At 42.2% G+C, this 144,179-nt stretch overlaps 1 protein-coding gene across 1 annotated transcript; it reads right to left on the bottom strand.

Annotated features, from left to right (window-relative positions):
- Positions 1-39,202: 39,202 nt before the first annotated feature.
- Positions 39,203-138,108, bottom strand: CPS1 (carbamoyl-phosphate synthase 1). Its single transcript, XM_040439685.1, has 38 exons — positions 137,894-138,108; positions 132,064-132,173; positions 129,404-129,548; positions 127,620-127,709; positions 126,040-126,096; positions 125,015-125,107; positions 114,876-114,965; positions 113,834-113,962; positions 113,637-113,743; positions 113,327-113,468; positions 113,164-113,241; positions 112,917-113,015; positions 112,568-112,663; positions 106,116-106,305; positions 102,776-102,933; positions 99,316-99,444; positions 96,164-96,308; positions 94,978-95,188; positions 94,694-94,892; positions 94,139-94,315; positions 93,920-94,038; positions 87,947-88,088; positions 81,327-81,392; positions 80,221-80,284; positions 76,061-76,242; positions 69,436-69,630; positions 68,963-69,030; positions 68,807-68,882; positions 67,374-67,451; positions 63,913-64,020; positions 58,340-58,429; positions 53,244-53,414; positions 53,094-53,168; positions 49,620-49,718; positions 47,630-47,689; positions 43,372-43,481; positions 42,519-42,648; positions 39,203-40,195 (listed from the first exon to the last, which is right to left on the bottom strand). The coding sequence occupies exons 1-38, from the start codon at positions 138,002-138,004 to the stop codon at positions 40,097-40,099; spliced, it is 4,488 nt and encodes a 1,495-aa protein (XP_040295619.1). The 5' UTR covers positions 138,005-138,108; the 3' UTR covers positions 39,203-40,096.
- Positions 138,109-144,179: the final 6,071 nt, after the last annotated feature.

Here is a 144,179-nt window from a genome sequence, read left to right as displayed (position 1 = left end):
GAGGGAAAGCAAAAAACATCCATCCCTGGGCTAGATGATGATGTGGTATTGAAGGACAGTGTGGGCAAAGAACTGTCCCTGATATTGCCCTACAGGGGGTGCTATTCTGGCCCTGATAGCCTAACCACAGACCACCTGCCCTGATAAGACCTCGTCCGGAACATTACCCTATATAAAAATGGCCCTAGTAAGCCGCTAGCCCCTAGGCCCCTGTATTCCAGGTGATCACTATATAGATCTATGTGTTTTTGACTCATTATAAAAGTATATTATAAGTATGATCCAGAGATAAGAAACAATAGCGGCACTCACCAATTGTAGTAACGTAACTTCTTTATTTTCACTTGAAAGACAGGTTACACGGGCTGGGGCGGACATAAAGCATAGGATACTGAGTGATCAGCTGGCGCCGTTTCGCGCTTCTGGCCTCTGACTTAATCGCGCATGCTATGCGCTCATTTAAATGCGTCCACGTTGCCTAGGCAACCACAGACGCTAAAAAATCCTCATCCAAAAATAGAACAAGGAGGGTAAGAACAATGTATTCCCTGACACCAACAATGCATATATCGTGTGCATGAACCTCTAGCTGTTCCAAAAAGACACTCAGATCGTTGCGATCATTTAGTCCTAAAGGACCCATAGCGGCAGTGCATAATGAAATGAATATGAAATTCACGTTAAACTTTGGGGGTACCAATTTGGATTTACAAGGACGTTCGTGTGACTGTTGAAGGGGACATTCTTACCACCACCGGCTTCCGCAAACCCACTGCCACTAATTCGTTGCTCCACTACGACAGTTATCATCCACCTAGCGTAAAACAGGTGGTCCCTTATGGACAATTCATACGCCTTAAACGTATCAATAGCACAGAAGCAGGATACAGAAAGCAGGCCCAGGAATTAAAAGAGAGACTCGCACATAGAGGTTACCCGGAGTCAGAACTTGATGCAGCTTCAGAGAGAGCAGGCAAATTCAAACAGGGTGAATTATTGAAAAAAAATTATTTTAACAACTCTAGAAGACAGGTCACTAACAGGTTTGCATTTGCCTTCAAATACAGTCCCTTAGCGGATGTTATCAGACAGGTGATATATAAAAACTGGGACATCCTCAAAAATGAAGAGGGTCTCCAAGATCTAACACAAAATAAACCACTTATCACCTTTAAAAGGTTCCACACAATAAAGGATAAGCTAGTGAGAAGTAGGCTCAAGGAAAATAAAACCAGTAATTGGCTTACCGAACGCCTACCTATAGGAAATTACAAATGTGGGGACTGTTCCTTTTGCCAATATATTCACCAGGGCAAATACCTATTCTTTGCAGGCATTAAGCACAGAGTCAAGCAATTTGCTACATGCAGGGCCAAATATGAGGTTTACCTGGTGTTGTGCTCCTGTGGGTCTTTCTACATAGGGAAGACCATTCACCCTATGTTTGAGAGATTCAGGGAGCACATCAACTCAGTGAGGTCAGGAAAAGGTTGCCCCAGGCTTATAGATCACGTCCGTAACAGCCATGATTGTAATACCAAATGCCTAAAATTTGCAGCTCTTGAACATGTTCCTGTCCCGGCTCTAGGTGGTGATAGGCACCGCCTCCTCCTTCAGAGGGAGGTGGAGTCGATCATTCGCACTGCCGCTATGGGTCCTTTAGGACTAAATGATCGCAACTATCTGAGTGTCTTTTTGTAACAGCTAGAGGTTCATGCACGCGATATATGCACCCTCCCTCCCACCCCGGCAGCTCACAGAAGTTGATTTTTACCTTCATTTTTTTAAATCCCCGTCGGCTGCAGAATGAAAGGGGGCATGGCCTAACCAGGTCGGGGGCTTGGTTTAGCGGGACCTGGGGGTGGGGTTTTTAAGTTCGTCTTTTGAAGGTGGCCTGAATAGCCACCCTACCTGCCCCCTGAACTGTGATCTCCACAGTACTCCACTGCCTTAACAATGTCATCCACAGCGCCCTGCCCCTAGAGAGCTGAGACCTGGTCTAAAACCTTCCCGGACACCTGATGTACCTGTGTGCCAAATTTCATTATTGTAAATGTGACAGTGCAGATTTCTTTAGGCCCCTTTCACACGGGCAAGAATTCCACGCATGTGCAATGCGTGAGGTGAACGCATTGCACCCGCACTGAATCCAGACCCATTCACTTCAATGGGGCTGTGCACATGAGCGGTGATTTTCACGCATCATTTGTGCGTTGCATGAAAATGACAGCATCCTCTATATTGTGCCTTTTTGATGCAACGCAGGCCCCATAGAAGTGAATGGGGCTGCGTGAAAATCACAAGCATCCGCAAGCAAGTGCTGATGCGGTGCGATTTTCACGCATGGTTTCTAGGTGACGATTGGGATGGGGACCTGATCATTATTATTTTCCCTTATAACATGGTTATAAGCCGGGCTGCGCGAACAAATGGATGAGGTGAGTTAAATTATTATAATTTTTTTTAACCCCTCCATCCCTAATTTAATTAGCATTCTGTATTCAGAATGCTATTATTTTCCCTTATAACCATGTTATAAGGGAAAATATTAAAATCTGCAGAATACCTAACCCAAACCCGACCTTCTGTGAAGAAGTCCGGGTTCGGGTCTGGGTACCAAACATGCCGATTTTTCTCACGCGCGTGCAAAACGCATTAAACCACTTTGCACTCGTGCTGAAAAATTGTGCATGTTCCCGCAACGCACCCGCATCTTTTCCCGCAGTGCCCGTGTGAAAGAGGCCTTAGCAGACATACATACATACACATACATACACTTAGCTTTATATATTAGATTTCTAGAGATGAGCGAATCTATTCGCAGATTCAGAGCTTCGCTCTGAATCTCCGATTTTTAAGGCACCAAATTGAACTGAAGCTTTTCTGGTTTGATTCAGATGAATCTTGTAAAACGGCGCACAGTGCATAAGCTTTCAAGTGTGTTCTGTCACCACCAGGCAGGAGGTAATTGCAGTAGTTGCGGCCAAGTACTAATCGCAGTTTGCGGTGGCAACCAAAAAGAGGGATACAGTTACATCTGACGTATTAGAACGAGGGGACGGGTGAGAGAAAATGAAAAAAATCCTAAAAAATTTACAAAACGGGATAGGAGCTTTTCATTAAAAAAATTCAGTGTTTTAGAGGACTAGAGGGGGTTATATACCAATTTCAAGGGGAATGGGAGCAAATTTGGTTTGAAACAAATAGATTCAGACCCGAACTGAACTTTTAGAAAAACTTGTTGAATCCAAAATGAAACGAACCTTGAAAATTTCACTCATCTCTAATTATTTCTCTAGATGACAGGAATCCCTAAAATACGACAAAAAGTTCTCTTTATGTTCACCAAAGGTAAGTCAGGGAGACAAGGACAAGACAAGCATGCAGAAGATGTGTCATCATATTCACATTTGTGTACTGCACATAATACTTGTCTGTATCACCTCCACAGGCAATAGCGTACCCACCATAGAGATAGATGATGCAACTACTATGGGGCCTGGGAGGAGAGACTTAACACACTGTAGATTCACTGCATTTTCTATCAGCTGTCACAAGGGGGAGCTCAGTGCACGGAGATTGTACAACTTTCATTGATTTCAAGTGTAACTGTACAAATTCCTATGCACTGAGTTCCCCCTAGTGGTAGATGTAGGCAGCTAGTTTTATAGTACACTAAGTGAAGAGGTGTGTTTATACCAGTTGTCGTAATTATGGTGTTCAGAATGAGCACGATAATTATAAAGCAACTATTTCACTTTTTCCGACATCAGTCAGATAATGTGGGTGAGGCAGGGTGTGACATTTTTTGTCCTTTTAATTAAAATTTTTTAAATTAAACAGAAGGAAATCTAAGTAGTCACACTTTGCATTCCACGTTGCCTGGAAGTTTAACAAATGTGTACTGGGAAAATGGGTGAAGCAGGGGGCTATACTATGTTTTGCACCATGAGATCAGTTTACGCCCTTGTCTAGAGGCATAGCTTAAAGGGACAGGCCCTATAAACATATTTAGATATTCATATGCTGTCATAGGTCTTATAATGTGTATGCCAATCATATAAGTGTACCCCCTGTCCGCATTTCAAACACTGTAAAATCAACTTTATTTTCATATGTGAATCACTTGCCTTTGTGCCCAGGGGGCGGTCTTTCTCCTGCATTTGTGCCCAGCCGCGCCCCAACTGCCGTTTCCTAGCGCCACCCAGCTCATTATTATTCACTGCGCTGGGCGGCTTTTCCAGTCCCTGATGCTGCGAGATCCCGCGCATGCCGAATAGAAACGTATGGGCATTAACCTCACTTGGAGCTTCTGCGCGTGCTCCGGATACCTCACCCGGAACCCTCAGCCGCCAGAATCGTAGTGCGCCTGCGTCCCATAACCTTCAATGCGGCGGCTTCAGCGTCTCCTGCGCAATGCCACGCCGGGGTGGTGATAGGTCAATGATGCTGAAGCAATGTGAGCTCTACTGGATTTACCAGTTACAGACCTTAAAACCCAACGGGTTAAATGTTGAGTTTAGGGTGGTATGATCATGGACGTGTGGGGTCCCTGCCTTATATCTGAATGTGTATGTCAAGATTGGTGCTTTTAATTTACTGTTTTTCCTTTTATTTCAGGATATCTGGATGGAAATTATTGTCTTGAGCATGAGTACATCGCCCGACATGAAGCCTCCATGTGAATATGACCCACAAAAAAGGCCTTTTAACCTTTTTCTCCGTTGCTCTTGTTTCTCTATTAAAAGGGTGCAATTTACCAGAATATTTGGGGATTTGACACTGATATATTATTACCATTGTGTGGTATGGCATGGATACGTGAACTTGGTTGGGGAGTTGTGTATTGGTGTCACCGCCAGTTCTGTGACAAGGTCACGTTCTTCTCTACCTCTTGTATGATGTTCTTTGTTTTGGTTTAACTTTCTCATCTCCTTTCCTTCTGCCAGGTGTCACTTATTTAGACTAGTCATCTTCCTTTATATTCCCTCCTATACTGCCTCACTTTACGTTTATACTACTTCCTGGATGAAGTGTTCACTGCTGGAGGCTGCTTCTGCTGTTTGCTCAGATAAGTCCTTTACTTTATTGTGTTTCCTTGCTGGCTTGATTCTAGGTGACCCTGGCTCCATCCGTATTAAGTGCAGGGAGCCGGTGGTGGTGTCCCCTCACTATTATAGGGTTTTCAGGTGTCACATAGACTTAGGTACGTGGGCATGCAATCGTCTACCATCGAGACCCTTGCATGTGCATAGCAGTCAGGGAGAGCTCTTAGGGTTTTATAGGGCTCACCTATAAGCTCCTTAGTTTGTGATCAAGCCAGTCGCTCGTTTATTCATAAGTTCCAGCTATCTGCAAACTTCACCCGTGACATTATAAACCGCCATAACCGTCTTAAGCATGGATCCGGTTTCAGCCTTGATTGACCGCATGCAAGGTCTTTCGCTGGAGGTAGCAGATCTCCGTAAAACTGTGTCTCCGTTTCAGGTGACCGGTTCTGCTGGCGTTCATGGAGTTTGTTCCGAGCCTAAGAGCTCGCTTCCGGATACGTTCTCGGGGGTAGTGAGAATTTTGTTTGCTTTAGAGAGGCTTGCCAACTCTATTTTCGCCTACTTCCCCATTCCTCTGGTGATGAGGAGCAGAGGGTGGGGATCCTCATCTCGCTGCTGAGGGATAACGCTCAGTCTTGGGCCTTTTCGCTGACGGTGGGGGCACGGCCCCTCCGATCGGTGGATGAATTTTTTGTAGCCCTGGGGCACATATCTGATGACCTGGATCGTATTGCTCTGGCTGAATCTAAACTGCATTTATTATGCCAGGGTAAACACTCCGCAGAGATATATTGTTCTGAATTTCGGAGATGGGCAGCTGATACTGGTTGGAATGATGCTGCACTCCGAAGTCAATTTTGCCATGGTCTTTCGGAAAGATTGAAAGATTCATTCGCTTTTCATGAGAGACCAGCGTCGTTAGAGTCAGCCATGTCTCTAACTGTTCGTATTGACAGGCGTCTGAGAGAGAGAGAGGAGACTACTCTTTCCTGTCATATTCAGCCCAAAGACAGTGGGGCTGTCTCATTCAATGCGCAGGGGTCTCAGTCTGTCTCAATCCCCTCTGAGGAGGAGGCCATGCAGCTGGGTTTGCTTGCCTCTGATAGTAGAGGATTCAGCTCTCAGAGGATGGTTTGTTTCTATTGTGGGGGTATAAATCATTTAGCTAATAAAATTTGAATAGAACCGGCACTCAAACAATTCGGAATACACGTGGGAATCAAATAAAATTATTTATTAAACAATCAACATGTGTCCTGTGTGCACCAGGATAAAATTCATAAAATGACATAAAATATATATAGCTTATGTGTAAGCCAGAGAGATAGGTGTCTCTAATCTATCAAGTTCTGACCGCCAGCCGCAGCAGACTGCATCCGTGTCCCTCCTGTTAGATAGGGCTATTGGATCACAGTCGTCTGAGAAGCAGACAGGAGCCGATAAATATTGTACTTCAAATAAGTTCAATGGCAGTTATCTGATGTATTCACCACTTCATAGTCTCACAGTCCTAAATACATAGTAATTAAGGTCTTATATCATCATCTGAAATACAAGATATTGAAGGGTCTAGGATGAAGGTAATATTTTAGACCGAGATCGATTGTCCGTCATATATAGCGCTATCAGGGTCTCAGTATACTAGATGAACAAAGTCAATTGTCTAGCACGTTGGTTAACTCAGTGCTGATACCGCTTGTAGCGGTTCGGTATATTTCCACTTGTGTTGTTACTCACTGCGTCCTCTGTGGGCTCACTCACTCCGGTCTGCGGAAGGACTTCTGCCGTGGCGTCCCACGCTTCAGCCTTTCTCCGCTACGCTTGTCTCGGGTCCGGTCTTTGCTTGGGTCCCGTCTCAACTCTCGTGAGAAATCTGAATTGCCCACTGCGCTTGCGTGAGTCTTCCAACACTTCGTTTGTCTTGCATGGGTAAGTGGATAACGTCTCCGTCCATAATTTTTCACAGGTAATACGCCCAGACGCGTTTCGAGATACCTTATCTCTTCCTCAGTGGGTATAACCTGTGAATGTTAGTCACGTATCTTATATAGTCTCTTCTCGATTAATTAATTAAGTACACCTGTTTCAAAATTTCTGTGGGAGAATGAACCCTTTGCTTTTCATTAACCTATTCTTTGCCATGTGGTATTTATATTTCAAAAGTCCTCTTTTAAAGAAGGTTATAATACTTCCAGATATCTTACAATGAATATATATACACATATAATAGCCATATATTCAAATATTTAAAATGAATAAATAATTACACAAATTTATTACACAGATTTAAAACATACAAATGATAATGTGTCGGTCCTGACATATACCATTAATATTATAAAATATATTGCCAGACATTTGACATCCTATAATGCAGGGAAATATCTTTCTATCAATCTTTTAAAGTAGAGTAATCTACGTGTTCTAATATATATATACCAGGTCTCTACTTATCCACAGTCATCTCAGTGTTGTGGGTTTGTATCGTTCACTATCCTCTTGAGGGCTGATTGCCTCAATCTAAAACTGCTGTGACAGCCTTATATATTTCTTTTATTTCTTTTGCCGTAACGCTTATTACTTAATTTCTATATAATTTGTGTATGCAACTAATCCGCAATTTATATGCATATTGCGTTTTCGTTGCGGTTTTTTTCTTGCGTTTTTTTTTTATATTTGCGTTTTTTTAGGATGCGTTTTTTTGGGAAAAAAATTTCTTGAAAAACTTTTTAGAAAAATCTCTCAAAAATGATCAAAAATAATTATTCCATTAGTTATCTTGTCTCCTTTCAATTTGTTGAATATTTTTTCTTTTATATTCTATTTTTATATTGTCCAAATTTTTATTTATTTTTCACCTTTTTTCCAAATTATACTGAAGGAGAATTTCGCCCTAACAATTTAAATAAAGCCAAAAATTTCCAGATCTGAATTTAACCCTGCAGGGAGAAGACTGCCAAAGTCGTAAATTCTTCTGGACTCAGCCCGCGACATCCTCATAATGTGATTTCCTCCTCTCCAGTGTACATCTACCTTCTCCAGGGCCACAAAGGAAAAGCCCCTGGGGTCACTATTATGCGACACTTTAAAGTGTTTGGATAGAGAGTGGTTTTCATATCCTTTTCTGATATTATTTAGATGTTCCGTAATTCTCACTCTCAGGGGTCTCTTGGTTCTGCCAATGTACTGTTTTTGGCAGGGGCACTGGAAAAGATAGATGACACTGGAGGAGTCACATGTCAGGCAACCCTTAATATCCAAAGAGAATTCATTTTGGGTAGATTGGACCCTACTTGTCTTTTTTGGGAATGTTGAGTTTTTACACCCCGAACACCTCCCACATCTGTAGAAACCGTCCATATTCAGCCATTTTTGAAGTGTGAGTGCCTCTTTTTTCTTTTGATTTTTTATTGATGGTGCTATTTTTATACTTAAATTGGGTGCCTTAGTAAAAGTGATTAGTGGGGAAGTGTGTAACATAGGTCCAATGACCTTGTCCCTTAATAAAAAGTGCCAGTGTTGATTAATGATGTGACGTATTTGTTTTGATTGTGAATTATAGGGTAGAATTAATCTTAATTCACCCTCCTTATTTGTGTTTTTGTGAGTGTTTGGCTGAAAAAAGGTCTCTCTCTCTGTTTCTCTAATTTTTACTAGAGCATCTGTAAGGACTTTTTCGGGGTACCCTTTACATTCAAATTGTTTTTTCATTTTCAGGGCCTCAATATCAAAATCAGCTTCCTCGGTACAGTTTCGCTTTATGCGGCGAAACTGGCCAGAGGGAATATTCAGCAGCCATTGGGGTAAGTGACAGCTCATAAATGGAATAAAGCTATTCTTTGCTGTTGGTTTGTAATAAGTGCTGCACTTATATTTATCATCACGCTGTGTAATCTGAATGTCCGAAACTGTACCGAGGAAGCTGATTTTGATATTGAGGCCCTGAAAATGAAAAAACAATTTGAATGTAAAGGGTACCCCGAAAAAGTCCTTACAGATGCTCTAGTAAAAATTAGAGAAACAGAGAGAGAGACCTTTTTTCAGCCAAACACTCACAAAAACACAAATAAGGAGGGTGAATTAAGATTAATTCTACCCTATAATTCACAATCAAAACAAATACGTCACATCATTAATCAACACTGGCACTTTTTATTAAGGGACAAGGTCATTGGACCTATGTTACACACTTCCCCACTAATCACTTTTACTAAGGCACCCAATTTAAGTATAAAAATAGCACCATCAATAAAAAATCAAAAGAAAAAAGAGGCACTCACACTTCAAAAATGGCTGAATATGGATGGTTTCTACAGATGTGGGAGGTGTTCGGGGTGTAAAAACTCAACATTCCCAAAAAAGACAAGTAGGGTCCAATCTACCCAAAATGAATTCTCTTTGGATATTAAGGGTTGCCTGACATGTGACTCCTCCAGTGTCATCTATCTTTTCCAGTGCCCCTGCCAAAAACAGTACATTGGCAGAACCAAGAGACCCCTGAGAGTGAGAATTACGGAACATCTAAATAATATCAGAAAAGGATATGAAAACCACTCTCTATCCAAACACTTTAAAGTGTCGCATAATAGTGACCCCAGGGGCTTTTCCTTTGTGGCCCTGGAGAAGGTAGATGTACACTGGAGAGGAGGAAATCACATTATGAGGATGTCGCGGGCTGAGTCCAGAAGAATTTACGACTTTAGCAGTCTTCTCCCTGCAGGGTTAAATTCAGATCTGGAAATTTTTGGCTTTATTTAAATTGTTAGGGCGAAATTCTCCTTCAGTATAATTTGGAAAAAAGGTGAAAAATAAATAAAAATTTGGACAATATAAAAATAGAATATAAAAGAAAAAATATTCAACAAATTGAAAGGAGACAAGATAACTAATGGAATAATTATTTTTGATCATTTTTGAGAGATTTTTCTAAAAAGTTTTTCAAGAAATTTTTTTTCCAAAAAAACGCATCCTAAAAAACCGCAAATATAAAAAAAAACGCAAGAAAAAAACCGCAACGAAAACGCAATATGCATATAAATTGCGGATTAGTTGCATACACAAATTATATAGAAATTAAGTAATAAGCGTTACGGCAAAAGAAATAAAAGAAATATATAAGGCTGTCACAGCAGTTTTAGATTGAGGCAATCAGCCCTCAAGAGGATAGTGAACGATACAAACCCACAACACTGAGATGACTGTGGATAAGTAGAGACCTGGTATATATATATTAGAACACGTAGATTACTCTACTTTAAAAGATTGATAGAAAGATATTTCCCTGCATTATAGGATGTCAAATGTCTGGCAATATATTTTATAATATTAATGGTATATGTCAGGACCGACACATTATCATTTGTATGTTTTAAATCTGTGTAATAAATTTGTGTAATTATTTATTCATTTTAAATATTTGAATATATGGCTATTATATGTGTATATATATTCATTGTAAGATATCTGGAAGTATTATAACCTTCTTTAAAAGAGGACTTTTGAAATATAAATACCACATGGCAAAGAATAGGTTAATGAAAAGCAAAGGGTTCATTCTCCCACAGAAATTTTGAAACAGGTGTACTTAATTAATTAATCGAGAAGAGACTATATAAGATACGTGACTAACATTCACAGGTTATACCCACTGAGGAAGAGATAAGGTATCTCGAAACGCGTCTGGGCGTATTACCTGTGAAAAATTATATCAGCGGTACATGGCCATGTACTAAAGGACGGAGACGTTATCCACTTACCCATGCAAGACAAACGAAGTGTTGGAAGACTCACGCAAGCGCAGTGGGCAATTCGGATTTCTCACGAGAGTTGAGACGGGACCCAAGCAAAGACCGGACCCGAGACAAGCGTAGCGGAGAAAGGCTGAAGCGTGGGACGCCACGGCAGAAGTCCTTCCGCAGACCGGAGTGAGTGAGCCCACAGAGGACGCAGTGAGTAACAACACAAGTGGAAATATACCGAACCGCTACAAGCGGTATCAGCACTGAGTTAACCAACGTGCTAGACAATTGACTTTGTTCATCTAGTATACTGAGACCCTGATAGCGCTATATATGACGGACAATCGATCTCGGTCTAAAATATTACCTTCATCCTAGACCCTTCAATATCTTGTATTTCAGATGATGATATAAGACCTTAATTACTATGTATTTAGGACTGTGAGACTATGAAGTGGTGAATACATCAGATAACTGCCATTGAACTTATTTGAAGTACAATATTTATCGGCTCCTGTCTGCTTCTCAGACGACTGTGATCCAATAGCCCTATCTAACAGGAGGGACACGGATGCAGTCTGCTGCGGCTGGCGGTCAGAACTTGATAGATTAGAGACACCTATCTCTCTGGCTTACACATAAGCTATATATATTTTATGTCATTTTATGAATTTTATCCTGGTGCACACAGGACACATGTTGATTGTTTAATAAATAATTTTATTTGATTCCCACGTGTATTCCGAATTGTTTGAGTGCCGGTTCTATTCAAATTTTATTATATCCATTAGAACCAAGGGGGTGTTTCTTTGAACCTGTGCACCTATCGTGACAAATCAGAGTGAGCCATCTGCTTATCATTTTTTGTATATCATTTAGCTAATGTTTGCCCCTCTAGGAGATTCATAGAGTTTTCTGAGGGTAATAAAAAAAAAAAAAAATCAAAAACCTTTCCATTTGCTACTATTGGCAAGGTTGATGCGGAAATTGAAGGTTTGCCGTTTGCTTGTAGTTCGCGTTTTCTCCTACCTGCCAGGGTGGCGCAAGACAGCAAGAACATTGTTTGTGCAATTTTTGTAGATAGTGGAGCAGCTGTCAATCTCATTGATAATCAATTTGCAACAACGCATGGTTTCCAGGTATGCACTTTGGAAAAGGATATACCTGTTTTTGCTATCGATTCCGCTCCACTTTCTCAAAGATCGTTAAAGGGCATAGTTCACAATATCCGTTTGACTGTGGGTGACGCTCATGTTGAGGATATGTCATGTTTCGTCTTAAGCGGATTACCTACTCCTCTTGTGTTGGGGCTACCCTGGCTCACTAAACATAACCCCACCATTGATTGGCAAGCAAGGCAAATAAATGGTTGGAGTGAGTTTTGCAGAGAGAATTGCTTTACTGCATCTCTTTCAGAGGTTTCTACCAAGACTGTGCCATCTTTTCTCTCTGAATTTTCGGATGTGTTTTCCGAGAGTGGTGTCCAGGAGTTGCCCCCTCACCGGGAGTACGACTGCCCTATTAATCTCATCCCAGATGCCAAGCTGCCAAAATCACGACTATACAATCTCTCCCAACCTGAAAGGGTCGCTATGCGTACTTATATCTCTGAGAGCCTGAGAGAGGGACACATCCGACCCTCGAAGTCACCTGTTGCCGCTGGGTTTTTTTTTGTTAAGAAAAAAGATGCTTCTTTAAGACCTTGTCTGGATTTCAGGGAGCTGAACCGTATCACGATTCGTGACCCATATCCGCTTCCTCTGATCCCGGACCTGTTTAACCAGATTGTTGGGGCTAAAGTTTTTTCTAAGTTGGGATTTAAGAGGGGCATACAACCTAGTCAGGGTCAGGGAAGGGGACGAATGGAAGACGGCCTTCAATACCCCTGAGGGTCATTTCGAGAATTTGGTTATGCCCTTTGGTTTGGTGAATGCTGCGGCCGTCTTCCAACATTTTGTGAACAGCATTTTTTATAATTTAATGGGGAAATTTGTACTGGTGTATCTAGATGACATTTTGATTTTTTCTCCTGATTTCAAGACTCATCGGGACCACCTATGTCAGGTCTTGCTGATTCTGCAGGAGAATAAATTGTACGCTAAACTGGAAAAATGTGTGTTTGCGGTTCTGGAGATTCGATTTCTTGGTTTTCTTCTCTCCGCTTCTGGTTTTCGGATGTACCCTGAGAAGGTCCGCGCTGTGCTTGATTGGGAGCTTCCTGAGAATCAGAAGGCGCTGAGTTTTTGGGTTTTGCCAATTATTACAGAAAGTTCATTTTGAATTGTTCCTCTGTTGTTAAGCCACTCACTGATATGACTAAAAAGGGGGTGGATTTTTCCTCGTGGTCGGTAGATGCGCTTAAAGCCTTTTCTAGTATTAAAGAGAGTTTTGCTTCCGCTCCCATTTTGGTACAACCTGATGTCTCTCTACCTTTTATTGTTGAGGTGGATGCTTCTGAGGTGGGTGTGGGTGCGGTCTTATCTCAGGGTCCCTCTCCTACCAAATGGCGACCGTGTGCCTTTTTCTCAAGGAAACTATCCTCTGCAGAGAGAAATTACTATGTGGGAGATAGGGAGTTGTTGGCCATCAAATTAGCTTTTGAGGAATGGCGCCATTGGTTAGAGGGAGCCAGACACCCTATTACTGTCTTTACCGACCATAAGAATCTGGCCTACTTGGATTCGGCCAAGCGTCTGAACCCAAGACAAGCCAGATGGTCTTTGTTCTTTTCTAGGTTTAATTTTGTTGTTACGTTCCGCCCTGGGGTTAAAAATGTGAAGGCGGATGCACTGTCACGTTGTTTTCCGGGAGGGGGGAACTTTGAAAACCCGGGTCCCATTTTGGCTGAAGGGGTGGTCATCTCTGCTCTTTATCCTGATTTGGAGGCAGAGGTTCAGGCAGCCCAGGCAGAGGCTCCTTATCTTTGTCCTCCTGGGAGGTTGTTTGTGCCTCTCACTTTACGACACAAGGTTTTAAAGGAGCACCACGATACTGTCCTTGCTGGGCATCCGGGGAGTAGCGCCACAGTGGATCTCATTGCTCGGAGATTCTGGTGGCCGGCTCTTCGTAAGACGGTTGAGGGTTTTGTGGCAGCCTGCGAGACCTGCGCTCGTGCCAAGGTCCCTCATTCACGGCCATCGGGTTCTCTCCTCCCGTTACCCATTCCTTCCCGTCCTTGAACGCATCTGTCCATGGACTTCATTACAGACCTGCTTCGTTCCTCGGGGAAGACTGTGATTCTGGTGGTAGTGGACCGTTTTAGCAAAATGGCACATTTCATTCCCTTTCCTGGGTTACCCAATGCTAAGACGCTGGCGCAAGCGTTTGTTGATCATATTGATAAATTGCGCGGCATTCCTTCAGACATCGTTTCTGATAGGGGCACGCAATTTGTTTCCAGATTCTGGAAGGCCTTCTGTTCTCGCTTGGGGGTTCGGTTGTCGTTCTCTTCTGCTTTTCACCCGCAGTCAAATTGTCAGACCGAACGCATCAATCAGAATCTGGAGACATATCTGCGCTGTTTTGTGGCGGAGAATCAGGAGGATTGGTATTCTTTTTTGTCCCTTGCTGAGTTTGCTTTAAATAACCATTGCCAGCAGTCCTCTGATAAGTCACCATTTTTTGGTGCATATGGGTTTCATCCGCAGTTTGGGATATTCTCTGGAGAGGGGTCTTCTGGTTTACCTGATGAGGAGAGATTTTCCTCGTCTTTGTCATTTATTTGGCAAAAGATTCAGGGTAATCCGAAGAGGATGAGTGAGAGATATAAGCGTGTGGCGGATAAGAGACGTGTGCCTGGTCCGGACCTGAATATGGGTGATCTGGTGTGGTTGTCTACAAAGAATATCAAACTGAAGGTTCCCTCCTGGAAGTTGGGTCCTAAGTTTATTGTGCCTTACAAGATCTTGTCCGTCATCAATCCCGTTGCCTTCCGTCTTGATCTTCCTCAGACTTGGAAGATCCATAATGTTTTTCACAAGTCCCTATTAAAACCTTATGTCCAACCCACTGTACCCTCCTCTTTGCCTCCTCCTGAATTTCAGGTCTCTAGGATTGTGGATTCTCGCATTATCCACGGTTCTCTTCAGTACTTCGATCATTGGGAGGGTTATGGTCCTGAGGAGAGGATGTGGGTCCCAGTGGCGGACATTAAGGCCACTAGTGATGAGCAGCAGGGGCAATATTCGAATTCGCGATATTTCGCAAATATTTGGGCAAATATTCGCCATATATTCGAGAATTCGCGAATTCATGATCTCCAGGCATTATTATTCTCTTGATTGCGAAAATTCGCATAAAATTCGCATACATTATTCGCATAAAAATTCGCATTAACTGGTATTTTTAAAAAATCGAATATTCGCAATTACAAATATATTTAGCGATATTCTAAATATTCGCGAATTCTCGAAGTGCCGATATTCGCGATTAAAATTCGCAATTCGAATATTCGTGAGCAACACTAAAGGCCACTCGTCTCATCAGGGCTTTCCATAGGTCTCATCCTGAGAAGGTGGGCTCTGAGTGTTCAGAGTCCACCCGTAGAGGGAGGGGTACTCTCACCGCCAGTTCTGTGAAAAGGTCTGGCAGACGTTCTTCTCTACCTCTTGTATGATGTTCTTTGTTTTAACTTTCTCATCTCCTTTCCTTCTGCCAGGTGTCACTTATTTAGACTAATCGTCTTCCTTTATATTCCCTCCCATACTGCCTCACTTTGCGGTTTATACTACTTCCTGGATGAAGTGTTCACTGCTGGAGGCTGCTCCTGCTGTTTGCTCAGATAAGTCCTTTACTTTATTGTGTTTCCTTGCTGGCTTGATGCTAGGTGACCCTGGCTCCATCCGTATTAAGTGCAGGGAGCCGGTGGTGGTGTCCCCTCACTATTATAGGGTTTTCAGGTGTCACACAGACTTAGGTACGTGGGCATGCAATCATCTACCATCGAGACCCTTGCATGTGCATAGCAGTCAGGGAGAGCTCTTAGGGTTTTATAGGGCTCACCTATAAGCTCCTTAGTTTGGGATCAAGCCAGTCGCTCGTTTATTCATAAGTTCCAGCTATCTGCAAACTTCACCCGTGACAATTGGTTGTTGGATGAGGTAGCGGGGGAGAGGTGACGTTGAAGTGCCCCTCTCCTCTGTTCCGCAAGGGGCTCGCATCCTTGATTGCATTGTGTACACCGATGTGGAGCATTTGCGACCTTGCATCACCCCCTTATTCCGCGCGACATCAGTGATGTAGTGGCTGGGGACGGGGTCAATGATTTGCCTCTGATGCCCGACCACGACGGGATTTGCACTTAAGTTCAAGCTTAGTGCTGACCCCGTAATAGACATCCTTCGGTCCCGTGTATTTTTGCCTTGCCCCACATGATAATGGTCACTTGATGATAACAATGTCAGATCCCTCGGCTGGACATGCGCAGTGGTTGTATACAGCATAAGCTGATATATTCAGTACGGACGGACAAGGTTATATGGGGCGCATGCGCAGGACGTGGGGTTCTCTTGCATTCCTAGGACATATGCCGGCGCATGCGCAGTACTCAATATGGGACGCATGCGCGGGACATGAGGAAATCTTGCAGTCCTAGGACATATGCCGGCGCATGTGCAGTATCCAATATGGGACGCTGAGGTTACGATGCACATGTGAGGATTCATGACGTGGGTTTGTCCTTTTTTATCAATATATGATTAAGCACAGATGCACTTTATATATGAATTATTGGCAATTATGTATTTGACACAAAATTATGGATATGAAAGATTATTTATTGTAATCACGATCACTGTGCAATAATGCTGTACTTTGTATATATGTAGCACATGGAAATTATGTTTTTAATCATGTTTTTTACTGTATATTCACATTTATTTATTGATGACTAATTATGTAATACTAATGAGATCTACCTGTTTAAATATGTTGTGAGCACTATATTCACTAGCTTGACAAAGGCTCCATTGAGAGAGCTGAAATGCTGCATTGCTGTTGGGTGTAATAAAATCCCCCTTTTTCACCACAAGACCGGAGTGCTGCCCTCATTTCACCGATTTTGTTCTACTGTTCCTGGTCCAGGAATTAAAGTGGGATTTGCACCTGGCAACCTAAAGAGTGCTGCTGCTTGTTTTTCATTTTTTACATATATTATTATATATTTAGAATATATAATATATTATAATACACTGCTCAAAAAAATAAAGGGAACACTTAAACAACACAATGTAACTCCAAGTCAATCACACTTCTGTGAAATCAAACTGTCCACTTAGGAAGCAACACTGAGTGACAATCAATTTCACATGCTGTTGTGCAAATGGGATAGACAACAGGTGGAAATTATAGGCAATTAGCAAGACACCCCCAATAAAGGAGTGGTTCTGCAGGTGGTGACCTGACTACTTCTCAGTTCCTATGCTTCCTGGCTGATGTTTTTGTCACTTTTGAATGCTGCCGGTGCTTTCACTCTAGTGGGAGCATGAGACGGAGTCTACAACCCACACAAGTGGCTCAGGTAGTGCAGCTTATCCAGGATGGCACATCAATGCGAGCTGTGGCAAGAAGGTTTGCTGTGTCTGTCAGCCTAGTGTCCAGAGCATGGAGACGCTACCAGGAGACAGGCCAGTACATCAGGAGACAAGGAGGAGGCCGTAGGAGGGCAACAACCCAGCAACAGGACCGCTACCTCCACCTTTGTGCAAGGAGGAACAGGAGGAGCACTGCCAGAGCCCTGCAAAATGACCTCCAGCAGGCCACAAATGTGCATATGTCTGCTCAAACGGTCAGAAACAGACTCCATGAGGGTGATATGAGGGCCCGACGTCCACAGGTGGGGGTTGTGCTTACAGCCCAACACCGTGCAGGACGTTTGGCATTTGCCAGAAAACACCAAGATTGGCAAATTTGCCACTGGCGCCCTGTGCTATTCACAGATGAAAGCAGGTTCACACTGAGCACATGTGATAGACGTGACAGAGTCTGGAGACGCCGTGGAGAACGTTCTGCTGCCTGCAACCTCCTCCAGCATGACCTGTTTGGCATTGGGTCAGTAATGGTGTGGGGTGGCATTTCTTTGGAGGGCCGCACAGCCCTCCATGTGCTCGCCAGAGGTAGCCTGACTGCCATTAGGTACCGAGATGAGATCCTCAGACCCCTTGTGAGACCATATGCTGGTGTGGTTGGCCCTGGGTTCCTCCTAATGCAAGACAATGCTAGACCTCATGTGGCTGGAGTGTGTCAGCAGTTCCTGCAAGATGAAGGCATTGATGCTATGGACTGGCCCGCCCGTTCCCCAGACCTGAATCCAATTGAGCACATCTGGGACATCACGTCTCGCTCTATCCACCAACGTCACGTTGCACCACAGACTGTCCAGGAGTTGGCAGATGCTTTAGTCCAGATCTGGGAGGAGATCCCTACGGAGACCGTCCGCCACCTCATCAGGAGCATGCACAGGCGTTGTAGGGAGGTCACACAGGCACGTGGAGGCCACACACACTACGGAGCCTCATTTTGACTTGTTTTAAGGACATTACATCAAAGTTGGATCAGCCTGTAGTGTGTTTTTCCACTTTAATTTTGAGGGTGACTCCAAATCCAGACCTCCATGGGTTAAAAAATTTGATTTCCATTTTTTTTTTTTGTGTGATTTTGTTGTCAGCACATTCAACTATGTAAAGAACAAAGTATTTCAGAAGAATATTTAATTAATTCAGATCTAGGATGGGTTATTTGTGTGTTCCCTTTATTTTTTTGAGCAGTGTATATTATGGCTAAAACATCAGCAGTAGTTTCCCACATATTATGCATTCATATATATCAGAATTTTGAATATATATATATATATATATATATATATATATACATATATATATATATATATATATATATATATATATGTATATATATATAATGACGAAAAAAGGACAGCACTCCAGGTAAAAAAGTAGTGGTGTTTAATCACCCATGTGGATGGCAACGTTTCAGCTCAAACAAGAGCCTTTTTCAAGCAATGAACACAGTGTATGCTGGGGTATATATAGTCCAACCCCCATTACATCATAATACAATCAATCAACAACAAAGATAAAAAATAAAGTGCAAGAGTGCATATACAATATCAAAATACAGATATACATGTGTAATACCCATAGGCGAAAAAATCGCTACAGTGATATATCAAAAATATAATACATGGTGTACATATTATAACCTACAAAGAGGTAATTAGTGATTAGGGACAGGTGTACACAAAGTGGGAGGAACAAGAAATGATAATGCTGCAAAAAGGAGGGGAAAGCGGTGACATACCCAGGGCCGTTGTCACTACCAGAGCTTTGGGACGTTCTCACAGCTCTGTTTCTCCACCCCTGTGATGATGTCACTACTAGAGCTGGGAGGAGTTCTCACTACTCTGTTTACTTTTGGTTTCTTTCACCACAGCTGTTCTTCATGTGTTTGATTTCCCTCTCTTTATATCACCCCTCCTCCTATGATAGGATGTGGATTATAGTTCTCACTTCAGTTGTAGCTCTTGCTTTAGTTTCTTCACTTGTAGCTATCAGTTCACTGGACCTGTGTTCTGCTGCAGCTAGCACTCCGGATATTGCCAGCCTGTCCTTGGATCCGTCTTCTCTGTGGCTGCAACACCTTCAGCTAAGTCTGCAGACATTGTTGTGTTCCTGTTTGTTTTCTGACTGGATCTGAGGTGGCCACGGTTCCCTCCATATACTGAGTAGGGCACTGGTGGCCGTGCCCCTTCCACTATTGTAGGGGTTACAGTGGTCATTAGTCTTAGGCACGTGGGCATGCCTCGTTCCGCCATTGGGATCCAGGCATGTGCTTTAGCAGAATAGGGAGAGCGTTGAGGGTCGGACAGGGGTCACCCTTTATCCTCCCTAGTTCTGGGTCCAGTCAGTTGCTCTGTACTGTGTATTTCTATTGTTGCTCACATACAGCCGTGACATTATAATCCACCAAAACCGTCCTTTTTTGACATGAATCCGCTTTCTGACCTGGTTGACCGCATGCAGGGTCTTTCTTTGGAAGTAGCGGATCTCCGTCAATCTATGACCCAGCTTCAAGCATTAGGCCCTGCTCCGGCTCATGGAGTCTGTTGCGAGCCAAAGGTCTCACTTCCGGAGACGTTCTCCGGGGGCAGTGAGAATTTTGTTCGTTTCAGAGAGGCATGCAAACTCCATTTTTGCTTGTGTTCTCACTCTTCTGGTAATCAGGAGCAGAGGGTGAGGATTGTCATTTCCCTGCTCAGGGGTAATGCTCAGACTTGGGCTTTTTCGCTGCCATCAGGGGATCCCTCCCTTCGATCTGTGGAGGGATTTTTTGTGGCCCTGGGGCAGATTTATGATGACCCGGATCGTGTTGCTCCGGCCGAATCTAACCTACGTGTTTTATGCCAGAACAAACGGTCTGCGGAGCTTTATTGTTCTGAATTTCGGAGATGGGCAGCTGATTCGGGTTGGAATGATGCTGCACTCCGGAGTCAGTTCTGTCATGGTCTCTCGGAGAGATTAAAAGATGCGTTTGCTTTCCATGAGAGACCAACGTCCTTAGAGTCTGCCATGTCATTGGCGGTACGCCTTGGCAGGCGTCTAAGAGAAAGAAACGAGACCTCTCTGTCCAACCATTGTCAGTCTAGGGGCAGTGGTGCGGACTCATTCAGTGTGCAGGGGCCTCATCCTGTCTCGCTCCCCTCTGAGGAGGAGCCCATGCAGCTAGCTCGACTTGCCCCTGATAAAAGAGGATTTAGTCCTCAGAGTATGGTCTGTTTTTGTTGTGGGGGCATAGGTCATTTGGCAAATGTTTGTCCGTCTAGGAGATTCTTGAACCGTACTAAGAGCGATAATAAGAGAAAAATCTCAAAAGGTAAATCATCAGGTTCTGCTTCATCTGCTACTTTGGGCAAAGTTGATGTAGGATTTGATGCTTTTCCTCTGACCTGCAGTTCCCGTTTTCTCCTGTCTGCCAGGGTGGCGCTAGAGAAAGTCATTTCTTGTGAGATTTTTGTCGATAGTGGAGCGGCCGTCAATCTTATTGACACTCAATTTGTAGCCATGCATGGTTTTCAGGTTTGCACATTAGATAAAGATATACCTGTTTTTGCTATTGACTCTGCTCCACTCTCACAGAGATCTCTGAAGGGCATTGTTCACAATATCCGGCTAGCTGTAGGTGACACTCATGTGGAGGATATATCTTGTTTTGTCCTTAACGGATTGCCGTCTCCTCTAGTTTTGGGGTTACCCTGGCTCACTAGACATAACCCCACTATTGATTGGCAAGGAAGGCAAATAAATGAGTGGAGTGATTTTTGTAGAGAGAATTGTCTCACAGCGACTTTTGCAGAGGTGTCTACTAAAACGGTGCCATCATTTCTCTCTGATTTCTCGGACGTGTTTTCCGAGAGCGGTGTTCAGGAGCTACCTCCTCACCGGGAGTTTGACTGTCCCATTAACCTCATTCCCGGCGCCAAGCTGCCAAAAGCACGCCTCTACAATCTCTCACAACCGGAAAGAATCGCTATGCGAACTTACATCTCCGAGAGTCTCGAAAAGGGGCATATTCGTCCCTCAAAGTCACCTGTGGCCGCGGGGTTTTTTTTTGTTAAAAAGAAAGATGGCTCTCTGAGACCTTGCCTAGATTTTAGGGAGCTGAACCGTATCACGATTCGCGATCCCTATCCCCTTCCTCTGATCCCGGACCTCTTCAATCAAATTGTTGGGGCCAAGGTGTTTTCCAAATTGGATTTGAGAGGCGCGTACAACCTGGTCAGGGTCAGAGAGGGGGATGAATGGAAAACGGCCTTTAATACCCCTGACGGGCATTTCGAGAATCTCGTTATGCCTTTCGGCCTGATGAATGCTCCGGCCGTCTTTCAGCATTTTGTTAATAGTATTTTCTATCATTTAATGGGGAAATTTGTATTGGTGTATCTTGATGATATTTTGATTTTTTTTCCCTGATGTTCAGACCCATCAGGATCATCTTTTTCAGGTTCTGCAGATTCTGCGGGAAAATAAATTGTACGCCAAGCTAGAGAAATGTCTTTTTATGGTATCAGAGATTCAATTTCTGGGTTTTCTCCTCTCTGCTTCTGGTTTTCGCATGGATCCCGAGAAGGTCCGTGCTGTACTTGAGTGGGAGCTTCCTGAGAATCAGAAGGCATTGATGCGCTTTCTGGGTTTTGCGAACTATTGCAGAAAGTTCATTTTGAATTATTCCTCTGTTGTCAAACCCCTCACTGACATGACAAAAAAGGGGGCGGATTTTTCCTCTTGGTCGGAGGAGGCGCTTACAGCCTTTTCTAAGATTAAAGAGAATTTTGCGTCTGCTCCCGTCTTGGTGCATCCCGATGTTTCCTTACCTTTTATTGTTGAGGTGGATGCTTCCGAGGTGGGTGTGGGTGCGGTTTTGTCCCAGGGCCCTTCCCCTGCCAAGTGGCGACCCTGTGCCTTTTTCTCTAAAAAACTCTCCCCGGCAGAGAGAAACTATGATGTGGGAGATAGGGAGTTGTTGGCCATCAAGTTGGCTTTTGAGGAATGGCGCCATTGGTTGGAGGGGGCCAGGCACCCTATCACCGTTTTTACCGACCATAAGAATCTGGCATACTTGGAGTCGGCCAGGCGTATGAATCCGAGACAGGCCAGATGGTCTCTGTTCTTCTCCAGATTCAATTTTGTTGTTACATTCCGACCTGGGATAAAAAATGTGAAGGCTGATGCTCTCTCTCGCTGTTTTCCGGGAGGAGGAAACTCCGAGGACCCGGGTCCCATTTTGGCGGAGGGGGTAGTTGTTTCTGCTCTTTATTCCGATTTGGAGGCCGAGGTCCAGGCTGCCCAGACTGAGACACCTGCCCGTTGTCCTTCTGGGAAGTTGTTCGTGCCTCCTGAGCTACGTCACAAACTCTTTAAGAAGCATCATGATACGGTTCTTGCTGGTCACCCCGGGAGTAGAGCCACGGTAGATCTCATTGCTCGGAGATTTTGGTGGCCGGCTCTTCGTAAGTCGGTGGAGGGTTTTGTGGCTGCTTGTGAGACGTGCGCTCGCGCTAAGGTCCCTCGTTCACGGCCTTCAGGTTCCCTTCTCCCGTTACCCATTCCTTCCCGTCCTTCGACACACCTGTACATGGACTTTATCACGGATCTTCCTCGTTCCTCGGGGAAGTCGGTGATCCTGGTGGTGGTGGACCGTTTTAGCAAGATGGCTCATTTCGTACCTTTCCCTGGTTTACCCAATGCTAAAACGTTGGCGCAAGCTTTTGTCGACCATATTGTTAAATTGCACGGCATTCCCTCTGATATTGTTTCCGATAGAGGCACGCAGTTTGTGTCCAGGTTCTGGAAGGCTTTCTGTTCTCGCCTGGGGGTTCGGCTGTCCTTCTCTTCTGCTTTTCATCCGCAGTCGAATGGTCAGACTGAGCGCCTCAATCAGAATCTGGAGACATATTTGCGCTGTTTTGTGGCAGAGAACCAGGAGCATTGGTGTTCATTTCTCCCTCTTGCTGAGTTTGCTCTGAACAACCGTCGTCAGGAATCTTCTGATAAGTCACCATTCTTTGGTGCATATGGGTTCCATCCGCAGTTTGGGACATTCTCGGGAGGGGCTCTTTCTGGTTTACCTGAGGAGGAGAGATTTTCCTCGTCTTTGTCTACCATTTGGCAAAAGATTCAGAGTAATCTTAAAAAGATGAGTGAGAAGTATAAGCGTGTGGCTGATAAGAGACGTGTGCCTGGTCCGGACCTGAATGTGGGTGATCTGGTGTGGTTGTCTACTAGAAACATTAAGTTGAAGGTTCCCTCCTGGAAATTGGGTCCCAAGTTTATTGGGCCTTATAAAATCTTGTCAGTCATCAATCCTGTTGCCTTCCGTCTTGATCTTCCACGGGTTTGGAAGATACATAATGTATTTCACAGATCTCTCTTAAAACCATATGTCCAGCCCACGGTACCCTCCTCTTTGCCTCCTCCTCCGATTTTGGTTGATGGCAATCTGGAGTTTGAGGTTTCCAGAATTGTGGACTCTCGCATTGTCCGCGGTTCTCTTCAGTACCTCGTTCATTGGAAGGGTTCTGGTCCTGAGGAGAGGATGTGGGTTCCGGTGTCGGACATTAAAGCCACTCGCCTCATCAGGGCATTTCATAGGGCTCATCCTGAGAAGGTGGGTCCTGGGTGTCCGGAGTCCACCCGTAGAGGGGGGGGGTACTGTCACTACCAGAGCTTTGGGACGTTCTCACAGCTCTGTTTCTCCACCCCTGTGATGATGTCACTACTAGAGCTGGGAGGAGTTCTCACTACTCTGTTTACTTTTGGTTTCTTTCACCACAGCTGTTCTTCATGTGTTTGATTTCCCTCTCTTTATATCACCCCTCCTCCTATGATAGGATGTGGATTATAGTTCTCACTTCAGTTGTAGCTCTTGCTTTAGTTTCTTCACTTGTAGCTATCAGTTCACTGGACCTGTGTTCTGCTGCAGCTAGCACTCCGGATATTGCCAGCCTGTCCTTGGATCCGTCTTCTCTGTGGCTGCAACACCTTCAGCTAAGTCTGCAGACATTGTTGTGTTCCTGTTTGTTTTCTGACTGGATCTGAGGTGGCCACGGTTCCCTCCATATACTGAGTAGGGCACTGGTGGCCGTGCCCCTTCCACTATTGTAGGGGTTACAGTGGTCATTAGTCTTAGGCACGTGGGCATGCCTCGTTCCGCCATTGGGATCCGGGCATGTGCTTTAGCAGAATAGGGAGAGCGTTGAGGGTCAGACAGGGGTCACCCTTTATCCTCCCTAGTTCTGGGTCCAGTCAGTTGCTCTGTACTGTGTATTTCTATTGTTGCTCACATACAGCCGTGACAGCCGTTCATCGTGTCAAACATGTCGCATACCGCTAGATCCGGCGTTCGGATACAGGCAATGCGCAGACGCCAGAAAGCGTCCGATCACGGCATGACGTCACCACCAGTTGTTGCGGAGACATGCGCACTACTGCTAAGAGTCTTGGTCGGCCATTTTACAAAAGGTCGACGTGTCCCATCACTGTGTATGCGCGTGTCCATGTAGTAATTGACAGGACAGCGCAACACGGAAGAATAAGCCTTGTTATATGACATGAGTTCATGGGGGACAAGTGAGATACTGTAGCTCATAATAGATACAGATCCCACAATCCATGGGCAAACAGTATAATGGAGACCGCAACAGAGTATGCCGCGATCCTCACATACACAGCCCATAGATCCCCCACAAATCCATCATGAATCTATATCACACAGTGTGTCAGTCCACACTGTGTGATATAGATTCATGATGGATTTGTGGGGGATCTATGGGCTGTGTATGTGAGGATCACGGCATACTCTGTTGCAGTCTCCATTATACTGTTTGCCCATGGATTGTGGGATCTGTATCTATTATGAGCTACAGTATCTCGCTTGTCCCCCATGAACTCATGTCATATAACAAGGCTTATTCTTCCGTGTTGCGCTGTCCTGTCAATTACTACATGGACACGCGCATACACAGTGATGGGACACGTTGACCTTTTGTAAAATGGCCGACCAAGACTCTTAGCAGTAGTGCGCATGTCTCCGCAACAACTGGTGGTGACGTCATGCCGTGATCGGACGCTTTCTGGCGTCTGCGCATTGCCTGTATCCGAACGCCGGATCTAGCGGTATGCGACATGTTTGACACGATGAACGGCCCTGGGTATGTCACCGCTTTCCCCTCCTTTTTGCAGCATTATCATTTCTTGTTCCTCCCACTTTGTGTACACCTGTCCTTAATCACTAATTACCTCTTTGTAGGTTATAATATGTACACCATGTATTATATTTTTGATATATCACTGTAGCGATTTTTTCGCCTATGGGTATTACACATGTATATCTGTATTTTGATATTGTATATGCACTCTTGCACTTTATTTTTTATCTTTGTTGTTTATTGATTGTATTATGATGTAATGGGGGTTGGACTATATATACCCCAGCATACACTGTGTTCATTGCTTGAAAAAGGCTCTTGTTTGAGCTGAAACGTTGCCATCCACATGGGTGATTAAACACCACTACTTTTTTACCTGGAGTGCTGTCCTTTTTTCGTCATTGTTCATCTGGGGTAAGCAGCTACATCCTTGGACTTAGCACCCATATTGTTTGTTTCCAGTGCCGCCATTATTTCCTTTATATATAAATATATATATATATATAATTTTTAATTTTTTTATGTAATTACACATTTTTTACAATTACTAATAAAAAAAATAGAAATTTAATTTAGCCTCTATTTCTGAAATGTTTCCGGCGGGATTTGAACTCACAACCTTCTACATTTCAGCCCAGAATGTTAACCACTACTCTATAGAGCTGTATAGCCAGTTACAAAAAAAATATATATATGAGACTTCTGCTGTATAGGAATACTTACTGCTAGTAAGTATTCCTATATAGCAGAAGTCTCATATTTTTATTTTTTTAAACTAGCTGGAGTTGCAGCTCTATAGTGGAGTGGTTAACATTCTTGGCTGTAATGTAGAAGGTTGTGAGTTTGAATCCTACCAGAAACTTTTTAGAAATAGAGGTAAAATTTGATTTAAGTGCACTGACTCGGGCACATCGCAATATTTGGCCGAACACCGCGATGTGCCGAGCTGAACTCGCCCAACACTAGTGCTGACCCCACCGTCTCCCTGCCCTCACCACACCTCTTTTTTGGTAAGTAGTGAGGGCGGCATACAAACTACAAAATTGTGTTGCAAGTGGTGTTTGAAAAGACGCAAATACGGGGTTTGCAATTTTTTTTTCTCATCAAAAACTTGCGTAGGGAGATGATAAATAATACCTTCTGTAAAAGACATTAAATGTAAATAATCCAGACCAATGCTTCTTGGAATAGAGCTGAGCTTTTCATTTTTTAATAGTTTGTTTTATTAATCATTTGCTGGTAAAAGAGGATTTTTAAGGGGTAAAGCTGACAGTGATACTTTATATTGTTTGCAGCTTAGCAGACTTTAATAAGGACAGAACACCTACTCTTACACAACTTTCAAATTTACTTCCTTATCACAGGGAACAACAGAAGTCTGCATTTTGCTGTTTGCTGTAAAATAAAACCATGAAAACAAATCGATAGGCACTTGCTTTAATTCAGTGGTTCTCGAGCCTATCCAAAGAACATCTAATAGGCAGGAGGCCAAGGCAGCTCTAGATGATCTAGTGTGATAGTTTTGTGCACTAAATAAAGAGTCGTTTAACCCCTCCTATGCAACAGACCCCTCCACCACACTTTCCATTTAATTAATCTGTATATTTAAAACACTTGGTCATAGATTAGTCAGTAAGTTTCTCATGGGTTTTCCAAGTGTTTAAAGGGGTTATCCCACTTTGCGTTTTTATACTTACCTGCTGCCACTGCGCGTTCACTTCCTGGATTCTGGATTCATCTTGATTGAAGTCTTCTCCCGGCCGGGCCGCGCACTGGACTGAACGCGCACGCCGCTGCGCATGCGCCATGTGACTTATTTCTGGCCAGTATAGTACAGAGCCGGCGTGCGCGTTCGCAGCTCTGTACTATTCTGGCAGGGAAGAAGTCACCGTCGCGCATGCGCGGCAGCGTGGGCGTTCAGGACAGCGAGTGGCCCGGCCGGGAGAAAAGGAGGAGTCTTCTGGGCAAGCGCGACCATCGGGATTTTGCAGAAGAGCGGTGGTCGTAACCAGGGGAGACCGAGTCACAACAATAAGGTAAGTGGGGATGAATTTTATCCTAATCGGTGGGAATTTGTTAATAAAGTATATTTACAAAAATGATCACTGTCAAATCATTAACAGATTTAACAGTGATTATTATGATGGGATAACCCCTTTAACCCTTTCATGACCAAGGGCCATTGATACCCCCATGTCCACGTCTAATTTTGCAAATCTGACATATGTGGTAATAACTTTGGAACGCTTTTACTTATCCAGGCCATTCTGAGATTGTTTCTCGTGACACATTGTACTTCATGATAGTCATAAATTTGAGTCAACATATTTCACCATTATTTATGAAAAAATCCCAAATTTACCAAAAATTTTGAAAAATTCACAATTTTAAAAATGTCAATTTCTCTACTTTTAAAACAGAAAGTGATACCTCATAAAACGGCTATTTTGGCACCGTTTTTATTTTTTACATGATTCATCTGTGCTATTTTTATAGAGCAGGTTGTTATGGATGCAATGATATTAAATGTCTACTTTCTTTGTTTGTTTAAGTTTTACATGATAAAGCATTATTTTTTTATTATGTTCTTGTGTCTCCATTTTCTGAACGCCTTATTTTATTTATTTTTTTATGCCGATCGTCTTGTGCAGGGGCTCATTTTTTGCAGAAAGAGTTGACATTTTTATTGGTACCATTTTTGGGGACATATGCTATTTTGATCATTCATTATTACACTTTATGGGCAAGGTGACCAAAAAAAGTTTTTATTTATTTATTTTTACAGCGTTCACCTGAGGGGTTAGGTCATGTGACATTTTTATAGAGCAGATCGTTATGGACGTGGCAATACCTAATATGTATACTTTTTCTTATTTATTTAAGTTTTACACAATAATATCATTTTTGAAAAAAAAATTATGTCTTAGTGTCTCCATAGTCTGAGAGCCATAGCTTTTTTATTTTTTGGCCAATTGTCTTAGTTAGGGTCTCATTTTTTGTGGGATGAGGTGACGGTTAGATTGGTATTATGGGGGACATATGCCTTTTTGATTGCTTGGTGTTGCAATTTTTGTGATATAGTTCTTTTTGGCACAGTTATTTTTTTATTTTCTTACGGTGTTCAGCTGAGGGGTTAGGTCATGTGATATTTTTATAGAGCTCGTTGCTACGGACGCGGCGATACCTAATAATGTCTACTTTTTTACATTTATTTAACTTTAACACAATAATAGCATATTTGAAAAAAAAATTATGTTTTAGTGTCTCCATGTTCTAAGAGCTATATTTTTTTTTATTTTTTAAGCGATTTTCTTATGTAGGGGCTCATTTTTTGCGGGATGAGGTGATGGTTTTATTGGTACCATTTTGTGGAACATACGCCTTTTTGATCGCTTGCTGTTACACTTTTTGTGATGTATGTTTTTTTTTATGTTGTTTATCGGACAGGGTGGATCATGTGATATATATATAGAACCAGTCATTATGGACGCGGCGATAGCTAATATGTGTATTTTATTTTATTTTTTTATGACACAAATGAACTAATATGAGAAAAGACAATTTTTATTTTATTTTTATTTACATTTTCATTTTTTTTTACATTTTTTTATTTATTTATCAAGACCCATCTGAATCTTGAAGATCCAGTGCGCCTGATCACTATACAGTGCATTGCAATAGTCATCTATTGCAATGCACTGTAAAATCAGTGCTACATTTACACTAAGGCTGATCAGACCCTCAGGGTTTGATCAGCATTAGATACATGGCAGCCCGGACACCTTTGTAAGGCGTCCAGTTGCCATGGCAACCATTGCGCTGCTGCCATTGCAGCAGTGGCAGCGCGATGCAGGAGAGAGGGAGCTCCCTCCCTCTCAACCCCATGGATGCCGCAGGCGGCTGCTGATCGCGGCATCTATGGGGTTAAACGGCCGATCGGTGCCAGCACCGATTTCGCCCGTTGCAGCAGAGTTTTAGCTGTAAGTTACACCTGTTTTTTGAGCTTCTGCAAGTCTAAAGAAAATAATAAAGGTAGCATTATATTCATGTATAGGTGTGCTATAGGACAATGTAAGCACTGTATATGGCCATATGGCGGTGACAGACTCCCTTTAAAGGGGTTGCTTACTTTCTGGATACTATTGATCAATGTGTATGTAAGATAACTATATGGCATTTACTAATATAACCTTTGTTGATATTCTGTTCCATTACCTATAGTTCATAAAGTTTTCCCCTTGTTTGCCAAGTCTTTTGTGCTGTCCACACAGAGGTCTTGTTCATAAAATGGCTGCTGATGGAGCGTCACGCGATCAGGCACATCACCTCCATGTGATGTCTCTTTCATTCAAATAACTGCACCTGACGTCTGCACTTGCACAGTTGATTATTTGTGAATTTAGTGTAGGTCCAGTGTGTTTGAATGGAGGGCGGCGATTGATATGTCTGGTCACATGACCCTCAATCACTGGCTATCTCTCACCGGCCATCTCATGCACAGGATCTCTCTGCAGACAGAACAGAAAATTTGCCCAACAATGAGTCGGGGTTTATGAAATATAGCAAATGGCACAGAATATCAACAAAGCTATATTAGTAAGTGCCATATAGTCAACTTACCTACACATTGGTTATTTTGGTTAACAGTAGTCAGAAAGTGGCCAACCCCTTTTAAGTCAAGTTAAAGGCAAAATAGCACACTATGCACACAAAAAATCAGGGGCGGACTGGGAATGTAAAATGGCCCTGGAAAAAAGCTAAGAGTAGTCCCATGTTGTAGGCCCGTTCAAATTGACTGAAAGCAGGCTGTAAAGGATCACCTGGCATCCCGACTGAGTACCTCCGTTGACAGATGCGCCTAGCGTTTCCTGAGGTTTCCAAGCCCTCTGGCAGACACCACAATCACCGAACCGAAGAAGCATATAAATCCTCTTCAAGCATATGAATGCTGTAGACAGTTGAATAGGAATCCATACGAATAGGTTTACACTCCTAGCAGTCAAACTGGGACAGCATGCAATAAATCCTCCCCCAAGAATGAGACGACACTTCACCTTGAGGGTTAAAACAGGAACTGAACTTTATTTAGACACAGCACACCTACTTTAAACCCAACAGCCTCATTTACATACAATAGGGTACCTAGAGGACTCTGGTACAAGGAAGGGTGGGGGCCAGACAATAGCAAGAGCTGATGGGAGATTGAGGTGGGACAGAGCAGCTGGTTTAAACTGGTGTCCCTGCGACAACACATTGCTGGAGAAACAATGGGACAGGAAAAAGGGGGAGGAGAAGAGGCACAGAACAACAATGCCTGTAACATAGCAAACTTTACAGCCAGGGCAAGATATATACAGTCCACAACACACAGCAATACAATTTAACCGAACCCATAATAACATACATAATATAAAAGACGGCTTGAATGCAATCTGCTACACAGTCTTAAAGGGGCATTGTTCCTAAAAGTCATAACATGTCCACGGATGGCCATTAAAGGGCCAGTAGCAGCAATATAAAATACCACATGCCCAAATATTGCATTCAAACGTACCAATTTACCAGGGGCCATAGTCAGCAGGTAGGAGGCGGGCAGCCAGGCCTCTCCAATGCCCAGTGGCGAGGCGGGTTCCGCCACACAGGCCAACACAAGTTTGCAGGAATAACAGAAGTAAGAGGGGCATCAATACCATGGTGCAGCACAAGATACCGCCCCTGCAGAACCAAATACCACAGTGTAGCACATAATACTGCCACCCTTCCTGAGGATGGCAATACAGTTGAATTCCAGAGAGCACCTGCAGCTGCTGGCCAGATGCATAAGTACCTGATGCTCCTAGCATTCATTAGTGATGATAGCATCAGATTAATATGTACCCAGCTGGCTCCCTGGGCATTGGCCCACCAATAAATTTCCCGGTAGGGTCTATGGCCAGTCCAACCCTGCAGAAAATACTCTTTAAAAATTTAAATGGATAGGTAAGCACTCAATTGCCGTGGAGCAGGCACAATATTTAATATAGGGTATAGGTACAATAAAATGGAATAAAATACACTCTAAAATATACTAAAATAGAATAAAACTTGAACACACTGTAAAACTAGCTGGGAATAAGGTGCAAATTCACGTTACAACAGATAATGTCCTTTTCAACTGGTATCAGTGTTGAATGGCCGGCATCTGCATTCTTTGATGTAACGTTATATCCGAAAAATCGCGAAAAAATCGCAAGTTGCAATAGTCCTATATTCAATTGGTATATAACAAGTCAGTTGTTGCTACTGGACCCCCGCCTAACCTGTTGGTAAGGGATCTTCACACTAACTAGTGTGCATTCCAATGTATTTTCGGGTGGGTAGTTGCTTATATTGGCGGCAACCTTTACGTTTGGATATAACGTTGCATCCACCAAAATCGCATTCGAAGGGGGCAAAAATGATTATATTGCCGCACTATGATGGTGTTATGCGGATAATCGATTGCTCACTGAGCACTCACCCCATCTGTTGATGTGTAGTCTTCACACTGGCTGGTGTGCGCTCCGGAGTATATTCTCAGGGTGGATTTGTACCTGTGTTCCGGTGAAATCTTTCTTGCAATTACCTTCACTGCCTCTCTGTCTCACTCTGCATGCAGTTCTCGCGAGAGTTGGAGTACAGGTTCACCGATTCAGGTCTCTCCTTGCCTTTGCTGTTCAGATTATTGAAAGATCGTATCTTTAGATAATCGTAGAGTTAAAGTCGCATGGCCATGCTTCAATTGTTTGTGGAATCTTTCATAGCATCAGTATCCAGCACCAGACGCGTTTCGAAGTCTTGCTGACCTCTTCCTCAGTAGTTATACTCTGTGTGCTTAGATCCCACTCTTTATACTCTACTAGGTGGTCAGTAAATTCTGGAAAACAGATTCCAAGGAGAGCCATTTGGTCTTAGATAAATCCTGGATTAATGGATTTCTAAAAAGAGGCAAAATCGGTTTTAATGCGAATTTTCTAAGATATGCGATTTTTTTGACGGGGGCGTTTTTGTCACCAACATTTCTGAATCCAACTAATAGTTCATTCTCATGTATCAGATGTTCGATTTTGGATGCATTTTTTAGATTTTTCTTGCGATTCTTTCGGTGCGTTTTTTTCTCTGCAGATGCGTTTTTATTACCTATACTGCTGATTTGAACGTCTGATTCATTCTAATGCACCAAAATTGTTAAAAATACTTTCATTCTTACAATTCCCATAATAATTTAAAATATATGCAAATCATATTAAAAAATATATATAAAAAGGACACAATTTTGGGATATGGACTTAATTGATGAACGATCGACATCCGGGATCCGACAGCAGGATACCGGATGTCGATCGTTCATCAATTAAGTGAATTTGCACCTTAATCCAAGCTAGTTTTACAGTGTGTTCAAGTTTTATTCTATTTGAGTATATTTTAGAGTGTATTTTATTCCATTTTATTGTACCTATACCCTATATTAAATATTGTGCCTGCTCCACGGTGGTTGAGTGCTTACCTATCCATTTAAATTTGCTTAGTGTCTATGTATTGAATAGGGTAATTCAATCTTAGGTTTAAGCACCTATCCATAGCTATAGGGGGGTGAGCCACTCTATCGACTTCCTTTCAGAAAATACTCTTTGTATGCATCTTCCCTAAAACTCCATGGTCTCTTGGAAAGGGGACTTGGGGGGGGGGGGTACTCCATCTCTTTCTGTAGAAATTAGTTTTATAGTAATTAAATGTTTGGAATGAGTAGCAATGTTTTTTTTAAGATTTGTAAAAACTGACTCAACCCCCCTGCCAACAGCAATACAGTACCTTCCAGTATGTCCATATAACAATAGCATCGCTATTCTGTTAGGTGGTGGGCCATGAACCCTCAAGACATGGGGGGTGCCTGGCTGGCTGCGATTGCAACCTTTGGAAAACTTATTGCAGCCCCACTGTCATTACTAGAGTACAGTATAACATGCCAATTTATTTTACAGTAAATTTTTGGAATTATTTATTAAACATTTGAAGCCCCCTTCGCATCACAGTTTTAAAAACAGGCTATTTTTCAGGGGTGAACTGGTGCCAGGTGGCCTAAGCCTGTCTTTAGCTGTATTCCATGCCCTGCTAGGTTTGCAGAACAAAGTGTCTTTGTGTAGGAGAGCAGGATACGGGCTGGCGATGCTCACAGGCAAGCGGCATACAGCCGAGAAACAAAGCAGGGAAACACAGAGCAAGTGATCTGAGTCAATGGCATCCCATTAGCAGCAACGTAATGTTGGGTGTAATTAGGAAGCTTTATCTGGCTGATTGTGTTAGAGCCTGGCACCTGCAGCTGTGGGTATCTGGCACAGTCTGCCGAGCGATAGCACTTTGGGGTGTAATTAGAGAACATTAGCTTTATTCAGAGCTTGGATTGTCCTTGGTATAATATCAGCTTCGATTATCAGAGAGGACGACTGCGCAGTTCAAGGGCCGACGGCAGCTGCTTGGAGCTCGGAACAAGGATCTCATCCTCTCTCATTTGGTGTTCAGTAAGAGTCTCATAACATGTTTCGAGGGGCGTATTATTTCAGCAACACTATTTTCTGCCTCTAATATGGTGCCTAGCTGATATTTCTATGAATACCCGCTACACAAATATCTCACTGTATACAATAAGTATGTTGTATTAGGTATAGCATAGAACAAGAGTGACAGTCTGCAAGGTTCAGAGGAAGAACTTACTAAAGATGAAAGAGGAAAAGAAAGTAGTCGTTTGAGATTAAATATTTTGAAGCAAAGAGTCATTAATTCAGTAGGTGTTGGAAAAGTTTGGACAAATTGAATGTTTCTAGAAGAACCATTAATCATAGGTCTTAGGGCTAATGCAACAAGACAACTCAATTGTGCATTGCTTGTAAATGAAACGGATACAATTTGTGTAGGTGTCTGCTTTTAAATAGAACTTCCTGGAACCAGAGGCAGAATCAGGGGTGTAGCTATAGGGGTTGCAGAAGAAACAGTTGCACCTGAGACATGGTGCCTTGGAGGGCTCAAAGATTACTTTGTTTGCACAGGGAGACCTGGGACCAGCAGAACCAGCAGTGCAGTGATGGAGCCAGAACCCAGCCAGGGGCAATCATGTAAGATCGATTACCATCGCTGGTCTGACTAGTGGCCATGCTGGGGGGTTCTGTAAAAAAGGTGCCAAGAGGTGAACAACCCCTTTGAGCCTGTAGGTGACAAATAGTGCTATGGTCCTGAGGTTTAGTTTAGGAACCTGTCACCGCCAGCTCTCTGAGAAGCTCTGGCAGACGTTCTTCTGTACCTCTTGCATGATGTTCTTTGTTTTGGTTTCACTTTGTCATCTCTTTTCCTTCTCCCAGCTGTCATCTATTTACACTGATTGCCTCCCTTTATATTACCTCCCATACTGCCTCACTTTGCGGTTTATACTACTTCCTGGATTGTGTTCACTGCTAATGCTGCAACTGTTGGTTCCTCAGATAAGTCTTTTCCTTTATTTGTGTTTCTGTGCTGGCTTGATTCTAGGTGACCCTGACTCCCTCCGTATTAAGTGCAGGGAGCCGGTGGTCGTGTCCCCTCACTATTATAGGGGTTTCAGGTGTCACACAGTCTAGGTACGAGGGCATGCAATTATCTATCATAAAGATCTTTGCATGGGCAGAGCAGTCAGGGAGAGCTGTAGGGGTTTTATAGGGCTCACCCATATGTTCCTTAGTTTGGGATCAAGTCAGTCGGATGTTTATTTATAACTTCCAGTTTTCTGCAACACCATCCGTGACAGAATCACAGCAACACAGCAACGAAGTGCAGACCACGTAAAGCTAAAGAGCGGCATCACCGAGTGCTGAGACACATAGGGGGAGATTTATCAAAACTCCTGTCTTGATATCCCCTGCACTGCCGGAGGATGCCCTACCGTAATTTATGACTAGGCACGCGCCTCGTCATAAATTAGGTACATTCTTCTGCAGTCCGTGAGCCTAACCAGAAATATACAACAGATCAGAGCTGTCGTAGATTCCTGACTTCATTTATGCCAGAAAAATGGCATACATGAAGATATATTTGTCGCATTGGCAGGCCATGCCCTCTTTCCCAACCTTGCAAAGCCCCTTTCAGAAAAGTGGCAGGTGCAACAATCTTAAAAAAAAGTCACACCTGTGACTTTTTAATGCCACTTATCAGACGCACAGGGATTGATAAATCTCCCCCTAAGGGCATAAAAGTCATCAATGCACTGCTAACTCAATAACTGCAGAATTTCAAACCTCCCCTGGTCTTAACATCAGCACAAAAACTGTGCATCTGGAGCTTCATTGCACAGGTTTTCCTGGCAAAGCAGCAGCATGCAAGGCTTATATCACCAGGCACAATGCCAAGCATGGGATGCAGTGGTGTAAATCACGCAGCCACTGGACTGGAGCAGTGGAAACGTGTATTGTGGAGTGATGAATCATGCTTCTCTATCTGGCAGTCTGATGGACAAGTCTGGGTTTGGCAAATGCCAGGAGAACATTACCTGCCTGACCACACTGTGCCAACTGTAAAGTTTGGTGGAGGAGGGATAATGTTGTGGGGCTAGTTCCAATGAAACAAAAATCGTAATTCTTTAGCATACCAAGACATTTTGAACAATTGTTTGCTTCCAACTTTGTTGGAACAGTTTAGGGAAAGGCAATTTTTTGTTCCAGTATGACTTTGCACTAATGCACAAATCATGTTCCATAAAGGCATGGTTGGGTGGGTTTGGTGTGCAAGAACTTGACTGGCCCACACAGAGCCCAGATCTTAACCCCATTAAACACCTTTGAGTTGAACTAGTAAGCAATTGTAAGCAAGACCTTTGTCTCTAACATCAGTGTCTGACCTCACAAATGCTCTAATGGATGGGCATAAATTGCCACAGATAAACTCCAAAATCTTGTAGAAAGCCTTCCCAGAAGAGTGGAAGCTGTTTTAGCTTCAAAGGGGGGATCAACTCCATATTAATGCCTATTTAGAATGAGATGTCATGAAAACTTCTAAACTTCTGTAGGTGTAATGTCAATGTGTCCCAACATGGTTTTGTTTTTTCCAATAGTATATCTATATATCTATCCATCCAGTATATATAGCCTTATACATTGTAATGAATGTGTGCATTACTGAAAGTGTGTGTGTAAAACAACACTTGGGTCTGCTGTTATCTATTCAGCAATTATATTATCATAGCTTGATGATAAATGGGATGATGCAATACCTTCTGATCAGCTGATATAATTTGCAAATGTCTTTATGCTGAGGTTAGATCTGAATTGGCAGACCCCTGGTACGTCCTTGAGCTTGTATTAAAGGTTCATGGCTGAGATTATAAATGCAAGTGGAATCCATGCTATGTGCCTAGCCAGTGTGTATGAGACAGGACATAGAAGAGTGAGCTGATGGCTGCTGTTGGAGACAGATCCAGCATTATTTCTGTGTGAAACAGAAGAGGTGGTTACTCCTGGAAAGAAGAGCACAACAGCTCAAGAAATTGATAGGGCAATAGAGGCCGAACACCACAGAGGTTTCAAGCTGGAGCTGAGGGGTAAAGGGTGGCCACCTAGTACATGTATTGTGAAAGCAGCCGTGACCTGTAAAAGAGACAAGCCTGTAACACAGACCAACCTGCTGCCTATGAGCAATGTTGTGTGACAGACACTGTACACAGTGGTTTTGACGCAAAATACTGCAATCTGCAACTGTGTCACAAGGTAGAGATGCCGCGGCAGATAAGTGTGTGCGATGGTTTTGAAGTCAGATATTGCAACCAGGGAGTACGTGTTATAAAAAAATTACTCTTTTTGTACTGTACTAATGCCCAGCAAGCAAGAGCTTTCAGCAGGCAACAGGAAACTCCTCTATGCCATCTACGAGAATCTGCATGGTAGCAAAGTTCATCAGATTATCCGGAACTACAGTTTAAAAATAGTTTAAAAGTGTTCTCTGCTGTGGACAATCCCTACTTGTTAGAAGGGTACCTTGACAATAAGATGTCCATAAATCTATGTAGAAATCTGGCAGTAAATGCTCATTTTCTCTCAAACACCACCACAGGAGAGATTAAGCATTACACAGTGAACATTCAAATCAGTGGATTGTCTGTTTAAAGGGGTTATCCAACAGTGAACTTTTTGAACAGTAACTACTAGGGTGGGGTTATCCAAGACTAAACTCTTCAGAGTGCCGGAACCTGAGGTTGGGTTCATGCTTACCTGGTCCCTGCCACTGGATTCCAGCTGAATATCTCCACGGCCTCTTCGGCAGGTCCTTGGTCTCTGGGAATCATCCTGTTGATGGGCATCACTCGACTTTTGCAGCCAATCACTGACCACAGTGGTGGCCTGTCACCTATGAGGTGGGTCACGTTACTCATAGGTGACAGCTCACATTACGCCCGTCAGCAGGATGTTGGTTCCCAGAGACATGCTGAGGCGGCCCTGGACATATTGAACAAGAATCCAGCGGCGAGGACCAGGTAATTATGAATCCAACCTCAGGTCCAGCTACTCTGAAAAGGTCTGTTAAACAAAGTTTAGTCTTGCATAACCCCTTTAATGCAGGTAAGAACAGTTCCTATCAAAAGAGAATCTCTTTCTTAACTGCCCTCCAACCTGGCCAAGAGGACCTCCTCTACCAACTCAGAATTCTCTAAAAGGGTGTATGGAAATGGGTTTTGACGCAAAATACTGCAATCTGCAACTGTGTCACAAGGTAGAGATGCCGCGGTAGATAAGTGTGTGCGATGGTTGTGAAGTCAGATATTGCAACCAGGGAGTACGTGTTATAGACTGTGCAGATTGTGTGATACTGCTCGACATGGAAAGTTATCTATGGTGATAAGTGCAGATAGGGCCATCTACAGTGCCTGCATTCTGAGGAGACAAGGGAAAGAGTGCCAACAACAAGGAACTGAGTGTAAGACAAGCCAGAGGGAGAATGAGTTGCCACTTCTTAAAGAGACAGTACCCATTTATCCTGTTGCCTTGTAATAAGCCTGTTCCCTCATTGACAGACTGAAACAAACATGCCTGTTGCCTGTCAAACAGTGTAAACTTGTCACCCTTTCTGAGTCAAGAGAACACCACCTTGTTTAAGTTACAACTGTGTTACCTCTCTCTTGATGCCTTCTGCCATCCTAGAATGGGAAGCAGCACATACCACCACCATGACATTTGACAATACCGCCCACTTACAAGCAGGCCTGAGACAGTTGAAGTGCCTGATTATCAAAAGTAGAGGGCTATTGGTAACTGACTTGGTGCAGCAAGGGATAGGAGGGGGACATCAGTCCTCAAGATAAGAATTTGAAAACAGAACCGGGTAAAAAATAGTAAAATGGAGATATTCCTTTTTTTGTTTTAAGGCCCAGTGCTTGATGTCAATCCTCTGCCCTGCAAAACCACTTTGGCGCAGGTTCCGAGGATGGGTCATCCTGGAAAGGAAGTGGACATCAGGGCTTTACCACTGATCTCTCCCGGACCGCCAAGTCATATCAATAGGTGATGTTTTAGTCATCCAGCATTAAGACTCCTGAACAATACTGATGTAGATAGATAGAAAGTTTGATAATGGATAGATAGATAGATAGATAGATAGATAGATAGATAGATAGATAGATAGATAGATAGATATGATTCTGTTAAAAAATAAGGCGAGACATTGTGTTGAAAAAGACTCAGTGGTTTTATTTCTTCACATGCAATTATTAGGATCCTCCATCTTTTACCATTTGTTTCTTTTAAGGTTTGTCTCCATCATTTGAAAAGGCTCATCATCACAATGGGTATACTATTATTTACGGGATCATGAGAAACATTATCCAGGGTTGGTACTGTGTTCTTGAACAGCAGTTGGTACTATTACTATATGTGTTTAGTGTGAGCTCCTGCCATCCATGATTCTAGCCAAAAAGTTTTAGAAGCATTTTTTTTATTTTCTTAGGATTTGCACTTTCTTTTGGTCTAATTATAAATTAGACCATCTATGTGGGGCTGATTTATACAGCTTTGATCATAGATTTGATTTTAGATGTCTTTTGGACAAAATGTCCAAGCTCAAAACCGATTTGGTTAATTTTAAACAAAGCATTAAGAGCTTTATTTCTGGGAACATCATATGTAAAGTGGTTGAGATACCATATGCCTTTGTGAATTGCTGCTCCAAATGAGCAGGCATGAACTGTATGGGTGGCATGTATGTGATCAGTTATGAACTCTTTGTGGGGAGGTTTTATCGATTATTTTTTACTTGTTCTACATAATGGCCTACCACATGAATATTTTATGTTTTTACATTTCATAGTGGCACAGTAAATTTAGGGGTGATTCTAAACTATATACGAAGAAATCTATAAACATACATGTACCCATGTAATTATTATTTTTTACTGAGAAATCTCAGATTTCACATGTTCAAAACCTCAAAGACATAATCAAAGTGGCATTGGTCTTCTTTTAATAAAGTAAAATACAACTGAAAGTAAACAAATGATCAACAAAAGACATTTAGTGAGATGGTCCTTTCAGTTGGAAAAGCTGCTTCGGAATAATTTAGGCTCCTTATACGGATTTGGAGCCCCCAAATTGTCTGTAGTGGAAAAGACTCTTGGTGTCCAGGTCTCCAGAATATTTTATAGCTTCAGCAAACAGTTTAACCACCTAGAAAATATAAGTAAAGTTCATGTCAGCAAATTACCGGAAAAAAAAACATAATTCAAAGCTATCTAGTTTTGATAAGATTCAGAATGTGCTATTTGGCTGACCTGACCCCATTTATAAGCCGTATCTGAATTGTTAGCTGCACAGTAAGTTATATTGATTATATGTTCATTTACTGGAGTATGAGAGAGAACACTTTACACAGTCCTCATAATGTGATAAATGAATTGATGTAGCGAAGTCTATGGAAGCAAGTGTTTAAATTGAATGTGAAAAACAAGTAAGGGAAAAGTACAGCACAATTTTACCTTTCTATAGCAGTCCACGATGTAATGTTTTTAGTTTAGAGACTAAATGTAGTTCTGTCATATGCATTAAAAGCTAATGCACTGTATATTAGAAGAATTATTGCCTCCACAACTTGAGGCTTTGTCTACCAAAAGGTTGTATATACGTAATTTGTGCACCAAAACAGAATTTCCACCCAAGATACTGAGACCATTTTTAACCTGATCGCGGTATGAAGAACAATACTATAGGGGCTGGTCACACTCAATAAATGGATCTTCTATAGTCTATAGCAGGTGAGCTTAGCTGTTTCCATAACTCCCACAGACTACTATTAAGAAGTGAGACTTACAGCATTTCAATCAGAATAACCCTTTCCATAGCACATCAACAATATGATAAAAGTTATACATTTTAGCAAATTACTCTTTTTGTACTGTACTAATGCCCAGCAAGCAAGAGCTTTCAGCAGGCAACAGGAAACTCCTCTATGCCATCTACGAGAATCTGCATGGTAGCAAAGTTCATCAGATTCTCCGGAACTACAGTTTAAAAATAGTTTAAAGGGGTTTATTGCTGTGGACAATCCCTACTTGTTAGAAGGGTACCTTGACAATAAGATGTCCATAAATCTATGGAGAAACCTGGCAGTAAATGCTCATTTTCTCTCCAACACCACCACAGGAGAGATTAAGCATTACACAGTGAACATTCAAATCAGTGGATTGTCTGTTTAAAGGGGTTATCCAACAGTGAACTTTTTGAACAGCCATTTTTAGGGTGGGGTTATCCAAGACTAAACTCTTCACAGTGCCGGAACTTGAGGTTGGGTTCATACTTACCTAGTCCCTGCCACTGGATTCCAGTTGAATATCTCCACGGCCTCTTCGGCAGGTCCTTGGTCTCTGGGAATCATCCTGTTGATGGGCATCACTCGACTTTTGCAGCCAATCACTGACCACAGTGGTGGCCTGTCACCTATGAGGTGGGTCACGTTACTTATAGGTGACAGGTCACATTACGCCCGTCAACAGGATGTTGGTTCCCAGAGACCTGCCGAGGCGGCCCTGGACATATTGAACAAGAATCCAGCGACGAGGACCAGGTAATTATGAATCCAAACTCAGGTCCAGCTACTCTGAAGAGGTCTGTTAAACAAAGTTTAGTCTTGCATAACCCCTTTAATGCAGGTAAGGACAGTTCCTATCAAAAGAGAATCTCTTTCTTAACTGCCCTCCAACCTGGCCAAGAGGACCTCCTCTACCAACTCAGAATTCTCTAAAAGGGTGTATGAAAATGGGTAATCTATGACTTATGAATAGATTATAACATTGTGTCCTGCATCTCAGCCTGGACCAGATATATATATTAGGCTACTTTCACACTAGCAATTTTGTTGGATCCGGCAGGGTTCAGCAAAAACGCTTCCATTACTGTTAATACAACCTTCTGCATCCATTATGAATGGATCCGGTTGTATTATCTTTAACATACCCAAGACGGATCCGTCATGAACTCCATTGAAAGTCAATGGGCGGCGGATCTGTTTTCTGTTGTATCAGAGAAAACTGATCCGTCCCCATTGACTTTCATTGTGGGTCATGACGAAACCGTCTTGCTCCGCATTCCAGGATGGAAAGCAAACCGCAGCATGGACGGAACGGAATGCATTTTGGAGCATTTCATTCTGTTCAGTTGAGTTTTTTCCCCATTGACAATAAATGGGGACAAAACAGAAGCATTTTTTTCCGGTACTGAGATCCTATGACGGATCTCAATACAGGAAAATATTAACGCTAGTGTGAAAGTAGCCTAACTATTATTTAAAGATGAACGGGCACATTAGAAATTCAGATATGTCTATGGGAAAAGCCGAACTGTCGTCCATTGCCCCAGCTGTCAGAGGAAAGGGTTGGACAGTTCCCATTTCAATATATTTTATCTATAATTCCCTTGTAGATAAATGGCATAAGATCATTCAGCTATCAACGATTCTAAGTGTGTGGTCAGCTTCACCTAAATAGCTATGACTAACCTGGAAGTTGGTAAGTAAGGCGATTCCGCTGTCCACTGCAGTCCTCCTTATGATAAAGTTATCACGCACATACTTTGTGTTGTTGTTTGGCAAGTTAATTACCAGGTCAATGTTGCCTTCTTTGATCAATCTGTACAGAGAACAATAAGATGAGCCACAGCAGAAAATGACATCTGGTGCAACTATTGTACTTACAACCAATATGACTTATCACATAAGGTCCATGTTCTGAGGGACAGCAAAAACAATAGCACAGATATACTTTTTCTATCCAACATACACATTAAAATACAGCAATACATTTCATCAGTGAATTTGATCATCCAGGAATTGAAAAAATAGTTTACACATATAAGGAATCTTTACAGGGTGTAGAGTAACATCATTTATGAATCCATATAAATTCACTTTTTCAAGATTTCTGTGTAAATACAACTCTGATACAGAGGGAATGGCAGGCTAACAAGCCTTATGGGAACCACTTTAAAGGATTGCTGCCATTCAGGCAATCATAGAAGCATACAAGCTTGTGCCATGGCAAATGTTTCAGAAGTAATCTCTACTCAAGCTGCACCCTTTATTATCCAGACCTCACCTTCAAAGCCAACCCTTGTGCTCCTTCCCCTGCCCATATTGGTCTTGCCACAATGTAGTGTCCATAAACAACCCCTGGTCATATTCTAGTGCCCACAGAGTGCTACAATTACAAAGGCGCCAACCAGAAAATTATCTGTGCACAATGTGGTCACCCTGGTTCTAAACGTGGGTTAGAAAGAGATTACTCAGAAATAATAATGATAGATCCAGTTCAACAGTAATTGGAAATCTTAGCTTTTGGGAGTCTAGAACATACTTGTAGATTGAGGGAGTGCTGGACTGTGCCTCCTGGGAAGGCCAAGCAACAGCTGTAGCAGGAATATCATTTGCATTCAGCCAATCAGCAGTGGCCTCAGTAGCATACAGCTGTATAGTAGGAGAGAAATGGAACATATGAGAAATTTAGACTATACATGGCATTTGGGGCATCAAGTATCCAAAGTGAATGTGTTAGTATGTCAATAAGTAAATGAGAATTGAATGTTAGTATATATGTAACTGTCTCTCCATCCATCCGTCTATCTATCCACAGTTGTGTTCAAAATTATAGCAGTGTCTTTAAAAAAAAGTGAATAAAGCTCAAAATCCTTCTTAGGATAGAAATAGCTTTTATTTCCATACACACAAATGCATTGGGAACACTACACATTCTATTCCAAATCAAAACATGAAGAAAATATATCAAATTTGTGTTGTTCCTCTAAAAAAAATTAAGAAAAGTGAATATTAGACTGTTCAAAAAAATAGCAGTGTTTGTATTCTTTTTTACAAACTCAAAAATTCACTATATAAACTGAAAAATGTTTGAAGATTTTGCTTTCCTTTGAATCACTTCACTAATATTTAGTTGTATAACTGCTGTTTCTGAGAACTGCTGTACATCTGTGTTGCATGGAGGCAGCCAACTTCTGGCCCCTGTGAACAGGTATTCCAGCCCAGGATGATTGGACTACATTCCACAGTTCTTCTCTATTTCTTGGTTTTGCCTCAGAAACTACATTTTTTATTTCACCCCACAAGTTTTCTATTGGATTAAGATCCGGGGATTGGGCTGGCCACTCCATAACGTCAATCTTGTTGATCTGGAACCAAGATGTTGCACGTTTACTGGTGTGTTTGGGGTCGTTGTCTTGTTAGAACACCCATTTCATGGGGCATTTCCTCTTCAGCATAAGGCAGCATGACCGCTTCACGTATTCTGATGTATTCAAACTGATCCATGATCCCTGGTATGCAATAAATAGGCCCAACACCTTAGTATGAGAAACATCCCCATATCCTGATGCTTGCGCCACCATGCTTCACTGTCTTCACAGTGTACTGTGGCTTGGATTCAGTGTTTGGGGTCGTTTGACAAACTGTCTTCGGCCACTAGACCCAAGAAGAACAATCTTACTTTCATCAATCCACAGAATGTCTCTTTAGGCCGTCAATGTGCTCTTTGGCAAATTGTAACCTCTTCAGCACATGTCTTTTTTTCAACAGTGGGACTTTGCGGGGGCTTCTTGCAGATAGCTTGGCTTCACATAGGCGTCTTCTAATTGTAACAGTACTCACAGGTAACTTTAGACCTTCTTTGATCTTCCTGGAGCTGATCCTTGCCATTTTGGCTATTTTTCTATCCATTCGAATGGTAGTTTTTCGCTTTCTTTAATGTCTTTCAGGTTTTGGTTGCCATTTTAAAGCTGAGCAGCCTATCATTTTCTGCACTTCTTTATATGTATTCCCCTCTCCAATCAACTTTTTAACCAAGCTACACTGTTCTTCTGAACAATGTCTGGAAGGACCCATTTTCCTCAGAATTTCAGAGAGAAATGCACTGTAACCAGCATGTACAACCTTTGCTGCCTTCCTTCTTTAAATAGGAAATAATTGCCACCTGTTTTTCGAAGAATGAATGACCTCACTCATTGAACTCCACACTGCTATTATTTTGAACATGCCCCTTTCAATTAGTGATTCAATTACAGAGAATCAGCAGCATGCATGTCATGAATTTCTATTACTCTACTACACCTGCTAGTAAATTATTTGCCATGTAGAAATATAATTTCTACCAAAAACAGTGATTGATCAGGTTAGTGATGTCTGACTGCTATTATTTTGAACACAACTGTATCTATCTATCAATCTGTCTATCAATCTATCTATTATTTAATATCTATCTATCTAGGCAGGGATGACCGCACAAAACAAGAGCAAATGCATAACAAGAAATAAACTAGGTGGAAGCCCAAGGGGACTAGACCATTGCCCACTATACAAAAAATGCAAAAAGGCAGCATTCTCAGCAGGATAAAGTAAAAAACTAAGTTTATTCACCCATGCTTCTGCAGCGTTTCAGCTCAACTCAATGGAGCCTTTGCCAAGCTCAAATAAAGAAGGCTCTAAAGTTAAGCCTAAACGTAGCGTCCACATCGGTGAATAAATTCTCTATTTTACTTTATCCTGCTGAGAGTGCTGCCTTTTTGCTTTTTTTATTTATCTATTTATCTATCTATCTATCTGTCTATCTATCTATCTATCTATCTATCTGTCTGTCTATCTATCTATCTATCTATCTATCTATCTATCATCTATCTATTATCTATCTATCTATCTATCATCTATCTATCTATTATCTATCTATCTATCTATTATCTATCTATCTATCTATCTATCATAAAGAAAAAGATAAGTGACACTCCTCAGAATATACCAGGTGCAAACCCTTTATAGATCACATACTTTTATCCAAAAATTCAAATAATATAAACAAAAAGCAGCACTCCAGTTCAAGTGAAAAAAGTGGACTTCTTAAGGGTACTTTCACACTTGCGTTTTTCTTTTCCGGCATAGAGTTCCGTCACAGGGGCTCTATACCGGAAAAGAACTGATCAGTTTTATCCCCATGCATTCTGAATAGAGAGTAATCCGTTCAGGATGCATCAGGAGGTCTTCAGTTCAGTCGTTTTGACTGATCAAGCAAAAGAGAAAACCGCAGCATGCTACGGTTTTACCTCCGGCGAAAAAAACGGAAGACTTGCCTGAATGCCGGATCCGGCATTTTTTCCCATAGGAATGTATTAGTGCCGGATCCGGCATTCAGAATACCGGAATGCCGGATCCGTCCTTCCAGTCTGCGCATGCGCAGACTGAAAAAAAGGTGAAAAAAATAAATGCCGGATCCGTTTTTGCCGGATGGCACCGGAAAGACGGATCCGGCATTTCTATGCATTTTTTCTACTGATTAGGCATTTTTAAGACTGATCAGGATCCTGATCAGTCTTAGGCCTCTTTCACACTTGCGTTGTCCGGATCCGGCGTGTACTCCACTTGCCGGAATTACACTCCGGATCCGGAAAAACGCAAGTGTACTGAAAGCATTTGAAGACGGAACCGTCTTCAAAATGCTTTCAGTGTTACTATGGCACCCAGGACGCTATTAAAGTCCTGGTTGCCATAGTAGGAGCGGGGAGCGGGGGAGAAGTATACTTACCGTCCGTGCGGCTCCCGGGGCGCTCCAGAATGACGTCAGAGCGCCCCATGCGCATGGATGACGTGTCCAATGCGATCACGTGATCCATGCGCTTGGGGCGCCCTGACGTCACTCTGGAGCGCCCCGGGAGCCGCACGGACGGTAAGTATACTGCTCCCCCGCTCCCCGCTACACTTTACCATGGCTGCCAGGACTTTAGCGTCCCGGCAGCCATGGTAACCATTCAGAAAAAGCTAAATGTCGGCTCCGGCAATGCGCCGAAACGACGTTTAGCTTAAGGCCGAATCCGGATCAATGCCTTTCAATGGGCATTAATTCCGAATCCGGCCTTGCGGCAAGTCTCAGGATTTTTGGTCGGAGCAAAAAGCGCAGCATGCTGCGGTATTTTCTCCGGCCAAAAAACGTTCCGTTCCGGAACTAAAGACATCCTGATGCATCCTGAACGGATTTCACTCCATTCAGAATGCATGGGGATAATCCTGATCAGGATTCTTCCGGCATAGAGCACCGACGACGGAACTCTATGCCGGAAGAAAAGAACGCAGGTGTGAAAGAGCCCTTACTAATGCCATCAGTTGGCATATGTTTTGCCTGATCCGGCAGGCAGTTCCGGCGACGGAACTGCTTGCCGGATCTCTCTGCCGCAAGTGTGAAAGTACCCTAATTTAAGCTTAGCAAAGGCTCCATTGAGTTGAGCTTAAATGTTGCAGAAGCATGGGTGAATAAAAATATCCACTTTTTCTTTACTGGATCTGGATTGTTTTTATTCTTTCTATCTATCTCATATCTATCTAACTCTCTAGCTCTCTAGCCATCTTCTGTCTGCCTACAGTATCTACAGTATCGTTTACCTATCTTCCTGCAGTATTTATGTCAACTAGATCTTATCCCTATATTTTTTGTCATGTTATTGAATACTTAAATATGAAAAATACAAGCTTTAGTCTGAAATACACAAATACGAGCAGTAAATTTTAATTAGAAACATTTTAATTAGAAACACTAAAGGAAACAGTAATAAAACATATTTTTCTACCTTGAATCCCTCCTCTTTAAGTTGCTGGGCTGTGCCGAGGAAGTGGGGACGGAATGAATGCTACATGAAATAAAAAAAAGGGAAAAATAATGCAGTAATACTGATTATATAGTACACAATCATATGGAAAAGTTCTGCATACTGCAACATTATAATCCAATTACTACATTATAAACCCAATTTTAAAGTACTCTTAAATGGCGACTAACCTTTCAATAAATGTTTCATAAATCAATACTAGAGGTGAATAAAAAAGCTTTGTAATATATGTTATAAGAGAAATATGCCTCACTCTTCCTCCCCTCCCCTCTCTATAGACTTTTATGGGCAGCATGTAATCTGATCCTTCAGTAAGATAAGTTTGTCTCATCTTTCAAGATAGACTTAGCAGAAACTATTAGCTGATTGCTGCAGGTCTGGATTCCCTAAGGCCTCTTTCACACGAGCGAGTAATCCGCGCGGGTGCAATGCGTGACGTGAACGCATTGCACCCGCACTGAATCCGGACCCATTCACTTCTATGGGGCTGTTCACACGAGCAGTGATTTTCACGCATCACTTGTGCGTTGCGTGAAAATCGCAGCATGTTCTATATTCTGCGTTTTTCACGCAATGCAGGCCCCATAGAAGTGAATGGGGCTGCGTGAAAATCGCAAGCATCTGCAAGCAAGTGGGGATGGAGACCCGATCTTTATTATTTTCCCTTATAACATGGTTATAAGGGAAAATAATAGCATTCTGAATACAGAATGCATAGTACAATAGGGCTGGAGGGGTTAAAAAAAATATAATAATAATTTAACTCACCTTAATCCACTTGTTCGCACAGCTGGCATCTCTTCTGTCTTCTTCTTTGAGGAATAGGACCTTTGATGACGTCACTACGCTCATCACATGGTCCGTCACATGATCCATCACCATGGTAAAAGATCATGTGACGGACCATGTGATAAGCGTAGTGACGTCATCAAAGGTCCTATTCCTCAAAGAAGAAGACAGAAGAGATGCCGGCTGCGCGAACAAGTGGATTAAGGTGAGTTAAATTATTTTTAATTTTTTTTTTAACCCCTCCAGTCCTATTGTACTATGCATTCTGTATTCAGAATGCTATTATTTTCCCTTATAACCATGTTATAAGAGGAAATAATACAATCTACACAACCCTGAAACCAAACCTGAACTTCTGTGAAGAAATTCGGGTCTGGGTACCACATTCAGTTTTTTATCACGCGCGTGCAAAACGGATTGCACCCGCGCAATAAAAACTGAACAACGGAACGCAATCGCAGTCAAAACTGACTGCAATTGCGTACCTACTCGCGCGGGTTTGCCACAACGCATCCGGACCTTATCCGGACACGCTCGTGTGAAAGAGGCCTAACTTACTTGGTTACCTGTTAACACCTGTTAGAAGCTACATACGGTGATACATTTCACCTGCATTGACTACAGCAGGGGAACTGTTTAATTGATGACCATGTAATACATGTCCACCAGAGCAAGAGCCACTCTTTGATGAGCATGTGTCCTAATAGGGTATATACTGCAGAGAGGGGTGGTCTTTAAAGTGTTTTGTCTGGGACTTACTTATTGATGCTTGGTATGAGAATGGAGGGGGGGGGGGGGTTTGACCCAGCACCCCTGCCGATCAGTTGTTTTACCAAGTGCTGGAATCAGGCATTGGAAATACAAAACTCCATCCACGGTTTAGTGGCCATGCCTGGTTACTGCAGCACTTCTCCCATTCAATATAGCATGCTAGTCTGTACTTAAACTATGCTTACGACAGGGTACTGGCTCTCCTTAAAGAGACCAGTCCTGTATGGAGACTTACTGGAGTTGCTCCATGGTATGGAGACTTATTGGCATTGAGAACTATCTCTGATTCAGCACTGGTGAGACAGTTCTTTCTCATTGGAAGGTATTTCTTTATATAGTACTTAAACTATAAATGTTACAGAAAAATACCCTAACTTTATCTGATACTAACCTGGATTCCAATCAAAATTCCCTTTTGGGGAAGTTTGAAACCTGTGGAGATCATGGCCTTCAGGAAGGCAGAGTAGATGTTTTGCCCAAAGCAAGCCACCTGAATAGAGCACAATGGAACAAGGTTAAGCAAAGCATATGCTATCTTTTAACAACCTGTCATCAGATGTACACTATGTGTGGATGTGGGCAAATTACAAAGTACAATAAATATCCTCCTCTTCATGAAAAAGAGCTATTTCTTAAAGAGGTAGTCTTATTTTAATGATTAAATTAAAGGGGTTGTCCGGGTTCAGAGCTGAACCCAGACATACCCATGTTTTCACCCAGGCAGCCCCTCTGACGTTAGCATCGGAGCATCTCATAGCACTGGATAGTGTAGGGCAAGGGCTCCTTTGTTTACAAAAACACAGTTTGTGACGTCACCGGCTCTGATAGGTGTGCTTTAGCACTGTCCTAGCCGTTTTACTGGCTAGGGCAGCACTAAAGCCCGCCCATCAGTGCCGGTGCTGGCAGCCCCATGAAGAGCCCGGTTCGTCACCAGAACTCCTGAAAATGCCTTTTCCCTGCATGATTTAACGCAGGGCAAAGGAGAGAATAGGAGCATGAACTGCTCCGATGCTCAAGTCAGGGGGGGCTGCCGGGGTGAAAATGGAGGTAAATTATTTAAAGAATAAGATGATGAACAATTTTCTAATATACATCTATTTAAAATTTTCTCACAGACATTTATTATATCCACATAGTTGCTTCTGTCTAAAGAAAAATGGTATGGCCTGTTTTAGTCCTGTAAAATGCATCCATAGGAGAGCTGCATGGGACTAAACATGGAATCAGTTACGTGAGCCATCATGTGACCTTCAAAAGTAGCATGTGACCTGACTTTAAGTTAATTGTCCAGATATCTACAGTAACAGGTAAATAGTAATGTATTGAGGAGCAGGACATGCACACTATATACAGTATTACTACCTGCAGCAGCAACTCATGTCTGTAAGTGTCTGTATAGGAGCAGGTCTGTGTGTGTTTTTTTTACATTAAACTTGATTAATGACATGACAACATCACCTAGAGACAGGCAACCTTTTTACAAACTAACCTAGAGACAAGCCACCATGTAAATACACTCAGTAATGTAGTTACTATGATAACCGCAATAAAAATTATTATTACAATACTGGTCCTATTTAAATATCACGTTGATGTGTCATGTGTGCTGCTTACTGAATGTCAGAAATTACATGATGTGTAGGGTGTTACATGACTGATGCCATGTTTCAGTTAGGTCATGGATGCATTACATAGGTCAACTGCTTGATAAAAGAAGGAAGGTATGTATGCACAATTTTAAATACACGTATACTAGAAAACTGTATGTTTTTCTACTATATAAACAAATACGTTAGAAAAATTAAAAATGAAATACCCCTTTAACAATCCAAGGCTTGGATAGGACAGTGTGCCTAGCTAAATTTATTATCTGTAAAGATATATGACATTTCAAGCTTGTAATTTCCACTATGAAGTGTCTTTAGTCCTCTACTCCATGGATTAGCAACCTCTGGCACTCCAGCTGTTCTGAAACTACAACTCACAGAATCCTCCTTTCACTTCTATGGGAGGTACAAGAACAGCCAAGTAAGTGTGCATGCTGGGAGTTGTAGTTTCACTGCAGCTGGAGTGCCGAAGGTTGCTGATCTCTGCTCTACTCACATGTTCCAATGACAACACTTCCTGTTCTGCTCCAGTGGTTCAGCCTTGTCAGGGGTTATTATGTGGATCCAAATCACCATCCACACCAATATCAATATCCTAGCTGGTTTAAAGAGTATTTAGGTAGATATTTAAAAGTCTTTGTGGATGATGATTTGAATCCATATGTGGAACAATAGAGACTATTTAAATATGATTCCTCTAAGGAACTATTATATACCACTTTTGGCTGCTCTTCTTTCAGTCTGACTCATTTGCTTTCTTAAATCAAACTTCACTTTTCTACCTTCAAGAAGGTGATTCTTCTACATTCCTTGTTGAGATCATTCATCCCTTAGTTGTACATTCCTTTCATATTCACTGCTTCCTTTATCTGAGTTTTAAGTTATTTACTAGGATTATATGTGATAGAAGTGTAGTGCTTTACTGTTCTTTGCTATTTATTCCAAATGCTTATTTGTTCAAATTAATTTTGTACTTTGAACTTTTCTGTCTGAATTTCTCCAATGCAGTAAAATGAGGCCAAAAGAAAACTGAGACAGGACCTCATGGTCTCTTGCTATTGCATAACTACGTGAATGTTAGGACTTTTAGAAGAGTAAGGGTATGTGTTTAATTGAATGCATTGGTAAATAATACTTACCAAGCCCAGGTCCTGCGATGAGTTACCGCAAGCAGTTGTGGCTCTAGGACACAGCTGAATCTGGTGGCTGGACAACCAGACTCTTCCTCCTCTGATCCTCATTTCAACTGCGGTCCGGCTAGATTCGGTTGCACCGTTGGGTTGCCAGGCCAACTGGCGCCAGCTGCTGATATCAGGCTCAGTGGCTATATAAATTAAGTTATTAAGCTTTATCTAATGTCTGTTCTTGTGCAGTGTGGCTCTGATCTTGACACCCCACCCTGATTGACCTTGACCTTGTTCTTGGATGTCTCTCCTGCCTCAGCATTTGGATTCTTTGCCAAGTACCAATTGTTCTCTTCTTGGCTCTGACCCTTGACTCTCCTGATAAAATCGCTATCTTGTTCTCTGGCCTGTGTCATCCTGATTGATCTCCTGGTGATGACCACTGACTCTATTCCTGACTTTGTTGTTGCTTCAACGGTTTTACTGACACAAATCATTGACTATTTTGAGGACTTCAACCAAGGAATCAGAATGAGAAAGTCCATACATCCTTGTGTGGGTTATGGGTCATTAATTATAGGGGTTCTCAGGGAATTATTTAAAATAACAGCCAGCAACCTATCCTCGAATGTAAGTAGGACTGGTTGTCTCCACTTGCAGAGCTGCCTACAGGAGTCATGCTCTGAACTTGCATAAACTACACATTGAGGAATTTTCCTGTCAGACTGTTCAGCCATGATGGTATTGTAGGCAGGATCACATCATATCCATGTATTGTAGAACAGTATAGTGTTTAGTGAGCCTCCGGCCCCTCAACCCTAGACAGCTGTGCAAGTGAAGGTAACAAGTCCTGCTTAAATACTAGGACAAGTCAACACTATTCAATACCCTTGATCCAGATAATGTCTCCTGACATTTTGGTCTATAATTGACTACTTTCAAGTACCATCCTGTATATATTTTTATATATATATATATATATATATATATATATACATACACACACACATTACAAAATCTATATCCACACTGAGAAAAATAACAGTAAGTTAAATTGAAAATTATACAAATCTGTATTCCTTTGCACTTCAAATGAGTAGATAATTCAATAACAATCTTCAAAGTTAAATTTACCTCACCAGTAGATGCCATCTCACAACGCAGCACTGGATCAGCTCCTCTCAAGCGAGGCCAGGAGAACATTGGTGCCTGTTTAAAGAGAGTGATCATGAGTATGAACAGAGAATAGTATTGCCTTTAAATGTACCCCTCTTAGATGCTCACCTTGATGCCAACATAATCTGCAGGGATGATGGGGCTCTCTAATGTAGGGAGAGGACTCTCATCAATTTTTTCTCCAATCATGACTTTGGTAGCCACATCGATAAAGTCAACTCCCAAAGTCTTGGACACAAATGGGAAGGAGCGGGAGGCTCTCAGGTTGCATTCAATCACCTAATTGGTAAGAAATCATCAATGTTACCAGATAGACATGTAGTATATACATTTACAATGGTAATAGTAAAGGTTTATATGAGTGATAGGTGTTCTTAGAAAGCTGTCAAACCATTGACCTTTTGAATATAGTACAGGTGGGTCAACATGTATTGGATATAATGATTCTATGATTTGTTTCTGCCAAAGAAATATAATCAAAGAAATATAATTGCTTAGGAGCTGTACACAACAACCTTTATGGCTGTCATCTGGAATATCCAACCAATTTCACACAAAATGATACTTATGCTTCATAAAAACTACCACAACCATTTGAGTCTGCAATTTCGGTGCTCAGTCCTTGCACTTTCCTGTGTAATAAATGTACTTTCCAAAATAAAATGTATCCTTTGTCTAGTGCTGGAGTATGAATTAAAGTCAGCCGTTTACTATCCATTCCAAAGCACTAATGGAACCTACTAACAATGTTGAAATTGAACGCACTTTAAAATGTTATAGTGACTTTTTGGAAACAAAAGCGGTTTTGAAATCAAATACGCACATTGTCTGCTATATTCTATTTTCCTGTTCAGACCAGTGCAGAGAATTATCTGTGTGTTGGCAACAAACAGGCAGGAAAAAAAATTGGCATCTGTCTATATAGTCCATGGTTAACAAGAGGCAACAAACTCTTAAGATGCCCATATACCTATAGCTGTTGACTGAATGCTGCTTCAGCTGACGACTATCTCTCCCAACTCCTCCATACACACACATACTTGGTCCAGTGTGTTTTCAGTGGGGTAAGAGGAGAAAGACTCTGCCAGGAACCTCTATAGGCAGTTTATCTCAATGAAGATAAAGGTACTTATAGATTCAAAGTGCCTTATGCTTTTTATCCTCCAACATCTTCTTCAGGGGAGAGTCAGTAGGTCCCCACAACAGATTGTTGGCTGAGACCATCAAAAACAACAGGATCAGCTAGTCATGGTCACTAATACTCCTCACACATCCTTCATGTTAGTACACCCAGCTCCCATCTCACACAACACCGAAACTGCCTGTTTTATTCAGTGCAGATGCTGCTGTGATAACAGGATTTCATTGCTTAGCAAGACTCCTCTACAGGCACACAAACAAATTGGGGGAAATTTACCATGAAGGTAATAACTGAAGTCAATGGGGACCACTTAACAAAGACTGCAATTTTACTCCAGTCTTTGATATCCCCTGCTCTCCTGGAGGATGCACTTAATTTATTATGAGGTACAGGTCAGGACTCATCATAAATTAGGCACATTCTCTGGGAGCACATGCACCTAGATTGAAATCTACTGCAGCCCATAAATGCTAGTGAATTTGTTAGGGCTAATGGCCCCATTTCCACCATACCCTCACCCTGTCCCTGCCACTCCCCAGTGGCGAGTACAGCGTAAAAATGGAGCATAATAAATGACTCCCAGTGGTTCTTGAGACTGAATCAACATACTTTGCTCCAAATTTATCAAACAACGCACATTGACTGGTGAATCTTTAAACCTTGCACTTATCTAGAAATACTGCTCTGACTTCTTAAAAAAAAGAAAATCATGAATATAGTTAGACATGCCCACTTTCCCACCTACTTTTCAAAGCTGGAGTGAGAGAAATTTGCTAACTTTTTGTGCAAGTGACCCCCCAAAGCAACTTTTACAATCCAGAATTCTGGAATTCAGGGTATGATAAATTTCCCTCAATGTAATTTCATTTATGGGTAACATAATCAAGTTCTAAAATGTATCTACTGTATGTCTAACCTTCAGCAAGGTGGAAGTAAAGTGCTGCAGTAATCAAGTTTCTCCCTACTCTGCCCCATTTTAAAATTAACAGAGTATTCAGCATAAAAATGAAGCTAGCAAATCAAAGAGTGCACGTGTACTGTAGTTTAAGTGTAGTTTAAGCAATTGAATTTACACACTGCATATCCTAAGACAGTGTTCCTCAACTCCAGTCCTTACGGCCCACCTGTCGGTCATGTTTTCAGGATTTCCTTAGTATTCAGCAGGTGATGGAATTAGTGTCAATGCATCAGGGCTTACCACAGGCTTTCATCCTGAGGGACATTCTCAAATCATGACCGACAGGTGGGCCCTGAGGACTGGAGTTGAGGAACACTGTCCTAAGAGACTTTTTGATGGATCACTGGAGATACTCTGCTGGGAGGTTATTTTCCCTGCATCACTAGCCCAGGAAAAATAAGCAGTTAAGAGCAGTTTCTCCAATATCAGACGATCAGAGGGGCTGAAAGCAGCAAGACCACCAATGATCAGTTTGTATGCATGGCACCTGTTTTTCGCACAGCATCACAACACTGGTGTGTTTGTATGTACATGCTTTTTTTAATACAGTGCCACTTTAAACACAACCGTTTACAGAAAACAAACAAGCACCTATAGGATTCTGATCTATATCTAACACCAACGCACATAGTGACAGTTGACACGTTCCCTTTGTGACAGCACCCTGGTATTATTGTATTATACAGTCTGGTAGGGGCTCATTTCTTATGAATGCCTTGTCAAGTTCCTCACAGAATGGTGATTGACAGATCAATAGTGTAGTGATGGAGCACAGAGAAGCTGGAATTATGTAGGCAGCCCACATAAAGCTGTCTGCAGATACAGGAGGAGGAAGCCACACGGAACTAGACTGCTTTGTAAATGGAGATTATCCCACAAGACTTTCAGAAATCACTAGTGAATGTTTTAGAACCTGAATATTACTTGGCTATCTAGTCTTATTAAATGAGCACAGTGTTTGAAAAATGAGTATTGTAATCATTCTAAATAAATGATGTCTGACTAACTGTGAAGATTGGTCCAGGATTATGAATCTAATATTTATTGAATCATCCCAGAAGGTGGGATAAAAAAAAGAAAAAAAAGTTCCATGCCAGCTAGAATTTGATTGACAGCTATTTTCCTTCCTCAGCTGCAAAAAAGGAAAAAATAACGCCTATAATATTACATTTGTCTATAAATGTACCATACTGCAAAATGATTTGCCCCCTTACAGATGTCCCCTATTCCTGTATATTTATCACGCTTGTTGTCCTTGTCACTGGTTTCTATATAGTAAAAAAAAAATATTGACAGTGGCATATTTCATGGTATGTTTCACAGCATTTTTTGTTTTTTAAAGTCTTAAAGGGGTTGTCTCGATTCAGCAAATGCCACTTATCGTGTAGACAAAGTTAATACAAGGCATTTACTAATGTTTTGTGATTCTCCATATTGCCTCCTTTGCTGGCTTCATTAATTCTGCATTCAGCTTTCTGTTCTTCTGATCCATCAGAAGAACAGAAAAATGAAAAATAAGGGTAGGTTCACCTCTGCAGCAGCGGATCCGGCAGGCTGTTCTGGCAGGCTGTTCTGGCAGAAAGCACCCTGCCGGATTTCTACAGTTCACAGCCTTATGCCCATTGACTATAATGGGGTCCAGCGGTGATCAGCCGTTCTCCAACATAAATGACAGGTTTGGACTGGACAAGAATCGTTGGCCAGTTTTTGTCTGGCCAGCAGCAGGCATTTGTGTTGGACAAATTTGTGTTTTTTGAGCATCAGTTATGATGGGTTTGCATCAGTTTGTGTCACTTCTGTCAGAGATCAGTTATTTTTGGCAGGAGTAAAAGTCCTGCAAGAAGTACATCTCCTGATCATAACTGATGCTCAAAAGAAGACAGATCAGTTATATTTCATTTTTCTGTTCTTCCGACAGATCAGAAGATTGGAGAGCTAAATGCAGATGTGAACCTAGCCTACTCAATTGCTTCCTCTGTAGCTTTAATTTTGTTCACACTACAATCATGATGATGGATCAGTTATCAAATGGATAGAAACTATTCCTAAAAGATCTCATTGGCTTATGTCTGGTGCTTTTGACAGTAAAACGCACTGGCACCCAATATGGAAAAATGCTGACATTTTTCCATATTCCTGTGATTACACAGACGACCAGATATAGGAAGTTTTCACCTTTAACATCAGCAAGCTGCCCACGTCCTGGACAAAAGATACCCCCACACAATTATCATCAACCATCAACTCTGATTCATGTGTGCAGATGATGATCATACATGAATATTGATGTTACAGTGGTTTCCTCTTTGGAAACTGACCTAAGCTGAGCATCTATGCATGTTCTTCTGGAGTATTTTGTGAGTTCTTACTGCACACTGAAGGTCCCCATACCATTAGGCTATTGCCAGCTAACCGACCATTTTTGGCGGAACTGGCTGACAGTCTAATGTGATGTTGGGGACATAAGGCCTTGAATTATAATGCCTGAGGTGTCACTCTTGGGAGAATTTACCACCGTTTTAGGTATCAATTAGAAAATGTTTGATATTGTTTCTTTTTGTAGAGTGTCTTTTGGTCATGACAAATATTTTGCACCATGGTATAGTTGACCCCACCTACTTGTGTTGCCCCGCCTTCTGTTAATTTGGACCTGCCTACAAAATGGGCTACTTTTAGTTGTTTTTTTTCCAGGGCCACTTTAAGTTCCCAGTCCGCCCTTGATTATATTAAATGTGGCTGGATGGAAGTGATCCTGGTCATGCCCAATCAGCTTAATTTAATAATTAAATGTGGCCAGAGGGTTGATTGTACAGAAACAGTACGAGCAGGTACACACAGTGCGACCTCCATGAGCTGCTGAAACCTTGCATACAGTCAATGGCTGCACAATTTTTTGGGTGATGCCTCAGTTTTACCAACAAAATGTCACAGTCATTGGCCACTCCATGTGGGTGAGATTTTGACTGTACGTAGATTGCAACGTGTATACCTACCCTTTATATTTCCATATAAGTGATTATTCCTTAAATGGGCTTTGGTCCTAAAACTAACTTTTGAAGTTCGACCACCCATTATATCACTGTATGTATGACTTCATGGACTCACCAGAACATCATTTCCTTTGACAAGGAACTGAACATTGAAGGGTCCAGAAATGGCAAAAGCAGTTGCAATTTTCTTGGTTGCAATTTTCACCTGCAAATGACAGAAAAGAGATAAGTATTCAAGTACAATCAGTACCGAGAGAGATATTTTGATGTAATTCAGACACATAGCTCCAGTAAGCCCTATACATTTGATTTTAATAACCAGGTTGATTGAGGTATAAATTCATCTTCTTTAAGGCTCCTGCAGAAGGTGATATTACAGCTCAGTTTTGTAAAGAATTGCAATAACTCTTCTGTAGAGATGCAAGGAGCCTTACTGTTCTTCCATATTCCTCCAATTTTGTACAGAGGCATACAAAGGTTTTCTTTACAGGATTACAAATTCAATGGAACAATGGTATACTCCATCGTATACCCCATATATATGGAGCTATTCTTACCTAGAAGAAGAAAATAGCTCCATACATACATCACTCAAAAGAAATTTACAGTAGCAAGGGACTATGCCATCTTCTGCTCACAACTCTATATATCACTAGTGATGAGCGGGAGGTGCCATATTAAATTTTGCGATATTTCGCGAATATTCGATTTAATATTCGTCAAAATCGAATATTCGTCATTATTCTATTTATCGTGAATAATATACGATTTAATTATTTGCGTATTGCGTTTTTTTCTTTTTTTTCTTTTTTTTTAACTGTATAAGACAACTTTCCTTTTGGTTGGCTATGGCTAATATGTGTATTTTACGAATATTCGCTATATTGCTACATATTCTTGTTTTAGAGTATTGGTAATATTCTAAAAAACAAAGTTATAGCAATATAGCGAATATTCGTAAAATACACATATAGACTGCAATTTAGCTAATATAGTGCTATAATCTTTTTTTTATAGTCTAATTTGTTTTGTCTCTTCTGAACTTCAGATTTGGAAAAAATTTACACTATTAAAAAAAATACTATAGCACTATTATCTAAATTGAAGTCTATATGTGTATTTTGTGAATATTCGCTATATTTCTATATATTCTTATCTTAGAATATGACGAATATTCTAAAAAACTAAGTTATAGCAATATAGCGAATATGACGAATATTCTAAAAAACTAAGTTATAGCAATATAGCGAATATATTCGTTATTTAGAATATTCGTCTTTTTTTTTTCAATGTGTACTGTTATTCCACTTTGGCATACTCTTCCCAGAAAAGCGTCCCCGTCACCATGGGAACGCCTGTGGGTTAGAATATACCATCGGATCTGAGTTTTCACGATCTCAGGGAGAACTCAGATCCGATGGTATTTTCTAACCCACAGGCGTTCCCATGGTGACGGGGACGCTTGCCGGGGAGGAGTATGCGAACAACTGTACAGATTGGAAAAAAAAAGTGAATATTCTAAATAATGAATATATTCACTATATTGCTATATATTCGTTTTTTAGAATATTTGTCATGATTCCTTCCTGCTTAAGTTGCTTTTGGGCCAATGACTCATTGACCCACAAGAAAGAGGCAGGGAGGAATAATGTTTTCAGATGTTAAAAAATACCGAATATTTGATATAGCGAATATATAGTACTATATTCGTAACATTCGTGAAGTTGCGATATTCGCGATTAATATTCGCTATTCGAATATTCGCGCTCAACACTATATATCACACTATATATTAATAATGTTACAAAAGAATGAACAACTCATCTACTTATTTGTGTTGGGTTGTAGCCTCAACTATATCCTAGAACTGTGGTTAGATTTTTCCTAGTTGGTACTGGAACTAGTGTAAACTTTGGAGACAGCTTTTCATAGACACTAAAATGCAATGTTCTAGGATAGTTAGTTTACTATCAGATTACTTTAGGTCATGTCTACATTTTGCACACATGTTGTGGGTATAATGAGGTTTGTGCCACTGTTTTTTGGAGCCATTATATTTTTGTTTTTTGTTTTTTGTTTTTTTACTGTAGCCTTAAAGTATCTGGTGTGAAGACCTGTACCTGCAAGCTCTGTACAGACACTGAACTGTAGGGAGAGCCCCCGGGATAATAATGGACGGACGATACGTGGCACCAGAGGTCCTGGCCTCGGTGGAGTAAGAACCGGATCATTGCGGTTACAGCGGCAAATGCAGCGTGTCCGGGCCGGTTCTTACTGGGAACAGGTAAAGAGCAGGGTGGGTGCCTGTTCCCCACGGCCAGCCCAGGTTTTTGGTGGAGCTGGGCCTTTAAAGAATCCAGCCTGCTGAAGCACGGTGTGGTGTGTCTTGCTGGGCTGGAGATTTTGACAGACAGAGGCAGTGCTGGTCAAGGAGAGACAGGGCGCAGCACAAACTGAAGGATAGCCCTGGGACCTGTGGTGCTACTAGCCGAAGGGGCTCTGGCCTGAGGGAGACAAAGGCAGGTAGCCTAGAAGCCTGCAGGACCGGTGTGGTCTGTCCAGAAACAAGGTGACGCAAACCTGCTGTTTATTTGCTATGGAAGGAGTTTTGTTCTATGCACTATGTGGATATGCACCTGTGTGGTCTGCACATTGCCTGTTATGCCTTGGGTGTGAATAAAGTCACGGTGTATCACAAAGACTGTCTGTGATTGCCTCAATACTGCCGCCGCTACCGTAGCCTACCACGAGCACATCCTCACAGAACAAACAGTATTGTTGATTGAAGGTCAGGAGTTTGCATACTTATAAATGTGGATGTGAAAAATGGAGATGTGTCTGTATGGAATTCCTCTAAGTACCACAGTTTTTTTCCAAAATATTTACTGATGGGGTATTTGACTTCCTATAAAGTTGGTCCCCGAGTGTGCCTGAGATAGGGAAATTATCTAATGTGAGCCCCATTGGGGACAGACTCGTGGAGGGAATCATATTTACCTGATCTCTATCATTGGGTTCTGGCTCCTTTGCTTCTCCGGCTCTCCTTCAACACGGGTTTCCCCATGAGAACGTCCATTTTGACGCGGGTCATGTGGCCCCTACAGCTAATCACTGGCTGAAGTGGTAATGTGTCACTGGGTTACATGGCACATGGGTGACACCTGCAATGCTGTGGAGACTGCAGAAAAGGTCCCCAGGGATGAACAACCCCTTTAAGGGAGTGATGACAATCTCAGAACTGTGGAATATGTTAAAGGGGTTTTCCAGGATTTTCATTGGATAGGTCATTAGTATCTGATTTGCAGGGGTCCAACTCCCTGGACCTCCGACTATCAGCTATTTGAGAAGGCCTTCTCGCAGCTCACCAAGCACAGCGCCGTACCTTGTATAGCGGCTGTGCTTGTTATTGCAGCCCAGCTCAATTCACTTCTATGGTGCTGAGCTGCGTCTAGGCCACGTGACTAATAAACATGATGTCACATGGCCTAGACTAAGCTGTGAGAAGGCCACGGCACTACAGCGAGCGCTGCTGCCTTCTCAAGCAGTTGGACCCCCCCACTAATCAGATACTGATGACCTATCCAGAGGATAGGCCAAGCTAAAAAAAAAACTGGAAAACCCCTTTAATGCTATATATGCAAAATATGCTTCAAAAAGATTTACACTACAATGTTGCTGTCGATACAATATAAATGTATAAATTTGATCATTTTTTGGAACTTAATCTCCAAAATGATCATAATTCCTGATGGTAACTGTAATTTATATTGGCACGATTGTGTGTGTCTTACATTTTTAAAAGGCTAGTTTACAAGTGCCAAGTACTTCTGTCATGGGTAAAGTCCAGAACATCTGTTAAAGTCAGTATACATCTGTTGGTTGCCCCTGTACATAATTGAAATGTCATTATTCCAGCCTTCAATCTGTGTGGCTACGGGAAGTTAAATAAACTGTGACTGTTAAATGAAAGCAGAGTAATATTGTCTTCTGCTGACCACAACATGGGGTAGATGACAGCAAACCATGAATGTGGGAAAGTCATTGTGTTGTACAGAGTTTAGTTGATGCTCAGTGAATGCATCAACTTGGGAGAATAAAGCCTCAAAGATTAACATTAAAGGGGTTTTCCAACTTTTTTTTTATACTGATGACCTATCCTGAGGATAGGTCATCAGTATCTGATCGGTGGGGGTCCGACAACCGGGACCCCCGCGGATCAGCTAAATAAGGAAGCTGCAGGGCTCACCGGATCTCCAGTGTGTTTTAGCATTCAACTGAATGTGGCTAAGTGCGATACCAAGCACAGCCGCTATACAATGTACGGCACCAGGAGCATAGCTATAGGGGATGCAGAGGTAGCAGTCGCTACCGGGCCCAAGAGCCTGTGGGGGCCCAAAGACACTTGTGGTGCATAAGAAGACACCAGTATTATAGAAAGTGCATGCTGGTCAAGAATTTGGCATGGGGGAGAGGTGCAGTTTAAATTTTTGCATTAGGCAGCATGAAGGCTATGTGCTTCCCTGCCCCTGACCACAAAGCCCTGAGGGAAGGGGGGTCCAAGATAAATTCTTGCACCAGGGCCCATGAGCCTTTAGCTATGCCCCTGTACAGCGCTGTGCTTGGTGAGCAGAAAGAAGGCAGCAGTGCTCACAGGAGCGCCACTGCTTTCTTAAAACAGCTGATCACTGGGGGTCCCGGGAGTCAGACCCCCACCGATCAAATACTGATGACCTATACTGAGGATTTCTACATAAAAACATAGTAAAAAAGGTAAATGTGGAGTATGGTTAATAAATTATAAAACTGTGGAGTCCGAGGATATAGGGAAGCAAACAAATGATTGTTCATCTTATAAGTATCATGCTGAGCTTCAAAGACTATTAATACCTTTAGGAATTTTTGATGATTGTATATTACTTATTTTAGGCTAAGAATCATTTTTTTCAGTTGATCTTTATTAAAAATGTTAAGCCATTTTAGAGATACAACGGTTAAAAATCAGTCTGTTTGCAAGCTGTCACAGTCTGTTTTCTTCTAATCCAGTCATCTGATGGCTCATGTGTAGCTCTCATCTCGGATCTCCTAACAGCTCATAATAGCGCAATTCTTATCAAACTGATAAGAATATGGCTCTAAAACTGGGACCCTAAAATTAAAGAGAGTGCACAGCGTGCTGTCCATTCACTTCTATGGGAGTTCCTCTATTCCTAAGAGTGAATGGTGAGCGCACCACGCAAGCTCAAACACATTTCCATTCATCAATATGGTAGTGCCAGAAATAGCAAGCCGACACTTGGCTATTTTCATCACTCCTATAAAAGCAAATGGAGGGTGGCCATGCTTGCACGTTGACCCTACTTCACTCTAGGTTCCCTGTTCTAGAGATAGGTGCAAGTCCCATAGGTGGGACATGCACCTATCTGACATTGTTGGCATATTTTAGTGATACGCCACCAATGTGTTAGATGGGTTAACCCTTTTAAAGAGTGAGGCTGGTGGGGCACCAGACTTTGGGCACCAAGAGAGGTTCTCTTACCCCCAGGTGCATTGTACAAATCTTTTCTACATAAAAACAGAGGTATGTGTCCACTACTATGTAGTCTATTGAGTCCATGAGGATCTAAACATCATGACATATTGTGACTTAGTTAGCTTTTTTTTATCACAAGTCAATAAATGTCACCTCACCTTCTCAAGCGCCCCCTGGCTGATTGACTGTGTGGGAATCATAAGGGTAGCATCCCCTGAATGAACTCCGGCATCCTCCACATGTTCTGAAATAGCATGGCAAATGACCTATACAAATGAAAATAATACAAATTAAAACCTGCCTCTTGGTTCATTATACACACCCTTGTGCGCAGTTGTCCAAATGGAAATCCAGAAGCTGCATTTTATCTCTCAGTCTACTTTCCCTAATGAGGCTTTCAAAACTGTAAGGAGCTGTGTAATTACAAAACTGAAAATGTAGCAGTGCCATTTGGATAAATATCAGGAAACGATGCCTGGCTAGAGGTTAGCGAGCCGAAATGATAGAGCTCTTGACTGCATGAACAATATTAACATGAGTCAGCTGATATATTGCAAAGTCCTCCATGTTCCAACTTCTAATACCAGCAAAAGTAAAAACCACAGTTATGTTAAACACGTGGCAAGAGAATTTCAGATCACAAGAAGAAAAGTATTTTATTCCTTCATTACAAAGACATTGTCAGGAATCTCAACATGTCTGTTGTCTCATATTCATGCCAAGTCTGCGTGTATGAAATGCAAATCATAGGAGGTCAACTTGAATTGCATAGTTATTGTAAGGAATACTGGACATGGCCGTCTGTCGAGAGTCAGAATTTATTTTATGGCAATTAATTCTCCCCCAAAAAGTATTACCGTACTATGTAATGAATAAAGCATTTTATCTGAAGTATTATTAGTGTTTTATGTAAATTACTTTTTCCTCTCTGGTAGCGCCCCCTGCTGTTCATCCTTCCACTGTAAATCCAATAGTAGACTAAAATGCTCAGTACCTTTCCTGCTCCTTTTTCCTCCCTCAGTGCCATCACGGTGATCTCATAGTGAAGCAGGGGCAGGGGAAGATTGGCCATAGACCTTACCGGGAAATTTCCCGGTGGGCTGATGCCCAGGGAGCCACCTGGCTCCCCCTCATGACTGACCAGTGGAAGTTTACGGGGATGTTATTTTGTGATACTGGCAGTCTTTTGTGATGGAGTGTGGTATTTGGCTCTGTTGGGGTGGTATAATGTGCCACAATATGCTACTGCTGGCTCTGCCTTCCATTACTTTGGACCAAACTACAAAACTGGGCCACTTTTAGTAGTTTTTCCAGGGCCACTTTAAATTCCCAGTCCACCCCTGAGCAGGGAAAGTGGCTGAGATAACCATTATTTAATTTTCCATACTTCTAAATTCATAGAAGCATATAGGTATATTTCTCTCTAGAAAGTGGAGACGGAAATTGTGGGGACATTACATACCATATTTCTCTGGGGCTATATGTGCACATATATCCATGTGCAGTGTGAGTCCGCAGGGGAAGCATAGTTGTGGTGTTAGAGAGGATAGGAGTAGTGGCAGTGGCTACGAGGGTGGTGGTAGTTCTCATAGTGACTATCCATTACCCCAGACTAAACATACAATAAGTGGAGGGGTGCAACCCTTCTTTCCCTTGGGGACCACCCTGGATCTTGGGACCTCCTGCCTGGTAGTGGCCAAGGTGGCCTTCATTGTGAATGGCTAGTGGAATGCAAGATAGTAGGGTAGGTACATAACCGGAGGATGGTGGAGTTGATGATCAGGCTGGCTTGACTATAACAAGTCTCTTTACTTGAAGATGAAGGGTGGCACAATGCAAATATAAGTAGTAAGCAAAGTTAACTATTTTACTTGGCTGGCGTTTCCCAAAAGGGTGTGCATAGGGGGTAGGCAGTATGCTAATCCCCTGTAAGCCTTTCTTGATATACTGTGCAATTCTCTCAATTGACCAAAAGCCTGCAAGTCCATGTTTAATGTACAATGCCTTGAAAAAGTAATCATACCCCTTTAACTTGTCCACATATTTTGCATGTCACACTTTAATAAGATACATTTAAGCTTGTGGGTGTAATGAGAAAAAATTGGGAAAATTTCAAGGGGTATGAATACTTTTTCAAGGTACTGTATATTCAGTGCCCAACTGTGGGGTGCAGTCCTAGAATGGATGGCCAATCCATCTCAGTAGTGTGGCGGGCACCAGAAGCAATTAACCCTAAACACAGGAAGTAAAGTCCAAAGTGGGCTTACTTGTCAGAAGCCACTACACACATCTTCACTTTGGCCTGCTCACCAAAAGACTCAATAACCAGGGAAGAAGGACCTGTCTACCACCCAACAACTATAACTGAGGCTGCCAGTTAACTATTTCCTTCCCATATATAGCTTTTGTGGCTTGCAAAGTGCATAATAAAACCACATGAATCATTTGCACCACTAAAAGTGCATAGTTAGCATACATTAGCAATGAACCATACTTTTAGAACATTAATTCTTTAGCAGTGAACCTTTATGGGAAGAAGGAGTTAATAAGAGCTACTAGAAACGTGTTATAGGAGATGCATGTGATTGATGAGCTGCTGCCCACCTACAAAAAATGGAAGAAAGCACTCCAATTATACTCGTATGAGTAAAAAAAAAAAAATACCATACCATTATATTATATTATATTAATAATTATTATTAAACTGAGAGGGCACATGTAATTATCTAACTTTATAACAGATTTTGCTGCAATTCGCAATTTGATGTTTGTCTGCTTTAACCCGATGTCAACTCCGTGATCAAATCTTTGGCATTGACTATGAGAGATAAAAAGGGATCTCCTGAACTCTGATTAAATTCAGATTACTATTGATCACTGTGTGAAATGTTTCACTGATCCTTTTTTGACACACAGCCCCATTTCTGTAAATGATTGAGCTATCATAGCTGATGTCCCTGTGCAGTCCCTAGGACATCCATGTATGATGCTAAAAGAGGTGAAGTGAGCCAGGCGCAAATTTCTCATTAGACTAGCACTGTGTATTCCAGAACTGCTCTTTCTATTATAAAGGGCGACAGGAAGTGGCCAGGGTCAGGCATTTTGTTGACTATGGCAATTAATTAAAGAAGTTGTCTCACCTCAGACATTGGGACCCATGCCTATCTTTAGAATGGAGCCCGCACAGGAGGGCACACACCCTCCATTCATTCCTATGGGAACGCCGAAAATAGCCAAGCGCTGGCTCGGCTATTTCTGTCAACCCCATAGAAGTGAATGGAGCGGTGGCCACGCTTGCAAAGTGCAATGAGACTGCCGAAAACAGCCAAACGCGTGCTCCCATAGGGATGAATGGAGGGCAGCCACTTGCGCCCTTCTTCACTTTGCGGGCTCCATTCTAAAGATAGGTGCAAGACCCAGAGGTGGGACCCACACCTATCAGATATTGGGGGCATATCCTAGCGATATGCCTCCAATGTCTGAGGTTAGACAACCACTTTAACAGCAGCACTAATCCTCATCCCTCAGAATACTAACTTGCAGGTAAAAAAAAATATATAAGACATTGGAAAAAAAGTTTTCATGAGGCAACTACACCCACATAAACATAACCACTTACACGGCCTTCTTTGGCAACGGCATCCATCTCCACTTCTCGTGCTCCTTGAATGAACTTGGTGATCACCACTGGGTGCTCCTGTAAAGAGAATATTAAAATCAAGTTTCATCTTCAGCATGGTGCAGAAAATATAGTTAAACTCGATATAAAATATAAGACAATATAAAGCTCTTGCTAAAAACACTAAATAGATTAGCAAGACTTTCCCAGGGAGAGCTGCCATCTTCTTTCTCAGACTGTTGATCTTGTCAATCTCCTGTAGCTAAGAGCTTGCATCACTCACTGTAAGTCTATCTCAGATCAAACCTTCTCCCACATAAATTCTTCTCTTCCTTCTAACCACCTTGAGAGTGTTTAAAGACACTTTCATCTTCTGAGTTAAAACTTCACAGGATGTTCTTTAAATACATAAAACTCCATAGTCATGCCACAGAGAGGCGTAATATGAAGACAAGGAACATTAACCTAAGAGCTGGCAAGATGTGAACATTTGGCTGCCAGTTGATTATGAATTATATAAAACAGTTTTTGTCATGGATATATCAGTCACACATCCTGTGCATTTCAAGATACCATCTAGTAACATACTGTATTCATTATAATATTATTATATTAGGGTAAATTTTATATATATATATATATATATATATATATATATATATATATATATATAGAAAAAGAAAGTCCAGCGGGAGCACCAACCAGGAAATGGGTGCAGGGTCCAACGTAGGGCAACGGCAATACCCGATAATAGGGAGACGAAAAAAGTGGGACTGCACTCCGGAATAGTGGTAAAGAGAAGGATTTTATTCACCCATAATATGGCAAACTTGCAACATTTCGGCTCACAAGAGCCTTCCATCGCAAGTTTGCCATATTATGGGTGAATAAAATCCTTCACTTTACCACTATTCCGGAGTGCAGTCCCACTTTTTTCGTCTCTATATATATATATATATATATATATATATATATATATATATACATAACAACCTCAATGATGAGAAAAAAAAAGTGCAGATTATCCTAATGTGCTATCATAAGCCCAAAATCCCAATATTCCACTGTTACCACTAAATCCTTTGAGCTATAATCCTGACCTAAATAAGATCATAACATGCAAATATACAGCATTTAAAAGGCCTAGCAAAGAATGGACTCTAGTTTTAATCCTTTATACCCATTCAAGACATGCTTAATACCATACAAAATTTTATTGTGAAGATACTCTCAGCGATAAGCAATTCTCCTAGGGGAGAATATCTCGGTAGTACAGCTTTCAATGACCCATGCCACAGATAGAAAACCTCTTCATACACCTCCATATGAAATTGAAGACATACATAGGCACAGTAAAGCACCCATAGATCCCTATGAGCAACAAATCATGGCCCTTATACTATAATATGGTTGAGAACTTGATATGAACTCACCTGTGAGACTCTGGTGGCTTCTGCTAGGAAGCTCTTCAGTTCTTCATCTCCATATACCACATTCATTGCTGAACCACTACATACAAGAGGAATATATATTAGAAAGGGTTTTACTAGATCAGTGATCTTACCTAGCATTTGACTATTTGGCTTTACCTGAGCACATAGGAAGGACGCAGTAAGCATGGGTAGCCAACAGTCTTTGTGAACTGCAGAGCATCATCCTATCAGGGAAAATAATAAAATTATGAATAATAGAGTCAGGTATTGGTTCTTATCGGGGTGTAGCTATAGGGGGTGCAGAGGTAGCAGTCACTACCGGGCCCAGGAGCCTGAGGGGACCCAAAGATCACCAGTATTATAGAAAGTGCATGCTGGTCAAATTACACCTCTGGCTGGAGGGAAGGGGTTAGGTCAAGAATTTGCCATGGGTGGGGTGCAGTTTCAATTTTAGCCTCAGGCAGCATGAAGGCCTTGTGCTTTCTGCCCCTGGCCACAAAGCACTGAGGGAAGGGGGGCCCAAGCTGAACTCCTGCACTAGGGCTCATGAGCCCTTAGATACACCCCTAGTTCCTATGAAACCTTATATGTAGCCAGACAGTACATAATATTAGAAAACTTGGTGTTACCAGAGTGTTAACTGCTTTCCATGGCGCTTGGGCAATCTTAAGCTCGTCCAGGACAGCAGAGAATATGGAACGGTCTTCAGCCCTATCAATCTGCAGCGGGCTGGTGCCCATGATCTTCACTCCGTTCTTGTGTAGCGGCACCGCCAAATTGTTGGGGATCTGCCCTCCCACTGAGATGATGCAGCCATCACATTGCTAGGGATAAATAAAATAAGCATGCGTCATTATAACCTCTTGATTTTTTTTCTTGATATATACACGATAGAAAGTACAAATATGTATGCAATGTTGGAGAATAATTATATTATATTCCAGTCTTGGGAGACACAGCGCAGGCACAAGATAACAGGTCTCGGCGCTTGCTCAGTTTGAGTCCTGAGAAACAAGCTCCGAAAATCAAAAGATAAGCACAGGTAGGTGAATACCGGTCACAGCACTATGAGAGCAGCAGCACTAGATGACTAGTCCTGTCAATCAAGGCCAAGGGGGAGGGGCTGAAGGGGGTGTGGCAAACTGGTGCTCCGAGGACTCTAGCCAGCCTCCCCCAGTGTCCCAGTAAGGTAATTTGCATATAAATAAAAATGCAGTTCTCAGTACTGGAACCGCAGAGAGTCATAATAAGCTTATTGTTTTTATCAGCATAATCAACCCTACAAGGCTGTATCCCAGGTTTAATAGGGTTAATCATGCTGACAGATGATCTTTAAGGCTCAATACGTCTCATAAGACCAACACACTTATCTCCTGCTGCTTGTGAGGCGGTGTTATGAAATATAACATATGGTAATTAAGATTGTCTATGTTTTTATTATAACTTGTCCAATATACAGTGAGTTGTAGCTGTGCTGGGTTGGTCAGTGTAGCACTAGTGAGTTTGCCACTTGTGATATATTATCTTTGGCTCTACACAAGTTCTCAGAAAAACCTACTGAGTTCTATTATCGTAGCTCTGTAAGTTATCATGATTCTCAACTGAAACATTTAGTAAATGGCAATTTCCACTGCTGCGTGATGTTATTTTAAATTTAAAGAGGACATGTTGCCGCTCCTGACATGCTGGTTTTAGTAAATCATTTTACAGTTCATGAAATAACAAGACTGGATCATCTTTTCTTAGAACTCTGTGTTGTTCCTATTCCTCTGTTATTCCTTCTGAGAAATTATAAATCGACAACTGGGTGTTGCTATTTAATGTGGTCAGCAGAACCAGACTGTGTCCCTACACAAGATATAGAAGAATAGTCCAGCAATCTCCAGATTTAATGGAAAGTGGAAAAAATTGCTTTATTAGTGCAAAGATCATATGCTGTCTTCACATGAATATTTAATGAATTACATATCAAAGGTGCATATACAGTATATATGTGCGTCTCAGTCCACCAGGAACTAAATCTCAAGAGCTGCTAAGGTGTGTAGAGAAGTGCTTCCCAGCAATTACATGTGAAGGCCTGTGCATGTGGCAAGCTGCACATACAGTACAGACCAAAAGTTTGGACACACCTTCTCATTCAAAGAGTTTTCTTTATTTTCATGACTATGAAGGCATCAAAACTATAAATTAACACATGTGGAATTATATACATAACAAACAAGTGTGAAACAACTGAAAATATGTCATATTCTAGGTTCTTCAAAGTAGCCACCTTTTGCTTTGATTACTACTTTGCACACTCTTGGCATTCTCTTGATGAGCTTCAAGAGGTAGTCACCTGAAATGGTCTTCCAACAGTCTTGAAGGAGTTCCCAGAGATGCTTAGCACTTGTTTGCCCTTTTGCCTTCACTCTGAGGTCCAGCTCACCCCAAACCATCTCGATTGGGTTCAGGTCCGGTGACTGTGGAGGCCAGGTCATCTGGCGCAGCACCCCATCACTCTCCTTCATGGTCAAATAGCCCTTACTTTCAAAGTTTTCCCAATTTTTGGGCTGACTGACTGACCTTCATTTCTTAAAGTAATGATGGCCACTCGTTTTTCTTTACTTAGCTGCTTTTTTCTTGCCATAATACAAATTCTAACAGTCTATTCAGTAGGACTATCAGCTGTGTATCCACCTGACTTCTCCTCAACGCAACTGATGGTCCCAACCCCATTTATAAGGCAAGAAATCCCACTTATTAAACCTGACAGGGCACACCTGTGAAGTGAAAACCATTTCAGGGGACTACCTCTTGAAGCTCATCAAGAGAATGCCAAGAGTGTGCAAAGCAGTTATCAAAGCAAAAGGTGGCTACTTTGAAGAACCTAGAATATGACATATTTTCAGTTGTTTCACACTTGTTTGTTATGTATATAATTCCACATGTGTTATTTCATAGTTTTGATGCCTTCAGTGTGAATCTACAATTTTCATAGTCATGAAAATAAAGAAAACTCTTTGAATGAGGTGTGTCCAAACTTTTGGTCTGTACTGTACATATGTACCTTTGATATGTGTTTCACTAAATATCCATGTGAAGACAGCATATGAGTTTTGTACCAATAAGGCACTTTTTTCACTTTGCTGGACTATTCTTCTACATATTAAGTGGAAATTGCAGCCCTCTCCTAGCCCTCCCTTTATTGGCCTCTGAGTGCAACTTTCTATATTCTTATGTCACTACACAGTCTGATATGTGATCAGTGATTGGACAGTGTCAGAGAGTATAGGGACACTCCCCCAATTGAATAGCAGGCCGGGTGTCAATTTATTCACAGATTCTCACATGAATAGCAGAGGAACGGCACACTGCAGAGCTCCAAGTGCAGTACCCCAGTGTAGGGTGTATCTGCATATAAGCTTGTTCTTTAATGTTTTGTGATCTATTGTATTACCATATTATGTATTCCCACCAGTATAGTGTGTATGGATGGCAAACCCAGGGCTAACCACCCTGGCCCGGCCCTTGTAGGAGGTTAGATGTGGGCTAGTCCCACCCCTAACCTTCAGTCTAGTCTAGAGTTTCCTTATTGCCGGAGTACTATTGCCAGCCATAGATTCTACTCAGAGACTTTGCAATCCATACACTGCTATCTGGGAGAGAATTGCACTGTGAACAGTTGGAACTGTCTTTATAACTTAATGTACTACTACTCCTATTCTGCACTAAAATAAAGAGAGGCATTTATTCTTCCATCTCTGGGCTGGTTTCCTGACTCCTAAACCATAAGCTGGCTACAGACATTGCCCTCAGTGGCGGATTACAATAGGGATGTTCGGGTCGGTAGCCCCGCGCACAGCACCGATGGGGGGCCCAACGCTGACCCGAACGCCCACATACTGCGGCGGGGCACGGGAGCGCATAGCTCCCTGTCCCGTCGCCGATCACCGCCATAGGCTTCAGGCCTTGTAGGCCTGAGGCCTATGCGGTAGTGAAATCCCGGCGCAGGCGTGCCTGATGACGTCATCGCGCGCCTGTGCCGGGACGCAGCACTGTGACGCGCCTGACTCATCCCGCCTTCCTCTGCGAGCAAGCGCCTGGCCCTGGACATAGGTGAGTATTTATCTTTTCATTTTTTGTTCATTTTTTATTTTTTTATTTCATGTGCCTACTTTGGGGGGGGGACATATTAGGGAAGATAAATCGAGTACATGGGGGGGGAATGTGGGCGCTGTATGGGGGCAAATTATTATGGGAGGGAATACTATGTGGGGGCAAATTACTAGTTGGGGCAGTGTGGGGGCAAATTGCTATGTGGGGGCAGTGTGGGGGCAAATTATTATGGGAGGGAATACTATGTGGGGGCAAATTACTATGTGGGGGAAAATTATTATGAGAGGGACTACTATGGGGGGGCAAATTACTAGATGGGGCAGTGTGGGGGCAAATTGCTGTGTGGGGGCAAATCGCTATGTGGGGGCAGTGTGGGGGGCAAATTATTATGGGAGGGACTACTATGTGGGGGCAAATTTCTATATGGGGCAGTGTGGGGGAAACTATTGTGTGGGGGTAATTGCTATGTGGGGATAGTGTGGGGTAATTTCTATGTGGGGACAGTGTGGGGAAATTGCTATGTGGGGACAAATTACTATATGGGGCAGTGTGGGGGCAAATTATTATGTGGGGGCAGTGTGGGGAAAACGATTATGTGGGGGCAGTGTGGGGAAATTGCTATGTGGGAACAGTGTGGGGAAATTGCTATGTGGGGGCAAATTACTATGTGGGGGCAGTGTGGGGGCAAATTACTATGTGGGGGCAGTGTGGTGGAAATTACTATGTGGGGGCAGTGTGGGGCAAATTACTGTGTGGGGGCAAACTACTATATGGGGGCAGTTTGGGGGAAATTACTGTGTGGGGACAAATTACTATGGGGGGATTACTATGTGGGGGCAGTGTGGTGGAAATTACTATATGGGGGTGTTGCTATTGGGGAGGCACTGTAGGGGCAATTATATTATTTCTGGGGACACTATACAGGGATTATTGCCTGGAGCACAATATAGGGAGTTATTATTACTGGGGACATTATAGCTGCTGTGGACACTATAGGAACATTTGGGGTAATTTATCAAACTGGTGTAACGCAGAACTGGCTTAGTTGCCCATAGCAGCCAATCAGATTCCACCTTTCATATTTGACAGCTCTTTTGGAACTCCAGTTCTACTTTACACCAGTTTGATAAATTACCCCAATTATATCTATTAGGGTCACTATTTTTTCAGCAGTATAGTTCCTTGGGCATTGGGGAGCACAACGGGCACAGTATTGGGGGTGGCAGCAGGATGACACTGTGGGGACACCAGGATGAGGAGGTTGATGGAAAAATTGAGAAATCTAACATGTCTGTGTTACAAACTGTAGAGACGAGATGCGGCTGAAAGAATTTGCCATGGTGGTCTGGGTCAAATGGAGGAGAAGAGGAAAGAGAAGGTCTACATGACAGGAGATGTCACTGGATGTAAGAGGTATGTGGTGCTGTATTCTCCTCCATGTCTTTTTTATTACAATTATATGTATTTTAAATTTGGCGACCAAATTTTTCAGTTTAGGACCCAATTTGGGGTATTTTTTTTTAGTCTTAAGATGCCATATGGCCTAAGAAGAGACTCTGGCGCCCATGAAGCACCGCAGCCTCTTCATACAAAAAAAAAACTAAACTAAAATGGAGGGGGGGGGGGGCCCAAGTTGGGTAGACAGCCCCGGGCCTATCATGCACTTAATCCGCCCCTGCTTGCCCTGAACCTATTCTAACACCTAACATCAAGAGCACCCCAGTTACCATCAGGCAGAAGCCCCAGCGCCAGGGTGTGTCCCAAAGGAAGAAAGGGTGCGCTTTCTTTTCACTGCAGGGCCCAAAGGAGCAGTGGTGTGAGGACAGACACTCTGATAGACTGTGTTATAACAAAAGTGAGAATAGTAGATGTAGAGCAGCACCCATGGACCATGAAACGACCACACCGGAAAGCATCAGCCAAACCACGGTTGCAGATCCTCAGCAGCCCACCGAATAGTACAAACAGGTAATGGCAGCATCTCCATCGACTTCTTTATTGGACAGACTTCACAGAAAGTGTGCCATAAAAATAAACAGCAACGTTTCGGCTACTACATAGTCTTTGTCAAGCCTGGCTTAATGTACTTAATGTACTGGCTTGGCAAAGGCTATGTAGTAGTGAAGTAGGCTATGTGAAGTCTGTCCAATAAAGAAGTCGCTGGAGATGCTGCCGTTACCTGTTTGTTTGTGTTATAACAAAAGTCACTACCACTCCCATCTTCCACTCCGCCTCCTGACGAGCCACCGCATAACACATTGTATTAACTAAAGCATACACATCAGGAAAGCTGGCAGGTCTTTAAGTTCAAAGCTCATTTGCACAAAAGCAATGTATTGTAGGTTTAAATAATAATTAAAATGACTAAAGACTATTTTCTCTTTATTATGATTTTATATCTGACAATTATTCCTTTATTCTTCTCTCAACATGTTAACTTTTATGTCATATTTATGACTTTTTGATCTCATAATTAGACCTTTATGTCTTACAGTTCTAACTTTCTTCTAATTCTGACTTATAAAGGTATAAATATTCAATTTTACTTAATAATTAAAAGGGGTTTTCCAAGATTTTTATGCTGATCACTTACCCTCTGGATAGGTCATCAGTATCTGATCGGTGGGGGTCCGACACCCGGGACCCCCCACCGATCAGCTGTTTGAGAAGTCACCGGGGCTCCTGTGAGTGCTGCGGCCTTCTCTCTGCTTTCCTAGGATGGGAGGCAACACGTTCATGGGTTACGTTGCCTTGGAGCAGCTCAGCCCTATACCAAGCACAGCCGCTATGCAATGTACGGCTCTGTGCTTGGTCAGCTGCAAGAAGGCAGCGGAGCTCACAGGAGCGCCAGTGCCTTCTCAAACAGCTAAATGGTGGGGTCTCAGGTGTCGGACCTCCACCAATCAGATACTGATGACCTATCCAGAGGATTGTACACGTGTGTACAATCTTCCTATCTGTGTGCCATGTTGATGATTATACAGCATTCATGATCTCTAGACACTATGGTCATGGGTTGTGATTATATGAAAGCTAAAACATAACTGACCTTATGCTGGTCTGTGCATACATCCTGTATCTGCTTAGGGGGTATAATATTTTTTCACGCTATCAGAATTCTGAATGTGAATTTTAAACAGGACCTGAGTTACTCACTTCTTGTTGGTATACATCCATAATTCTTTCCTGGGACAACTCCTCAAAGTAAAGCTTGTCACATTCATCAAAATCTGTGCTGACAGTTTCAGGGTTGCAGTTCACCACCACGGTCTTCTTGCCGAGTTCACGTAGTGTACGGATGCTGGAAACTGCACACCAATCAAACTCGACACTGCTGCCTACACAATGCAGAAAGTCGGTGTAAACGGATATTTTCGTAAAAACACTTAAAAAAAAAAACTAAGAAAATGAATGATATAAATTCCACATCCATCATCAAAACCGTGAAGCAACTTGAAAGGATTGCTGAGTTTGAAAATGCAAGTAGTGGACCCCTATATCTAAGTGGCTCATAGGTTGTTGTTGGTAAGAAGGCGCAGAATATTATGTTATGACCATAACAGTGTGATCACACTAGAGATGGCGATCACTATACAGGTGAACATTTCACGCTCATATTAGATATAGGTCTTAACGTTATGACCTACAGCAGCAGTGGTTTCCCGTTAAATGATGAGCCCACTTACAGCACTTGCAACGGGGCCCCAAGAGCATCAGCCAAGCTAATGCCTTGCCATAAAGGAACAAGAAATGTTTGCTTCCTGACAAAAAGAACAACGGCCAACAATTACTGTGGTAAGTGTGCCACTTTCTCGGCATGGTTTGCACCAAAATTCTGATGCACCTAATTTTAGGCACATTTAGTATTAAGATGGGCCAAAAAGATTGACTTTTTTCAACATCCTCGTCATTTCTCGGTTTTAAGCTAGAATGTGGGTGTGGGCAGCTTTTGTCACCCTTATAGATACATTTATGAAGATGAAATCTGCAATTTTAGTGCATAAAAGTGGGAAAGATTAGACCAAATCAGAGTAGGTCTAAAGTTTTTGGTGGAAGACTCTGGTACATTGGGACAGATTTTTGGCTCAGAGACAGAATTTCGGGACATATTTTTAGGCATGTGGTCAGATTTTTGGTGTAAACTGGCCATACACATTAGTCTAAGGTTGATCAAAATGGATGATTTCAACCAAATGAATGTTTGTCAGTTGAAATTTAACAACAGACGATCATGCTAGCCGACCGATTACAGACCATTATCTTTTGAAAAGAAGTCGGACATGTTTAATACTTTTTTCCGATAGTTGGATGAAAGATCTTTCTTTCAAAGAAAGATTGTTCATGAATGAAAGAATGTTGCCAGAAGGATCTTTCATCCATCGCTAGATTTCATTGAATGTGTATGGGAACTTTGGACAACTATAAAGGCCAATATGAACTAACATGTGTATGGCTCTGTCTGTGAAACTAAAGTTCCCCAGATGTTTGTTCAACAGGTGTTCAACCATCAACCAACTTCTATCTAATGTCTATGGCCAGCTAAGCCAAAAAGAGGTGGCATCAACCAATCTAAAGATACACCAGAATTGTCATCCATTGTCATCCCCTATGATAAATTTGGCATATTTTTAGTGTCTACATTTACTCTGTTTACAGGTTAGACAGGATTAGTAAATGTGGGCCTGTGTTCTGTCTTAACGTAAAGAGTTAACCTGCACAAATGCTTACACCACCTGCGCACGCAGAGATGGTGTGCTTAGCCAGATGTCTGTTCATAACTGTATCTCACCAGTGCTGAAAATGTGTCTCATTAAAGGTTGAGGAGCCCTAGACAATTATCTGTATAAATGGGAAATAGAATCCAAGGAGGAGAGCAGTTCACGAATCAGTAAGGTTAAAACTCTTTTGTCGCAGATTATTCTTGTATGAGAGCTATTTCACTTATTAAAAGTTAATGACTTATTTTTTGCCTGGAAACCTTATAATCGTTTGCGTTATAATGTATTTCTTTTAAAACTACATCTAGGGCAGAAGATATTTTATTATATTTATTACAATACAGCTTATTAATTTGGGTAGGAACCAGTGTGATGTGGTAGACCGCAAAGGCTACAATAAGTCACTATTTTCCATTGAATTTATATCTTACACTTTCTCAGCTTAAAGCACAGATGAGATGAGGCTGGTGTTGCCCATAGTGGTCCTAATATGTAGTGTCTAGTTTTGAATAGGGCTTCAGATCAGTCGAGGCACTTGCTCCTGAAGAGAGAATAACTGGAAGCTCTTGGGCCTAAATGCACATTCTGTACAATGGTCCCCTAATCATCAAGGTTGATAAATGGCACTGGTGTCAGGTACCATGTCCCCAGTCCAACCACAACCTCTGTAGCCCCTAGGTTTATGCCCTGCTTCTCAACTAACTAAATTAACTAACTAAGGCTAAGATCACACTTCAGTTATTTGATCAGTTATTTCCATCAGTGATTGTGAACCAAAACCAGTAGTGAAGCCTACACAGAGATAAGGAATAGTGGAAAGATTTGCACCAATTCTGTGTTTTTGACTCGCACCTGGTTTTGGCTTACAATAACTGATGGAAATAACTGATCAAATAACTGAAGTGTGAACTCAGCCTAAACTATCTGTTTTTGTGCCTTGTAGGTGCTTGGTTGGCTGGGTGCAACAAAGGCTTCTCATCTACTGTAGGAAACTAAGCACCCTGCTTTTACTAACATGGGGCTAAAGCCCTGAAACAACTTTCATGTAGATAGGTCTCCCTTTCCTTTTGGAGAACGTTCTTGGTTTAGCTAATATCCTTCACCACGGTCCAAGGCAGGCTTGCTTAAGGCTTGGACATTGGGTTGAATTAGGGTAGCAAGGTGGCATTGTAGAGACACCTTTCTTTCTCTTAGAAGAGAGCTAATCTGCATATCTTTTCCCCAGGGGGCATTGCCCAATCTAAGACTCCCTACTTCAGCTCTGATTCTAGCAGTTTGAATTCTTATGACTAGCTACAGTTCTCCAGTTTAGATACATTAATTGATCCATTAACTGCAAATCCCTCTCCTCCAACTCTTTACTCTTCCACTTTGCATAATGCTTGATTGGCTTACCTTACGATCTTCAAGGTGTCGTCCAGGCAAAACTAATTTAGGGTCATAAAACCTACTTTGTACATATATATATATATATATATATATATATATATCCACTGATATATACAATTAAGTGATATGCTCAGAGTCCCTTCCTGGACAGGAAGAAAATAGATCTCAACGATAGATGTGATGTTAGCAGTTTAGCGGGTGGCAGTGGATAGAGCCAGGTGATCATAGTTTTAATCTTAGGATACAGACATCAGATGTAAATAAAGTATATTAGAAAGGTAAAGCTGTGTACAAAGTGAGGGAGTTCTGCCTGGACAAATGCTGTAATTCTATTGCAGCCTATTGCTAAGCTATGTCATAGACCCCGAAGTATTATATTGTGTGTACAGTGTATGTTGGTATGATAATAATTTTTAAAAGCCTGTGTCTACTTCATAGTTTTTTTACTTGAAGGTAAGTTCTTTTTCAGGACTTTTTTTTAGGACCAGTGCTCTTATATACAGTAGACTGCAATGTTTTTATACACATGTACCACTGCATAGTCACACTTTCGTTTTTACCTTCATATTTGCTTTTTTCTTTTGTGTTATTATTAACTATGGTTTGTAATATTTTATAAAAATATTACTATGGGACTGTTATGGGACTTGCTTGCTCAGCTATTTTCAAAACTCCCATAGCGATGAATGGAGAGCACACCACTCGTGCAGTGTCTTCTCCTTCACTTCAGGGCCCCTGTTCTGGAGATAGGACCTGATCCCGGAGGTAAGACCTGCATCTATGTAACACTGATTGCATATCCTAGCAATATGTGATTAATGTCTGAGATGAGCCAACCCCTTTAAGGATTGCTATGACACAATGAGACACAATTTGTACAGTATATATTTGGCACTGCCAAAGTATTTAGGGAAAAAAAGTACTGCAAGGCATAAAACAGAGTCCACAGAGTTATTTCCTGTGGTTCAACAGAGTTGTTGTTCAGATTACAGAAATTCCTAATTTACAGCTAGCGATACTTGGAGAGCTTCCAACTGTAAGTGTAAAATCTGTTGCAAACTGATTTCATTAGTTATTTCTAATAATGTCACAGTCTTACATATGTCTTATAGTGCTGCATTCTCCATTTGCAGTCCAATGTATTAAATTCTATTTTTTTTATTAACTGGTTATTATAGACATGAGAGGACGACAGGACTCAGACAGTACCTATATGATACGGGCCACAGCCTAGAACCATCATTCCATGGTCATCAAACTTTATGTCATGCTCCTGGAGGGGAAATGAGTAAAAGCATTAACCATAGCAAAGATTTATGGATCATAAAAATCAAGATTGAAGGGGACTCAGTAAAGCTTAGTAAATGTCTTGTCAAATCTTATAATTGCATCACATTTATAAATAGTCAACCAAAAAATGTAATGGAGGCCTACAGTATACATGTGACTATTAGGCTGCCTTCACCCGCTGCGAATTTTATTGCAAAATTTTCCGCAACTGAAAATTTGTCTCATTCATATGAATGGGGAGGCAAGCACAAGGATTTCTGCAATCCTCATTCAGGTGAATGGAACAAATTTTCAGTCAAGGAAAATTCTGCAGCAAAATCCACAGCACCCTTATCCTTGTGGAAACCATGTGGACATTTTTTTACACAAGTAAAGTTCAAGACATCTTCAATATCACCATCAAACATTTCTCAAAGAGCTTTGCCATTGTTGCTTTTGCAGGTTAGCTTTCACATCTGCATTCTCCTTACCGTTCTTCTGCTCCTATAAAGGATGTATTCGGCACATAACTGAGCCAAAAGGAGCCTAAGGACCCCATAGACTATAATGGGATCCGTTAGGTTTCCGTTCAGGGAAGTTTTTTGTAGAGAACACAAAAGTTGTGCATGCAGGACTTTTGTCTCTGCTACAAAATCGATCCCCTGAACAGAAAACCTAACAGACCCCATTATAGTCTATGGGGTCCGTAGGCTCCGTTCATCTCAGTTATGTGCCGAATCCGTCCTTCCCGTTCTTCTGCTTCTATAACGGAGCAGAAGAACAGAAAGTAGAAGGAAATTGTGAAAGCAGCATTAGAGCAATTTTGGCAGTAGCCTATTTGGATAAAATGTACAAAATAGGGTATTTTGCCCCAAAAATCCTTAGTGGCCCCAGACTAACTGTCTTTTGAATGGGCTCCCCTATGGATCATCAGCATTTTTTGTAGACCTAGCAAAATTCTAGGGCTCATTCTATTTTACACAATTACAGTCATAAATAATTAGACTACTGATGTGAAAGCCAAAGCACCAGATCCCCCATAGTACCTGTCCATTGTAGGTGAGGTAGAGGTAGTTTGTTATTGCAGGATATTCAGCAGCCAATGTATCAATCTGTAGAATGAAATTAGATACAATTTTAATTAAGACTGAAAGACAGTACTATATACCAACTATCACACCCAAAAATGCATTAAAAGGATTTCTATCTGGGACATTTATGTAATATCGGTAGGTTATGCTATAATATGTGTGGACCCCAAATCTGAGACCTGTTCCTATCTGAAGGACAGAGCTCTGAACTGTTCGCTAAGCTTTGTTCTCAGGAATTGAAAACAGTTGCGGGGCTCGTTAATCTTAGTTAGCATGTTGTTTTAACTCTCTCCGTTCTAGGGTGCACAGCTTAGAGGTAAAACTGTCCCTGAAGTGAATGGAGAGCAAGTGTGGCAATCGCCATTCATTGCTATGAGACTTCCAAAAACTGTCGGCGATATTGAATGAAGGGGGGCAACGTATACACAGCTGGCTTTCACTGCTATGGGACTTTAAAACAGCCATGCGAAATTGCTCAAATATCTTTAGGAATCCTATAGCAGTGAATGGAAAAGAGCAATGTGTTCTCCAATCACTTGTATCACACCCATCAGACGTTTGTATCCTATCAATATGACATGAATGTCCCAGATAGGACAACCCCTTTAAAGGACTTTTTCGTTACCATGAAAGGCATTATAAAAGTAACATGTAGTCTATGGGAGTTACAGAAACAGCTGATGAAGGCCAAGTTCACACAGGGCATCTTGGTGCAGTGTTGGAATACAGCAATGAAAAATAAAATTTTAAAAAAATGTAACCATGACTAATTCCTATTGAAAAATGCAAGCACCCACATGTATAAAACATGTGCAGTACCCCAGAACAGGCTCACTGCAAAGGGTAAATTGTTGTAGTGTTATGTTGCTAAGTGAAATGTTGTGATTTACTGTATTTGTATACCTAATAGCACTCTATAGACAGCTTAGGGTTAACACTTTGGCTCATCCCCTTAAGTTGCCAGGAGATGGACCTGGGTCCACCCCCTGGTTAGTCACTAAATAGTTTAGTTGTGCTACAGTGAGGACCTATTTGTGCAAACTCCTCAGAACTAGGCCCGATCTCAGAGAATCTTCATCTCTGAGACAGTATACGACCAAAGAAGCAACTTACTCAAAAAGTGCTCCAGAAAGAAGACGTCAGAAGGTTTTTCTAAACGTTTCTTTCTAAAGGACCTCATTGCATGCTACTACACTACTACAACCTCAATTATTGCTGCTGTCCATACATTGCTATTGGGGTGGAATTACACTGTGATTTTACTTGGAACTGTGCCTTGTCATTGTCAGATGTGATACTACTCCTATTCTGCACTTTAGTAAAGAGAGATTTATTTATATTTACACCAACTGGCCTGGTTACTGACTCCACCATTCACCGTCCATTGCATCTGCTCTCCTGCCTTGCACCAAAACCAACACCTGACATCAAGGGTACCCCAACTACCACCAGCAGTCACTGCACAGCCCCAAGGAGAGATTGCTACTGTAATCTGTGAGCACTACAACTACCTTCAAGGTCACAACCACCACGCCTATCCTGCAAGCATTCCTCAGCGGGCTGGTTCACATGCATTTGTGTTGCATTTGAGAATTTTTGAAGCCAGTGGGGCCAAAAACACCACAAGGGGAAGGAAGATGAAAAGGCAACAGGGTCTCAAAAATGAATAATGCCTTGGCACACTTTGTAAATGGGAAATCCTAAATACCCCTTGCTTGCAACATTCCCTTGGAGCAATATTTTAGATGTAAAATACACCAATGTGCTATATAAATGCCAGGTAAACCCCCAGTTTATGTGACATTTATATCAACCTCTCCTTGGTGCTAATTTTTACAATTCTGCAAAGCCTTGAACACAAATTCTATTTTATTATGCCTATTTAATAAGGAAGAGCTATGACTGGGGTGGCATAAAATGCATTTACAACATGGATAGACTGTGGAGTAGCCACAATAATGTCATAATGATTTTAATAGAAACATTTGGGAGTTTATATAACAATGTGGGGCTGTAAGTTATATGTTCATTTGGTAAAATTATGTAAGTTTTTAATATGGTATTGTAAAGGCCAGCTATGGAATATGTGAGCACTATATAAATACTGATTATTCTAAATGATAATAATAATAATGTCCCATTAAAAATAAACCGTATGCATAGCTTATTAATGGTGAAAGCAGTGCTATTCCAACACATGAAATAAAGATAAGCCATATATAATATGAGCATAGTGAAGGGCCATAGATTACACTGCCTTGCCTGTGGCTAACCATCCAGCAATGAAAGAGTGCCGCATTAATTAGCTGAAACCAGGATTCTATTACCTCATGGCAAATGACAGGATCAAGCGTACAAATGCATCCGTGTTACAACGGCGCATACAAAGTAACTTCATTAAAATAGAGGAGCTTGCCATGAATGCAGAATTACGTTGGTAATGATGGGGCACTTAAAATAAAGTATTAGCCCATAAAACAATGTTAGCACCTCGGGAGATGGCTGCGAGGCTAGTTTTTTCTATCCAGATGCTGCACGTTTAAACCAGGTCAGCTCCTGATGTTTCGTGATTACAGGTTTTTATATACTGTTTAATTGCCACTTCAGCGGAACGCCGCCGTTTCAATGGGAGCTCTCAAAGAGCAGTGTAGAAATTGCTTTGTGGGTGAAATAAAGGAATGATGAAAATGGAAAATGAAATTGCCTGACAAAAAGCTGGTTAATCTGTCAGATGATATAAAAATCTCAAGATTTTAATAGTAATATCATGCAGGCCAGTAAGAAGTCTCTGTTTGTGCTATTGGTTCAAACAATAAAAGAATCCTAGAAGGTAGACTAAGTTCTAGATTTATAAAGTTTACTCTGTATGATGTGGACGTGGCAGCTGTGACCGGATGATGTACTGTGATAATAGACTTAACACTTCCTGTTCTATAGAGATCACTTTTCAGCAGTCATCTCATTATCATCACAGGCAGGATCAGGATGGAAAGAAACACCTCTGTATAGATAAACACAGGATCCACCATTCACAATAGTGGATAGGTGAACTCGACTGAAAATGGAGTCTACATCAAGTCACCGGAGACATTATGTGGCGCAAAACACGACCAGATCAGAAGTAGGCGCGACTTCTTTATTGGGATCTCTTATGGTGACAATGCATTTCGGAGGAAAGAACTCCTTTCTCAAGTCTTACAGAGATAAACAGAAATCCTCGTTCTCTCTGTTGAATGCTGTGGTGTCAGGCATCTCCCAGTTCAAAATAGGTGATGGTCACAGCTTATCTACTACGCCTCCCTGCACAGTGATCTCTGCACAGTTCACAGGGAATACCTAGAAAACTCTCTCATAGAAGTCAATGAGTCCTCTCATCTAAACTGTTACCCTTAAAGGGTTGTGCCACTAATGTAAACGTATCTCGCCCAACAGATGTTATACCACTTTCCCCAAATACCAGCACTTATAAAAACTGCCTTATTCTAATTTTATAGTAGGCTATGCTATTGCACCTTGTGGCACAACAGCTTAGATATTTAGTTGCTGTAGGTTATGTCCTCCATTGAAGCCTCCATTGGGGCGTTCTCTCACTCTTCCAGGTCCACTGCACCAGCAGGTTTATGTAGGTTTGACTCTCCAATTTAGACCTCATCATGGTCTGTCTGCATTTCTAGTGGTCTCACCTCATTTCATATTTGCTATATGTTTTGTATTGGATTTTTATATGCTAGTTTATAATGTATATGCCCATTCTGTGGCAACCCAGTGGACCTGCATGTGTCGGTTACATATATTATATTGCATACCGCACTTTGTTCTAATTGTATACAATTTTTTATGTGTATCTGTTGGTGTGTCTAATAAACGTTATATATATTTTTATATTGACTTATTGTCGGATGTGCATATATGGGGTGGTTCTTGTGACTCTCTCTTGGGTCTGGTGATATTGTTTCATGTCCTCCATTGAAGCCTTGTAAAGTAGGAAGTAGGAAGTGTCACTGGTAAGAACAAGGGATGTGATTAGTGTCACATGATCTGCTGATGTCAGTACACATCTCCTCGCTCTAAGGCATGATAGGACAGCAGACCAATGACAAACCAGGAAGTAGGATTCAAGCATGGGGGATAAGAGAAAACTGTAAATTAGGTCAATTAAAAAAAAAAATCCAAATGGAATGAGAGCTAGAGTCATTGATGAAAATACACTTAAAGTAGTTTATAGCACAACCTCTGTAAGCTATCTGATAATTTAAACTCCGTGTCTTGTATAAATTTCAGGAATGCTAATACTTAGAAAATAAAGGACACAGCTGGCCTTTCAGATTAATTGCTCAGTTTCTGAAGCCTTCTGTTTTACTACTGTCAAGAAGCTGTATTGATTATAGTTCAGAGAGATTAAAAAAGAATGTATAATAAATCCTTGCATTTTTTTCCTGATGCGACAAGCAGAAGCTTCAAAGTATGACTGTGGTGTCATGGCTCCTGTTTTATGCTGAAATCTTCCCCCCTTACATTTTAATATAGACTTGGAGATCTTTGAAATTCTAGGCCACATCCAATTTTTCTTATTCAATTCCAGTGTGTAAATGTTGTGTTAATGTCATCTGTCTTCACAGTGTTGTAATGTAAGACATTTGTTATTGTGTGTTTTTGCTAACGTCCTCAACATCCATCATGGCAGATGACCCGTAGTCCTGCCATGGGACCTTTGATGCACCGCAATAAGGTTGTATATTAATTGTTTGCAATTGTTTTGCTTGTACAGTGGTCCCTCAAGATACAATATTAATTGGTTCCAGGAGGACCCTTGTATGTTGAAACCATTGAAAGTTGAGTAATCGGTTCCAAAGCCCCAAAATGTCATCCAAGATAACAGAAAATGAAGATTTAAGAAAAATAAGCAGATAACTAAGACAAATAAAGCAATGCCTTACATATATCAGTCAGGAATAGCTGCTAACTAGTAACTAATACAGCTATTTTATCAGAGAAGTGGCCTTGATTGGTTGGATCTGAGTCTGAGGCATTGTATGTTGAGTCTGGTTTCAACTTACAACAGGTCAGAAAAGACCATTTTATGTTGAAAATATTGAATCCTGAGGCCATTGTATCTTGAGGGATCATTGTACTGTATCTTTCAATTTTGGAGTACCTGTTACAAAATTTACAATTCCAAAGCGAGATGATTGCTTGTGTTAAATGACCCCTGAACACACATAAGGGGAAAGAAGAGAGAAGGCGGGCTCCTAGGGGTGGTTGACAGCTTTTGGCCCTTCACTCCTGGCAGTTGCTGGTGGTCATGCCACACCTGATCTCCCTTACCCTTAGCCTCATAGTCCTACCATGGCTTGTCTCTATGGCAAGTATCCTACCTGTATGTATAATTGAGGCAGAGAACTATCTTTCTGAGGATTTTTTTAAATTTAGAGACCCTTATTCCTTATCAGCACCCCGTATTGCTTGTCATCAAATCTATGCGGCTGTATGACTAAAATGACAGCAAGTTCCATGGTGGACAGTCATATTTGAAGCATCCACGGTGTGCAGAACCCCATCAATTTGTTTTACTGTATTTACTTATTTCATTTTTTTGGTTTCTTTTTTGTTTTGTAATGCTGGTGCTCATATACATAAGATCATACTGATAGGGAACTTAGATTGTGAGTCCCATTGAAGACAGCTTGATGCTAATGTCTGTAAAGGGCTGCGGAATATAGCAGCGCTATATAAGTGCGTAATTAGATAAATAAAAATTAGATAAACGCCGGCCAAATCTGCCTATTCCAATAGGAACAGTGTATGGTGGTGTGTCAACTCCTAAAAAACTATTGGTCATGTTGGATTTCAACACGCTGAATCATCTGTTCTCAGTGGAGGTAAGCCGATTGTTTTCTCCTCTCGCCATTGGCACTTGTTTGGTGTAAAGCCACCTTTAGGGACATTTTACACCAACAGATGATCAAGCCAATTATCCCATGTAAATGCCCAGGCAGTGAGCAAACATATGAGCCAGTGCTTGTTTTGTCAGCTGAACGGATCATTTATGCGAGCATAAAATTGCTCACTGGCCAGCGGTACATTTCCCTATGTAAACGGGGATTGTAATGCAAAAAATGTGGGGCACAAATTAATATATATTGTCACGTGACTACTATGGATACAGGACACCATTTGGTTCACTTCCAGTTTGCACACTTGAAAAAATACCATGCATGCAGGAAGGTTAGAGATATTCTTCCAACTATATTTTCTAATATATATACCAAATATATATTCCAACTATATAACCCTGAGATTTATATTAAGAGGATAGGGATTAATGATCAATTATTTTTTCAGGACAACTATTCCATAATGTCTGCCAGTTTAACTGCTATCAGCTGCAACATTGATGTGTGTATTTTATCTTTCTTTATTCGCTTTTTTATTTTATTTTTATTTATTTTATTATTTATATTTATTTTTTAATATTTATTTTTAAATATTATATATTATATTTTACATTTATTATCTTTATTCTTCATTAAGGTTATCGTTACATACCTAAGAATTGTAATGGGAAGTGTACATACCTGCTTGACCCATGGATTGACGTTCTTTTTCTGCCTCAGCTCTCTGGTTTGAGATTCCGTCAGCCCCAGACAGTTCCCAATGTGCCGATCGGAGAACCCAATTTGCTTGGCACGACGCAATGTCTCTTCTGGTAAGGATTCACTACAGCAAAACATAAATCAAGCCTTCAGACTATAATCAATACAATCAAGAACAGTGTACCCCTCAATGGCCTTAAAAGGGATGTCCAGCTTTGGGATACATCCTCGCTAAGGCCAGTCATTGGCTGCAGCGGCACATGTGACTCCATCTTTCTGGAAGTTTATAGGATGGGGACCAGTAGACCAGTAATGGGGGTAAGGGAGCTGGAATAGAGCGGTGGAAAGCAGGGGAGTAGATTTTTTCACAAAAATGTCCCAAACCTGGACAACTACAACAACCACTGTATAGATTACTCATAATGTAAATATGAAGTGAATATTTTATTATTAAATTGAATATCATATACCATATATAATGGATAGTTTCACTATTTTACAAGCAAGGCAGCTTTTATTAATTTATTACAGGCTTGCTTGATGTTTGCTTTAGATTTCGCCCTGCTCTTCTTTGAAAGTTCCTGCACTCCTTGCATGCCGTGTTCAATAATACATGATAAAAGGATGAATAAAATTCCTCTTAATGAGTAAGTTTTCACCTGTCAGAAGGAGCTGAGGGAGCGCAGGGAGGCACTGGGCGCACGCGTGACGCATCCCAATGACCCAGACGCAATTCAGTGTCCCTCACGCCTCCTTGTCCTTTTCATCGCCTGGATTTGTGACAAGGCTAATCATCCAAAAAGGGTACACAGGCCATGGTACAATGTACGCCCGGAAACATCCAACTGAGACGTCTTTCAGCTTTAAACAAACATCACTAAAGACATTTTATGCCCAGCCTTAAATACTCAGAAATATTTAAATTATACATCTTATGCAGATACGTCTCTGCAAGCTTCAAGAAATAAACTTTGATATTGTAGAACGTGTGCGGACTGGGTTTAGACTACACAATTTGTCTTCAATTAAAGTTTGCAAATGGCTATGCCATTAATGGAAAACATTTGATCAGAGATCGTCATCATGATATAGGTGGTCTGGTTTGTGTAACAGGAGTAATAGTTCATTTATTTTATTTTCATTTATTTTACACATTTAAAAGATGATTTTTTTTATGAATAGTCTGTATAAATCCATCAGAAATATGACTGGGATAGATCAACAAAAAAAATGAAAATGCAGTTCTGCTGCATATACAGTACAGACCAAAAGTTTGGACACACCTTCTCATTCAAAGAGTTTTCTTTATTTTCATGACTATGAAAATTGTAGATTTCACACTGAAGGCATCAAAACTATGAATTAACACATGTGGAATTATATACATAACAAACAAGTGTGAAACAACTGAAAATATGTCATATTCTAGGTTCTTCAAAGTAGCCACCGTTTGCTTTGATTACTGCTTTGCACACTCTTGGCATTCTCTTGATGAGCTTCAAGAGGTAGTCCCCTGAAATGGTTTTCACTTCACAGGTGTGCCCTGTCAGGTTTAATAAGTGGGATTTCTTGCCTTATAAATGGGGTTGGGACCATCAGTGGCATAGAGGAGAAGTCAGGTGGATACACAGCTGATAGTCCTACTGAATAGACTGTTAGAATTGGTATTATGGCAAGAAAAAAGCAGCTAAGTAAAGAAAAACGAGTGGCCATCATTACTTTAAGAAATGAAGGTCAGTCAGTCAGCCGAAAAATTGGGAAAACTTTGAAAGTAAGGGCTATTTGACCATGAAGGAGAGTGATGGGGTGCTGCGCCAGATGACCTGGCCACCACAGTCACCGGACCTGAACCCAATCGAGATGGTTTGGGGTGAGCTGGACCGCAGAGTGAAGGCAAAAGGGCCAACAAGTGCTAAGCATCTCTGGGAACTCCTTCAAGACTTTTGGAAGACCATTTCAGGGGACTACCTCTTGAAGCTCATCAAGAGAATGCCAAGAGTGTGCAAAGCAGTAATCAAAGCAAAAGGTGGCTACTTTGAAGAACCTAGAATATGACATATTTTCAGTTGTTTCACACTTGTTTGTTATGTATATAATTCCACATGTGTTAATTCATAGTTTGGATGCCTTCATAGTCATGAAAATAAAAAAAAATCTTTGAATGAGAAGGTGTGTCCAAACTTTTGGTCTGTACTGTAAATTGATTCTATGTAGTGGTGGTATGACCGATCTGTCGATAAAGGCTAATAAGCATTCAGTCATATTGTGCCTGATGTTGCTTTTTAGAGAATAGATGAAAGATGTTATCTGTTCCAAGAGATTGTTCACTTTGGACAATGCTGGTTTGTTGGAAGGGTCCCTCAACAATAACCTGATCACAGGGTGCACTTTTGCCCTTCCATAGGACCCTTAATGCAACCATAATCAGCTTGTATCAACGTATTAAGAGAGTGTACACTTTGGTGAATAAAAGTTAGCAAAATGTCTCATTTTTTGATGGATCCATGGCATATATAGTCTCATGTAGTTTACAGTACATTTTGACCCCAATATGGTGTATAGATCTATAGTGGATCTATGAGGAACCCAGCACAAGTTAGCACACCTCAATCTTATCTGGTGAACTTGACACCTATTTGGATATAGTCATATACATGAGTAGACCAACCGCTGGTTGACCAACAACTTTCTCCCCCCAACTTCACCATATACATGCAGGATTGGCCGAGTGTGCACGTTTTATTTTTATTGAGGATAGGCAGGGGCAGACTGGGAACTTAAAGTGGCCCTGGAAAAAATAAAAAATGGCCCCATGTTGTATTGAGGCTAATACAAGTAGGCGGAGCCAGCAATACCATTCTGCGGCACGAAATACCACCCCTGCTGTACCAAATAACACAGTGCACCACAAAATAATGCTCCAATAGTATAAAATACCTCTCTAGAAGATGCCCCACTGTGGTAGCCATGTTCTGTCTTTCTACTCCAGTTGCCTCAATATGGCAATACAGTTTAATTCAAAAGTCAGGAGGGCATCTGTAGCCGCCAGCAAGGTACATAAGTACTTGTCGCTCCCAGTTCTAGGAGCGATAGATCAGTACTTACTTGGCTAGTGGCCATAAGGAGGGCTCAGTCGGCCCCTTGGCCATCAGCCCACCAGGAGGTTTCCCTGTAGGGTATGTGGCCATTCCGCCCATGAGGATAGGGAAGTAAGTCACTGCCAGACAGCTTATCTACCACAGGAAGAGAAGATCAAGGATCTTGTAATTCAACATGACCAATTCCTCTTTCCCCTCTGCTGTTCGGAGCCAGTCGAGAAGGACCATTCACATTAAATTGTCTAATGATCCTGTGACTCCTCACATTAACAAGCCATTCTCACTCGGAGCCTGGTACTCACTGATTTGTAAATTAGTTTCTGTAAGAACCACCCTGTCTGATATCAATTCTCACTCCAAGGTCACAAAGTGATGTTTTTTCTTCATTCTGGTGTTGGGTCAACAAGTGAATTTCCTGATCTACACACTGTTAGTTCTGGCAGCTTCATATGCCTTCAAGCTTACTGTGGTTTTCAAGTACAAGAAATATGAATGGTCTGTATGAAAACTAAAATGATTTTGACTTTGAAGTATAGTATGGAATATCATTTTCACTGTATTCAATCTATAGCCATGTCTACTGTACAGAAGACATTTTAAATAATTGTATACACCCAGGTAATTGATTACCGTCTACAAAATAAAGTCCAATGCTCTCCAAATATAAATGTTCTATTGCCTGCTGGTATCTGAGCCTGTAATGCCCCCTTGTGGCCTGATAAAAAGTGAAACAGTCAAGTGCTCATGATCATAGCAAATGCAACAAGAGAAGCTCAGCAAAATCTCGTAAACTGTGGAAGGTCAAAGGGAGTCAGCAAACCGCTAAGAATAATATACAGCCAGGCGCACAGATTTACTGCTATCTATTCCTCTGCTTTTTATATGGACACTAAAAGACACCCTCAGATTTATGAACAAATTATCGTCACCTTAAATGGAGGGAAAAATGCAGAGCTGAAGGGATATAAAGGGGGAACAATGTACAAGCTGTCATATTGGTTTTTCAGGTTTGATATAAAAAAAAGACAATCCACTACTGAGCAAGCGCTTACGGGTTTAACTCTGAATTCTATGGTGCAATACTGCCTTCACTTGTATGGCAGTGAAGTGTGAATATGTCTCTCCACCACCATGCATCATGGGCCATAATTTGGGGACTATGATAATATCTATTTAAAAAAAATTAAATTCAATTATTCCCTCTGGTAAGCCGTTAACTTATATTGCAGGGCTGAAAGTGGGACTGATCATCTATTTCTTGGAAACATGACTTAGTAAGGTAGGGGTGGGACCTAGACACAAAAACACATAAGAATGCACCAGTATTAGGCTGCATTCACACGTCCGTGGTGTGTTGCGGACCCGCGAATTGCGGGTCCGCAACACACCAGCCCGTCACCCCCATAGAAATGCCTATTCTTGTCCACAAGCTGCGGACAAGAATAGGACATGCTCTATCTTTTTGCGGAGTTGCGGACCTAAAGATCGGGGCCGCGCACCGCAAATGCGGCTGCTGACAGCACACTGTGTGCTGTCCGCATCCATTCCGTCCCCATAGAGAATGAATGGGTCCGCACCCGTTCCGCAAAATTGCGGAACGGATGCGGACCCATTTTGCAGACGTGTGAATGGAGACTTGGGCCACTTTCACACATTCAGTGTTTGGTCAGTGTTTGATCAGTGATTTTCATCAGTGATTGTGAGCCAAAACCAAGTGCAGGTACAGAACAGGCACAAATCCTTCCATTATACCTTAACTCTGGGTAGCCTCCACTTTTGGTTTGACGTAGTCATTAGAGGGCTCTGTTACATGTGTTGGGGGCAAGGAGGTTATCACTGCTTGTCTTAGCCGTCAGGGACTGGACCCATTAGTTACCCCCTCCCCAGGATAAGAAAGAATTTAATATGTGTGTGTGTGTGTGTGTGTGTGTGTGCATTCAACCACATTGCATGCAGGTTGCCAATGGTTTACCCATGGTGAAAATATAATTAAAAAAATGGCCACGTATGTCATACCTAAACAGTAGCCATAGCTGCTCATCATGTTCTCCTGCAAAGGTCCCTGATGCCAACATAGGAGCTGCACAATAGGTTACGATTATGAGACCCTCCATTCTGGAATCCACTTTTAGATTGTGCAGCAATGTAGAATAGTATATGAGTATATGAGATGGATGGCTCACTTTATGATTTGTTTGTATTCTCATTTCTGTTGCCCTTTCCACTGACACATTGTAACACACAGCGGTAGAGAAATGTGACAGAAACATTCCCAATAACAGCTAGAAATAGCTCGCAGCAACACTGTAATCACTTGCCTAAAAAACATTCATTTATTGGACTCGAGTCCGCATTATCTATATCTGATCTCTGGGAAGCAGATGCTGCCTTTGTCTATAGCACAATACCTTTCATGTAATGAAATGTATGAAGATGGTACCCACAATACTGGGCATCCAACAACTTCCACGGCTCGTTGGCTGCGCTGCCTGCTTATCTCGTTTTTATCGCACCGGCCAGTATTAATCTTCCTGTCTGCCAAGAGCTGATGAGGTTAAGTAAATTATTTGTGCTTTTGCAGTAAATCAGCGCAGGCGGTTTTGTCTACTACCACCAATTCTAAAGACCCTGCCACCTGTTCCTGCATCTGCTTACTGTACCCAATGGAAGAAAAACGTATTTTAACAGGATTAGGATGTTGGAGGTGTGCCTTACTTCTAGCGTAGTCTAGCCTTGCTTTCAATCACATTTTCTAGTTCTTTATGATCTGTTTCAAGCATCAATATACACATTTTTTGGGCTTAAGAGGCAATATCTTACTTGCTGAACACACCACAAAATAAAGCATTGATCCTACCTCTTGCTGTTTCTCAGGGTCTTCTCCATGTTCAGAATACCTCGCATCTTGTACAGGAACCACTTGTCAATGGCTGTAAGTTTGTAGATTTCATCTATAGGAATTCCTGATTCCAGAGCCTAATATAAATGATATTAATGTTAGGCTTCAATATCCATATTAGTAACAGTTCTATTATCATTAGATCTTAGTTCCCCTGATTATATTATTTCTTATCACCTTGGCCATGCTGAACATACGGGTGCTGGTGGGTTCAGCCATCTCTTTCCTTAAGTTGACATCTGCTGCCCATGCTTTGTTCATTGGAAGATTTGAGGTGAAGCCATCTACAGATGGATGACACATTCGCAGTGCCTTTTGGAAGCTTTCTTCAAATGTGCGACCAATAGCCATGACCTAAAAAATATGACGTAATATGTGAAAGATATCAGGAGACAAAGGTAATATATGATTTTGTCAATATGTTTAAATGAACCCTCCACTCTGCTCTGAGTGACCACTCTAGCCGTCACTCAGAGTACAGGGAAAGGACCAAGTGCAGAGTGCCCAAGGCAAGGGACCTCCTCCTGGTCACTTGTGGTCATGGTAGAGTGGTGTCAGTAGTTTTGAGGGGTCAAAACTGCTTACAGACTCCTTATAAGTATAAGCCAAAAATGTAAGATGCCATTTGTATGAGTTTACTATAAATCTTATCCCTTCCAGACAGAATTTGATTGATAGAAAAAGACATCATATGATGGAGAAAGTGTGAATTCCTAATACTATTAGACTAACCTCTCCAACACTCTTCATAGAGCTGCCAATCAATCCTGAGGCACCATGGAAGCGATCCAAATCAAAGCGGGGTATCTTTGTCACCATGTAGTCCAGACTGGGCTCAAAGCATGCTGTGGTTTTTCCAGAGACAACATTCCTAATCTCAGGCAGGGGTATGCCCAAGGCAATTTTTGCAGCGATGAAGGCCAACGGGTACCTATAAAGAATGGGTTTCAACATCCTCCTAGTTTGAGAGATTGTCCTACTTGCATTTATATATTTATGTTCCTATCAAATCTTACCCAGTGGCTTTAGAAGCTAAAGCAGAGCTACGTGAGAGTCGGGCGTTGACTTCAATGATGACATACTCCAGTGAAGTGGGATGCAAAGCAAATTGGATATTGCATTCACCAACTATGCCCAAGTGCCGTACAACTTTGATAGAACAGGCCCTCAACATCTGACACTCCTCATTGGACAGGGTCTGACAAGGAGCTACAACAATTGAGTCCCCTGTTGAGCGACAAAGAATTCTGTTAGTGAAAGAGTCAGTAATTTCCTAAAACTTGTAATAAAATTATTCCGATTGTGTGACCTAAATATTACTGTGGAAATGGAACTATAATTTAAAGGGATTGTCCGGGTGTTTAATATTGATGACCTATCCTCAGGATAGGTCATCAGTATCTGATCAGTGGGGGTCTGACTCCAGACACCCCCACCAATCAGCTGACCGAAGCACCCCAGCCTCTTTTTAGAACAGTAATGTCACATTTATCGGTCACTTGGCCTAGGAACAGCTCAGTCCAGTTCAAATGAGTGGGGCTGAGCTGCAATACCAAGCAAAGCCACTAAACAATGAATGGTGCTGTGCTTGGTAAGCTCACAGGGGCACCACATCCTCTTCAAGCAGCTCATCAGTGGGTGTCAGACCCCCACCAATTAAGTATTGATGACTTACCCCTTTAACAGAAATGAGGCAGCTATCCAACATAATATAGACCGTTCATTAGGTACATGAATACCTCTCCACCCATACAGGCATTAAGTAGGGGAGCTCTAGTGTACTGTAGTACTAGTATGTAGTATTTTGGTACTCTGCTATAGGCCACTTTTACATCGGCAGTATTTGGTCAGTATTTTTAATCAGTATATATAAGCCAAAACCAGTAGTAGGCCCAAAACACAGAAGAGGCACCAGTCTTTCCATTATACATCTTCTCTGTAGGTTCCGTTTTTGGTTTTGGATTACAAATACTGATGCAAAACACTGACCAAACACTGACCGTATGAAAGTGGCCATTCAGAGGATTCAGCTGGAGCTACAAACTGTAAGGTGAAATACATACCCTTTCAAATACAGTTTATAAGTACAATCATGTCTGATATTCTGGTATAATTTACAATGCTTAGTCCAATGTCATATGTTATATGTTGTTTTTTACATTAAAAAGCCCCTTATCCAGTATGATATGACATTGCTGTTACCTGTGTGAACTCCCATAGCATCCACATTTTCCATGTTGCAGACGGTGACACAGTTGTCTGCTGCATCTCTCACCACCTCATACTCAATCTCCTTCCAACCCACAACTGAACGTTCTACCAAAATCTGGTTTGTCATTGCTAAAGCCTTGAAAAGAAAAAGAAGTAAGAATAATGAAAGATACAATTAGTTATGATGATGCATAATTTTAAGCAAACATGATCAACATTGTATAACTACATCCCTACACTTCATTAGGCCCCAGTGGCGTGGCATGGGGGGTGCCGGGGGGGGGGGGCATTGCCCCGGGCACGAAATTGCAGGGGCTGCCAGCAGGGCCGCACCGCCAATTAGGTGAGGTGAGACGATCGCCTCAGGGGGGAGGCGGCAGGGCACAGGGAGATGAGCGCTTCCATTGTGGAAGCGCTCATCTCTATAGTCATCTGTATCGCCGTCCTCAGGACAGCGACACAGATGGATGCTGTGGGGCAGGGGAGAGGCGTCTAAGCCTGCAGACTAACAGAGGCTGCTGCAGGCTGCGCAATGATGTCATCACGCCGCCTGAGCCGTACAGTGCAGGACACAGGCCGGAAGAGGCCTGCATCTCTGCCAGCCTGATGGAGGTAAGTATGTGAGTTTATTTTTTTTATATGGTACAATAGAGGAGAGGAGCACGGTGGGGGCATTTGTTACTTGCACATGATTGGGGGGCATCTATGGGGTGTACTTCTTACTGGCACATGATTGGGGGGCATCTATGGGGGGCGCTTCTTACTGGCACATGATTGGCTGGGGCATCTATGGGGGCACTTCTTACTGGCACATTATTGGGTGGCACTGTGGGGGCATCTATGGGGGCACTTTTTACTGCCACAATATTGGGTGGCACTATGGAGGCACTTCTAACTGGCACATTATTGGGGGGCATCTATGGGGGCACTTCTTACTGGCACATTATTGGGGGGCACTATGGGGGCATCTACTGAGGCTACAAATAAGGGGTATTTTATATGGGGGGCACTTTGGGGGAAGAAGGGAGAGGAGCACTATGAGGGCATCTACTGAGGCCACAAAGAAGTGGTATTTTATATGGGGGGGCTCTGTATAGGGGCATTTTATACTGGGACACATTATGGTGGGTACCATGGTAAAGGGGGGAGAGGAGTACTATGGGGTCATCTACAGGGGGCACTAAGAAGGAGTATTTTATATTTGCAAATTATGGGGACACTGAGGGCATCTACTGGGGCACTATATATGGGGCATTTTATACTGGTATATTATGGGGGCACTAGGAGGAAGGGGGAAGATTAGCACTATGGGGGCATTTACTGGGGGCACTATATAGGGGTATTCTATACTGGTATATTATGGGAGCACTATGGGGACATCAGCTCAACTGGGGGTATTTTTTGCACTGGCAAACATTATAAGGGGGAATTTTTCGTACTGTCACATTATAAGGAGAATTATTACTACTGGGGGGCATTATGGTGGGCTTTATTACTACTGGGGGTCTATGGGAAACATGATTACTAGTATGGGCACTATGGGATCATTGTTACTTCTGGGGCACAGTGGGGACATGTTGGGGGCACTGTAGGAGCACTATTACTACCATGTGTGCTCTAGCAGAGAATTATTACTATTGGTGAGACTTTTGGGAGCACTATTACTGTGGGGGCACCCTGGCACAGTATCAGCTTACCACAATTATTTTTGGGGGACGTTATGTTTACACTATTAGTATCAGGGGCACTATTTGCTGGGCGTAGTTATTTTATGGCACTGTGTGCCAATAATCATTGAAGGGGTATTATCTGTGTGGTACTAGTATTATCAGGGGGTTATCTGTTTCTGCAGTATAGTATTGGGGAGCACAGCGGCACCATATTGGGGGTGTTAGGATGATTTGTACAGAGGATGGGAGGATGATGGAAAAGTAGTAAACTAAGATTTTTTTTGTCAAACTGCAGAGACGAGAAATGGCTGAAAAATTGTGGTCTGGTCTGAAGGTCTGAAAGGAGAAGATGAGGAAAGAGAACATCTACATCAAAGGTGACATCACTGGATGTAAGACGTATGGGGCGCTGTATAACCCTGTATGTTCTGTAGTGATGGGAGGGTGGATATAGAATTTGGCCCACCCTGCCGCATCCTGGCACCAGACTTCAGGTCACACTGTGTGTGTTCTGAATTCTGGGGGCTCACACCCATCTACTACATTATCTGTACTCAGAGAGTTATCACTGTGTTATCTGTGGTGTTACATAGGACTGCAAGTGATATCTACTGCATTATCTGTAAAAAAAAGGCGGCGTGGCCACAGGTTGGGGAGGGGCGTAATACTTGGCTTGCCTCGGGTGCTGGCAACCCACGCTACGTCACTGTTCTAAATCGTAAAAAAAATATATATATTGTCAAGTCCATTCATTTGTAAGAGAATGCCTTGTGCTCCTACCCTGAATCAGTTTTAGAGTGCATTCACACGGCTTGATTTGCAAACCGCAGATCCTCCAAACACGGATGAGCCATGTGCACACCGCATCACTGTGCGGACCCGTTGACTTCAATGGGTCTGTGGTCCATATGTTGCTGAAAAGTATAGGACATGCCCTATCTTTTACAGAGTGGAAGCTCTTCTGTGTTCTCCTGCATCTGCACAACCGCACTGTAAAAGATAGGACAGATCCTATGATTCACCACAACCTGCAGATCATAGACCCATGGAAGTCAACGAGTCTGCACCATGATGTGGTTTGCGGATCAACGGTTTGCAGACCACAAACCACAGTGGTGTGAACGCCCCCATCATATGATACACAGCTCCATCAATTGCAATCTGTGAATGGAAGAAGCATCGTCTGGAGTCACAGATTCACCTTTGATAATCATAAATGGAATCCTGTGGGGAAGGGGGGGGGGTTATTGCTAAACTTCTTTCAATGTTTCTCTTGGCGTTTCTGATTGTGTAGTCCTAGAAATGCTTTTTCCAAATCTATCCCATTCTTTTCTTTCCACTATGGTTTGCCTATGAGCAGCAGTCTGTACCAGTGCTCTGGTCCATTAAGTCGGTACATGGAGTGCTCAGAATAGCTTTAAATGGAACAGCTGTCAGAGAATTTCCCCTGCGTTGAAGAGCCCACTCTATTACCTTTGTTGCCAAGTCTGTGAGTGTTTCCTTATCAGGACAAAGACCTGACCCAAGACCACCTAAAGCATAGGCAGATCGAATCATGACAGGGTAGCCAATTTTGTCAGCTGCACCCAGAGCATCTTTCACCTGAAAGCACAAATGACAAATTTAATTTCCTGATATTTTTGACACATTTGCTAATATTCTATGAATGTATAGAACTGAATAAAATGATGGAATAGGCTTTAGGCCTCATGCACACGACCGTTTTTCTGGTCCGCATCCGAGCCGCAGTTTTTCCGGCTCAGGTGCGGACCCATTCACTTCAATGGGGCCGCAAAAGATGCGGACAGCACTCCGTGTGCTGTCCGCATCCGTTGCTCCGTTCCAAGGCCCCGCAAAAAAAATAGAACATGTCCTATTCTTGTCCGTTTTGCGGACAAGAATAGGCATTTCTACAATGGGCCGCCCATTCCGTTCCGCAAATTGCGGAAGGCACACGGTCGGCTTCCGTTTTTTGCGGATCTGCGGTTTGTGGACCGCAAAAAAAGGAACGGTCGTGTGCATGAGGCCTTACTCAAATGTTATATAATACCATACGTTAACATATTAATATTTGTTCCATTATTCCAGTCCTGTAGTTATTGCTGCCGCTTCTTCGTTATATTTTTGAGGAAGAGTCAGATGTTAATTGACCAGAAAACACTGGTCTCCTTGAGGACACCATGCATCGGGCATCCCAAATGACAACTCAATAATGCAGCTTATTTTACGTTGTCACTGCATCTGTTTTCCAAGGAAGTCAATGATATCTTGGAAAGCAAATTTTCTTGGCTGATTGATGTTCGGTTGTGTCCAAAAATATGGTCTTTAAAACTAGATGGTGACGTATAAACAAGGGACAAGGTAGCACATAGTTGCCAACTGTCTATAACTTCTGAGATAGTTCATGAAAATAAGTTACCCTTTTTCTAGTGTCTGTAAAAAACCGATGCTTCAATGACTTGGTAAAGAAATCTGTCATTTTTGCTATCCTATCTGATGGCAGCATAGAGACCCTGATATTATCACTGATCCCAAAGTGTACTTGTAGTGCTTTTCATAAAATGACTATCTATCTGTTGCACCAGTAGCTATATCTGTTGCACCAGAGTCCTCTTAATGCAGTCCATATGCTGAGGACTTCTCAATATTCATGAGTTGCCAGATCACCCCTTTATCCAGTGTCGATTGACAGCTTTCTCTTTAAGCATAGTCTAAGGCCTCTTTCAGACGGGCGCTGCGGGAAAAGGTCCGGGTACGTTGCGGGAACATGCACCATTTTTCCGCGCGAGTGCAAAACTTTGTAATGCGTTTTGCAAGCGCGTAAGAAAAAACGGTGTTCTGTAGATTGTATTATTTTCCCTTATAACATGGTTATAAGGAAAAATAATAGCATTCTGAATACAGAATGCATAGTAAAATAGAGCTGGAGGGGTTAAAAAAATAATAATAATAATTTAACTCACCTTAATTCACTTGCTCGCTCAGCCCGGCATCTCTTATGTCTTCATCTTAGCTGTGTGCAGGAAAAGGACCTGTGGTGAAGTCACTCCGGTCATCACATGGTACATCACATGATCCATCACCATGGTAAAAGATCATGTGATGGATCATGTGATGACCGGAGTGACGTCACCACAGGTCCTGTTCCTGCACACAGCTAAGATGAAGACCGAAGAGATGCCGGGCTGCGCGAGCAAGTGAATTAAGGTGAGTTACATTTTTATTTTTTATTTTTTAACCCCTCCAGCGCTATTTTACTATGAATTCTGTATTCAGAATGCTATTATTTTCCCTTATAACCATGTTATAAGGGAAAATAATAATGATCGGGTCTGCATCCCGATCGTCTCCTAGCAACCGTGCGTGAAAATCGCACCGCATCCGCACTTGCTTGCGGATGCTTGCGATTTTCATGCAACCCCATTCATTTCTATGGGGCCTGCGTTACGTGAAAAACGCACAAAATAGAGCATGCTGCGATTTTCACGCAACGCACAAGTGATGCGTGAAAATCACCGCTCATGTGAACAGCCCCATAGAAATGAATGGGTCCAGATTCAGTGCGGGTGCAATGCGTTCACCTCACGCATCGCATCTGCGCGGAAAACTCGCCCGTGTGAAAGGGGCCTAAGAAGAAAGCTGTCAATCAGGGCAGGCTTTTCCTACTGCTATATGAATATGAGGACTGCACGCTCAGCTCTCACTGTAGTTTATAAAGTGTGATTTCATGAAAAGTAAGTGATTCAGCGCTGGACACAAGGTCTCTGTATGCTGCCCTCAGGGTAGCATAAATCTGGTGACAGATTCCTTTTAAGTTTATTTTTTAATGTGGAAAAGCTCATCCAGGTTGTTATGACTGTAATTATTATTTTACAGATGACAGGAAACGTTGCTAATGTGTCCATGTTAATATTCTCACCTACAGTCTCATAATTTATAACCTGTATGATTCATGATGGTTCACAATTTGTTCTTTAAAAATGTTAGCTTTTTAAAAAAATAATTGCAATAGGGAAGTTAATGGAAATCTGAGAAATGGCTACATCAATACATTGCTCCATACATTCCTTTACACTGTCATAGAGGTAACAGACAAAACATTGATTGCCTGCTGCTGCCACTAGAGGGAGCTTACTGTAAATGGACTTACACAAATAATATTGAGCTCAATGATACGTCTGTATGCAGTCAGTTCTTTCATACTCACTAGTGATGGTTACAGGTACACAGAAATGAATCAGAACAGAATTAAGGAACTTTTAATAGTATTGATGACCTACCCTCAAGATAAGTTGTCAATATCAGATCGATGGGGGGACTGACACCTGGAACCACCATCGATCGGCTGTATGAAGAGAAGGCATGCGCCGTGCGAGTGTGCCGTCTCCTGTCTCTCTGTTTTTGCTTGCTACTGGTGTGTAGACAGCAAGCAGAAAGAGAGACAGCAGACGGCACGCCGTGTGCCTTTTCTTCATGCAGCTGATCGGCTGGGGTGCCTTGTGTCGACCCACCGCCAATCTGATATTGATGACCTATCCTTTAAAAGGAGTTCTCAAATGTCTGCCAGCAGTCTGTCTTAGAATGTAAGCAAGACAGGCCGCCTCCACTTGCAGAAAAGCCTAAGGGGCTAAGGGGCCGAAGCCTCACTATTCATACACTTGCATATACTACATGTTAGTGAGTTTTCCTGTCAGGCTGCTCAGCCATGATGGCGAATCGTTGCAGGATCATATCACTACAATCTATTATAGAGCGGTGTAGTGCGTAGTGAGGCTCTGCCCCCTCACCCTCCTAGACAGCTCTGCATGTGGTGGCAACCAGTCCTGCTCACATAATAGGACAGCTTTCTGGCATCCATTTTAAATCATTCCTGATGAACCCCTTTAATAATTTTTCCTTGTACTGATCTTCCAACAGATGGAACCAATCTTACCGATTCTACAGCAAAGCTTGGGGCGATGGGTTCATTAATTTCATTTAGTTTGTCGGAGAAAAGCTGCCTGTCTTCTGTAAACATGATGGATTCCACTGAAGTGCCCAATACTCGAACTCCGTACTCTTTAAGCACGCCCCGTTTGAAGAGTTCCACACCTGTTATGGTAGCAAAAAAGCATACGGGTTGTGATCATATATAATAGTTGCCAACAGTCCCAAATTTGCAGGTACTGTCCCTAATTTTCAGAGACAGTCTCAGCAAATTTGGGGCTGTCTCGGATGGAAAAAAAAGGGGAAGCTTGTGTAAGCCCCACCTATAAATGGACAGTACTGCACAGTTAGGAGGCACCTAGGGTGTGGTCTACTTGACCCTCGTTTACCAACTGCAATGTTGGTAAGTATGATAAATGAGCTGCCATTGACTAATAGCTCTCATATTTGTTTCTTACTATATTGTTTTATGTCAAAAACTAGAACTTCCACCGGGAGACCTAAAGGGAACCTGTCACCTCCTTAATGCATGTAAACCCGCCAGCAGTACCTTAGAGTAGCCCGCAGTGTGATACTAATCATACTTTTCATCCTGCAGTCCGATGCTGCATAAGGTCAGAAAAGGATCTTTTATCCTCCGTCCGGGCATGGCATTGCGCAGTAAAATAGAGGGCACCGCTCATGCGCGAGACTTCGGAAAGCGAAGCCGATTTGTGGGCTGTCACTCAAAGGAAAGAGGGGGCGTGGTTACCTTGACTTGAAGCGAGGAGTCCGCTGCCCCCTTGACTTTAAGCTGATATGCAAATTAGCGCGGACGGAGGATAAAAGATCGTTTTCTGACCTTATGCAGCATCGGACTGCAGGATGAAAAGTATGATTAGTATCACACTGCGGGCTACCCTGAGGTACTGCTGGTGGGTTTACATGCATTTAGGAGGTGACAGTTTCCCTTTAAATGAATTAGAACATATAAATTCTGAATGATCAGTGTTTGAGCTTTTAACAGGCCTTAGAACATGATTTGGAATTTAAGCCAAACCAGAATCTTCTCCATAAGGAAAAGAGATTGATCCAGAAACAGCTGTTTCAGAGTTTTTGCCCGTCGTCAATGTAGAGCACGATACTGGTGTGCTAGGGGAGAAACCTTCAAGATGTCTCTGAGACAATAACGTTTCTCCTTGTGGAGACCTCAACGTTGGTAGGGAGTCTTATTGTCACGGGGTTCCAAAGGTGCACTCGGTCCCCCATCGCCCGCAGACCTGTTGCTTAGCTTTGGGAATGAGAATCTGTGTTTGACCTCATTCCCAGGGCGGCTTTACTAGCTGGGTGGCTCCCTGCTCCTAAGTCTGCCTTGAGCGCCGAGCTGATCACTCGGTGCTCGACTGGTTGGTCTGTCGGTCATGTGACGCTGGCCACGTCACATGACCCTCACTCTCCACTATAAATACAGGCAGCCTGCTGGCTACAGGTTGCCTGTTAATTTCTAGGTTCCTGGCTATTTGTTGGACTGCTGAATACTTCATGCTCCTAGACTTGTTCGTAAATTTCATTTAGAACACCCTGAAAAGCCATCGCCTGAAGTCTTGGGTCTTGGTGGCCCCTCGTAAAAGGGGGGGTACTGTCACGGGGTTCCGAAGGTGCACTCGGTCCCCCATCGCCCGCAGACCTGTTGCTTAGCTTTGGGAATGAGGTTCTGTGTTTGACCTCATTCCCAGGGCGGCTTTACTAGCTGGGTGGCTCCCTGCTCCTAAGTCTGCCTTGAGCGCCGAGCTGATCACTCGGTGCTCGACTGGTTGGTCTGTCGGTCATGTGACGCTGGCCACGTCACATGACCCTCACTCTCCACTATAAATACAGGCAGCCTGCTGGCTACAGGTTGCCTGTTAATTTCTAGGTTCCTGGCTATTTGTTGGACTGCTGAATACTTACCTGACCCTGTTCCCTGACCATCCTTTTGCCTGCTCCTTCTGTACTGCGCATCCGTCCTGGTATTGTGACCTCGGCTCCCACCTGACTACTCTCTTAGGACTCCTCTTGTACTTCTCTGCTCTCCTGGTATTTGACCCCGGCTTCTCCTGACCATTCTTTGCTTAATCCTTTGTACTGCATAGCTCTCTTGGTATTGACTCGGTCCGTTCACTTTCTGTTGTTTGTCTGTCTGTCATCCCTGCACTTATTCCAAGTTAGGGATTGCCGTCCAGTTGTCCCCTGTCATTAGGACTCGCGAGGCAAGTAGGCAGGGCCAGGGGTAAGGGTGGAGCGCAGTGGTCACTTCCCTTCCCCCTGTGTGTGTGTGTACGCGACCGTTACACTTATAAGCCAGGCAATGCTCCATGGCGAAGAAGGAACATTGTCTATCTAGAGCCACCTATTAAAAGTGTAGTAGACCTATAACTGTTAACAGGGCTTCTGTACCTATGAAAATGGGTGACCTTTTGCATGTGCACTTGGCAGCTGGAGTCATCTATGTTGATCCCATGTGTTAGTCCCATGTTGCAAAGGTGGCGGCAGTTGCAGAGAGAGCCGGGCTTCTAGATGTAATGACAACGCCTCAGTTGCTCCGAGAGGCTCCTATTAAAACATCATGTTTCTCAGCAATGCGAGCACATATGAACATGGGACCAACACAGATGTCTTCAGCTGCCAAGTGCACATGTAACAGGTCAGTCAGCGTCATAGGTACAAATCTGCTGACAGGGGCCCTTTTAAGGGTTGCACCATCATAACCATTGCTGTATAAGAAGTCACAATGCGGCATATTTGTACTAATACATTTTTTTGCCATGGTGTTGCATTGATTGGCATAAAATGAATGATTTAAAAAAAAAATAGAACTATGAATTCTGTATAATCATTTATGAAATGTGTAACTGATTAATATAAAAAAAGAAAGGTACTCATTTATTTAGAGCTAGCCGTGTTGTGACCGTAATTTAGTCTTCATGTTGCCGTCATTACTTTTTTTTTTCCTTTTAGATTAGAAATCCCAGTAACATACCTCAAGATTGCATTAAAAGCATAGAATGGATTAGGCCTCATTCATACAAATCATATTTTCTGTCTGTGTCCAATCACATGCAGACCCATTCATTTCTATGGGGTCGGCAAAAATGCAGACAGCACACAGATGTCATCTGTGTGCTGTCCGCATCCGTGCGGCTGTGCCGCAAATGATAAAACGTCCTTTGACAATAGGGTCCACGAAAAGTGCGGGATGCCCATGGCCGGTATCCATATTTTGCAAAACCCCAAAACGGATACGGTCATGTGAATGTATCCTTAAACTGATCAATAGTAAAAAAAACTCCAAATAGACAAAAAAATAAATCTTAATATGGCATACTCACCGCAGTTCAGGGCAGTCTGTCCACCCATTCCCAAGATGATGCCATCTGGTCGCTCTGTTTTAATAATTTCAGTGACAAATTGGGGTGTGATAGGTAAGAAGTACACTGTGTCGGCCTGCTTGATGCCCACCTCATTAGTCTGGACAGAGGCGATGTTGGGGTTCATGAGAACTGTTTTCACATTCTCTTCCTGTACGTCAAATTAGACAACAGTATTAAAAGTAAAATCCAATAGAAAGAGAAAAATAGATCCATGGCCCTCACCAACAGTGATGGTCAGTTTGCAGTGTTCGCCACCGAACACATGCTGGTTGCCATCTTTATTAAGGTAGACTCACCCTTCCGGCGATCCACAGGTAAGCCCTTACCTGTGCCTGTGGCGGGAGCCGGTCTGAAATCAAATGCAGTCACCGGGAGCAGGCAGTTCCGAGAACAGCCGCCGGGGGCCTTCATCGGCCTGTGAGTGAGTCTACCTTACTAAAGATGGCAGCCCACATGTGTTCGCTGGCGAACACTGCGAACTGACAATCACTGCTCATCAATCCATAAAAGTTTATTTTATTTCAATCCATTAAAAAAGCACCTCAAGCATTGCAACCAGATAAGGCCTACAGCTTTTTCGCGGGCACAAACGCTTTTTCAAGGCATGATGGGATAGAGGGTGATCCAGCAGCATGTTGAGTAGCCTTGATGCCATGACCATACCTTCTGCTTAAAGAAGTTAGTGATGAAGAGTTTTTCCCACATTTACAATTTATCCACAGAATGATATTCCATTCAAATCCATGGAACTGACAAAGATAGTGGAGCACTGTATTCAACTGTCTGAGTCAGTCCCACAGTGATTGAATGGAGCAGCAATACAGTAATCCCTTAATTGAAATGAGGGGCATTCTTGTAATCATTGTACATCCCTGTGATGGGGCTTATAGCAATCAGTCACTTATCACCTACCCTGTGCCACCCTCAATTCACCACCGTGGGCGTTCCAAAAATAGCCAAGCACTAGCTCGGCTATTTCCAGTGGTGAATGGAGAGGTGGGCACGATTGCATGGTGCGCTCTTCATTTACTGCTACAGAACTTTCTAAAATAGCCGATCACGCTTAATCTGCTGTTTTCGAAACTCCTATAGCAAAGAATGGAGAGCAAACTGCGCACGCGGAGTGTGCTCTCCTTCAATTCAGGGGCCCCATTCTCAAGATAGGAGAGGGGCCCAGAGGTGGGACCTGCACCTATCTGACACTGATGGCTAGAGATGAGCGAATCTAAGCTGACGAAGCGGAATTCGTTTCGAATTTCAGGAAAAATTATATTCGCAACTAATCTGAATTTTCTCGCGCTTCGTGGTAGCAAATTTCAATTTTCCTAAAATGGCGGCTACACGTGTGAGGACTGAGGACATGGGGCAAGGAACTCTGGGAAGGCGGGATCACCCATATTGACATGCCTGCATGCAGCCAATCAGCAGCCAGCCCTGTGATGTCACGCCCTATAAATACGGCAGCCATTTTAGATTCTGCCATTTTCCAGTGTTCAGAGTACAGGGACAGACGTGTGAAGGTGCTAGGGACAGTTATTGGAAAAACGATTGTGGGGGGAAAAAAGACAGAAAAAACAATTTATAAGTGCAGGGAAAGGATAGGGAGGAATCATTTCGCAGCATCTTAGTGCAGGGAGAGACGTCAGAAGGCGCTAGGGACATTGATAGGAAAGTGATTTACAAGTGCAGGGAAAGATTATTTGGGGATCCAAATAGCCATTAGACAGCTCTGTCATTCAAGCTTTTTGTTATTGGGCTGAAAGTCTTATGTTGAAAAGTCTTTAGAGGCTTATGTTAGGCTACTTTCACACCTGCGTTAGGTGCGGATCCGTCTGGTATCTGCACAGACGGATCCGCACCTATAATGCAAACGCTTGTATCCGTTCAGAACGGATCTGTTTGCATTACCATGAACAAAAATAAATAAATTATATCATGATAATGCAAACGGATCCGTTTTGACTTACATTGAAAGTCAATGGGAGGCGGAGCCGTTTTCAATTGCACCATATTGTGTCAGTGAAAACGGATCCGTCCCCATTGACTTACATTGTAAGTCAGGACGGATCAGTTTGGCTCTGCATCGTCAGGCGGACATCAAAACGCTGCAAGCTGCGTTTTGGTGTCCGCCTCCAGAGCGGAATGGAGACTGATCGGAGGCAAACTGATGCATTCTGAACGGATCCTTATCCATTCAGAATGCATTGGGGCTAAACTGATCCGTTTTGGGCCGCTTGTGAGAGCCTTGAAACGGATCTGACAAGCGGACCCAGAAACGCCAGTGTGAAAGTAGCCTATTCAGTACTACAAGAAAAATATATACACATTTCACTTCTGCAGTTATTTCTGTTGAAAGCATAGAGAGGCGTATTACAGTAAAAAAAAATATATATATAAATATACGCATTTCACTGGTGCACTTATTTGTGGCAAAAGCGTTTACTGGCCTATTTCAGTACAAAAAGAAAAATGCATTCTCAGTTCACGTTGGCGGTTATATGTGTTGAAAGCATGGCTTGGATTCAGCAGGGTGGCAGCAGTGGGAGGTCGGGAGCCAAACGTGCCCGGGGTAGAGCACCTGCTTTGCAGCAGCCTACCTACCTGGGAAGTAGCAGGGGTTCACGGAAGTAGCGGCAGTAGCAGTCAGTCAGTGCGGCGGTCATATGTGGTAAAATGTTTATTGAAGGTCGAAAAACAACATTTATTCAGCGGTCAGTGCTGCGGTTATATGCGGTTAAATCTCCATGATGTCTCCATGATAAATCTGCAGCGTGGTGGCCCCCTGTGGCTTCTACACACTTTCAAAATAATCATTCAGCAGAGCGAATAGATGCCGGATGACCGGGACGCTCCATGACCTTCCCAGAAGCTGCTGTCGGGAGCAGCGGTTCATTTCTGAGACGTCCGTATAGTGCGGGGGGAATCCGAAGACCCTTTCCATCTTCGTGCTCCGTTATATGTGGTAAAATCTTTTGCGACTTATTTTGGTGGAAAAACAAATTTCCACCTCCTCCATTAACTTCCTCCTCTCTTCATTCTCATCCTCAACACACACACTGACTTGACACCCCCCCAGCTATATATATAACTAGGGGCGAATAAAGGTAAATGACACTGCCAGCCTGTTAAAGGGAATTACAGCATGATGCCACAATACACTTGATATGACATTTAGCAACAGTTTAAAGTGCCCACATATAGCACATAGTGGGACACTGCATCAAGATGAAACAGGCGTGGATCAGCCAGGATTTCCACACACCAATATGCCTGATGAATCAGACTAGATAAGCCACGGTGCCACACCAACAATTTGACAAAAGAGACTGGTTTCTTCTGGCTACCTGCCCCAGCTACTATTCTGATGCTGCAACCCGCCTGATGCCACATATCTGATGCCAAGTGCTCCTTCTTGCACCCACCTTTGTCAGCGGGTATTGGTATTGCCACCCACGGCCCCACTCTGTTACGGGTCACTTTGTGGTCTCCTGATGCAGCTGCTGCCATCTCCAAACTATGTCACCTTGCCACTCTGTGGCCTCCTCCTGCTGCTGCCATATCCACACTATGTCACCTTGCCACTCTGCAGTCTCCTGAAGCTGCTGCTGCTACTGCCATCTCCAAACTTTGTCACCTTGCCACTCTGTGGTCTCCTCGTGCTGCTGCCATCTCCACATTATGTCACCTTGCCACTCTGTGGTAACCCGCTGCTGCTGCTGCCATATCCACACTATGTCACCTTGCCATTTGGCGGCCTCCTGATGCTGCCTCCACCTCCAAACTATGTCACCTTGCCACTCTGTGGTCTCCTGCTGCTGCCTGCCATCTCCACACTATGTGACCTTGCCACTCTGTGGTCTCCGGATGCTGCCACCACCTCCAAACTATGTCACCTTGCCACTCGGTGGCCTCATCATACTGCTACCATCTACAGACTCTGTCATTGTGCCACTCTTTCGATGTGTTTTTTTTCGGTAAAAATTATGGGTGACTGAAAAACTCCTTTTGCTGTATGGACCGAATGATGTCATGTAAGGTCATGTGAGGAAAATATATATTATGAAACAACAAATATACAAAAAGTACATGAAAACAATGACAACCTCCTGATGCTGCCGCCACCTCTAGACTCTGTCATTGTGCCACTCTGGGGCCTCGTCATACTGCTGCCAACTCCAGACTCTGTCATTGTGCCACTCGGTGGCCTCCTCCTACTACTGCCACCTCCAGACTCTGTCATTGTGCCACTCGGTGGCCTCATCATACTGGTGCCATCTACAGACTCTGTCATTGTGCCACTCGGTGGCCTTCTCATGATGCTGCTGCTGCATCCGCCACCTCCAGACCCTGTCATTGTGCCACTCGGTGGCTTTCTTCTAATGCCGCCACCTTCAGACTCTGTCATTGTGCCACTCGGTGGCCTCCTCATACTGCTGCCAACTCCAGACGCTGTCATTGGGCCACTCTGTGGTCTCTTCATGCTGGTTCCACCTCACCACTATGTCATAGGTCCACTCTGTGGACTACTCATGCTGTTAGGAAAAACTTCAGAAAAATCGCAGCACTCCCAATCTTGAATCAAATCCGTCTCTTTATTAGCACCGAAAAAAGCGACGTTTCGACACAGCAGGTCTTTTTCAAGCTACATGCTTTTCCCACCCTCCCGACTTCATGACTGGTCCACTATTTTGCCTTTCGGCCTGGCTGATATCATCATTTATTTGACCTTTCTTCTGATCTGTCAGAAGGAAGAAAAAATTAGAAGCACAACGGATCCTGTCTGTGCAGCAGCTGTAAGGCCTGTATGGTTCCATCAGAATTGGCTTGTGATTTGGTAGCCAAAAGCAGGAGTGGGTACAAAACACAGAAGACATGCAAATATTCCATTCACGTGTCATCTCTGTTTTACATCCACTCCTTGTTTTTTTGGCATTAGCAATGCTGATGGATTATTGAGCAAATGCTCCACAGACAGGATCCGTTTTTTGTGGGTTATTGTTCTGACGGATCAGAGGAAGGGCAAATTAATCAGTGACTCTGTCCAGGGGGCACTACTTGTATATGCGTTTAATAGAACAGGTTCTGTAGACATCTATGTGGAATCAGCTGATGACGGTGTAAAAGGAGTGTGCTTCTTCTTCGCGCTAAAATTGACCTGTAAGGCTGAGTTCATACGTGAGTTATTTGGTCAGTTTTGGCCCCGTGACTGCCCTAATAAGTGAAGTGTGCAGTGATTCTAAGAGCGACGCCTGTCATCTACATGTCATACGGACTCACAGTATTATTTCACTACCACAGCAGACTTCCTATGCGTGTAACTGCAAGTCACAGTGTTCTACACCACTATAAAGGCTCTCAGCATCCAGGAAATAGCAGTTTTTAACGTAATTTGCCGCAAACATATTTGGATCGAACTAAATTTTTCCCGAAAAATTCTGCGAACCGGCGAATCGAATTTTTTTTAAATTCGCTCATCTCTACTGATAGCATATCCTAGCGATAAGCCATCAATGTCCCAGATGGGCCAACCCCTTGAAGGTGAGATAAGTAAACATCTATATAAGTAAACTTTACTAAAACCCTGTCCATACTGAAACTAAAGTTTACATTATCAATCTGTGAGTACAGAGGAGTAGAAATATTAATTTGCTTTCTATATTCCGTATATTCCATATCACAATCTACAACTCCTCCCTCATCACTTTATAAAGGGCCAACACTTTTAGTTTTAACCTTTTCACTACATCTATAATTGAATAACATTTTAGGGTTAGTTTTACAGTCTTTGGCAATGAGTCTTTCTGTCTCCAGTTTTGATGACTTTATCAGTTTTTTTACATATTTTTTTCCTTGTGCTTCTTCACTACCTTCTTATTTTAGGCTACTTTCACACTCGCGTTTTGGGAAGATTTGTCATGGATCTGCCAAAACTGATCCGTTACAATAATACAATCGCATGCATCGGTCATAAACGGATCCGTTTGTATTATCTGTAACATAGCCAAGACAGATCCGTCATGAACTCCATTGAAAGTCAATGGGAGACGGATCCGTTTACTATTGTGCCAGATTGTGTCAGAGAAAACGGATCCATCCCCATTGACTTACATTGTGTGCCAGGACGGATCCGTTTGGCTCAGTTTCGTGAAGCGGACAGCAAAATGCTGCAGGCAGCATTTTGGTGTCCGCCTCCAGAGCGGAATGGAGACTGAACAAAGGCAAACTGATGCGTTCTGAGCGGATCCTTTTGAATTCAGAATGCATTAGGGCAAAAATCTGTTTTGTACCGCTTGTGAGAGCCCTGAACGGATTTCACAAACGGAAAGCCAAAACGCGAGTGTGAAAGTAGCCTTAGTAATGTTTTGTTTTCTTATGTATTGCCTCTTTTACATTTTAATTTTTATACTTACTTTCATAGCTTTGACAGCCTGAGATCCAGAATAATCAAATTCTCCTGCTTGTCCAATTGAGAGACCTCCAGAACCCAAGATAAGGACTTTAGATACCTTCAAATCAGAAAATGTAAAATAAACAGCATGACATTAAAAAAAGAGTTCTATGCTCAGACTGAGACACTGTAGTTAATTATGAAGGCTTTCATTTAGAATAGATTAAAATATAAGTTCTAGTCCTGAAGCCCAATTCACAATTCATAAAAGTATAAATAATAAATTAAAATTGAAGATAATTCAAGCAATTAATGATTTGACTAATACTTATTATTTCAGGCAGTGATATTTTCAGAGGAGTTCTTCTTACATCAATTCTCTTAGACTGTAGAGCAGGTTTGGGCATTACTGATACCAAGGTGGTGCCTTTACCCTTCTTTATCATTGAAAGGAAAACATCAAACAGGAACTGAAAATGTGGGAAAATGCAATTAATACAAATGTCTATTGGACATTACCTATAGTAATCAATACTTGTATAGTGTTATTCTACTTGTAAATGTAATACAATTGGTTATTTTATTTAGTGCTTTAATTTGAAATATCATTTACTATACCTCTGTGTCAACCGGTCCAGGATTGGCCTCAGGGTGAAACTGGGCAGTGAAGATTGGCTTGGTCTCATGCATGATGCCCTGTAACACATTACATAGTCCTAAATATCCATAACATATTCTTCCTGATATATTAATAAAATATAGGCTTTGATTTATTGCTCACCTCATTGCTCTTATCATTTATGTTTACAAAGAGTGGCTTCCAGCCAGCAGGTAGAGAGTTGCTATCTACTCCATATGCATGATTCTGAGCAGTAATGAAGGCCTGTCCATTCATTGTGTTCATAACAGGCTGGTTCTGCCCTCTGAAAAGTGGACATAAAGTCCATATACAGTGAGTATACATATCATATGTAGTATGAAGAATAAATGCATTTAGTTTAAGTCCTCTGTTACACCACACTGAGTAAACAATCCTGTTTTGGGTGGTTATGAGGACAACCAATTCTGTATTTTTGCATCCTATTCCATACCTGTTAGCCATCGGCAACCTGTATGTCTTGGCCCCAGCTGCCAGAGCTGCAATCTCATTCCCCATACAGATACCAAACACTGGTTCCGTGCGGTCACTGTTGAAGACCTGGTAAAAAAGAAGACTATCCGTTACACATCAGTTATAGGATAAGTAAATTTTTACGGGATTAGAGAACAATGCAAAATAATCACTCACCTTCCTCAGATTTTGGATTAGAGGCTGGGCCAATTCTGGGTTTCCAGGTCCACTTGTAAGTAAGAGACCATCATATTCCATTTTCGTAAAATCATGATTCCAGGGAACCAGGTGAACCTCTGCTCCTCTCTGATATCAAAAAATAACATTTAAATCTAGATTAACAATTCATTTTCTTTCTAAATGAAAACGTTTGGAACCACAGAGCATTCATCTTAGCGTGAAGTTGCCATCATATTCTTGAGATGCAGTGAAGCCTAAGGCTCAGTTCACAGAGTTTTTAGGAGCTGATTTTGGTGCAATTTCTGCCTCAAAATCAACTCCAAAGAACGTCTCAAAACAACAGCAAATGTTTATTTTCCACGTGGAAATAAGAAGCAGCATGCCCAATCTGGAGACAGAATCTGAATCTCCCAAATAAATGAATGGGAAGCGCCAAAAAAACTGTATGTAGATGTCTGTGCATTTTTGTGCATTTTTTGGTGCAGAACCACTCCAAAAACTACAAGCTGAAAATGCAGGTTTTTTTTATTCAAATAAACACCCATTGGTTAAACTTTTTTTTAAGTGTTGAAAAACCACATCAAAAACCACACGAAAAATGTGCAGAATTTTGTAGGCAGATTTTCAAAATTTGTCACGTGAACATACCCTAACAGTGAAAAATAACCACAGGAACTCCTATAAAGGAGAGCAGACTTATTGGCAAAAGTCCTAACCCTTTAGTGGTGCCACCATCACTTCATGTAAAGAATGGGGGGGGGGACTTGCAGAAGAGATTATTGACTTTACCCAAGATGGGAAGTCTTGCTCCCTTTTCTAGTCTACCTCTATGATTTACATAGGGGGTCACAAATTATTTTATTTAAGATTTTTAAAGAATCAATACAGTGTAAATTAAATAATCTGATCAAAAGGTAAAAATATATAGTGATTATATAGGAGTTTGTGTCTTTCACAGAAAAACAGAAAGAAACAGATATTGACAATCACAGATGTCACGAGTCCTAATCCACTGGGTGGGGTATAAACTGGGTCTTACCTTTACCAGCTGACGGATGATGTTGTGCTTCACTCCACAGTCCACGGCCACAATTCTAACAGCGTTCCCTTTGCCATATACTTTCGCTTCCTAAAATGAAAGACAAGAAAATGACTGGTGATCCCCATCATCTGTTATTGATTTCTTTCTCCCAAAAGGATGTACACATTTGCAATATAAAACAAAGTTTCCAGGTCAACCTGCTAGATATAAATACTGAAATAATACTTGTGTCTCTTTTACTGCAGGCTTTAAATGTTTTTTAAAGAAGTTGTCCCATGAAACATGTTCTACAGTTTTCAAGCCAGCTCTTGGATCTGAATTCTTTTGTGATTGCATGTAGTTAAAAATTTTGCATAGCCACTGAGTTATTCAATAAAACGTATCTGTATAGCGACATCTTCTGTTTATTTTTCTTTCTTATTTCTTTGACCTGCTCACTGAGATGGCCGCACATGCTCAGTTTCATCCTTCAACTGCTTCCTGAGCTGTGATAGGGAGAGAGTTTCAGCAGAATGGACACGCCCCTGAGCTGCAGCACAAAAGACACTCCCCTTGAGCTGTCAGATTGATATAAATCTAGCAGAGCAATCAATGGGGAGATCTGGATCCATGTGAGGTACATGGCTGATCTAGCTTTGTTACAAAGAGATTGTCATGTACTATATGATCCCTCCATACACATGCACGCTGGTCTCAGCCGAGCATACATGGGTCCTGGGAAAAGGGAGAAAGCTGCTACCTGTAAACTCTGGCAGAATCTTATATTCCCACAGAACAAAGAATCAGGCAATTGAAATCCAACTGACTGATCCTTATCTCCCCCGATGGCCAAAATCAGGAGACTTCTATACACATTAGATGATTACAACATCAGTGATGGTTTCAGAATGGTGGTTGTGATCAGTAGCTTGTGGTGCACAGTCACATAGCAGGAACCCAGTACTATAGCCTATTTCAGATTTGGACTTTTACACCAGCACAGGGTCACTATCATGTGGCATTTTTGGAAATGGAAATTTTCATTTTGTTGTCTCATTTGTTCTTCTTAAAGATTTAGGAGTAATTATTTCAGAAGACTTAAAGGTGGGAAGACAATGTAATAGAGCAGCACGAAATGCCAGCAGAATGCTTGGATGTATAGGGAGAGGTATAAGCAGTAGAAAGAGTGAAGTGCTTATGCCGCTGTACAGAACACTGGTGAGACCTCACTTGGAGTATTGTGCGCAGTACTGGAGGCCATATCTCCAGAAGGATATAGATACTCTAGAGAGAGTTCAGAGAAGAGCTACTAAACTAGTACATGGATTGCAGGATAAAACTTACCAGGAAAGGTTAAAGGACCTTAATATGTATAGCTTGGAAGAAAGAAGAGACAGAGGGGATATGATAGAAACTTTTAAATACATAAAGGGAATCAACTCGGTAAAGGAAGAGAGCATATTTAAAAGAAGAAAAACTACCACAAGAGGACACAGTTTTAAATTAGAGGGGCAAAGGTTTAAAAGTAATATAAGGAAGTATTACTTTACTGAGAGAGTAGTGGATGCATGGAATAGCCTTCCTGCAGAAGTGGTAGCTGCAAATACAGTGAAGGGGTTTAAGCATGCATGGGATAGGCATAAGGCCATCCTTTACAGTGGGGGAAATAATTATTTGACCCCTCACTGATTTTGTAAGTTTGTCCAATGACAAAGAAATGAAAAGTCTCAGAACAGTATCATTTCAATGGTAGGTTTATTGTAACAGTGGCAGATAGCACATCAAAAGGAAAATCGAAAAAATAACTTTAAATAAAAGATAGCAACTGATTTGCATTTCATTGAGTGAAATAAGTATTTGAACCCCTACCAACCATTAAGAGTTCTGGCTCCCACAGAGTGGTTAGACACTTCTACTCAATTAGTCACCCTCATTAAGGACACCTGTCTTAACTAGTCACCTGTATAAAAGACACCTGTCCACAGAATCAATCAATCAAGCAGACTCCAAACTCTCCAACATGGGAAAGACCAAAGAGCTGTCCAAGGATGTCAGAGACAAAATTGTAGACCTGCACAAGGCTGGAATGGGCTACAAAACCATTAGCAAGAAGCTGGGAGAGAAGGTGACAACTGTTGGTGCGATTGTTCGAAAATGGAAGGAGCACAAAATGACCATCAATCGACCTCGCTCTGGGGCTCCACGCAAGATCTCACCTCGTGGGGTGTCAATGGTTCTGAGAAAGGTGAAAAAGCATCCTAGAACTACACGGGAGGAGTTAGTTAATGACCTCAAATTAGCAGGGACCACAGTCACCAAGAAAACCATTGGAAACACATTACACCGCAATGGATTAAAATCCTGCAGGGCTCGCAAGGTCCCCCTGCTCAGGAAGGCACATGTGCAGGCCCGTCTGAAGTTTGCCAATGAACACCTGAATGATTCAGAGAGTGACTGGGAGAAGGTGCTGTGGTCTGATGAGACCAAAATAGAGCTCTTTGGCATTAACTCAACTCGCTGTGTTTGGAGGAAGAAAAATGCTGCCTATGACCCCCAAAACACCGTCCCCACCGTCAAGCATGGGGGTGGAAACATTTTGCTTTGAGGGTGTTTTTCTGCTAAGGGCACAGGACAACTTATTCGCATAAACGGGAAAATGGACGGAGCCATGTATCGTGAAATCCTGAGCGACAACCTCCTTCCCTCTGCCAGGAAACTGAAAATGGGTCGTGGATGGGTGTTCCAGCACGACAATGACCCAAAACATACAGCAAAGGCAACAAAGGAGTGGCTCAAGAAGAAGCACATTAAGGTCATGGAGTGGCCTAGTCAGTCTCCGGACCTTAATCCAATCGAAAACCTATGGAGGGAGCTCAAGCTCAGAGTTGCACAGAGACAGCCTCGAAACCTTAGGGATTTAGAGATGATCTGCAAAGAGGAGTGGACCAACATTCCTCCTAAAATGTGCGCAAACTTGGTCATCAATTACAAGAAACGTTTGACCTCTGTGCTTGCAAACAAGGGTTTTTCCACCAAGTATTAAGTCTTTTTTTGTTAGAGGGTTCAAATACTTATTTCACTCAATGAAATGCAAATCAGTTGCTATCTTTTATTTAAAGTTATTTTTTCGATTTTCCTTTTGATGTGCTATCTGCCACTGTTACAATAAACCTACCATTGAAATGATACTGTTCTGAGACTTTTCATTTCTTTGTCATTGGACAAACTTACAAAATCAGTGAGGGGTCAAATAATTATTTCCCCCACTGTATATAAGATAGGGCCAGGGGCTATCCATAGTATTCAGTATATTGGGCAGACTAGATGGGCCAAATGGTTCTTATCTGCCGACACATTCTATGTTTCTATGTTTCTAAGAAGTTGTCCAATACAGCAGCTGCAATAAAGAATTCAGCAGTACTTACCTGACAGATCCAGCGCTGCAGCTCCAGTTCTCCCACCTGGGCCGACAACAGATGACTGCTGCAGACTTCACAAGCCTCAGCAATGCAATGGGGAGGCCAGTGATTGACTGCAGCAGTCCCATGTTGTTTATGTGTTGTCACCAATGCAGCCGGGTAAACAAAGCCTGGCCAAGAGAACTGGAGTACTTCCACCAGATCTGTTAAGTACGGTAAGTACTGTTCAATAATTTAGTTTAGGTTATTCCTCAGAATTGTTCAGTTTCTTGCTGAAAACGAACAACCTTTTTCATCCCTTAAAGGGTTTGGCTCTTGCCAGAGGATAGGTGATAAATGTTTGATCACTGTGGGTCAAATCACTGGGACCCCACAGATCACAAGAACGGCGATCCCTTGCCACACATTTCAATGTAACAATTATCATGCATGCACAATGCTGCTCCATTCATTGTCGATGAGAATACCAGATGCAGCCCAATGATATATTTATTCCTTTATTTATTCATTACAGGGAAATGGTGTAAAACAGCAATTCACCCATTGTTTTTAGCAATTTTTTTAAAAATTTCATGTGATTTGTACAAAATACCCAGCATTATTATTTCTTGACAACCCCTCTGTCACTGGCAGCAGTATTGTCCTCTGAAAACCTATTCCACACTGGCAGAAGTACTGTCCCCTTACAACCCCACCATACACACTGCCAGCAGCATTGTTCCCTGGAAACCCCTCCCCCACTGGCAGAGGTATTGTCCTCTGAGCACCCATATCCCTGACAGCAGTCTTGTCCTGACAACCCCTCCCTCATTGGTAACATTATTGCACCCTGACAACCCCTACCCAAATGGCAGCAGTATTGTCCCCATATGTCTAACCCATATGTATACTTCTCTTGAGGATTTGCAGGACAGAAGCAGTGAGACTGGAGTTAGAGGGAGAGGGCTTCTACTGCAGTTCTTCTGAGGGGGTTTATCAGGTGGTGAAGGACCTTTGATGTCATCACAGGTCCTGCATCAACACTCTCCTAACCCCGGAACTATACCATTGTCAGTGAAGTTCCTTTCATTTTAGAGGGTTCAGGACCTGTGGTGACCTCATCACAAGTCCTTTAGCTTTCCAAGCCTCCAAAATGCACTAATGACCAGCCCACCAGAAATCTGCCCAGTAGGATAGATTCCCAGACTGCATATTGTCTTGACAGTTCCATGGTGAGCAAACACCCCATTGCAATTTGGCAACTGCCCCTTTGGCCCCCATCCCTCACTCTACGCCACTAATCGAGCTGATCACATACGACCACCCCACAACCCCAATCACTTCTCTCTGCTGTGTCTGCACTTGTGAAAGGAGGTGATCTAGGTGAGAGAAGGGATGCCCTGGTACTACTGTCCCAATTCAAGTCATGTTGGAAGGTGCCACTTTATATCAGGATGTGAAAAGGCAGCACAATGACAGCAAGCAATTTATTTGATTTTATTTGATCTTCAGTACCTAATAGCTTAATTTGACATATTATAGTTAAATCTCCAGCTAACACAGGTTGGGCTTCTTTATACAAAACCCTTCTCCAGCTCTCATCAATAAAAACATATATTCTGAGACTATTTTATTGGTGTGAACAGAGCATTAGTGATATAGGCAGAAGCAGATGTTAAGAAATCAATTTTTGGCTCTTGCGGAAAAGAAACCTACCTCACGCTGCTTTATATTAAGCGGCTGTTTATCACTGAAGCAGGCAGATTACTGCATTCACTAATTACTGCCAATGGTAAATTTCATTATTGTCAACTTTATTTTACGAGATGGCGTTTAAAGCCTTCAAATTGGAGTTATGAAATATTCCGCCTGTTGTGTCGCAGATCATCTGGAAATGTGTCAGATTCTTAAGTTATTCTGACAGCCAAACTCCCTAATAGACCATTAAATTATATGGCCTGGTGCATTTATTAAATGATTGCAACACAGAGATAATTGGATGGATAGCCTTCAAGAAAACCTAACACAAGAATATACAAGTATTAGTAAGATCCATTGGGACTATACTATAAAATCATAAATTTAAGAGAAATTTAAGTTTTTTCATGATGATGTGTGCATTAACTATTACCACCGTTTGCTGCATTATTACTTTGTACAGTTGTAGCAAAGCTTCCCACACTCATAGTGCAATGTTCACACTGCTGGTGAGAGATTCCTCAACAGAATCCTGACACAACCCATTGACACCCATCATATGATGAATCTGTGATGGCTTTGTGGCTTCCACTCTGAACACAAGCAGAGCTTGATGTTTTTGAGCTCTGCCATACCTTTGTGTGGGCAGTTCCATATGGAACCTCTTGCACAGATCCTGTCAACTTTGCTGGAAAAAACAGATCAGAATGCTGCACTAATTCCGGACACCATGGAGGAACCCAATGGAACCCATTATAGTTCAATGGAGTCTTTGAGTCACAGTTGTCTTCTGACTTGTGATGGCTCCATCACAGAATTAAATTCCATTTTTCTATGACTAGTGACAGAAATCTTAGCAATCAGCAAGCTAGTTTCTTAAAGGGATTCTCCAGGAATTAATTAAATTACTGAAAATACTTAAATCTTCATTATAAAAACATTCCCAATATCTTTCATTAGTTATAATGGCACATTTTGTCTGGGGAGCAATCATTAGAAAAAATAAAATGGCCGCTGTGCTGTCCCATTAGTACAAACAAAACCTGTCCTAATCACACAGCAGGACAAGTTACTTCACAACACTAAGCTAAAGAGCTGCCTCATCTCTGCTCTACTTGTCAAGGATTATTATCTAGAATACAGATGATAAAATCTTCAGCTGAATCTCTGTGGGAATGGAGTTCATAAGGAGACATGAAGTACATACAAGATGGACATGACAGATGGTGGTGATGTGGGGCTGTGGTAATAGAGACTGGATACAAGAGCTGCTGTCAATACCACTATCGTTCCTGTCTGTCCTCTCTGTCCTTCATGTCTCCTCATGAACTCCATTCTTACAGAGATTCAGCTGAAGATCTTATCATCTCATTCCCTGATGATTGCTCCCCAGACAAAACAAGCCATTACAACTAATGAAAGGTATTTGGGAATATACAGTCAGGTCCATAAATATTGGGACATCGACACAATTCTAGCATTTTTGGCTCTATACACCACCACAATGGATTTGAAATGAAAAAGAACAAGATGTGCTTTAACTGCAGACTGTCAGCTTTAATTTGAGGGTATTTACATCCAAATCAGGTGAACGGTGTAGGAATTACAACAGTTTGCAATGTGCCTCCCACTTGTTAAGGAACCAAAAGTAATGGGACAATTGGCTTCGCAGCTGTTCCATGGCTAGGTGTGTGTTATTCCCTCATTATCCCAATTACAATGAGCAGATAAAAGGTCCAGAGTTCATTTCAAGTGTGCTATTTGCATTTGGAATCTGTTGCTGTCAACTCTCAAGATGAGATCCAAAGAGCTGTCACTATCAGTGAAGCAAGCCATCATTAGGATGAAAAAAACCAAAACAAACCTATCAGAGAGATAGAAAAAACATTAGGTGTGGCCAAAACAACTGTTTGGAACAGTCTTAAAAAGAAGGAACGCATCGGTGAGCTCAGCAACACCAAAAGACCCGGAAGACCACGGAAAACAACTGTGGTGGATGACCGAAGAATTATTTCCCTGGTGAAGAAAACACCCTTCACAACAGTTGGCCAGATCAAGAACACTCTCCAGGAGGTAGGTGTATGTGTGTCAAAGTCAACAATTAAGAGAAGACTTCACCAGAGTGAATACAGAGGGTTCACCACAAGATGTAAACCATTGGTGAGCCTCAAAAACAGGAAGGCCAGATTAGAGTTTGCCAAACGACATCTAAAAAAGCCTTCACAGTTCTGGAACAACATCCTATGGACAGATGAGACCAAGATCAACTTGTACCAGAGTGAAGGGAAGAGAAGAGTATGGAGAAGGAAAGGAACTGCTCATGATCCTAAGCATTCCACCTCATCAGTGAAGCATGTTGGTGGTAGTAGTGTCATGGTGTGGGCATGTATGGCTGCTAATGGAACTGGTTCTCTTGTATTTATTGATGATGCAACTGCTGACAAAAGCAGCAGGATGAATTCTGAAGTGTTTCGGGCAATATTATCTGCTCATATTCAGCCAAATGCTTCAGAACTCATAGGACGGCGCTTCACAGTAGAGATGGACAATGACCCAAAGCATACTGCAAAAGCAACCAAAAAGTTTTTTAAGGGAAAGAAGTGGAATGTTATGCAATGGCCAAGTCAATCACCTGACCTGAATCCGATTGAGCATGCATTTCACTTGCTGAAGACAAAACTGAAGGGAAAATGCCCCAAGAACAAGCAGGAACTGAAGACAGTTGCAGTAGAGGCCTGGCAGAGCATCACCACAGATGAAACCCAGCGTCTTGTGATGTCTATGCGTTCCAGACTTCAGGCTGTAAATGACTGCAAAGGATTTGCAATTAAGTATTAAAAAGTGAAAGTTTGATTTATGATTATTATTCTGTCCCATTACTTTTGGTCCCTTAACAAGTGGGAGGCACATATGCAAACTGTTGTAATTCCTACACCGTTCACCTGATCTGGATGTAAATACACTGAAATTAAAGCTGACAGCCTGCAGTTAAAGCGCATCTTGTTTGTTTCATTTCAAATCTATTGTGGTGGTGTATAGAGACAAAAATGTTAGAATTGTCTTGATGTCCCAATATTTATGGACCTGACTGTATTTATAATAAAGTAATATTTAAGTATTTTCAGTAATTATATTTTATGAATTCCCAGAGAATCCCTTTAATATGTTGGTAACTTTTGTATACTACTTCACTGCAGTGGCCCAGTGTGAATCAATACTTTAAGGGAAGGTTTTCCTCTTAACATCTCCCAGTTTGTAATTGAAACAGATCGGAAGATGTGAGGAACCATGAGCCAATTTTTTTTTTTTTACAGATAGCACACGGCACCATACAATTTTAAGGGACAATGCACACATCCATTATTTCACGGATCTATGCACCCAATCTGCAAACCTCACCATAGGTCCTATTCTTGCCCGTTTGAGAATAGCCCTTTCTATTGATGGGAGTGAAAAAAACACATGGAGTGCACATGGAAGCTATCCATTTTTTAAGGATCTATTTTTACAGACCAAAAATCTGATATGGCGGGGTGTGTTAAGCATTACAATCCATTTAATAATCTCTGAGCTCTAAAAAGGGGCTCAGTGCATAGTATCACCACCACAGTCTTCCAGTTCTTGAGACTGTAGTATCATGACGTTTCCTTAAAGGGTTTCTGTCATGGGGAAAATCATCATGTAGCTGACGGACATCAGCGATGTGCTAATGTCAGCAGGACATAACAGTATGCTTTATAACTCCCTGCCTGCCGCCGTTCTCCTTAAAAAACTGACTTTTATAATATGCTAATGAGCCTCTAGGTGCTATGAGGGCGTTGCTGCAGCACCTCCTAGAGGCTCGGTCTACTCGCCTTTTGGCACTACCAGGTCCACTTGATTGAAGTCCTTCTTCTCCGCATCGTCCTCATAATCCCGCGCCTGCGCCGTCATGTTTAGTATTCGGCGCAGGCGCAGTGAGTGAAGGACATTCGACTGCTGCTAGCTTCCTCACTGCGCCTGCGCCGATTACGTCACAGGCCTGCAGGGGAATACTAAACGGGACGGCAGGCAGGGAGTTAACAAACATACTGTTATGTCCTGCTGACATTAGCACATCGCTGATGTCAGTCAGCTACATAACGTTATTTCTCATGACAGAAACCCTTTAAGCTTTAAATTTGAACTTGTAAGGTCTAGCTGGCAATCTCTATGTTGGTTTTACACAAAACACGTGTCACTTTATCTATCCCTCATCCCACCCTCAGCTGAATTAGCACAGGAAGGAGGAGGTGAATAACGCAACTCTCAATTAAATTTTTGTGGGATTGAATGTAATTCCATCGATCAGAGGGTATCCCAGCAGTTGGTTCCCCATCTTATACCTATTCAGTGGAGCGGTGATACATGTTTTTTGGCCAGATTCCTCCTGTTCTGCTAAACTGTCTACACACTGCTGTTGATGGATCTTTTATTCTTATTTTGTGCCTCCAGTATTCTGTATACATTTTTGTATGCTATTGTGAAGGGTCTAATTGATTCGTTCACTAACGGCTAGGCTCACTGTGCATCATGACAACAATTTTTCAGAGATTACTATTTGACTTTATGGAGATAATGAGTTAGGCTGCTTTTACCTAAGCATAATGAAATCCGTTCTTATTCTGGCTCTGGAATACGCATGGATTCCAGATAATATACCATCCGCATTGCGTATTAATTCCTTCCTGCATGCTAGATGTACTCCCATAGACTATAATGGATGCATGTGGAAACAAATACACATAAAACAAGAACATTCTGCGGATTTCAAATACTGACTGAAAATATACGCCTATGTGCACAGCCCTATTCATTAACATTAGCGGCGGATTGCAAATACTCTTGGGTGAAAGAGGCCCCTTACACAGTGTTTGACCAGAATTTATTACTCGCCGTGATTTCATGGTTGTCACAATACACGAAAGCAAATGAAACTAAAATGCAGCCCTGCTGTATACCGTATGTATCTTATGAGGCCAATACTTCATATTAAATATGATCTGTGTGACCTAAAGGATTCCAGAAGCTGCATTTTCTCACCTTGGTTGATACTTCTGCAATCAGGTTCCTCTTGTTGGGGTCAACAAACTCCACTGGCTGTCCTTCAAATTCGATTTTACCAAGTACAATGCCCTGGATGTAAAAAGAATTCAGTTATAATTATGGCGTCCTGAGGTGCCGGCATGGATGGCTCATTGTTTACCGTAGGCATGTTACTTGTCTTGAAGCCCCTCTTTTAAATGTCCAGATCATGTGCCGTCTTATTAGATTTTCATGCAGGGCAGACAGAAGGCTGAATCAAGTTTTCCCTTGTGCTTCCCTTGCTACCCGGGAACCACTTCTGCATCAAGAGAACATGTCTTATACTTAGAGCAGCACCGTGTCTATCAGCGCTGCATGGGAAGTCGTATTAAGGGGAGTTCACACAACAGATTCTACAGCAAAATGTTGGTGCAGACGACAGCCGAGCTGAAATTCATCGGAAAACCCACAGGTGGCCGCGTCCTTTCTGCCTCCCATACATCTCAATAGGACACAGCGCTGGGAGTCACTGAGCGGCAGCTTATAGTCGTATGAACATCCCCAAGGCATAAAGTGTAGACACAGTTCTTGCGGTAGTCTTGGATGTAGCCTTGGAGCCAAAGCCAGACCAGTAGATTCAAAAGGAATGAGAACTACAAAGGAAGGACTTATACTTCACCTTCATGTTGGATCCACTTCTGGCTCAAAAACTGCATCAATAAAAAAAACCACCCTAATTGGGTTTTCTTGTTTAGAGAGACCCCATTTTCAAATTCTGCCACCCCTTCCTACTGGCTTTACAGAGCGCCTCTTACCTTGGAGGACCTGCCAGCTGCATTGTTTACTTGATTTCAATTATTGGCAGGTGATTCTCCATTCGCCCTGTGGAGGCGCCATGCATGCAAATTGAACATTTTCTCTCTTGTCCCCCAGCAGATAACTGACCACTAGTGGGTTCAGCAGCAGAACACCCTATGATCAGTGTTATTATTGCGGGAGCCAGCTCATAAGAAAAGAGCTGTTTCAAGCAGACGACTACTTACCTTGTCCCTAATCTTTTTCGCCAACATCCTGGTATCAATTCCACACAGCGCAGGAACCTGGTGAGTAGAGAAAATATGTCTTAATATAGCATACATGATATGTGCGCTGTCCTTGCATCTCATATCCATTTTAATCACAAAGCAGTTTCCTAATTTAAAAAAATACCTATTCCTTTTTTTTATTTTTAGAACAAAAAAAATTTATTCTTTAAAAGTCTTTATAATATTGTATAGTTTCAGGTAAAATTCTATTGTATACTAGAAGGTAGAAATTGTATAAAATAAATACTTATTATACAGTGATGGTATGTCTGCGACAAAATCCCACTGCACAAACAGATGCACTGCGGTTTCTGCCATTGGTTTTCATGCAGAACTGCTTTATGGGAGATATTTTCAGTGCAGATTTGGTGAGGTTTTCAGCACCGAATCCGCACACAAGCACTTGTCAAAATTTTTTCTTTCTAAACATACCCTAAGGCCTCTTTCAAACGATCAGTATTTGATCAGTAATTTTGAATCAGTATATGTAAGCCAAAACCAGGAGTGGGTCCAAATCACAGAAGAGGCCTCTGTAGGCTCCCTTTCTGGTATTAGCTTACAAATACTGACCAAATACTGACAGTGTGAAACAGACCTTAAGCCTTATTAACAAGTCAGTGTTTTGGTCAGTGATTTCCATCAGTGATTGTGAGCCAAAACCAGGATTGGAGCCTCCACAGACATAAGGTATGAGGAAAAGATCTGCATTCGCTCTTTGATTTAGAGCCGCACCTGGTTTTGGCTCAAAAACACCGACGGAAATCACTGACCGAACACTGACTGTGTGAATAAGGCATTAGGCATTAATATGGTTAGTGTTACAAATCGAGCGGCGGTGATAAAGGATGTCCACTAGATGGCGATATTGTACAGATGGCTGAGCTCAAAGCAACAAAAAAAAAACTAAAAACTTTTAGATCATTTCATGATGATAAATGCCATTTTCCATGTTTAAATCTTAGTTGAGCTGAAAAGTTGTTCATTTCAAAATATAAGAAAGCATAGTATCTCTCAAAATATCCCAACAGACTGACTTGTGATGCCTTATTTGATGTGTTTTTGATGGTTTGATGGAAATAAACCAAATTTACTCAGGTAGAGAAATAAATCAGGGTAGTCAGGAACATTCATGAGAATACTTCTAGTGAGTGGTGAACATTTCATATTTTTTGTTGCATTGCAAATAGGGATTGATTTTAAAGGGGTACTCCCATCTGGGACATTTATAGCATATTATTAGGATACACCATCACTGTCAGATAGGTGCTTCTATCCCCAGAACCGGGCCCCAGAAGTGAAGGGAGAGGGGCTGCACATGCACGGACACCCTCCGTTCACTGCTATGGGAGTTCCGAAAATAGCCTAGCGCTATGGGACTTCCGAAAATATTTCCAGTGAACATTTTAACTTTCAGTTACACAGATACTGTATCTTCTGTCAGATTGCTTGCACAGATTCTAGTGTTTTTTCACTCGTGGCACATTTTGATGTGTCCTACAGATGGAACCACATATGATGAGTATACGTTGACTACAAACCTTCTCTTCATGTAGCCACTCTGAGAGTGACTTGACTGCCCCCCAGTGGCTGTACTCATGACTGTAGTCCAAGACCAGTAGACCAGACACCTGCAAGACAAAGACATGATTGTTCCTGGTCCATACAGCTAAGAGGATCTTAAGAATAGGACTGGATGGAATCCTTTTATCTCCACAGTAGTGGCCTCCATTTGACAAATTCACCAGGAAAAGCCCCCGATGTACGTCTCCAACAGAGTGCTGCTGCGCCGTATCCTACTAAGTCATATAGTGGCACATGTCGCCCGTAGGTTCTCATTGGTTTAGGTTTTTTACTGCACAACTTTGTATGCAATCTACTATGCTATCCCATACCTTTTTTAAGTCAAAAGGGGACAAGAGGACACTCTTGTGGTCTCCATGGAACTAATGAAGCCCTGTAGGCAAGCTTAGTACAAACATCGGCTTTTCCCAGCTGACACTAAGGCCTATTTTACACAAGTGTGAAGGATTGGCTCCAAAGCAAGTTCAGTTAGTTTTGTCTGCGATTGCGTTTAGTTGTTCCGTTTTTTTCCGCGCGAGTGCAATGCGTTTTTATGCATTTTTCAGGCGCGTGATAAAAAACTCAAGGTTTACAAACAACATCTCTTAGCAACCATCAGTGAAAAACGCATCGCATCCACACTTGCTTCCGGATGCAATGCGTTTTTCACTGAAGCCCCATTCACTTCTATGGGGCCAGGGCTGCGTTAAAAACGCTGAATATAGAACATGCTGGGTTTTTCCCGCAACGCAGAACTGATGCGGAAAAAAAAAAAAACGCTAATGTACACAGACCCATTGAAATGAATGGGTCAGGATTCAGTGCGGGTGCTATGCGTTAAATTCATGCATTGCATCCGCGGGGAAAACTTGCTCCTGTGACAGAGGCCTAAGGGTACGATCAACTGGCGCGGTCGTGTGGCGCATGTGACATGGCCATGCTGCGTTTGAGTATTTGGGCTCCAGTTAAACGAATGAAGACGGCAGTATTCAGTGGATCTGTATTGTTAATGGCCACACGGTCCTGAAGGTGCAGCACACCCATTAACAATACAGACACATTGAACAGTGCGGTCTCATTCGTTTTAATTAGAGCCCGTTGCCGCCCTTTCAGCCGCGCAGAACTCGATTGCAGCACTGCCGCGTCACCACCAAGTTGTGCCCTGAGAGAAAGCCATCAATGTTGTCTGACCTGTGAGGGTACTTGCACACGATGCAGATTTGTGTGTGGAAAATCCGCATGAAATCTGGACCAAAAACCACACATAAATCAGCACCATTTATCGCGTTTTTGGTGCATTTTTTTGTGTTTTTTATGCGGTTATTGGTGCAGATTTCACTGAAAATTTCCCCAGACCTCCAGTTTTATTGGAAAGTGTGAATTCTACACACACACAAAAAAAAGAAAAAGAAAAAGACGCAACAATTGACATGTTGCAGATTTCAAAATACGTACGGCAGGTCAATTTCCGCAGCTAAAAAAAAAAAGCAAAGTGTATATCATCTCAGACATTTTGCTGGTACGGTATTAAGCCGGGGTTTTTTCTGCACAAAATCCACGCTTAAGCCACGCGGTGTGCAGTCATCGTTACATGTCCATGAGACCTGGAGCCATGCAGAGGACGAGTGATCATCAGACAAGCCAGAGGCTGATGCTCTGAGGGACGTGTAATAGTGTTGGTCTGGGCACAGTGCCAACATCAAGAAACAGGGATGAAGGGGATATGGGTGAAAGGTAAAGCAAATAGAAGAAGAGCACTCACCTGAATGTTCTCTGACTCAATGTATTTCATAAGACCATAGGAATCCAGGGCTTTGGTGTCAGGTGCTCCGCCATTCCCTATGATCGGGTTGGTAAGGGTGAGAATTTGTCCACGATAGCTTGGGTCTGTCAAAGCTTCTACATATCTGAAGGTAAAAGACAAGATAGCATAGAGAGTAGTACATTTATATTCTATCATGTGATGGCTGTTACAGGTGTAGCAGAGCTGGATTTGTTACTCTGTGACAGAATCAGGTATGTCATTTGGCATAAACAGTTAGGATGTAGGTTTCTATAAGACTTTAGATGGACCTCCTGAGAATTTGAAATGTCTTCTGCATTTCTACACGTCATTGTTTTACAGTATATGTGGTTTACAATCGTAAAGTGAATGGGGACACAACCTATGGATAAGGCCTCATGCACACGACCGTTGTGTGCATCCGCGGCCAGTGTTCCGTTTTCCGTTTTTTTTCGCGGACCCATTGACTTTCAATGGGTCCGTGGAAAAATCGGAAAATGCACCGTTTGGCGTCCGCGTCCGTTATCCGTTTTTCCAGTCCGTGAAAAAAATATGACCTGTCCTATTTTTTTCACGGACAACGGTTCACGGACCCATTCAAGTCAATGGGTCCGTGAAAAATCACGGATGCACACAAGATAGTCATCCGCGTCCGTGATCCGTGTCCGTGATCCGTGTCCGTTTTTCCTATCATTTTCAATGCAAACTTACTTAGTTTTTTTTTTCACTTTTCATGTTCGTGGATCCTCCAAAAATCAAGGAAGACCCACAGAAGAAAAAACGGTCACGGATCACGGAACAACGGAAATCCGGTTTGCGGACCGCAAAAAAAAACGGTCGTGTGCATGAGGCCTAAGAATTGGTGTTGATCGCGAATATCGGCACTTCGAGAATAATATCTAATATCTAGAATATAGTGCTATATCTTCGTAATCGCGAATATTCTAGATTTTTTTTCATCAGTACCCATGATCCCTCACAGCTTCTTGCTTGTGGGCCAATGAGAAGGCTGCAATATCTCTGACTTTAGAAGAAGTGTTGATCGCGAATTTATAGCGCGAATTTTCCCATTGCCAATTTTCACAATCAAGAAAATAATGACTGGAGAGATCACGAATTCTCAAATTCTTGAATATATGACGAATATTCGCGAAATATTGCGAATTTGAATATTGCCCCTGACGCTCATCACTGATAAGAATGGCAATGTTTCTGGAAAAAAAACTACATAGAGGTGAAATTATCAGTCTGACATGTACTCAGTGGTTCCTGGGGTCCGTTCACACAACTGTGGGACCACTGTGGCAGTGTTGCAGTCCACAAACCGCAGACCTACAAAACATGGGCGCCTGCCGTGTGCACCCTGCATCACAATGCAGACTCATTGACTTCAATGGGTCCGCTATCCGCAAGATGCAGCGAAACATAGGACATGTTCTATCTTTGGCAAGGTGGAGGCACTGATCAGGAGGCACACAGAAACCCTTCCGTGTGCTTCCGTGTCCATGCCTCCATGTCATCCACAGCAGTCCCACGGTCGTGTGAATGGACCCTTATTCTGATCTCAATGTGAAGGACACATCACTGCTGCAGCTGGTCATTGGCTGCCACGGTCACATGACAAATGTGACGCATCATAGCTGTGGGAAAGTCCATTCTATAAATTTGTGCCAAATAAGATACTGCCAGGGGTGTAGCTATAGGGGGTGCAGATGTAGCAGTCGCTACCAGGCCCATGAGTCTGAGGGGGTCCAAAGACCCTTTTGTCACATAAGAAGACACCGGTATTATAGAAAGTGCATGCTGGTCAAGTTACACCTCTGGCTGGAGGGAAGGGGTTAGGTCAAGAATTTGGCATGGGGGAGGAGTGCCGTTTGAATGTTTGCCTCAGACAGCACTAAGGCTATGTGCTCCCCTGCCCCTGGCCACAAAGCACTGAGGGAAGGGGGGTCCCAAGCTGAACTCTTGCACCAGGGCCCAGGAGCCTTTATCTACGCCCCTGGATACTGCAAGTTACAGTATGTAAGTTATATTATCTACACAATATACACTTGTTCTTTCCATTTCTGCAATATAAAAATACGAGGAAGAGCTCACCATAACTGGTAATATGGGCAAAGGGTGTGAGACTTGTACAAAGCTAAAGTAGGGTTCCTCTTAAAAAGGACCTGTCACCTCTGGTGATCTGTCTGTTTTAGCAAATACTTGCAACAGTAATGGTGGAGCATCTTTTGATATAAGTCTATGTTGTACTAGAAGTTTATGAATGAGCTGCCAACAGTTTGCAATAAAAGTCCAACCAGATTTTACCAGCTGGCGGTCTGTCCCTGCACAGTCTTACACTGGCAGCACTTATTGGATAGCGTCAGACTGTGCAGAGACACACCACCAACTGGTAACACCCATCTGGACCTTTATTGCGGACTGCTAGCAATTCATTCATGGCACAATCTAAAGTTATGAGAAAAGACGCTCCATGATGGTTATTAGTTACATGGAAAATGCAAGGAGTTACTAAAATAGACATGTCAGGAGAGGTGACAGGTCCTCTCTGAGCCATCTCATAAACCTACTTGTATTAATATTGTGAATTCTTTCAGCTAAAACATACAACTGAGGTTCAATAAAATGCAACTCACCCGCCCAATCCAGTGTTGAAAATGACTTCTCCGGCTACTGACGCAGGGTGCCCAAAGGAGTAGCCTCTGATTTTTGTCCCATCTTCCAGCACTAAATTTGCAGTGTGCGCCTATATGAGAAAGATTGAATGCCTTATTATATGGCTGGTACTGTTATTGTATTTGCATTGCATTTATATAGATGTTTTCAATATAATATGAATATAACACAGAGGTACAGTCAACTATGTAAATGATCCTTAGGGCTGTGTGCATGTATTCTGTATCATAGAGTCACTGCACCGTCAGAGCCTCGCCTGTTTCTAGATGAGAATACATCAGGGGGTCCGGTGGCGCACACTACAGTTTTATTTCCCATGGATTATGCATTAATGTTGCTTAAATAGCACTAACAGAGTCTGCAGTACAGTGATTGTCATTTGTGCCCAGTGAGACTCACATCATCTAATGTGGCTATCTCAGGCAGACACATATTAGCGGTGCGTTTCAAGAAAACTAAATTATCCTATCAGTATGTTTTTGGAGTTTTAATGCCCTTAAAAGACAGGGGCCAACTGTGCCGGCAATTATCATTATAGAACTGTTCATTCCCTAAAATTTCCTGACCGTGAACGGAGGTTAGAGATGCATTTACATGCAGCAATCACCTCTGCTGTTTCGGGATAAGTAAAAACTTCTGTAGTTGGTCATCCCCACACAGATTCACCGTTTTTGGGCAGAAGATCCCTGGTTTACACACAATGATCTGCTTCCTATAAATGGTTATTTTATTGTCCACATTGACAATATTTTCACCCAGTGAATGAATGTCGGCTTGTTCATCAGGTGATTGGCAGCTTTTTTACACAGGGCAATTATCAGGAAGATCATTCCTAAAAATGTTCCTTCCCAATGATTACCTCAAGCATTTAGAGGAAACCAGAGTACTCAAATAAAAGCCAGAACATGCAAACTCCATGTTGCTCATGATCAGATTTGAACCCAAGAACCCAGTGTTGCAGGCCACTGAGCCACCATGTATCCACAGTATGGGCACACACCAGGCTATTGAAGGTATCCATAACACGCTTGTGTTCATGAGGCCTATTTGGGAAAACCAGTCTCATACAGGATGAAATATATTGAAAGAAAATCTTTTTTCCTGTAACTAAAACCATAACACCATTATTATTATAATTTTTTTTTGGAACAATAGATTTTTATTCAATTTTTTAAAAAGGTTACTTGTACAAGTATTATTAATATAGAGGCCCTTGAAATATTAAATATGTATCATAGATATGGACTTAGATTTGTTTGGCCAGTTTTCTTAGCACGCAGCTTCAATGATAGCTACAAAAAGATGTATCTTGCGTACATAGTTCTCTAGTTAGTATGGTTACTAAATAGATCTACTACTATGCACAGTATATGTAATGCCCTCATGAAAGCCTGTGTTTGATAAATGCAGTACGCCAGAGCAAAGGGGTATCTGCAAATTGTTCATTTCTTAATGTTATGTCATGCTATGTATTGCATCCAGTATAGCAGTGTATGGATGGCACAGTCGGGGTTAACAATCCTGGCTCAGCCCTTATAGGAGGTTAGGGGTGGACTGGCTCCACTTCTAGCTCTAGTCATTAATAGGAAGAGTTTGGAAGGAAGGGGAAGCTGGGACTTTTCCTTTTTCTTCTTAGTCCCAAAAATCTACAGAGTCTCACCAATCTCTGTATGATCTACAGAAGGAGAGAAGGAGTAAGACAGAGAAGAGAACTAAAGAACCTAGAGTCTGCATGGCCAATCATTGGAGTCAGTAGGGTAACCTGTATCTAAAGCTGTTATGACTTTACTGCCGTGAGGGACACTGTTAAAACACCCTTCACACCTGAACATGACCTGTCCAGTCATATCTCTAAAACCCTGTATCGCTCAGTGGATATTACAGCCCCCATTACAAGAGTACAATTGCCCTCCATCAATTCTGCAGGAAGAGACTTGAGACAGAGAGGGAAGAGAGACATAACTCCCATTATTTCCTAAATTCATACATCGTTATCTGGGAAGAATTGCACTGTGTACAGTTGGAAATGTATTTTGCTATTGTTGGATGTACTACAACTCCTATTTTGTACTTCAGTAAAGAGAGAGGTTTATTCTGCTAAATCTGGCCAGGTTACTGACTCCTGCACCATACGCTGGCCATTGCACTCTACATGCCTTGCTTTGCACCCATACAAATACTCAACAACACGGGCACCCCGATTACTATTAGGCAGGAGCCCCAACATCAGGGTGTGCCCCAGGGGAAAAAAGGGTGCCTCCTCCTTTCACTGCACAGTCCTAGGGAGCATCAGTGTGAGGAAAGCCATTGTGATTGACTGTAACAGCCAGAGCCACTACCACTCTCATCCTCCGCTCCTAGGCCGCTACATAAATTATATAACAAATTATAAAGCTTTATACAGAAGCTGTAGTGAGCAAAACAAATCCCAAAACATCTAATATAAATCTATAATGAGTCTACTATATATGAGCAGTCCAGGGAATATACATAAAAGCAGTATTACAGTATATCTGTGGCACATATTTGGAAAATATAATGTATCAAAGACTATATACAGTTTCATAGACACATGTGTGACAGGGGAAATAATCATGGAAATCAGATGGCATAAATGATTTTGCCATTGATTTCGCTGTATATCTGCATCCAAAATCCATATCAGTTCCTCAAGATAAGACCTCATGCACATGACCATGTCAGTATTGCGGTCCGCAAACCACGGATCTGCAAAATGCAAACACCTTCCATGTTAAAACCGTGTTTTTCTCACTCTCCTTACTAGAAATGGCTATCCTTGTCCACAACACATACAAGAATAGGATATGTTCTATAATTTGCAGAACGGACACATGCAGATGACATTCATGTGCTGTCCGTTTTTATTGCAGACCCATAGAAATGAATAGGTCCGTATGCAATCCAAAATATGTGGATATAAAATACGGTTTGGTGCATGAGGCCTAATAGACATGCTGGAGATCTAAAATTCTGCATGGAGTCCATATCAAGTAGATGTGGTTTTGAAAACCTTATACTGAACTATTAATCCACCGCAAAAATCTGTAACAAAAGATTTTTACTGCCTGTGTCTATCTATAAAATGCATTTTAATAGTCTTGAAATTCTGTCTTTAAAATTTATTAAACCAGCCATAAGTGGCTAATGCCCATTATACTTCGCCACCCAAATTAGAATGGTTTTCCTAACATCAAGTGCTTATTTATGTTACACATTTGTACATTAATGCCCTTAGGATTTTTCTCCGTTATTGTGGTATTAATCTAAGAAGTAAAACAGTCTACTCCTTAAAAAAAGAGTTCCACATCTAAATCTTTGTTATTTCTCTTATTTAACTCTAGATTTGGAATTTGTTGTTGAGGTTCCAAAAATAATGGTACATAGGAAGGTCTGATCAATACACGACAATAATGACTGTCATTTTCCTTGTTTAAAAGTGGTTGTCTCAGACTTTCTCTGCGTACAATAAGGTCATATTGACATTGAAGATGAAGATGCTTGTGCTCAGGAGCCCTGTCTATAAGCTAAAGTGCAAATCCACTAAGAATCAGCGGCTCCCACTCTGGTAGAATGAGTCCATCCATGTGCAGTACACCAGAATAAGGTACTTGCAAACTGTTCTTCTTATATAATATTATGCAATGCTATTTAATGCGATTTTATTTGTTCATACCTTGTAATGTAACCAGCATAGCTTTTGTATGGATGAGACTGGGTTAACAAACCTGGCTCAGCCCTTGCAGGACGTTATGTGTGGATACTGGATCCACCCCTAGCTCAGTCTAGTTAGTAGTAAGTTTGCAGAGGCGGGAGTGAGAGGAAACCCCATGTGCTCCACTCCTCACAGGACTGGAACAAAGTCCCAGAGAATCACCTTCTCTGAGGATTATCTACTCAAGTGAAAGACCTCACCACTTCTACAGTACTCAGGTGAAAGAAAGAGAGATAAAAGGAAGGAACTGTTAGAAAGTCCAGAATTTGCATGGCCGAGCATTAGAGTCAGTCAGTAAGGATTTGCTGATCAAAGCTACTGACTTTACTGCTGTGAGAGAGACATTGCTGATACACCTTTCATACGTGGACATGACTTGGGCATTCGTATCTCAACCCTGTATCCCTCAGTTGAAAATTACTGCCAGCATTGCAGGACTAATATTGCCAGCCATAGATTCTGCAGAAAGAGAGGAAAGAGTACTACAATTCCCATCATCGCTCAAATCCATACATTGCTATCTGGGGAGATTTGCACTGTGAATTATTTCGAACCGTGTTTTGATACCATTGTATGTACAACTCCCATTCTGCACTTTACTAAAGAGAGATGCACCTGCACCAGACCAATATCAAGGCCCCCCCCCCCCCCCGACTACCATCAAGCAGGAGCCCCAACATCAGGGTGTACCCCAAGAGAAGAGAGGGTGTGCTCTCCTACCACTGCCCTAGCCCTAGGGGCCACTGTAATTGATTGCTACAGCCAGAGCCAATACCACTCCCTTCCTCTGCTCCTTCTGGGCTTGCAGCACATGTATTTAATGGGTGATGATTCAGAGGAAATGTATGGGTGCCACAGCTTTCCTTGGGATGAGGACTGATTGATTGAGGGTCCAACTTATTCCATAAAAGGGGTTGTCTTCATGACAAAGCCACTTTAATATATAGAATCTAGCAATAGTAACACTAAAACTAAAAACTGTATGATGGTAAATTACATGGATATTTGCACTGTTTTTAGCCTTATGTAGTTTGAAGGACAAAGAATTAGTGAAATGCCTAGAAACTGATCTAAGAAGTTGTTAAATACGGACTTGTGAAAGGCAGAGATCCTGTTCTGAATACTTGAGAAACTGGGGCAAACATAAGTGATGGATGAGATATCAATGATTGATCCAGGGCACACTTCTACGTGATAAACAATATGTTTATTATATCATATCATATGTAACTGAAGTATGAACTTGATGTATGTTCTTTCCAGCTTTCACATGTTATAGAGCAGTATCCAGATAACAAGAATGGTCTTTCAGTCAGAGTGACCAGGTTGTATCTGGTATAGGAGGAATAGGAGTCTGTTAAATGCGACCACCGAAATGCCTGGTGGAAAAAGCCAACCATTGCAGTGGCAGTATCTGCCAAGCTCCTGTTCCTCCTGTACCAGATACAATTTCCAAAAAGTCACGGAAACACTGTTTTTGTTATCTGAATATTGCTCTATAATATGTAAATGCTGGAAAGAACATGCATCACATTCACACTTCAGTTGCATATTATATGATCTACTAAACTTCAGCTGTGCATCACTAACAAGTGTGCCTTGGATTTTAGTACGCTACATTACGGGTTGAAGAACCCTTCCAGGTGGCACCTTTGGAATCAAAGTGTGTGGTTCCACTAGCCCTAAAAGAGGTAATAGTGATCACCGGAAATTATATAGTGCCTGTACTAGAAACTCCCTATTTACGGTATATATCCTGATGTTACATTGATACATTGTAATTATGCTGTAGGAACCCTCAATAGCCAATGATCAAGAAAGTAAAACTAGTACAGTTTACTGGGAGGTATCAAACAATGTGGTCACATACCCAAATAGTCTTAATATATCTAGAATATTTGAAGAGTAATTTTCATCATAAATCAATAATATAAGCAAAGACAAGAAACTTTGTAATAGATCTTATTACAGAAATATAACTCTTTCTCTACTATTGTAACACAATAAAGCTAAAAAGAATATCAACCATCAGGTAACATAAAGTAAAATACTAATACCTTAACGCTCATGAACCGGAGGCCAGGTTTTGCGAAGCCACAGTGATGCTGGACCGTTGGCTTAAGAAGCCCTGCTCTGGCAGCCCTAAAAACAGACAAAATACGCGTCATCTTTAGGGCCTTGTAGAGCAGTCCAGCCCTTCTGGAGAAAGTAGGGGTAGATGTTTAGGCTGCAGAGTGGCTTGTAGGAAAGAGGCTGCAGGCAGGGTCACATTTGCTGATATTTGCTCGGATGTGGGCATTTAATAAATTGAAGCCAAGCTCCGCCTCCCAATGACCACCTCCCTCCCTCTATACTGTGATTTTTAGAAGTCTGTGTGACAACGTTGCAACACTGATTAAACATTATCTCTTGGAGTAATGTTCAAAAACAGGTTACTTCATAAGACCGCAGCTTTTTTATTCATCAGCAATGCTATAATCTGCTTGTATGGGAAATTAATAGAAAACACAAAAAAACAGCTACTGCTCTGTCCTAAAACTGTCCTTGTAACATGAAAGTCAAATAAACTAAAGCTAACAGAGTATGTATAGGTCACAGGACTTGGTTGACCTATCTGGTCAGATGCTGGATTATGCGGCATTAATTACAGGGTTGAAAATGATAGTAGAAAATAATTTGTTGTTTAAAAAAATTCCAACAATATTGATGGAAAGAAAAAGGTTTATTTGATCAGGGCATGACTGCTCTGTACAGTTGTACTACACTCTAATGTGGGGCCAATACAGTGCCACATGGAGTACTTATGGTCTCAGTAGCATACAGCATACCGGCTCTGTGTACATAGCTGTGAGATTCTATGGCTCGAGCATATGTTCTACATTTTAGAGCAATTTTCTGTCAGCCTTTTGTTGCAAGGGGAAGCTGCACAAATTGGAGGTGAAACTCGAAAATTTTGAATATCGTGCAAAGTTCATTTATTTCAGTTGTGCAACTTAAAAGGTGAAACTAACATATGTGATAGACTCATTACATGCAAAGTGAGATATTTCAAGCCTTTATTTGTTGGCTATATGGCTTACAGCTTATGAAACTCCAAAGTCTCAATTTTGAGGTACCCTTTGCTCAGGGGGTATGGATTATTAGCTTACTAGAGTGTGACACTTTGTGCCTAGAATATTTAACTTTTTCACAAAATTCTAATTTTAAGCTGCATTAATGCAATTCCTTTTAATCTGCATTACTGAAATAAATGGACTTTTGCACGATATTCGAATTTTTAGAGTTTCACCTGTATGTGTAGTATTACATGGTGTTCATTCAAATGAATGGGAGACCATCCAATACATGGTGCCACTGTGTCCTCCAGGGCGCTGCTCCTCATTGATCTCTTTCTAGCAAACTCAACATGATTAACTCCAAAAATGTAGACACCTTCCAGCAACTTCAATGCTCAAGTGCCTAGATCGCATTGTCATTACACAAGGTCATTATACACACTGTAACTTTGTGGTCCATGCCTGCTGGCATCTCTCTGCTGTTTCCTGGCAAGCACAGGCACCAGAGTAGCACTGCTCCATCCCCTCCACACAGTTTGAGGCCTGCTTTTTGCCTGCAGTACCTCTCTCTCTGTAAGGTCTTCTGCATCCCCCTTCAGCCCTTAAAGGATCAGTGCAATGAATGCATCAGAATGTTCCCCAGCCTATGGCTTTCCACCCAGGGCATTTAAGACACCATCTCCTGTGGACAGTTGCCTTAGCAATAGGTTGCCTAGCTTGCTAGACCTAAAAAAGGTGCGCTGTTATACTGTCGGACTACTCATACTCACTCCTGTCTGACTACCGAGTTTGGCCCTCTGCCACCTAAACTGACTTCTCCTGATTCCTGGATTTGAATCTGTGCTACCTGCCCTGACTTTTGGCCTTTTACTGGATTGCTTACTAGAAAAATCCCCTAAAACTTAACTTTTAATATAAACCAATAAAAATATAACAGATAATTAATCCCCACACAAGATATTCTATCTATAGATGACTAATGTGCCCACAGGTATGTGGCTAAATAGATAATACAATTATGTAGGGCAATATCCTAGGCAGATACACTTAAAAAACAATAAAGGCTGGTTGGTGGGTTTACTCACGGTTACCATATACTTGCGGTAAATGTCACATAGGATCGTTTCCAGCAAAGTAGATTCGTTGCCAGGTGAAGTTGCGGTTACCGTGTAGTTCCAGAGCCACCAGAGAAGGGTATTTCATCACCAGCAGTGTAGTCGGGAGATGACCTGTCCCTGGCTGTCCCTTTTAGGCTTCAGTTTTTATAACCTTTGACCTCACAGTACATGTCAACGTTTTATACTTTACAATTACTAACTGGTGGTCACTATGGACCTATTTACGTTCTTGGATCAAGTACTGTTTTTTATTTTAAAACTTCACTTTTATTCTGTTATTTTAATATACATTAACCTTTTAATCTTATTTAATCCTATTGCTATACTAAAGACATATTTTAACCGCCTCCGGACCGCCTAATGCAGGATCGCGTTCCGGAGGCGGCAGCTGCAGGCAGAGTCACGCATATACGTGTCATCTCGTGAGGAGTATTTCGTCAGCAACCTGCCAGCCTATGATCGTTGCTGGCAGGTTGCTGATTTTTAAAAAATCAAATCACAAATATAAGGTGTTAAATGGCTTCTCTGCTCCTCTGCTGGTCCTTTTGGTCGGTTGGTTCCAGCAGAGGAGCAGACATCACAGTGAGTACCCACCAACACCACACTTAGCCCCAGATCACCCCCCATCACCCCAATTAACCCCTTGATCACCCCTTGATCACCCCTGTCAATCACCTAGTGAAAGGGAAAAAAGTGATCAGTGTAAACTGTCACTTTTTTTCCCCACTAGTATTGACTGTTAGGTTTTAGGATAGTTTAGGTCCCTTGGTTAGGTAGTTCGCGTCGATTAGCGCCCAGCCCACCGCACCGCAGTCACTGATTCGCTGATTAGCGTATCGCTAATCAGCATTTGTACTTTTATAGTATCTGTAAGTGATCAAAACTGATCACAGTCAGATCTATAATAGTATTAGTGTCACCTTAGTTCGCCCTCCACCCAAAACGCAGTGTTTGCCCGATCAGGCCTGATCTGTCGCCCACATGTGCGTTCACCCACGCCCGCCCCGCCGCAGTGACAAAAAATATATATTTTTTTGATCACTGCACAATCACTTTACAAGCGCTGCGGCGATAAAAAAATCAGTTTTGATATTTTTTATCAATCGCAGCGGCCTCCGGTACTTCGCTAGCCTCCCATTTGTAAGACAGGCTTGCTTTTTTTCTTGGGTAGTCTCAGGGAATACCCCTAAATTTAGTAGTCCAAATGTCAAACAGGGGGTATTCTTCTGAAGAGGCCTACAGGATTCTGACCCAGTCGGATGAGGAATGGGAACCCTCATCTGACGAATCTAGCGGGTCAGAATATGAACCTGTAGAAAGCAGTGGCAGTCTGACCCAAAGTTCGGACGAGGGGGTTGAGGTCCCTGATACCACCAGGCGTACTCGGCCCAGTGTCGCTAGACCACAGGTTGCACAGGATCCGCTTCAAGAGCAGCAGAGTGGGGCTGGCGCTGTTGGATTACGTGGTGAGGCATACACCAGCAGAGCAGCCCTCCCTGGACCTAGTACCAGCACTGCCGTACAACATGGTGACGTGGCGAGCACCAGAAGGGCAGTTGAAGCTGGTACGGTGGCACGTGCAATAGTTACCCCGTCGCAGGCCCGTAGAGCCCCTAGAGTCCCTGAGGTGCTGGCAAACCCTGATTGGCAGTCCCCAACTTCAGCCGCACCTGTAGTTCCCCCTTTCACCGCCCAGTCTGGAGTTCGGGTTGAGACGGCTCAGATCGGTTCGGCACTGGGATTTTTGGAGCTGTTCTTGACTGCGGAGCTCTTGGACTTAGTCGTGGCAGAAACAAACCGGTATGCCACACAATTTATATCCGCCAACACGGGAAGCTATTATGCCCAGCCTTTCCGGTGGAAACCAGTCCAAGTTTCCGAATTAAAAAAAATTCTGGGCCTTCTCCTCAACATGGGTCTAACCAAAAAGCATGAATTGCATCATATTGGTCCACGAACCCAATTCATCACATGCCCATGTTCTCTGCTGCTATGTCCAGGGCACGATTTGAGGCCATCCTGCGTTTCCTGCACTTTAGCGACAACACCACCTCCCGTCCCAGATGCCACCCAGCTTTTGACCGGCTCCACAAAATTCGGCCCCTCATAGACCACTTCAACAACAAATTTGCAGATTTGTATACCCCTGAGCAAAACATCTGCGTAGACGAGTCCCTTATACATTTTACCTGGCGCCTTGGCTTCAAACAATACATCCCAAGCAAGCGCGCCCGGTATGGGGTCAAATTGTATAAGCTCTGTGAAAGGGCCACAGGCTATACCCACAAATTTCGGATCTATGAGGGAAAAGATCAGACCCTGGAGCCGGTCGGTTGCCCTGACTACCTGGGGAGCAGTGGGAAGACAGTCTGGGACTTGGTGTCACCCTTATTTGGCAAGGGGTACCATCTTTATGTGGACAATTTTTACACAAGTGTGCCCCTCTTCAGGCATTTGTTCCTAGAACAGATTGGCTGCTGTGGCACCGTGCGACCTAGTCACCGGGGCTTCCCCCAACGGCTCGTTACCACCCGTCTTGCAAGGGGGGAGAGGGCTGCCTTGTGTAACGAAGAACTGCTCGCGGTGAAATGGAGAGACAAGTGTGTCGTTTACATGCTCTCCTCCATTCACGCAGACACGACAATACAAATTGAACGGGCAACCAGTGTCATTGAAAAGCCCCTCTCAGTCCACGACTATAATGCGCTCATGGGAGGGGTGGACTTCAATGACCAGATGTTGGCTCCCTATTTAGTTTCCCGACGCACCAGACGCTGGTATAAGAAGGTGTCTGTATATTTGATTCAACTGGCGATGTACAATAGTTTTGTTCTCTACAGTAAGGCTGGGAGAACAGGATCCTTCCTCATATTTCAGGAAGAGATCATCGCGAACCTCCTGTATCCAGGAGGTTCCGTGGCCCCAACCACCAGTGTAGTGAGCCGTCTACACGAGCGACATTTCCCCAATGTCGTTGCTGGTACCTCAACCCAACCGTCACCCCGAAAAAGATGTCGTGTCTGTAGCAGGAGTGGAATAAGGCGTGACACCCGCTATTTCTGTCCTGACTGCCCTGACCACCCTGCCCTATGCTTAGGGGAGTGTTTCCGGAAGTACCACACACAGGTACACTTAGCATAGGGATTGCATCTCCCAGGACAGGCACACAGGGCTATTAGGCCCCTTTCACTCACAGCTGCTGCAAACCTCTCCTTTCACCTGGGATAAAGTGCTTAATGTACTTCGCCACATCTTTGGGCGATTTGCACTTTGCACATAGTCCCATGGGGAAGGAGAAGTTTGTCCTATAAAGGTAAAAAAAAAAACACCAGTAAGCAAAAAAGTTAACGTTCAGTTCAAAAAGTTAAATAAAGTTTATATGTTCCGTTCAAATGTTATTATAAAGTTAATAAATTTATTGCGTTGCGGCCTGGTTTTTTCTTTTTTGTTTTGTTTTTTTCACCTTCCAGGTGGACCAACCGATCGACTAGCTGCAGCACTGATGTGCATTCTGACAGAAGCATTGCGCTGCTGTCAGATTACACAAAAGTCGGTGTATGCGGCGCTGCAAGACGAGATTTCTCCTCTGCAGTAAAAGATACTTTTGCCGAGGCATATGAGCTGAGGAGGCGGCGGTGTTCATATACTTTGGCAAACACTTTGTATATAAAAAAAATAAAAAATCCCGGCAATGATTTATTCATCCACATCGATTGATGTGAATGGAGAAATCGGGTTTGCCAGGGCATACGAACTAAGTGGGTATGGATGTTGGGCGGAGCTCCTATGTCCTGGCAGACGCCTTTCCCCTCCTTTTTTTTTTTGCCAGAGATTTTTTCATCCACATTGATTGATGCGAATGAAGAAATCTGTGCCGTTCATTTTTTCTTTCAGCCCAGAGGCTGAACGAAAAAAAAAAAAATCTCATTACCCGTATGCTCAATATAAAAAGAATAGCAGAAACTCCTAATGCTGGCCATACATGTAATGATTGCGGAGACCCTCAAATGCCAGGGCAGTACAAACACCCCACAAATGACCCCATTTTGGAAAGAAGACACCCCAAGGTATTCACTGAGGGGCATATTGAGTCCATGAAAGATTGAAATTTTTGTCCCAAGTTACAATACGGACGTCTGAATGGAGCCTTACAGGGGCGTGATCAATGA

This window comes from Bufo bufo, chromosome 7 (genome assembly GCF_905171765.1).
Source record: "Bufo bufo chromosome 7, aBufBuf1.1, whole genome shotgun sequence".
NCBI classification, from domain to species: domain Eukaryota; kingdom Metazoa; phylum Chordata; class Amphibia; order Anura; family Bufonidae; genus Bufo; species Bufo bufo.
This window is presented reverse-complemented; position numbering and strand designations above follow the sequence as displayed.

Excerpts from the sequence above, each read along its gene's own strand:
- CPS1 (XM_040439685.1), bottom strand. The coding sequence starts at position 138,004 with ATGACGCGTATTTTGTCTGTTTTTAGGGCTGCCAGAGCAGGGCTTCTT. Across the intron at positions 69,031-69,435 it reads GGAAAGCAGTTAACACTCTG|GATGATGCTCTGCAGTTCAC; the intron begins GTAACACCAAGT and ends TTTCCCTGATAG. Across the intron at positions 49,719-53,093 it reads AGATGGCATCTACTGGTGAG|GTGGCTTGCTTTGGGCAAAA; the intron begins GTAAATTTAACT and ends TGCTCTATTCAG.